Source organism: Rhinolophus sinicus, linkage group LG03 (assembly GCF_036562045.2).
Source record: "Rhinolophus sinicus isolate RSC01 linkage group LG03, ASM3656204v1, whole genome shotgun sequence".
NCBI classification, from domain to species: Eukaryota; Metazoa; Chordata; class Mammalia; order Chiroptera; family Rhinolophidae; genus Rhinolophus; species Rhinolophus sinicus.
In genome coordinates, this window is record NC_133753.1 from 165,058,237 (window position 1) to 165,175,303 (window position 117,067).

Genomic DNA, 117,067 nt, shown 5'->3' on the forward strand with positions numbered 1-117,067 from the left:
TAAGACTATACTCAAAGTGAATTGTTTTTAAAAGATAGTATTTAACAAAGGTCAAACCAGAATATATTTTAACATAACTCTCATTTTTAATAATTTCTGTTTTTAAACCAAATTTTCACATCATCCTTGAAGTGGCTAGTACCTTAAATCACTGTATATGTGTGGAAGAGAGCCACCAATACTCCTGGTACTCTGAATTTCTATGCAGGATCCTCTGAGGTATTTTACTTCATTTTGAATTGAATGTTGTCCTTTCAAAATGTTTTATGTAATGGGAAAATATTAAGTGAAAAGAGCAAGATATGAAGAGCAACATACCCAACTAGTTGTTTATTTTAAGTATGGAAAACTTGGAGATATTTTCTAAAACAAACATTTTTTAAGCACTTAGTAAACATTCTCTGCTATTCACTCTTGGAAAGAACAGATTTTTGTTGCTTTCAGGTATTACAATGAAATGGTTCTTTATGAAACAATATATATAACTTTTAAGAGTTAAGAAAAAAATGAATTCTGATGAGAACTAAAGTTTAATATTGAGGAAAGGAAAGGTAAATAATGGATAAAAAAATATCATTCAAAACTTGAACATAAACAGTGAAAAAGACAAACAGTTCAGTAAACACTTGCTCCTTGATGTGTGTCCCAAGAAAGTAAAGCCAGTATATTCTATTTTCTGATTCTCTTGACAGATCTTGGATTAGTGGTGGTAATAAATTTCAACATAGAAAAAAGACAGGAATTCATTTAGTTGCTAAATAGACTTTAAATGAGCACCTTCTATGTACTATGCCAGGTACTATGCTAAATACTATAAGTAAAGTTAGCCAATCTTTCAAGAAACAGTCTAGTGAAAAGAATGGCAGTGGCTAATAGAATTTAAAACCTTAAGACTCCTGTCTCACAAGATTCACTGGAAAGCTTGTATACAGTTTCTCCACATTCTCTAAATCCCACGTAGTAAAGTAGGACAAGGGTGTCCTCAAAGATGTCTCAGTTTGGAATCAAAGTTTGTAGTTAAGATCCTTCACACTTTAAAAGAGGCTCTAAATTCTCCAAGGTAATGTAGATAAAGACAACTGACATTTTAGATTTTTAATGTTTTCAATATTATTTCTATATTATCCAAATAATGATATATTTTATTGATGTGGACTGTGCCTACCACACAGGCTGTTTAAAATTTATTGTAATCTACCAATAAGCCAAAATGGATCACCTCAAACAGGGAGAGTAGATGTTCATTCTTAGGTACTATAAATATTTGAGAATCTCCTACTATGCACATAACCATACAAAATATTTTTAAAAATAAGTATTGAAGGTTGGAGCCCTATAAATCAACACAACATGGAGGGGCGGGGAGTTATAATGTCTCTAAGATACCATGGTGCTCGTAACATATCTAAGGAAGAAAGTCGCCAGAGAGGGGTTTTCAGCACACCCAGCAGGGTTGAGAGAGACAAAAATCTCTGTGTATTTTCAGTAATGGCTAAGGCAATATTTACCGAAGTGTAGTACACATACCACTGATTTTAGGCAATTCATAGACAACTTTCTTTTTGATACTTATTTTAGTGTTAATATTTAATATTTATTTTAATATGTATTAGAAAATTAAATCAGACCTATGATTTCAGAAACATAATTGCTTAGAATGTGTCTAAAGTAAATAAGTTTTTTAAAGTTGACTCAATTAAATAAAAACTAAGTATTAATAGTATGCAGCAATGGCAGAAATCATGAAGGTGATATTTAAATGACTAAAGTGTGGGAAACATTGGTGCAAATGGAAAAGGGGACAGATCACTACAGAGGTTTTCTCCATTATGAGGTAAAGATGTTTCATCAGCACTTGTTCTGATTCCATGCTCACTTAGCAACTTTCTGATTAATAATTCTCAACTCCCCCAAGTATTTTGATACTGAGAAAGGAGGTGCAGTGGATAAGACTTACTTGCTCCCCATTATGAATTAATACGGGTTTAGAAATCAGTCTTATTTGAGTTTAACTAGTGTTCCTGAGAGATTCTGCTTGTAATCAACCAAGAATCCTAGGTGACATAATACGTTTAGTAGCCCCTAAGTGTATTTACAAGAGTATGTAATGAAAGCTTAAAGTGAATGAAAGGTATATGGTCAAATACTGCGTCAGGCTACCTTGGACAATCCCTCCTAAAACTAGGAGGTCTTCTCGGCCCTTGGCTGAAAAACAATGTTTCATCCGTGAATTGTGGAATTTGGTGAACTGTCACTAGGAAATATACCAACGTCTAGCCCTTTTTATTCATTCCCAATAGATATTAGCTGTAACTTTTCCACATCCCAAATGGCAAAGGAAAAGTGATTTGTGAATGTCATCACTGTCAGTCATCCTGAATACAAAAGAGGGATGTATTTCACCTCAAAAGAAGTGACAAGATCCTGTCAATGACCAGAGATGAATCTCTTTTTGTCTACCTCTTAAGACTGAAGAGTTGAAGCTTTCAAACAGTTAGGGAGGAAGAAATCACTAGCAATTGGCTGAGAAGTCAGCATCGGTAATCTCCGTCCATTTATTAACCATATGACCTTGGGCAAGTTATTTTATCTCTCTGTGTAAAATGGGGATAACCAGGGCCACGAGATACAGTTCTGGAGGTTGGGCCCTTCATCAACGAACCAAGCCAAAAGGCAAGAAGAAGCTGAACTCAGCCTGCAATCCACGTATCAAGCCGCATACCTGCAGAGCTACATCTACCCATATGACATACCATTTTCTAATTCTCACAAAGGTTAAATTCCCTCTATTTTAAATATTTACAGTGGTTTCTATTTCCCTGGTTGATCCCTGACTGATACAGGGATTTTACTGAGAAACATTTTTGCCGGAACTCTGTCTTAGAATTCGAAATCTTTTATATGGTGCCTGATAAAAAGATTTAATTAATTTAGGACCTCAAGAGGACGTATCTACACTTGCTCTTTCCACTTTCCCACCTTCTTTCATTGCTGAACCCATTGCAATCTGGCTTCTGTCCCATGACTTCATTTGAAGCTGCTATTGGCAAGGTCAATAGCAACACTGCCCTCCTTGTTTCTAAACTCGATTGACAGTTTTTCATTCTTAATCTAGCAGATCTTTTAGTAGTCATTGACACTGTTGACTACTTCTCCTTTACAAAAATACTTTGTGTGTAACTGAATAGCCATATGAAAAAGATTAAGTTGGGCCAGTTCTTCACACCATATAGCAGGATAAGAAATTCAAATGTAAAAATAATGCAACCATGCAAATACTAAAAGAAAATATTGGCGAATTTTTCTATATTTGGAAAAATTTTCCTACCTATAATTTGATATCCAGAAGCAATAGTTTTATATACTGTGATGACATAAAGATGAAAAAATAAAACTCTTATGAGAAAAAAAAAGCCAAAGTACATACAAATGAAAAAGTGCGAAAAAATATTTCCAACATAATCCAGAAAAAAGGTTAACATCTGTCATACAGGGAAGACATATAAAAGTAAAAAAGGAAAAGGTCAACAAATATAAATAATAGCAACAGATATAAACAAATAGTTCACAGAAAAAGAAAACAGCCCTTAAATGCATGCTCAATTCCGTTCATTTTAAGAATGATGTGTTTAAAACTACACTAAGATATATTTTTCTCCTATTAAAATGGCAAGTGTTTAATAATGTACTCTGTTAGAGAGGCTGCGAAGTAACAGGCACCCTCATACATTGCTGTTGGGGATGCACCATGGCCTAACCCTGAGGGAAGGAAATTTGACAATATCTAGCAATTATGTATGCATTTACCCTTTGACCCAGGAATCTTACTTTCCAGAATTTATCTCAAAGATACACAGGCAAAAAAATTTAAAGGGATGTATACACGAAGTTATCATGCAGAACGAAAAGCTAAAGTAAAGCTTGGAAACAACTCAAAAGACACTGAATAGCAGACTGAAACATCTACCCTTGGAGTTGTAAGGGTAGGAAAATTTTCCCTTCTTCTAAGTTTTATGACTGGTCTAATAATTAAATTGACATAAGACAGATTAACGGAAAAGAAACATATTCAGTTTTATACATACAGGATCCCCCTATTAAAATAGACTCAAAAAGTGACTTAAAGCAGGAAGCTCTTACACTAACTTTTAGATAAAGAAACAATAAAGTTGTAAAGAATTGACAGGACAAAGGGGTTTGGTCTTGGGGTAGTAAATTGGTTAAATAGTAACAAGATTTGTGAATACAGCCTTCTGGGCGCTAATTTCCTATCTCTGGTGATAAGGATGCTGTCTCCCCTCCGAATGGGGTAAGGGGAAGGTGGTACCTTTCATATGGGAGATTCATCTCTTGCTTTTAGGGAGACAAAGGAGGGTCAGAGTGTCCTTCTTGCACTAACTGTTTCCCAGGTAACTTTAATTCAAAATAATCAATATGCCAAAATGACTTATTTGGGGGTAGCACATCTGCTCCCCTTCAGAGTACTCTGCAGCTGAAAAAATGGAAGAGGATTGTCTCTGTACAATGCTGTGGAGTGAGCACTAGGAAATATTATTGGAAAAAGCCAGGTGCAGAGTAGCATGTCCAGTGTGCCAGCTTACATCTAAAAAGAGATACATTTGCTTATATATTTTAAAAGTGAAAGGATAAACCAAAAACTTATAAAATGACTATCTATGAAAAGAAAAGAAGGAACAGGTTGAGAAGGATAAGAATGTGTGCTAGCCTTCTCTGAGTGAGTGGATTTGATTGTGAAGCCATGTGATTGTTCCACAAAATTATAAAACAAAATTAAATCAAAATCTTAAAATGTAAAGCAAAAAGAAATAAACACACACAAATAAATATGTACTGAGTTAATGGCTTAACCACACAAATCAGAATTGTTTCAAGTGATTTAAAAATACAGTAATTTGAACTTTTGTCCCTACTGGGATATATCATAAGGCAAAAAGAACTGCAAAAAATAAACTAATTCTATAATCATATTGTTAGTAATAAAATGGTATATAATTAAGTTAATGTTTTTTTAAGAACTAAGATTTTCAGTGTGAGAGAAAAGGGATTAAATTAGAAAATCAAAGAGGTTAAGAAATAACCCTATACCCCTAAATTGGAATCGGAAATATCAGTATGAACTCATGATATAGCTCCTTAAAAAGAAAAATAGGGTTTCCTAACTCTGTCCACTGAAGAAAGTCTATACTGAAGAATGGTCTTTAAATATAATTTCCTACTGCAAGAAACCAGCACTATTGGGGGAGGAACAAAGAGAAAAACCTGATACCAGGTCTGGGGCAGGAAATATACAAGACCAGCCTGAAACATCAGTTCATGCCAAAAAGCAAGAAAGTTTTCAAAAACTACCAAAGCACTAAGGAGCCAACTGAAATGGGGTCCCACCCGCCAAATATGGGACAAAGTAAGCCATGATTGTAACAGATTATAACCCATTAAATAAAATAAGAACACATGCATATATATTGATTATAAATAAGTAAATAAGAAAGAAGGCAAAGCTTTTTCTTAAAACAGAATTCTAACTAATGCATGTAGAGGAACTAAAGTTTTGTTGTTGTTTTTTAAATCCCCATTTTGCAGTCATCACAATAACATTTGATTCTGGCTTACAAAATCTAGTAGCTGAAAGCTTGATGAAGCTGAAAGCTTGATGACATTAATAAGGTCTAAACAGTCTCCCCACAAATTATTGACCAATCTTAAAGAAAAAATACTAACTGTAGAATGGAGCAACCTGACAGACACTATCTTAAGCAAGGGAACAAAGTTACAATCACTATTCTGGTTATCTGGTGTTGCATAACAAACTCATCCAAAATTTAAATGCTTAGAACAATTATTATTTTTCATGGTTCTGTGGATTTAGTGGGCTCAATTGGGATCACTCATGCAGTTACAGTCAGATGCTATCTGGAATTTTTTTCATCTGAAGGTTTAATATCAATTTGGTTAAACATTCAAGATGGCTTCTTTACACAGATATCTGGTGGCTGGGACGGCTGGTACAGTTGGGTATTGGCCAGATGTCTCTCTTCCTCCAAGTGGCAAGTGGCTAACTTGAGCTTCTTCATAGGTTAAAGGTCTTAATTGGACTTCTTATGGTGGCTGGCTACCCTCAGATTGAGCATTCTAAATGAACAAACTTTCTAAAGACAGAATTCCAATAGACCAAATCAGAAGCTGCAAGGTTTCTTCAGACCTAGCATAAGAAGAAACAGTGTCACATCTGCCACATTCTATTGGTTAAAAAAAAAAAAAAAAAAATCACAGAGCCATTGTAATTCAAGGAGAAGGGGCTATATAAAGCAATGAAAACTGGAGACATAGTTCACTTAAGATCTTAAAGGCTAGCTATCAATGATGACCAATATGACCTGTGATATTGTGATTTATAATAAGAAATATGTGTTTGGTCCTCAACCCCACTCCTGGCACAGAGTCCCTAAAACCCTTGGAATTTCCTAAGTGATGAGGGCACCAAAGGTGCACTTTATGAGGTGACTTTTGGACAACACCCAGTATGGCTGGTTGCCAGTGGAGCCAGCCATGTGGTTAGAGGGTCGAAACTTTCAGTCCCGTCCCCCACCCACTTCCAGGGAGAGGAAAGGGGAGGAGATGGAAGTTGAGCTCAATCACCAATGGCCAATGATATAATCAATCATGCCTATGTAGTGAAGCCTCCTTAAGAACCCAAAAGTACAGAGTTCAGAGAGATTCGGGGTTGGGGTACAAGTGGAGAGTAGCATGCTCAGAAAGGCATGGAAGCTTGTCTTATTTATCTCTTCCATCTAGCTGTTCCTGAGTTATATCCTTTTATAATAATCTGGTAATCTAGTAAGTAAAATGTTTCTCTGAGTTCTGTAAGTCACTCTAGCAAAGTAATAGAACTCACGGAGGGGGTCATGGCAACCTCAGATATATAGCTGGTAGGTCAGAATCACAGGTGACATCTTGGACTTTCAATCGACATCTAAAATAGAGGATGAAAGTGGGGGGAATTTTTGTAGGACTGAACCCTTAACCTGTGGATCTGATGCTATCTGCAGGTAGATCGTGTTAGAATTGAGTTAAAGTGTAGGACACCCAGCTGGTGTCCAAGAATTGCCTGGTGGTGTGGATCCCCCATGCTGGAATTGGTACTAGAACCTTTAACATCAGTCAACATCATGTGCCTCTTGATGTGATGCAGTGAGAAAGACACTACAATATTCATGTATTATTCCTGCAAAAAATGCATAACTTGAATCTAATTATGAGGAAACATTGGATAAATTCAAATTGAGGTACTTTTCTACTAAATGACCTATACTCTTCAAAAATGTCAGCGTCATAAAAGAGAAAGAAAGTCTTAAGGATCCATTCCAAATTTAAGAAGCCTAAGGAGACATGAAGACTAAATGCAATGCATGATCAATCATATGTAGGGTTCTGGATGAGATAAGAAAATTCCTATAAAGGACATATTTGGAAGAGTTGGTGAAATTTGAGCAAGGTCTGTAGATTGAATAGGAGCATTGTATAAATTTTTAAAAGTTCTAATTTTGATCACCGTACTATGAAAATCCGTGTTCTTAGGAAATACATAGTGAAGAATTTAGGAGAAGGCATATTGTCCACAACCAAATCTCAAATGATTTAGGGAAAAGTGTGTGTGTGTGTGTGTGTGTGTGTGTAGAGTGGGGAAGAGGGAGGGAGGAGACAGAGAAAAGGAGGAAGAGAAAGAGGGAGGAAGGGAGAGAAAAAATGATAAAACAAATATGGCAAAATAATATCAATTAATAACACTGAATAAAGGTTATATGGGAGTTCCTTGTGCTATTTTTTGCAACTTTTTTGTGAGCTAGAAATTATTTGTAATTTAAATATATATATATATATATATATATATATATATATATATATATATCTTCAAAGGATTGAAACACATCAAAGATGTTTTTAAACTCTGTGAGTTCATAAAAATACAAAAAAAAAATAACAACAAACAAAACACCAAAAGAACCCCTAAAACAAGAAACCTCCCATTGGTCACCTTTGCAAGATGCTAGGCAACCAACTCATTTTGAAAACTGGCAAAAAGAAACAAACAAACAAATGTTTATACTGCATTTGGGGTAACAAAATTGTTCAGGGAAAAGTCTCTTCCTTAGAAAAATTCCACCTAATAAACGAAAATCTTCACTCTGTATCCTCTAGGCCAGGGATCAGGAAACTATGATCCTGAGGACAAATAGCTGTTTGTCCAACTCAATAGCTGTTTCTATAAATAAACTTAAGTACAGCCACCCCATCTGTTTACATGTTGTCTATTTTGGCTGTACTTATACCATAAAGGCAAAATTGAGTAACTGTTGACAGAGACGATATGGCCACAAGGCCTAAAATATTTACTATTGGGCCCTTTACAGGAAAAGTTTGCCAATTCTTGCTCTAGACCAGGAAAATAAAGGCTAGTGACATACACCTCCCAAACTGTGAGACCACAGGAAACTCACAGTTTACTCTGGGATGCCAGAGTATTTTAAATTTTTGAGAAAAACACAGCAACATCCGTCAGACACCAGGTGAACGACTAACTTGAGGTTAGTCACAGTTTCAGCATTAGATGAAGTTAATTCTTTTGGATAACATCATACCTTTGAAAAGTTGAATTTTCAGCAGTTCCTATGATCTCAAGTAAGTGTTGTGCCACATCCAATGTGGAACAGGAAATGAGGATAGTGTTGTCCCGTCTGATTTCAAGGTTTGAGAAGTTATGCAGTGCCCAACAGGTGTACACACCCCATTAGTAAGCAATTGTGGTTAAGAATAACATATTTCTTTCAATTTGTGTGTGTGTGTGTGTGTGTGTGTGTGTGTGTGTGTGTGTGTGTATTTAAATGGCTACTAAGTTGTTAGGACAAAAATACATATTAATTTGTTTGGACCTAACTACTTAGCAAACAGAAACTAACGATACTGAAAAAAAAATTACTGAAATTCAAAGGGTAACATAAAACTCTGATCTAGCAAATGATCAATGGCTGGTGAAAAACTGAAGAGGAATTTTGTAAGAGACAATATTTGAGCCCAATGAAGTCTCAATATCACAAATGAAAGACCTGATGTGATATAGGAAGTACAAAACACCACTTATAAGGCTTGATCTAAAAAACTAAGTTTGAATACGATCAAGGTTCTAAACTTGACTACCACTCTACTAATTTTATGAAGTCTGTATTCTGTGTTTTGTGGCCATTGAAGTCTCTGTTCCATCAACTTAGTGGTCAGCTAATGTCTTTATTAAATACCTGGAAGCCAAAAAAAAAAAAAGCCAAACGCAAAAATATTTCTCCCATTCTTTGCCAATTAGCTATATTTTGGGGCACTCCTTCAATGCTGAGCCAAACAGTGTACAACTCTGCCTTAGCCTTTATTTCCTGTCTTCACAGAGCCTGAAGGTCAGCCAGAGGTGAGAACTTAGGTCTTTTCAGGTGTTTTCTGAGCATGTGTCCAGACCAGGGTATGCATATGGCCTTCTGGATTCCCCAGAATAACAGGGAGCTTTTCAAAACCCTTATTTCTCCAAGTAGCTGCTTCTCTTGCCTCTTCCTTCCTGAGCTTTCTGGTCTGTTTATTGCTTGCTCCGACTATTATACTTTGCCTCTGCTGGCAGTGGCTAATACATTTACTTTACATGCTTTCAAGAAACACTGCCTGGGCAGCTGACTTAGCCCTGGGGAGGCCCCAAGGCAGGCAAAACAAAACAAAACCCTCAGCCAAACCTTTGGGGAACCACCAGATAAGTTAAAACACATAATTACAATGAGAATAAGGACCTTGAGAATAAGGTCCATATTGCTTTCCTTGGTATCAGCAAACTACACCAAGAATATGGGCTGCTGTCTTGAAGGCCACTTCCAAGCTGGAGAGTAGGAAATGATCACAGAGCTCTCTTACCAAAATTCATCAGTCTTTTCTTAAATGTTCCCCTGACTGTTGTTAAGTTTTTAAAATTAGATTCCACAGCTAAAGAAAAAAAAAAAAGTTGATTCTGGCAATTTTGCCAGCTTATTTGTTGCTTTTACAGAGGGACAGTTTTCAAATTCCCTACTCTGCCATTTTCAATGATGTCACTCCATACCATTTTTGTGCATCTCAGCCTTGCCTAAAATTATTTTCTCAGCCTGGAATGCAGAGAAATAAAAAATTTTGCTATCACGGAAGCTATCAAAAAATGTACTGATGATTTGAAGGCAGGCCAAGGAGCAGTTGCAAACATTTTTCAATAAGGATACCTAATCAGCAAAATAACTTTTATCTGTCTTACAGGAAATACAGATGCTCCTCAACTTACAATGGGGTTACATCCCAATAAACCCATATTAAGATGAAAATATCCTAATTCAAAAATGCACTTTTATGTATACGCACATTAACTTTACTTAGATTGTTTATTTGGGTTGGCTTTGGGAGAAATGGCTAGAGATGGGCAGAGGGCGCTAAAATCCTCCCACAGCTCCTTTTTTTAGCCTAGAGAGTAGTTTGCCAACACATTTAAAAGGAAAAAAAAAAAACTGTCTAGACAAGGGAGGAAGAGTGCCAACCCAACACATTTTTTTCAAACCAGCTTCCCTTGGTATCCATAGGGTGCAATCACGTGATGAGAGTACAGAACGGCCAGGAAAACCTGGGAAGAGAAACAGATAATTGGAGGTCATCCCTAAATGATGATGCCACATCAGCCCTTTCTCATGTGGCCTCCGGGGCTGTAAGGACTGCAGGCTACAGTGTCCCTCCTTCCAGATGCCTTAGAGCCTCAGGCAGGCATTCGACACTGGCCGGAAATCAGGCGGCAGATCAGGAGAGACTTGCACACCTGCGCTGACCATCTTCTCAACGACCAAAGGCTGGGCTCTGCAGCGAGGGGCGTGTTGTCTGTCGCAGAGGCCACTGGGAGTTGTAGTCTGCAGCGCCGGGAGGTTTGACAGTGGCGGCTGGCTAAGCGCTCTCAGAACTGCATTCCCCGCCGGCCACCGCGGCCTAGACAGTTGCCTCTTCCTGATCAGGGGACAAGAAGCCCGGCTGCGGTAAGTTAAGAGGATATGGAAAGGATTTTCCACCTTCTTGCGGACTTCTCCGAAACTGAGGGCTTGGTCTGCTTAGGTAGAGCACGTTCCCTGGTCTTGCAAGTAGCCTCTCGGGAGGGAGCGGAGAGAACAGAGGGGAAGCGGAGGAAGAGCTGAGCTTGCAGCGGAAGAGCTGAGCTTGCAACCAGCCGGCTGTCACTTGGGGAAGTTCTTTAGTGAAACGCATCGAATAGTCGAAATTACTCCTTTGATCTTGGGCTCCAGAATGGATATTGTGTTAGCAGGCAGGAAAACAACATTAATCTTATACATCTCCATCAGAGCTCTTGGTTACCAGGTGCTTTGTTAATGAGCAGTAATATTTTGAAAAGAATCATATTTTTCTGAGTGGTGGATCTCAACAGTCGGCTCAAAATATTTGGTAAACCTTCTTGTAAACAGATGTGCTGTTATCCAGTCTTTGTTCTCTTTATAGAGCACAGACAGAGTAGATTTAGCATAATTCCTAAGGATCCTTTGATTTTTAGAATGGTAAATGAGCACTGATTTCAATTTAAAGTCACTACCAGTTAGTTACATTAGCCCCTCTCACAAGAGTCAGCCTGTCCTTTGAAGCTTTGAAGCCAGGTATTGCTTTCTCCTTTCTAGCTATGAAAGTCCTAGATGGCATCTTCTTCCACTGTAAGGCTGTTTCATCTACACTGAAAATCTGTTGTTTAGTGTAGCCACCTTCATCACTTGTCCTAGCTACATCTTCTAGATACCTTGCTGCGCTTCTATGTCAGCGCTTGCTTGTTATAGAGAGGGCTTCTTTCCTTAAACCTCATGAACCAACCTCTGATAACTTCAGACTTTTGTTCTGCAGTTTTCTTACCTTTCTCAGCCTTCATAGAATTGAAGAGAATTAGGGCCTTGCTCTGGATTAGGGTTTGGTTTACGAGAATGTTGTGACTGGTTTGATCTATCTAAACCACTTAAACTTTCTCCATTCTAATAAATATGGTAAATAGACAAGAGGACCAACACTGAACTTTGGGACTCTGCAATTTTAAGAAGTCTGGGAGACAAGGACCAAACAGTGAAGGAAACAGAGGAGGAAGAGGAGGAACCAGAGTATGTAAAGAAAACTCAGAGCCCTAGTGAATTTAGTTTATTAGCGAATGATCCCTTGTGGCAAATATTTCTGATAGGGAGAGAGTAAGTTAAAGCTTGAGAAATGACCCTTGGGTTTACCCATCTGGAGGTCATTGGTAATCTAACAAGGACAGCTTTTATGTAGGGATGAGGAAGATATCCTGATTAGCATGGTCTGAAGAAAGAATAGGAGAATCTTCTCTATTTTATGCTTTCTACTGTGTGTCTTCTCTATTTGATGCTTCCTCTTTTATGTTTTCTTTTTCTCCTTTCTTGCCCTTTTTTAGGTCAATGTTTATCATTCTCTTTTCCCCCTCCACTAGATTTTAATGATACACTGTTTTCTATAATATTAGTAGTTACCTTTAAAATCACAACATGCATCACATCAAAGTGTAATGTTGACCTGGACAATACAAGGGTCTTCAAACACGTTAATTCCAAGACCTTCCTATGGCCTTTCTTCCCTTTGGTCTGGAATTTTAACTTTTTTTCTAGTCTTATAACATTTATTCATTCTGCTTGGACTCAGTAAATTTCTTAAATCTGCAGATTGTTATCTTTTATGAATTCTAGAAATTTGTCAGCCATTATCTCTTCAAATATTACCTTTGCCACTTCTCTCTTTCTGGTTCTCCAGTTACATACATGTTAGACCTCATTCTATCTCCCCTCTTTCTTACCTCTCTTCCACAGTTTCAGCCTTTCTTTTTTTCTCTCTCTCTGCCACATTCTGGATAATTTCTTCTGATTTAATCTTTTAGTTCATTAATTTTCAACTTTTAAACCCATTCATTGAGTTTAAAATATTAGCTATTGTATTTTATTATTTTTTAAAATTTTGGCCTAAAAATTCACTTTGGTCATTTTCAAACGTCTTCAGTTACTTTTTGAAAATGTCCCCCTTTTTCCTTTATTTATTTAAACATAAGAAGCGTAATTGTTTTATAATTTTATTCTGATAATTCCTGTAGTTAAAGTCCTTATGGATCATTCTGCAGTTGTTTCTTCTGGTTCTCACTAACAGTATTTTATTTCTTTACATGCTAGGTGACTTTGGACTGTGTACTGTTTATTGTCCTTAAAAGATTGTCAGTAAGTCTTCTTTGAGGACTAGGATGAAGGTGTGTCCTTACAGGAAAGATTTACATTTGCTTCTGCCAGTTACCTAGAATCTCTACCAAGCAAATGAGCCTTAAATTATATTCACAGATTTAAGTGTTCTTTTAACTGCCTTCCAAATCCAGATGAGGTGCAGTTTGTGGTGTATGCCGTTTCCCCCACCACACATACACACAGGCATACACATACGTGCACACACACACACACATGCACGCACATGCTATGGTCAGTGTCAAGAAAACTTGTTTGTAGTTCCCTTGTGAGGTAGTGAGGCACTTTTACTTGTTAACCCCTAATCTAATGGTAAAGCTCTATGTAGTCTCAGCCAAATTATGGGAAGTAGGGGGGATTTCTTATAATCGTTCCTTACTATGAGTGAATCCCAGGTTTTGTCTTCTATTTCCCTAACACTTCACAAGGCCTTGAAAACCTCAGCCCAATTTCTCCTGGTACAGAAAATACCTTCAGAGCAGAAGCAACTTCCTTGAGCTATTTACCTCTCTAGGTTCCTTGACTTTACCTGAAAATGGCCTGAAATTTCTCACTATTTTTGAAGCTTTTCAAAAGATGTTTTTCTATATTTTATCCAGTATTTTTTGTTTTATGCAGAAAAATGGGTCCAAATAGCCTAATCTGTTTTATTACTAGAAATGGATTACCCCACTTATTTTTATTAAGCTGAAAAATAAGCAGTAACTCCATTTTAACTTAGCAAGTTTCTAATAAAATAAATGTTTTAGGCATTTACCACATTAAGATATATTCCCGTATTTTTCCAATTCCGTATGCATAAAAATGTGTTATTTAATAATAGTAAAATAATTGTTTAATTAAACTTTAAATTATTTATCTTTTTTGATGTATATAGGACTGACTTCTCCAGTGCTTAGAGTCTGAGAAAAATGGCAAATATGGATAGTGATTCTAGGCATCTTCTCATCCCTGAGGTAGATCATGAAATAAATCCTGGACCTATGAATATCCAGTTTGATTCATCAGATCTGAGATCCAAAAGGTAAATGTTTAAAATAAAACATTTGTTTCATAATTAAGGTTTTTAATTATTAAAATAGAACTAATTATAACCACGCATAAATAGCTTTGATTATAAAAAAATCCAGTTTCTTACAGGATCTGTATGTTTGTAGTTGGAGGGAATAAATGTAAATTCTATTTCCTCATTTATATTTGACTTTTACAACTAAACTCATCTCTGGGCGGGGTAAGTTTTAAGAAGTAAGATGCATTCATATAATTCATGTATATTGATTACCTGCTTTGTGCAAGGTTGTATGCTTAGGTACTGGGGATAGAACAATGAACGTAACACATAGTCCTTACCTTCATTGACTTTAAATTTAAATTCTATAGCAGATGGTTTAAGATTTGAGTTTAAAAGTTATTTCATTGCACCCCTAGAAAACTCAACAGAATCCACTGAAAAATTGTTATAAATAGTAAGAGAATTCAGTAAGACAGCTATTTACAAAATAGGGAAAAATAAATAGCATTCTGATGAAAAAATGTAATAAAAAAAGATAAAATACATAGTTTTAAAAATGTGCAAACTCTATGTGAGAGAAACTTTGAAATACCACTGAGGGACCTAAAATAAGATTTAGAATATTTCTTCAGATCTGATATACTGATTTTAAGTTGTACTGTTTTGTTTTTTTTAATATAACACTAAGATAAACTGCTACCAATACCTCTTATGCAATATTCTCTGAGAACTTAGTTTTGTTGTTGTTGTTGGTTTTTTTATTTACTGAAAGAACTCTTGGACTTTTTGGTATTTTATCATGTATCATATATCTCTGGTGCAACTATAAAAACAAAGTATATCAGTTAAGATTTTACTAATCTGATTCTTCACATTTGGAATCTGATTCTTCTAAATCACTTTTTGACTTGGAGTCATCAAAATCAGTGTTTTTCCCCCATACAAAATTGTCCTTTGTACCATTAAGAGCATTAATAATGTAGCATTTCTTGAAAGACTTTTCTTCCAAATCACTGACACTTTAATTTTGATGCTTGCACTTTCGTGATCTTACCAGAAGGTGTCACCAAAGGTTTTTTAACAGCACAGTGGCTCATATTTCTTCTTCAAATGTCCTTAAATATTTTGATGACTGAAATGACTAGGGATGACAGTTATCTGTCATGACACCAGGAATAATTACTGGCTGACAGTGATTAAAATATGTCCTGGATTATGTGATGCATCCATATTTTAGAAATGTTTGAACGTGTATACTAGAATTAGTAAAATACGACATTTAACAAAAAGGCATATTCTCCTCTCAGTGGTTGGATTCTAAAATAAAATGTCCTGATCTTTAAATTTTAATCCATAAATTTAATGTGATGCCCCCCCCAAAAAAATGCAAGCAGCCAATTCCAAATTTTACATGGTCCAGCAATTTCACATCTAAGTATTAATTGGCAATAATGTCAAATAACATATGTACAAGGTTATTTAATGCAGCATTTTTTTTACAAGAGCAAATTTTTTTATAATAGTAAAATATCTTTTCTTGCTGGATAAATAAATTATGGCATATTGATACAAAGGAATATTTTTCACCCATTAAAAAGAAGGAAGTGGCTTTATTACATATCAAAATGCAAAAGTCTTCAACTTATTTTGTTAAAATGAAAAAAGTGAAGTGCAGAGCAGTGTGTATGGTACACCACCATTTGGATAAAAATAAATCAATAAATTATATATAATACAATATGTATAAATGACTCTGGGGGAATAAATAGGAAACTGTATAAGAGTAGTTGCCCCCCTATAGAGAAACCGAGTGCTTGAGGTAGGAGGTGTGGCAAATACTGTTAGATAAATATTCAATAACCCCACCTATTCCTTGCCAACAGAATCCTAATTTTGTTAAGGGTCGCAGTAGGTTCCAACCCAGTAGATGAAAGAGGATTGGTTTAAGCTTATCTCAATAACCCTGTTTTCATTTTCCAGATACAGTCATGTGTCACTTAATGAGGGGGATGCCATCTGGGAAATGTGTTGTTAGGTGATTTTGTTGTGCGAACATCACAGAGTGCACTTACACGATCCTAGATGGTATAGCCTACTACACACTTAGGCTATATGGTATAGCCTGTTGCTCCTAGGACAAACCTATACAGCATGTTACTGTGCTGAATACTTTAGGCAATTGTAATGCATTTCATTATAATGTCACTGGGTGATAGGAATTTTTCAGCTTCATTATAATCCTTTGGGACCATCATTATATCTAAAGTCCATCATTGACCAAAACATCGTTATGTGGCACATGACTGTACTTAACTTTTTAGTCTTTCTTGCACTGAGAGGTAGCAATGTGAGATGTATCACAAATTTAACATCATCATTTATAGTGTCATCAGAGAAAAATAATGAAATGAATCTTATCATTTTTACTTGTATATTCCAACATCAATGAATACAAGAACTAATGAATACTAATTGAATCTCAGGATTTTTTGAAACCTCTAAATTCTATGATAAATAATTGACCATTGTGACAATAGAGCATAGGTCATTACAGTATATTCCATTGCAATAAGTTGACAGGAGTTTAAACAGTTGTCTGAGGATTTGTTAACTGTGTAGATTAAATGGAAATATATTTTCTATAATGAAACTTGTCAAAATGAAAGGGAATCAACTATTTACATTTATGGGATAACTACCTAGGTAAGCACATTTTGGAGGGCAAATACTGATACAGACTTAGCAGTATTGAATGTTAATTTGCCTGTGAAATAATTTATGTTGAAAACAGAACTTATTTGATGAAAAAAAAAGTAGGAGTACCTTAAAACATTGTTATTTCTATTAAACTATGAGTTACTTCATTTTATATATGTAAATAAAAGTCAGACACACTGAGGGGAATTTATCTTCCATTGGAAGAACCAGCTTAGACAACTATTTGCAAAATTTCAGTCATTTTAAAGTCACCATGTGATTTTGGTGATATTGCCATCTGTATATTATGATCTAATGTACGTTTTTAATTTATTTTTTTTAAATTAGGGTTAATTTAGCCTCATCTTCACATAATTGGTAAATGATGGATTTGAAGTATCATTTATACTTTTTTCTTATATGCATTGCAATAAACACCAGGTAGCTAAAATAGCATTCATCCTTGTGCTATTTAAAAACATCTTACATGTAACCAAACTGTCTCCAGCTGTCGGAGTTGTTAAAAAACAAAATACAACTGAGTAGATTTGAAGATCTAATTGGCTTTATCCAACAATTCATGAATCGGGCAGCATCCCATATAGCATATAGAAAGGAGCTCTGAGGAGCTTTGTGAAATGGAAGCCTTTTAAAGACAGAAAAGAGGCAAAATGAGGAAGTTATTATCAAATTGTGAATTAGTTCAGGCAAGCAAGGTCGTCTTCATTTAGGGGAAAACAGGGATCAGGCAGATTACCTCATTAGTGTTGACCAGATAATTCCAGATTGACTGGTTAAAGGTTACTTTTCTGCTAGAAGCTGAAACTGCAAATTCAGTATTAAGTTTGTTGCTGAGTGGGACTTAGCCGAAGTGACCCTATTTGGGCCTGTTCGTTGTTTGTTTTTTAACAGAATATAGAAAACAACATTTGATACTTTTAGGATCTTACCTTTAGTTTGGCTTGTGGTTAATTCTCTCTCTTCCACTAGGTGGCAATCAAAACTATATATCAGTTCAAACGTAAGAATTTTAACAACGCCTTTGCACTGAAAGAATATACTGTATCTGCTTATCATTTTGGTGGAAATGGGTACTAATTAGACTTATGTGGATGAGGGAGCTTGTCACCATAGAGGAAAGGTACATGACATAATCATTTGGATCATTTAGGGAACTTTTGCAAACTACACAAGTCCACTTTCCCTTCTGCATGCTTTTTCTCTCCTCCCCCATCAGTTTTTCACCTGGTGAAGTGAGGCATGTGGGTGAAGGGACAGATATGTTTGGAAATCTCCTATGCTGTATTTGCTATATTCCCATGGTAATCACAGAGATTGTTTTCCTGCCTTTTTCAGACTTTCTGGTAATCAAAGATAGAGCTGGTATTCAGGATTGCTTCATAACTCTGCTGCTGCTCTGGGATTATTCCCTTTGGGAAATGATCATCCCAGCCAGCCTGAAACCAAATTGTGAAGTGGTTTATTAGTTTTTCAGCTTCCCTTTTTCAGTTGTCTCTAACTCTGTTTTTCCAATTTTCCTGGAGCCTAGGGCTTTCAAGCTCTTCTCTGTATGTCCAGTTTTCCCCAGGGCAAGAATTCACTCAAGAAGTCCCTCTGCAATGCTTTGTAAACCATACTTTTCTTCTGCCCCTTATTCACCAGTATTTATCTGTCCTATTCTTGCAGGGCTTTGTCATCTCTTTAGTGTTAGAATGGCAAATAATCTGATGTGTCCGAGACCTAGTCTATTACTTTTCCATGGATATTTGCATTTTAATGTGGAGAATCCTAGATGTAAAAAACTCTTACCTAAAAGTTAGGTTTTCCTAGCTGATAACATTTTAAGTGCTCTGGTAAGCCAGTGGCGTTCCTGGTGCCCTTCAAACACACTGCATATGCTGTAACCCCTGGTTTTTCAGAATGGCTACTAGTTGGTGCATCTGTAAAATGGCCTCTCTCCCTTTCATTTGTCATTAATACTATCACTGAATAGCAGCTTGAATTGACTCTTTTTGGTACTTGTAGTGCTAAGAGAGAAAGGGAATAACAAAGCAAAGGCAGGAGTTTACCATTAATATGTAAAGGTAGATTCTGGCCCAGATAACAGTGATTGGAAGTGATTACTGAGGCTTTGTAGTTTCATAATTGGGGATTATCCAGATCTACAACAAAAGATAGAAAAGTCGTTTTTCCAGGAGGGTTGGTTTCCAGAACTGCGTGAATTGCATTGTGAGGAACTTGCCATCCAGGTGAAGTAGATGGAATGAGGGCCTGACCATTTATCAGTGCTGTGGAGCTGATGGCCATCTTAACTGATTGTGTTACTGCTTCTGTACCCTTCACTCTCCTTCCTTTTCTTCCTACTCTCTTACTGCTCCTCCTCTTTTATTTCCCTCTTCAGTCCACTTCTCTCACCTCTTTTCTCTCCACTTTCCACCATTATTCTTCCCCAGTGTAACTCTTTTTGTTAAATGCTTAATGAGGACAATCCTAGCCATGGAGTTAGAGATGCTTTAAATATAAATAGAAATAAAGTTAGAGGCTTTATTAGAGTGGGATCTAATTTCTAGTCCCATCAGAATCCTTTTGTTCTCTCAAACTCATTGGTTCTTATATTCTTTCCTTCTTCCTCTCCTTCCGGTCCTCTTTGCTTAACTGCCCTCCTGTACCCAAATCTGCTTGCCTGAGTTGCTTCCATTTCCATCTCTAGATCCATGTGTTCTATCTGATTTTGCTATTTTTTTTCTATTTTGCATATAAACTAGGTGTGCGTTATTTTCTTCCCTTCCTTCCTCCCTTCTGGCTGGTCTAATTATTAAATCTACATGAGACAGATTAACAAGCGAAAATAGGCAAATTTAATTACATACATATATATGGGAACCTCACATACATGAGAGTCAGAGAGCCCACAAATATGAGGGGTTCAGAGGCAGAAAGATAAAATGAGGGATATACGGTATTCTGAACTTAAGGATGAATTAACAGCCTTCAGGCCTCAGGGGAGGAAGGCCCATCACAGGATGATAAGAAAAGCAGATGATCAGTAATTAGATGTTTGCTCTGCCATAAAAACTTATCTTTGGTTTTAACTATTATGGGCAAGGCCCCTAATTTAAATTCTTCTAGGTAGTTAAGGAGGCTGGGGGGCAGATGTTCATCTTGAGCCCATAGGGTTTCTATTGCCTTTAGATCAAAATAAATAACATGCCAAAGTAGCACATCTTGGGGAGGTCTGTCCTGAACCCTTTCAAGACAATGGAGAACTACTAAGACAGTGAAGAATGAGATCTAGATCAAAAGGAAGAAGGAAACCCAGAAAGGAGGGTCTACCATTTCCTTAAGGGTATCTGCCACTTCCAGTTCATTAGCTGAGAGGCTGATAAATTGAGCAGAGCTTTGACAGTTTTACAAGGCTAGAGGGAGAAAAATTGGAATCCAGGGCTCTCTAAGAGATTTCATACAAATTTTGGATTGGAAGCCCTAAGCTCTATAAGCCTAGAAATATGAGTGAACTTGAAATAGAATGACCTTTTTGCAGGGACTGCAACTCAACTTGAACTCATGTCAATCCCCAAAACTGGATGACAGTAATCTAGGATTGCTGCGTCTCAAACTGGCTCCCAAAAGCAAATGTAAATCCTTTCTAAAGAAAATAATATTATCCTAGGCTTCAATTTATTTACACTATTTTCCATATACTGTAATTCCATAAGTACACTGTCAGGTACTTAATTTAAAATTGGAAGGCATAACAGGAGGCAAAACATGATTAGAAATAAAGAGACTTGATACAAAATAAGGACTGACAGGTGAGCCAGATAATGCAGTTATCAGAAATAGACATTTGACGCACTATGTTTAATATGTTCAGGAAATTGAAATAAGGTTGAGAATTTTGGCACTGGCTAGAAATATAACAAAGAACCAAATTCACAGAAAATAGTTGTGGAATTAAAAAAGAACTGAAATTCTGGAACTAAAAATCACAATAACTGAAGGTAAGAAATCTCAATGACAATAACAAATGTTACTAGTTAGTAATAGTTGATAGGACCCAGTTGGCAGGACAGGTTTCATGTTGGACTCTTGCCTTTATCAGTCTATTCTATTATTCTGTGATTGGTCTGCTTAGTAACATGCCATACAACCAACCATGGAGTCTGGTCAGTCTATTACAGTATTTGCCATCTGGGTTGAAAATATAGCCTTCGTCACCTGAAAGACCACTTTGTGTGGACTGTTTTTTGCTAGTGTCTTTCCAGTGGCAAAGCAGAAGGTCTCCTAGCTCATCTAACTTTCTTGAGAGCCATGATGAAGATTTCTAAGGCTTGACGTATATTATCCCATTCTTAAGTTATGGGAGAAGAATAAAAAAGAGGCTCTTGTTCTTTGGTGATCTGTTTAAAGAGTAGATGAGTTTTGTTTTTTGTGTTTTCAGTTTCTAGGTAACTGAATTAAGATGAAGAAAGCAATTTTAGTATTCATTTAAAGAATCACATGTATATATTAAAAATAAGATTTATCTTAACATATATAAATATATATACACACATGCTGAATTCTTTATCTTTTCCTTACCTTTCCAGTTTTTAAGGAAAGGAAATTTTAGTTAAAATGTTGGCCTGGCATTTTTCTTCTTTCCTGCTATTTTTTTTTTAATGGGGAATAGTTAAGTTATGAAACTGGAAAGTTTTTTTTTTCCAGAAATTCTTTTGATAAATTTGTGTAAGAAGTAGAGTAATAATTGGCATGACATTGCAGGCTGAAGCCTACCGTTTATTTATAATTAAGACAAGCTGTTTATTTCAAAGTATTAAGTTAATAATACTCTTAATTTATTGCATTTAAGTTAATTGAGACAATTTGTGATTTATTTTGGCATTCTCATAAAGTGGATAGAAGGAGGAGATGCTTGGAGAACTGTGCTCTCTGGGGAATTTTCCCACATTCCTAATCTTTCTTTGTTGAATGTCACTCACCAAGTCCCATTTGGGACTGCTTTTTCTAGATAGAAGATAGTCATCCAGTGGTGGTGGTGGTACTGTTTTATATCAATCTAGAGAAAAACTGAAGAACTGTTATGTTGGTATTTACTTACAGGTGGTCCTAGTATCTTAACTTGATTGAAATGCTCCTGGTATTTATATAATGTTTTTAGTCTCATTCTAGTGCTGATAGTAAGAATAAAACAAAAACCCTTGCATTTCTGTTACTGGTCATAAAAGAAGAGATTATTTGTTTTCACGACAGTAGAATTAAAATAATTTATAGATTTTTCTAAAACCAAAATTTGAAAGCATAAATTGCATTAAAAGAATTTGAAATTCATTCTTAGTAAAAATCTGTATTTAATCAAGATATATGGGCCTGAGAATTAATATTCAGGTCAAGTTCTTTGTCCATATATTGTTGATGAAGATGTTTACTTGCAACTAAGTACCAGCATTCTAAAATAAGGAATCCATTAACCAGATGTTTGTTAACATTTGCTGTTTTCATCATACCACACTCATCAGTTAAAAAATAATAATAGGAACCTAAAAAGTTTTCATGGGACTGCATATAGGTGTGTGTGCGCATGTATGCATTTGCAAATTATGTACTTCTATACTTACATTATGTACATTATGAAACATGACAATGGAAGTTTTAAAATTATAAGATGTAATAACCAGTCTTGATAAAGTTAACTTTAAATTTTATTTGTTAACAGTACATTAACACTTTTGCTTTTGCTATATTACATTCTCAATAGCAATTGAATATGCTTTATTTTTTATTTATTTTAGATTCACAATATTTTCTAATAATTGTTTTATTTTTCAATTGCAGTAGACATTCAGTATTATTTTATATTAGTTTCAGGTGTACAGCATAGTGGTTAGACATTTATATAATTTATGAAGTGATTCCCCCCATTAGTCTAGTACACACCTGGAACTAGTTACTACAATATTATTGAGTACATTCCCTATACTGTACTTTCAATCCCCATGACTATTTTGTAACTACCAATTTGTACTTCTTAATCCTTTCACCTTTTTCAGCCCACCCTCCTACACTCTTCCCATCAGTTTGTTCTCTGTATCTATGAGTCTATTTCTGTTTTGTTGGTTTATTTTGTTCTTTAGAGTCCACGTATAGGTGAGATCATATGATATTTGTCTTTCTCTGTTAGACTTATTTCAATTAGTGTAATACCTTCCAGGTTCATCCATGTTGTCACAAACAGTAAGAGTTCATTCTTTTTTATGCCCAAGTAACATTCCATTGTATATATGTACTACTTTTTCTTTATCCAGTCTTCTACAGATAGGCACTTAGGTTGCTTCTATATCTTGGCTATGTAAATAATGCTGCAGTGAACATAGGGGTGCATATATCTTCTTGAATTAGTGTTTTGGATTTCTTTGGATAAATACCCAAAAGTTGAATTGCTGGGTTCTGAGGTAGTTCTACTTTTAATTTTTTGAGGAACCTCCATACTGTTTTCCATAGTGGCTGCACCAATTTGCAATCCCACCAACAGTACACAAGGGTTCCCTTTTCTCCACATCCTTGCCAACACTTGTTTTGCTTTATTGATTTTTGAAAATCATATAACACTTTGCCACACAATAATTCAAACTGATTTGAAGTTTATTTCAGTCTTATTCAACAATTACGTCTTAAGTTTTTGTTGAAATTTGCCTGGTAAATTTTCATGCTCCCTGATATTGCTCAATTCTTACATTTAGTGATTGCAGTGCCGGGTTGTATATTCTAGTATCCTATGCTATTTTGAAAGTACAAAATACAAATGTTTTTGTTGGTTTAATACTGTTAAATTGGAAAGAACCAGTAACTTTGTTCCCCTTCCTTAGTTCTTTCCAATTTATTCCCAAATCTCTCCTCTCCTTCATTCCTGACATCCTCCTACATCTATTTTACCACTCAGTGCCTCCAGTTACTCTCCAACACACACACACACACACACACACACACAGAAGAAGGGAGGGAAAGCATTGATTTATAGTGCACCTTCAGAAGATGGTTGCTCTCTCTGCTGGGGGGAGGGGAGGAATTAATCCTGGGAGAGAAATCAAAACTGCTATAACAATGTAGATTGGGGAAGGGAGGTTATCACTTTGTGAGGGGTGAAATGTCTAACTATAGCATTGTTTTGTACACTGAAACTAATAAAAAAAAATTAAATTAAATTAAATTAAATTAAAAAAACTGCTATAACCCAGTAGCTTCTGGACAGAGAGGAAAAGCTGCCTAGCTGGTCTGAAAACTCCACTGGAGGAGCACTAAATACTTTAGGAAGGTCCTGAAGTCTTTCTGGACTGATTATTTCAGAGGTGTCAGTTTGGAAGGTACCCTGGGCAGAAGGATGCAAAGGGGATAAAAGCATTAGCTACAGTCATATTTAACAGTTTACATTAGAATTATAACTTTTTAATATTTATGTTTTTATAAAATAATCTTTTATTTGATGCTTATAATGTTGCAAATTTCCATATTTGGAAAGTTGAATGTTTAATTTCACTGATTTTTAAGCATTTTATACTGTAAACATTTGAAAATACTGGTATTAGTCCTTGTATTACGTGGAATAAACACCAAGATACTAGTGTTGTCATTTGCTTCATTATTACAATTATTACTTTGATTTTTTTTTATGTTTAATAACTGGTTCAAAGACCATTATCTGCATTCATTGTTTGGCAGTTTTTAAGTGTTAGAAAAATTTTAATCTATGTTTATAAGATTACAAATAATTTTTAATAGTGATAGACATTTTCAGCAATAAAATCATGTAACAGTGGAAACATTTCTAAACATCAGTTATCAGAATATTCTCTCTATAATGTAAGTATTTTTAAAACAGCAATTACTTTCTCAGTCATTGTTAAAATATTGTCTTTCACTTGAAGGGAGATAGATTAAGAATGTAGGGGGTTTTTAATACCTACTGTGTACCCATACTGTTGACAGCCACATGTCATCAGAGAAGAGGTCAACCAATTTCAAACAGTGGTCTTTCTATACAAGAAAAGAAGGTAACTTGTATTTAAGTTTGACAAATCCTTGTGGTATTTTGCCACAAGACAACGAGCAAGTTTTTGTATGGCACAAAAGGTTTTTTTGGTCCCTCTTGATCTTATTACTAAATTTTGAAAGAATATGTTAATTTAAATTATGGTTTTTAAAGTTTATCATATGATGTATCATATGTACAGAACAGTGCATGATACATATGTACAACTTTTAAATAATTATAAAGCCAAAACCCATCCAACCAATACCTAGGTCTAGAAATAGCAACACCCAGAAATTACCCCATATGTACTTCACCACAGCATCCCCCTTCCTTCCTACAGGTAACCACACTCCTGACATTTGTGTGATCATTTCCCTACTTTTAAAATAATTTATGATCTGTGTATCCCTAAATACTGAATTCAGTTTTACCTGTTTGTGTACTTTATGTAAATGGGATCATACTGTATGTATGATTTTGTGATTTTTGTCAGCGTGGTAATTTTCATCCAAGTAGTGTGTAACTATAGTTCTTTCAGTTCCAGTGGTTTCTAGTATTTTATTCCTTTAGCTTCTACGTGTATTTTCCACAGGGGTTATTCCAACTTACATTCTCACTATAGTGTATAAGAGTTTCCATTTGCTCTACTTCCTACTAGCTATTTTTTGCAAGAGAATGAGGTTGGCAAAATGTTATTAATGATTCTAGTTGTGAGATATAGGTGACTTTTTATTTTTAATGCTTTTTTTATACTTTCTAGAGTCTTGACACTTACCCCTTCAGATACCACTCCATTTCACTCACACATTTTTGCAGAAAACTCCTTGCAAGGATTATTTATACTTACCACATCCAGTTTTTTCTCTGTCTAAATTGCATTTCGACAGGCTTTTGCCCTTCCCACACCACTAAAACTGCTCAAATCCAGGTCACCTTTCGTTGATCAGTCCTCATCTCATTTTACTTAGCAGTAGCTCTTGACACAATTATTCTCTGCTCCTGAAAACAATCCTTAATTGGCTTGTGGATACCACACTAAATTGATTTTCTTATAGGTTGCTTCTTCTCATTTGGATACTTTGATTGTTTCCTCCATCTTTTCTCCCTCAAGTATTTACTTTAAAATTTGTAAACCTACCAAAAGGTTGAAAGCTTTATCCCCATAATTTTTCATTAACTTTTTTCCTGATTATAAAAGTAATACAAGTTTGATCATATTATTGTTATATAAGATGTCATCATTAGGGAACCTGAGTGAAGTATATAGTGGAACGCTCTGTATTATTTTACAACTTCTATGTGATTCTAAAATTATTTCAAAATAAACTTTTTCTTTAAGTAATACGCCATATTATTCAGCATATTTTACTTACTCAGCATATTTTATTGAGTTCCTACAATATGCCAGGTACTATTCTAGGCCCTGGGAATGTAGTAGTGACCAAATTGACAAAAACCCCTTTCCCTCATGGAGCTTTTATTTACTGGAGGTGATCAATAATAAGTAAATAAGAAGCATATATTATGTTAGATAGTATAAATGCCAGGGAGAAAATGTAAAGCAGAAAAGCAGAGGTGCATATAGGAAATGAGAATGGTGGAGAAGAGGGGTTGAAGTTTAGATATGGTGGCAAGGATAGCCAAGTGTCCCATTGAGAAAGGAGCAATTGAGGAAAGACTTGAAAGAAGTAAAGAAGCAAGCTATACAAATATTTAGGGGAAGGGTCTTCAGAGCATTTGTTTTTTTTACCTGAAATTAATAACAAAGGTCCTGAAGTAGGTGCCTGCCTGTAATGTTTCAGGAATGGCGAGGAGGCTAGTGTGGGCAATGAAGGGCGAGAGACGAGTTGGGGAAGGGAGCGGTTTGATATATGAATCAGGAGTTCGGGCTGGAGATAATAGTTGGAGTGCCATCAGCATATACAGTACATTATATTTAAAGTTATGTGACTAGATGAATCCACCAAGAGATTGGGTATAGATAGGGAAGAGAAAGTGTCCATGGGTTAAACGCTAGTTTACTCTGACCTTCAGGTTTGGGGGCTTGAGAAGGAATCAGCCAAAGGAGACTGAGACTGAGGGTTCTTCCCTTTCGGATTATATCCTTTGTTGGCATTTGAAATCTTCCATGTACTAGCCCAGGATTACCTCGTCTCTAACCACATCTCTTCTTACAGTTTTAAAAAATATATCATGCTCTCTTTCTCCTGATTTGTTCTACACGCTTTTCCATTTTTTTGAAACACTTTTTTTCCTCCTTTTCCCCCAACCCTGATTAGCTTTTTATATCTTTTAGGATTCTCCTCAACTGTACCTTCCTAAGTGGCCTGCAGAGTGGTTTAGCTTCCCCTTTTGTGTACCGTACACATACCGAGCCTCACACAACCCTCTCCACTCTTTTCTTCCATTGTTGCTCATGAGCACTCTCTCTTTCTATTTTTTTCTCTCTGGATTAGAATTGCTAACTTACCTCTGTCCTCCAGGAGATTATGATACTTGAGGTTCCACATCCCATTCCTCATTTAATGTTTAGTACAATGCTTTATATTTGGTTGGCACTCGAGTAATAATAAATTTGAAAACCAATATAAATTAATTAACCGTAATAGAAAGAGAAGAGCCTTTGGAGACAGATGGTAAAGTTGGAGTGTGGAGCAGGGCTTTTGTGAAAGAGGATGGTGTATACGTGTCAGAGACGATGAGAAACATGCCAGCCAGCCAGAGATTACCAATCGTTTTTTGTTTTGTTTTTTGTAGCAGCAAGGAATTTCCTGGTACAATGGCTGATTGACTTCTTTTCTGTTGTTTGTACTTAAAAGCTCCCTGACAGACAAACAATGTTTTATCAAGGAGATAGGAAAAAGTATAGTAGGTTCATTATTTTGAATATTTCCATGATATTTTTTGAATACTTGATTCTCTTTTCATTTTTTAACAAACTACCCCAAGCTGGCAGGTGTTTGGGTCCTTCAGCTTTCAGTTATGTGAATAAAGGAACAGTTTTCAGTCAAGGGTCTTCACATTGAGTATGAACCTTCTTAAGAGTCATGGAATTGTTATTAAGTTCCAGAGAAGCATAACTGGTAAGTAGAAGGGTGGAGACAGATTTAAAAGCCAAAAATTTTAAGGAATTTAAGCAGTACAACCTAAAAAAGGTAGAAATAAGCTTTCTTTGTTTCTAAGTATATTAACTAAAAATATGGGGGTTTGAGTCACATTTTTAAAATATTTTTTAAATTTTGCTGAATTTTTTTGTATTTTTTCTGTAGCATGACCGTAAATATTTATAATGTGAGACAAATATAACTTCTACATGAAATATCATAATTTAAGTTGTGGAGCAGTTGAGCTACATTTCAAATGAAAAGTACCATTGGTAGGGAGCAGTCATGTGAAACTGTTCAAAAGAAAAAGCCCACGTTTCAAAAGTCTTTAATTCTGAATATTATTCTCTATATAGTAGTATTAATTTTAAAAGTGTTTAGATCCAACTAAAGTCAATTCAGAGGTGTAATTTATATATTTGCTCTCTCAGATGAAGCTTTAAGCATATGTTTCTAATAACTCAGTTAAAATATGCTGAGTTGTATATTTTTAAAGAGAATCTGTTTTGAAGATTCCACACTATTTGTTTGAACAGGCACACAGCATCTCGATGAAAACTGTTGGAAAAGAAAAACTTTCAGTCATTCTGCTCTCAGTGTACCCAAGCCAACTAAACTGGTACAGTTAACACTTTTGTAGGAGGCCAGGAGCCAAGAAATGTAGCACTTCCTGGACTGCTTTTCAGCAGGTCTTCAAGCCAACTTAGTGTTTGATGTTAATACCATTGAATTTTCAGAGTAATAAGCTACAAGTAGAACCTCTACATCCCTTTCCATCAATATAAAACTTACTCGTCTCTTTTAGTAATCCATGATTAGTTTTAATCTCTGATTTATGTTGGCATTAAAGCTGTTTTTTTTTTTCTTGAAATTTGGGGGGTATCATTCTTGCAAAACAAGAAGGGAATACTCTTATTAGAATGTGACCCTAAGTATGATCAAACTGGCTCCTGGACATAAATAATTTTACATTGCTTTTTAGAGTCATAGTAGAGATGTAAATTATATACAACTCCATGATGCGTTGGGAGGACTGGTAGTTATCTCAGGCTACCAAATTCATAAGTACGGATAGTTTATTCTGCCTCTGAGCCTTCTGTTTTCATTTTATGCACTTAAGACTTATTGACACCACTTAATTCATTTAGCAATTATGTCATGTTGATCTATATCCACATATAGTCATGTTGATAGATAGTCATATTGAGCTGTATCCACATATTTGCTGTAATAAGTGCTCTACGTAGATATTTGTTGGATTAAACTAGAAAGTACCCACCATATTTATGGTGGAGAGTAAATAATAAAGATTAAAAGATTCTGTATGCTAATTAGAGATACAAGACTAAATTAAACATCTATACTACCATTTTTCTAATATCACAAAGTTAGTTGGAAAAATAGCAGAAACTAAAGTTCAGTCACTTGGTTTTTCAAGTGCTTCCCACAAGATTAGAGTAACAGTGTCTCCAGAAATGATGACCATACTTTAATACATTTTAAGTTTCTTTCAGAACCATAAGTGTAGAGGAATAATATGGAACCAATGATAAATTTCTGGCCTTTTTTTCCCCTTCATTATTTGGATCTATGTATTATATAATCTGAAATAACAAATTATATACAATTTGAGGCACAAAATCATCTGTGACTTCAAGGAATCTGAGAATCATCAGACGATTGCAGTCCTTTCTTGCAACTCTGCCTGGTCTTCCTGTTTTGCATAATGTGTTACCGGAAGCTTAGAAAGAAAATGGAGAGAGTTTCCATTAGGAACTGAGGGGTTAATGACTGAAAATGATGACTGAAAACCAGAATCTTCAGTTGATTGGGACACAGTTATGAGAAGGAAGCATATACATAAACAGTAGCATAATAGGGTATATTACTGAAATTCAGGAAAAGTAGAATAAGACAAAATATTTCTAGTGTCTTAATGTTCCATTTCATAGTACCTTGGATAAATTTCACAAGGGAGATGGTTGAGATCACTAATCCTTAGTACATGAACCAAGAAATAAGAATTCTATTTATCATAGGAAGTAACTTTGGCCCATGAAGAAGGAGTAGACACTCTTTAGTAGAGGAACATTTTTGTCTATAATTTCTCTGATTTAGTGCCAAAAGCTCTTTGAGAGAATATTCAAAGCTGTGTCTGTCCAATGTTTATGGTTGAAAATTGACAGCTGCTATATTTCTTTTTAATAACTGATTGAAGCTCTTTCTGTTATGTCTTCTCTATTGCTAATTCTTAAGTTTAAAAAAGTGTTTAAAGTAATAGCATTATGAGACAAAGGCTTTATTCTGTGGGTTGGATAATACTTCTTTTGTGATGTTTTCTTTTCCCACTGAAAGTGAGAAGTAAATGCCTTGCTTGGTATATCCCACTTCTAATGGAGGACAAGAAGTTATTTTCTTCAATGGCTGACTTCCAGAATTTCTGGCTGAATGTTCTTTGTCAAGTGTATATTCCCTTCCCTAGGCCTTTCCATATAGAGCCCACAAACATCGTCAATGTGAATGATGTCATTCAGAGGGTTAGCGACCATGCCTCTGCCATGAACAAGAGGATTCATTACTACAGCCGGCTCACCGCTCCTACAGACAAGGCACTGGTAAGGGGCAAAGGGTTGCTGATTGTCTAAGGTTAAGTTGAAATGAACAGTGAACAACATAAGCCAGGGCAACTCCCCGTGGTTGAACTTTTTGCTGGCCATGTTCCCAGGATAACATCATGGAAAGTCAAAGATAGTAATTAATACATGTCCTGCATCTCAGGCTAGTTCATTCTTATCTAGGCTGGCGTAGAGAGATGTGAAACAATCTCTCTGTGTTGACAACACATCTAGAGATTTGTTGGATTAAATTCTGCTAATCCCAAATCCTAAAAGCTCTGAGGATGATAGACTACTTTTGAAGTAGTTTAGGTCATTGATTACTAATAGGTTCTGGTTAGCGTGTTCAGTTTTTAAGATGAAGCTACAAAGAAAAAATGTTTATAGAAATTTTCTGCAGGAGTGGGAAACTGAAAAATACGTGCACACACACACACACAGACACAAATATATAAAATATTTTCTTTTTAGCAGTGTCCTTTTGTCTATCAAAAACAAGGGTCAAAGGGGAGCTAGTAAACATTTTAGGCTTCGTGAGCCACATATTGTCATATAGTCTTCACTTTTGTTTTATAACATTAAAAATACAAAAATCATTCTTAGCAAAGTGGCTGTAAAAAAATCAGGTTGAAGACCAGATTTGGCCCCTGGGTTATAGTTTGTTGACTCTTGATCCTAAAATATGTATTATTAGTTTAGAATCAAAAATACTATGTATTATAAGTAATTTGGTTGCTTATAAGAATTACCAATCTTACAGAAACTTGAAAGCATAAAGAAAATGGGAACATTCTGGGAGAAAAGATAATGATTTTCTTACAGGCAATAATAAAAAGGGAACCAGCATTCTTTATATGTTTACTAAGGGGGCCAAGGTTTGGGCTAGTCACTTGAACATAGATATCTCATTTTAAGCAATGTGAAGTATTAAGATCTTCTTTTGTATCACCAAAGTAGAGACTTCCAAAATATTCTGGGTGGGATAATTATTTCCCCAATTTTTTCTCTTTTTCCTTCCCTAGGGCTTTATAGTAATAGTTGTGGTAAAGTCTTAGTTTCATAACAGAATTATTTAAGCCCTCTGGGGAGTTAGAAGTAATCCAGTATCTTTGGACCGAGAGGCTATGCTTGTGAAAGCATACTTCACAGATACCAGCTGGGCCAATCTAGGCCTGAATGTATGTTTGCCTGAAAATTAAATCATCATTGTTCACCAAGTTGGATCCCTTTTGTTAACTGATTGTGAGAGGACTCTAGTATATCAAAGGACATCAACAGTGATCTAAAATTAACAATGTGGTATGACCATTTTTAATGAATGTGTTTATACCTCCACTTCGTTTTTGAGAATCCCAAAATTACTTTTCCCAAAAGGTTTTTAAAGGAAGAACAATACGACACCGCTGGTCTCAGGTATTTACAGACTAACACCTTTTTAGTTCTGAAAATGTCCCCATTTGCCTTAATATTTTTATTCTAAAATGGGGAAGGGTAGAAAATTATTTGGCTGCCAACATCTCATAGATCCTCGCTAATAAAAGTGTGTCCTGCCTAGCCAGAAGGATCGGCATCATTAAGAGCTTGTTAAATATGCAGCTTAGTCTTACTTCATACCTACTGAATCAAAATCTGTATTTTAACAAGACCCATGTGTGAATCACAGGAACATTCAAGTCTGAACAGCACTGCTCTAGACCCCATTCAGAATGTGGGATCCAGTCCTCCACTTTTTCTGTTATCTCCTAAGAATTTACCACTTCTTATACTCTACCTTCTTACCCTGTCCCCTGCAACTTTTGATTTTTCACTTTTCCAGAACTTGCTTTGCTAGCTGTCATGGTTTATCTCCGGCTTGATACAGATAAGGTCCTGCCCCTTTCTTTTCTTTTTACTCCATGGCATAAAACAACAGAACTCAGACCCAACAGGATTAGGGTAGAGAGAAGGCAGCAGACCCATTTCCATATATGCCTTTGTGTCTCTAGGAAGTACTAGTTGTTTCCAAAGTCACACCAGTCATAGCATTCGAGACATTCTTTGCCCATAAGACACCACCAGTCATATGCATAATGAGAGAAGGACTGGACACTTTTTCATTTTGTACCAGTCCCCCAGTCCATATCCTGTCTACCTACTGAGGCCTAATGTTCCATCAGTTCCTTGAAGTCTTTCTCAAACTGTTGTAGTCCCACTGGTTTTCTTTTTTTTTTTTTCATCATTCCTGTGATACAATATACAATAGAGTTGAACACTTAATTTTTATTCTGTCTTATATAGCCTTGTCTAATTGCTTCATATGTCTTCCAACTAGAATTTAAACTTCTTGAAATTAGGGGCTGTATATTATTTTATTTCTTGAATGTTAAATCTGACACAAAGTTGGAGATTTGTGTGGTCGGTGTTAAATATAAAAGATTATTGATTTATACAAGTCAACTCCGAGGTCTTTAACTACTGTGTGTAAGGACTACATATTTTCAAAGGACTATTCTCAGGGACATGGGCAGAATTCCATCAGAAGACTGTTTTTTTCCCCTTCAAAATAGGGAGGTAGAGTTAGGAAGAAAAGTGTGGAGGTAAGGTAGGAGCTATGTGTATAAGAAACAGGTATCTGTTCAGTCATTCTCTTTCTGTATGTCTTCAGCCTCTTTCTCTTTGCTCCTTCCCTTTTTACATCTTCCATCTTTAAGAATCCTTTCTTTGCCTTTTCCCTCAGCCACTTTCTTTCCCTCACCTTTTCCTTCTACCAAAGCATTGAAAAGAGTATCTATATTTATTATTCCTTTCTTTACCTTCTATTGACTCCTTATTTCTTTATAATTTGAGTTCCCTACCTGCCTCTGCTAAAACCACCCTCACATAAGATAAGAGTTCAGTGACCACTTGATTTTTGAAATTCTCCTCGCTTAATGCCCAAGTCTCCTCCATCTAAAATTCCCTGATCTCAATCTTTGCTGGCTCTCCTTCCTTTTTTCTCATGAAAATGAAGAGAAAAATACTTTGATAGTTGCATATTCTAGGAATTCATTCTCATTTCAGATGAACAGTTTATTGTTTATTGTCCTTAAATTCTTGCTCCTTTAGGTCTTCTACATTTAATATATATATATGTATATATATTTGTAAATCTGGGAAGCATACTTGTTATTTGTTCATGATATTTAGAAATGTGTCTAGAGTCAGATATTCTGATGTATAGAAAATATCCTATTTTGCACATTCACTGGTTCTAACATTTTTCTTCCTTCTTTCCTTCCTTCCTTCCTTTTTTTCTTTTTTTTTTTTCTTTTTACCAGATTGCCCCAGATCATGTAGTTCCAGCTCCAGAAGAGTGCTATGTATATAGTCCATTGGGTTCTGCTTATAAACTTCAAAGTTATAATGAAGGATGTGGTAAAAACACCAGTTTAGTAACCATGTGAGTAAAACTACTTTTTGGAGCATAGCTTAGACTGTATGTAAATGAAAATTCTGGTTATTTTAATTTTTGTCTCAATTAAAATGTTTGAAGAGTCAAACTTCAACATGTTTTTACTGTTATTACTCTGTCTTTTCAGTTTTATGATTTGGAATACGATGATGGGAACATCTATACTAAGTATTCCTTGGGGCATAAAACAGGTAATATAATTTTTCAGCATACTTTTTGCCTGAATTTGTTTCTTTTTACATTGTAAGCTTTACAACAGAGATTTTGATAAACCTACAAAAAATTTATTAAAATAGATTATTTAAGTTCTCATTAGTTGTCAGGTTTTTATCATAATTGTTTAGGGTAGCATAATGACTGCATATGTATTCTCACATGATGATATATGTTGTTCTATTTATTGTTATTTTTAACAATTAACAAAATATATTGTTATTTTTAAACAGGCTGGATTTACTACTGGAATGTGCGTCATCATGCTGATGGGCCTTTTAACCCTTTATTGCTGCTACAGAGTAGTGAAATCACGAGCTATGATATGTAAGAATTTGCCACAGTGAAAATAAGTTGGTATTAATAAGTACTTCCCGTTAAGTATTTCCTGTACATATTTCCTAGTGTGTACATTCCATGTGTGTATTAACTATTAATATTTTATGCCTAAAGATTTACTTCTCTATTTCATAGCATTAGGCTGAATGATAGTGACTGCCTCTGAAATTCAAAGAGGCTGAGAGTTCTTTGCAGAATGCGTTCACTTTGGTGTTAATTTCCTCATAAGAATAATTTTAAAAGTCATATTTTGAAAGTAAGGTCTTTGCTGGAACTAAATTGAGAATGTATGATTCTTATCAGTTAATGATGCCTTGTTTTGACCTATCCTTACCCAAAGACCTAAATGTAGAAATTGTAACTAGAAAAATGTGAAAATGTGATCAATGTGTCCTTGCAGTGAATTCCATTGTATCAATGCATTTCCTACACGCATCTCTCAAAAGTCTGGATCTAGTCTGTTTTAAAGTAGTTTAGGACCTAAATAAACATAGATTATTTAATTGAATTTTACCAAGTATGACCCAACAGACCAGGCTTTGGCTCCAATTTTTTTCTGTCTCTACTAAGCAGTAGTATCTTTTCTCTTAATTGTGGTATTTATTTATATCCCTTTCCAATTTATCCACAAGTCCCTTGGTGCTCTTATAGATCTGCTAAGTTCTTTATATGATTTAGGCAATAGCCTTTTATTTGCTATTTCTTGTCAATTTCTTTCTCATTCAATATTTGAATGGCTTTTATATTATATATATGAGTTTGTTTATATTTAACTATCTTTTCCATTGTTATTCAGTTGATAGAAAAAAGGATAACCTTTCAGGTTCCAATTTTACACTGTCTTCTAACTTTTCTGTTACTTAATTTTTAAATTTTTAATTCAATTGTCTAAGAGTTAAATTGGCATGTGGTATAAAATATGACTCAAGAAAAGTTTTCTCCATATTGTTATTCAAGTATGTCAAATATTATTGGGTAATGTCTTCAGTTCCTTACTGATGATTTTGTCTAGCCTTGGTTTATCACTTGCTTTTATTAATTATAAAATATTATGATACTATAATCTATTTCTCAGATTATCTGTATTATTCGATTGACCTATATTTCTTTTTGTATGTTTGTTTTATTTTCTGTTGTTTCATAATATGGTCGAATATCTTTTGGTGGAATACCCATAATCTTTTACTAAATATTTTGAGTTAATTTGGGAAAAACAAATTATGAATATGGGGATATATAATTAACATCTAATTTTATTCTTTTTCCTTTGTTTTTATCTAGCTTCAGTGGATACCACTACCTGGGAATATCCAGATGTCTGCAGATATTATTTTGGCTCCTTTGGACAGTGGTCGAGTCTCCTTTTCTCCTTGGTGTCTCTCATTGGAGCAATGATAGTTTATTGGGTGCTTATGTCTAATTTTCTTTTTAATACGGGAAAGTTTATTTTTAGTAAGTATCGATAGCATGTGCTTTTACACAGTTACTTTCAGATACAATAACTACTATAATGTTTTAGTTTCAACCTTAAACTCTGAAGTTGGAATAAATAATGTAAAAAGTAATATTTTTAATTCTGGAAAATGCACTTGATTCAGTTTATTTTCTATTGTTATGATCTCAAGTATAATGTGTATGTTCATTTTCAAAAACTAATTTTTGAATAAACAATATTCCTTCAAATTCTCTAATTAATATAAAATATTTCTGAGTTTCAGCAGATATTTTAAACATTGTTTCAATCTTTACCACAAAATTTTAGTATAACAGAATTTATGAAGGTCATTGGTGTCTGTTACTAAAGAATTTGATGTGTAGAGTCTTGGGGAAACAAATTTCAGTCACTTATTTTTAAAATATTAAGATTTAAAAATTAGAAAATAATAGAGTAATGGAAGTTATGTGATAAATATATTATTAACATACCACAGAATTTGTTGTGGATATCGGTTTTACCCTTTAGTAATTTAAAGATATTCCTGCCGATTGTTTTCTTAAGCATTTTTATTAACGTGTGCTGGATTTTATGAAATACTTAATCTACATCTCTTGTAATGCTGGTAAGCTTTTCTCCTTCAAATTGTTAATATAGTGAATTAAATGAACATTTTGTAATATTTAAATCATTCTTATATTCTGGGAAAACATAAATTAGTGTATTGGTCATATTTTTACATTTCTTACTGGATTCGGTTTACTTTTGGGAGGGGTGGGGCTAATATTTTTTTTAGAACTTTTGTGTCTTTTCATAAGAGATACTGGCCTATAGTTTTTCTTTCTCATGCTGTCCTTGTTAAGTCTTTGTGTATTAGGGCTTCTGTAACAAACTATCGTAACTGTTTGGCTTAAAACAAGAGCAACTTATTCTCTCACAGTCCTGGAGCCTAGAAGTCCAAAACCAAAGTGTCAGTAGGACCCTACTCCCTCTGAAACCTTTCAGGAAGAATCCTTCCTTCCCTCTTCCTAGCTTCTGGTGATTGGTTGCTGGCAGTCTTTGGCATTCCTTAGCTTGTAGCTGTATCACTCCAATTCTGCCTCTGTCTTCACATGGCTGTCTTCCTTTAATATGTCTGTATTCAAATTCCCTCTTCTTACTAAGGATACCAGTCATTGAACTTAGGGCCTACCCTAATCCAGTGTGATTTCATCTTAACTTGATTATATCTGCAAAGACCCCATTTTCAAATAAGATCACATTCTAAGATTCCTGGTGGCCATGGATTTGGTGAGACACTGTTCAACCCAGTATACTTGGTATCAGGATTTACTAGCCATAAGTAAGTAGCCGTCAAGAATTACATAAAGATTCATAACTTCTAATCTTAAATCACTAATAACCTTTGGAGTTACTGTTAAAACCTTGAGCACTAAACTACTTCTTTTATTCTATCTTGAGATGCATACAATGATGGTGAATAATTCACATATTCAACTTACTTTATGACCTTAAAACTTAATCCAACATTTTTACCATCTCTTTTAAGTTTTAATCAGATAATCTTATTAATGCTCATTACTAAGGTTATAAAAGGTTAACATCAAACCAAATAAAGTAAATTCAATCAGGCTAGCAAGAAAACACATCCTTTACCCATTCTCTCATTTGCCATAGAATGATATGAATGGTCAGGTTTCTGCATATGCTTTCTACTTTGCTACTCCCTTTAGTATAACTTAGTAGTGCTTGTAAGCAATTAATTACTCTATAGCCTATGGTCTATAAAAGCACGTACTACACTTTGTAAAAACTTTAAATGATTTTCCAGATAAATTCGGCTGTGACAAGTGTCAGTTTTCCCCTTTTACAGACTTTACAACTTTATGTTAAGATGTAACTACACTTGTGTAAATTAGTCAGAGTATATGAAAAAAAAAATTGTACACATTCTCTTTATTCCAGGGCTTTTAACTAAATTCGCCTGTAGGTAGGTTTTTTTAAAACTCTTCAATCATGTAAAATTTTCCACAGTGGGACTGTGAAGCCAATGACATCATTCCTGTCAGTAGAGAAAGCTGAAGAAGGTGAAGCCATGTTAACAGTGCAGCTGCCTTGATTCAATGAACTAGTTAATATTACCACCCAGGAGATCTTAAAGGATTTTTATAGACAAAAGTCTTTAGAGGGTGATCAATTTAGCATCTTTCATTCAGTACTAAACTATAGTTTTCCTTAATTTTTAGATTTTATCCATCACATTAATGACACCGACACTGTGCTGAGAACCAACGATAGCAACCCTGGTAAGTAGTTTGGAATTTAAAGTTTAGCTTGTTTTTTATTCCCCACCTTGCTTCAAAAATGATTTCAGGTAGAACCTATGACTGTATTTTAGGTAAATGATTAGTGTAAAATCATTATCATTATGTTAACTGGGCCACTATTAAATTGTTGGCATCCGTGTGTTAAAAAAAAACACACAAAAAACAATGCCACAAAAGGTTGTGTTAATGTGAGCTAAACAATATTTAGTTCACATTGTACAATTCACGACGGTAGCTCACATTTATCATATCCCTATTTGCCTACGAATAATCATTACATATTTTCAGAAAACTGCTGATTGTTTTAGTCTGGCAGCATAGTTCTCAATTTAACTTAGTTTTAGACATTTATTGTTCTAGTTACTAATATTTAAAATATACAAATATGTATCCTTTAGAATAATTAATTTCCTAGTAATGAACAGAGGTTAGTAAATATGGAAAAATAAATTGAAGATTGGGAAAAAACAATGTTAATTTCGTAGAAAAGTTTTTTTTTAATTTGTTAAAAATAAACCTTTGTGGCCTATGGGTTTATCCAGTATGGCAGTCACAGGTGAAAGTGAATATAAAAGCTAATGTAACTTTGTTAACAATTATACTGTTAACCTTGAACATCACCTAAAGCTTTCACGTATTTAGGTTTCAGAAATACTAAATTGATATCATTTTGATGGAGGTACACATTGATCACCAAAAGGACAACTTATTGTTCTAGGTGCTGGGAATATAATGAACAGACAAAAGTCTTTCCTCTCATGAAACATACATTCCAGTGTCTTACTTTGCCCTTAAGTTAACTGTTTAATTTCTTTTGTTCACTAGAAAATGAGTGAGTGAAGTACCAGCTTTTATTTCTGTAGACACACACGTGTACACACACACACACACACACACACACACACACACTTTTGAATAGTTATACTAAAATATATCTCTTACGTCCTATTCCTTACCTCAAAATTGTCAAAGGACCGAATAACATCCTTGTCTTAAAAGAGAAACTCATTTTACTATAGCTATTCTGGTATCAATTTATGAAACTAGTTTATTAATATCTAATAGGATTTCTTCAATAGGGAGTCCATTGTTGAATTTATAAATATCACAATTACACTGAAGATTTGGAGAGACCACCAATAATAAAGTCAGTTTACTTTGCATAGTGATATCTTATGTTGACACTAGCAGTTTTTGATTCTTGTGTTTATTTTGAACAATGTATTAAATAGTATATGAAACAGTCCATTTCAGTTCATGTAAAAAAATTACAGCCGACATTTATTGGATACTGTGTGCAGGCATTGTTCTAAATGTTTTACAGCAACTCTGTAAGGTAGATACTGTTACCTCCACTTTCTAGATGTAGAAACCAAAGCAGAGAAGTTAGTGACTTGCCCAAGGTTGCCTAACTGCGTGTTAGGTGATAGAGTCACCTCATTTCTCAGTGAATTTATTTCCATAGCCTGTGCTCTTTACCACTGTTACTAGCACAAGAAAAAGTGAAGTTAATTTACTTCTGTCCAGAGCATAGAAGAAAACAGTACATGTCAAAATGCTGACTAAGAAAGGAGAAAGAAAACCAAGTGTTTGGCTTTGTGGCATGCCAAATAATGAAGACAGAATAAAATTGAAAACAGAACTTACAATGAATACATCATTTTCTCTTTGACTAGTGATGAGTATGATTGTTGCTCAGTATGAGTATTTTTCACCAGCATTAAGAGTTCTTTACAAAGAGCTGATTATTAGCAAAAGCACTATTATGAAATTAGTAACACAGTGAGAACGATTTGTATTCTACTAGCAGAAGCAATTGCCACTTTAGGTCAGTGTTAGGAAAAATACATTTTGCTCATTTCTCTGTTCTCTGGATATCTTCTAGACTCTTGGGCCACTATAACATGTGATAAACTTCCAGGAGAATTACTCTGAATTGCTGGAATTCAGGATTCTTAAGCTATAAGCAATAATTAGGTTTTGGCAGTACCGTGACAGCTGTTGCAATGATGTCAACTTTTTAATCCAAACCCAAGATCTTGTTTATTGTTAGAAGAAACCTGTTGTTTGAATTTTGTATGGGTTATTAGCACAACAAGCAGTTACCCTAAATTGTATTTGTTATATAAGATTAAATACCATCCAGCCCAATATTTTCTCTCTGGCAATGGAACCAGAGGATTTTTGATGCGATCATTGTATAGTTTCCAGTAGAAATGAAGGAGATACCTCAAAATTTTCTAACATTCTTCCATCTTTGTTTATAGGTAAAAGATTTTTACTATATCTAAATATAACCCTCAATTTTTTTCCCAGAAAAGAGAAACTTAGTATTCATGGTAAAAGTTGAGGTGGGTAGTGCAAGTGTCAGTCTCTGGGGGTCATTTTCTGTCCTTTGAAGTCTTCCCTAATCTGATGTTTTCCTGTTGCAGTGATTTGTCCAAGTGCCGGGAGTGGTGGCCACCCTGACAACGGCTCTGTGATTTTCTATGCCAATGACACGGGACTCCAACAGTTTGAAAAGTGGTGGAATAAGTCCAAGACTGTGCCCTTCTACCTCATAGGGCTCCTACTGCCACTGCTCAATTTCAAATCCCCTTCATTTTTTTCAAAATTTAATATCCTAGGTAAGCTGAGGCACAGAGTTATACAGCCACTTTGTAGGAGAATACATGCTGGATTCCGTGGAAATATGGTCTGGCTGGGTAGAGAGTTACCTTCTAGGCCTGTACGCCTAAGTTTAATTTGTTCACTGGTGTGTTACCTGCTTTTTGGTTTTCTCTATGGAGTTGGGCACAGAGGAAAATGTAGATGACCATTTCAAGTTTGAGTCCCTTTTAAGGTATTGGGTTTCCCAGCCTGTCCTTACTGAACAACTAAGCCTTCCTCATTTCCTCTGAGGATATAACTACAGGAAATAGACTAAGATTTCAGGAAGAGAGGTCCAAGGGATGTCATAGGAATTCTCAATTCTAAAGGTTGGAAACATTTGAACTTACTAAGGGAGGTTATGGAATATTTTTTCCTATGGTTTCTATTTAAGTATATAGCACAGAATTATCACCTGATTTTCAACCTGAGATATCATTCTCTAGCTCAAATTCCTAAGGTTTGTTCTGCTTTTGCTCTCTTCCTCAGTGCTTTCTTTTTTTCTTTTCTTGGAATACCATTGCCTCCTTAAGGGAACACACTTCTTTCTGTGAACCCTGTTTTTCAGAAATTTTTGAAATCACTGAAAAAATTTCAGAAATTTCTGAATCAATAAAGCTATGTTTGACCATGTCTTCTTTTACAGTCTTAAGATGGCAAACGGAATCCCCAGTGAAAGCTCAGATCTGGTTAACTAAAGACAAAGATATCATTCATAAAGAATTGATAACCCCAAATACAGCATAGGATTTCACCTCCTCCCTATAGATCTGATCTCCTGCAGGGTAGGCAGCCTAGGGTACAAAATAATTAGGTTACTTGTCACATCCAGGAGGTAGCTTCTGGCTTTCCAGAAGACCAAAGGAGCAGGTAAAGTTATTTCTCTGTACCTTTTTGCCTCACAACAGGGTTCACTGTAAGTCTGCCAAAGACACAGGAAATGAAAAGTTGTGGTTATATAAGCTTTGGACTCTTGTTTTCTTCCTTTGTGAGTCAGCTAATCTCCAAGCCCACAAAAGAGCTCATATAGCTCATTTGTGGTTTCCTGATTTGTTTGCTGACTTTCCTATGGAACAAATCTTTAAAAGCTAGCATATAAATTTATAGAAGAATTTGCTCAATTGGGCAAAACAATCACTAGACTTCTAACCAGGTTGATTATGCTCCACCTCCTTAAGGATGTTCTGCTTTTGCCCTTTTTCTTGGTACTTTCCATTTCTGTTAAATCTGTAGCTTCTTTAGAGAAATCAGTATCTCATTCCTCTAGAAAACTTCTTGGACTGAACTCCATAATGACTGGACTTAATTCCTTAATAGGAATAATCCTCTAACTTCTAGACTACTGAAAAATTCTGAATGTCTACTTTATCCTGTGTATAATACCTATGAATGGAACCTGGAACCTTTCCATCTAGCAAGTAATACTACCCAATCAAAACCTCACCTAGATACTAGATCAGATTAGTCATGGATTACTTGGCTTATTGCCTTTCTCAAATAGGTGCATGCTCCACATTCACTACTTTACTTTCTTATCATCGTACACTAAGTGTTGTGACAGACTTTTCCAACTTATTGACCGTCTCTAATAGTTTCAATACAGGAATAAAAGACATTTTCATGTTGTCTTTTTTTCTCCTATGTAAACTAACAGTTTTGTAATGGACTCAGCATGTATCCTGCACTAATTCAGCTCATGAGAAAATTAGACAGTTTTGCATTAAGCAATATATGCTCAACCCTCATGTGGTTCTTCTTAGGCCTACTACAAGTTTTTTGCTTTGTTTTCTGATAACTCACATGCTTGTTTCTGTTCTTTAGATCCCACCTGGGTTTTAGTGTACCGAATCAGTGAAGTTAGTAACAGTGAAGTTAGTACGTTCTTTGCTGAGAACGTAGAAACAAAGCTTGATTTTAAAATAGTCTAAAAATACAAAGATGATACATCGTTTCTCAATTTTTTTTCACAGGTACAGTGTCCGTTCTCTATTTGATTTTCCTTGTCACCTTGAAGGCTATTCGCTTGGGATTTCATCTGGAATTTCATTGGTTTGTGCCAACAGAATTTTTTGTACCAGGTGAGCTGTTTCAGACAAATAAAGGATTAATAAATTGTAATAATGCAATCTTTATGTTAACTATTTTTAACCATTGCTATTCTAAAACAAGTAATGGTATTTTTTATATGAGCATTTTTATTAATGCTGTTGAACTAAAAATAAGAGTACAGTTGAAATTATTTTGGTTTTCTTGCAGTTAGGGGTAACCAGGGCCCTTTGTCATTTCTACGTGGGAGTTGAAGTTCATTTGTTACAATGCAATTGGAAAATCAAGAACGCATTCTCTAGACTTTTCTGAGAAAACATACCCCTAGAATTTCAAAGACTTAAAACATGGTCAATGATTAATATATGTGGATATACTGCTCATTGACATCATTATTCCCCTTCTGGGTTCTTTTGTTTGTTTGTTTTGTTTTTTTAATATTCCTGTTTTTCAGCCTAATTAAGATGGTGATATTAAGTGTCCCCTCCCTCCTTTTTTTCCCTTATGGTTAAAATTTGGCAATTTCTTACATTTCATCCAACTTTAGGAGATTTTGGACATGATAAAAGCACCATGAACCAATGAATGGATAATCAATGCTCAATGAGAGACAGCTTAGAAAATGGAAGTGACTGTTACACTAGTATCTTGAAAACTAATAAAAAAGAGAGTAGTACAAAATTCTGTTATTGGTTTAGTAAGACTGCTTTCTTTCCGTTCTTCAGCTGTTGATTCAGGCGGTCTAAAATTTCAAGTCTCTGTTCAGGATCTGGTGTTACTCTCTAAAGTCTGCAGTTTTAGTTGTCTACCACTCCTTTTTATTTCTTTTTTGAAAGATTTTTATTAAAATATAGCTAACATACAATATTATATTCGTTTCAGTTACACACCGTAGTTATTCAACATTTATATATCTAAAGAAGTGATCACCGTAAGTTCAGCAACCGTCTGACATCATACCATGCTATCGCAATATTATTGACTATATTCCTTATGCTGTACTTTGCATCCCCATGACTTGTTTTGTACCGGGAAATTTGAACCTCTTATTCCCCCTTTTTCCCTCCTTTTTTAATTTTCAGTTATAGTTCACATTCAATGTTAATTTCAGGTGTACAGCACAGTGGTTAGACATCTATATAATTTACGAAGTGATCCCCCTGAGTAGTCTAGTACTCATCTGGCACTATATAGAGTCATTACTATATTATTGACTGTATTCCTTATGCTTTACTTTACATCCCCATGACTGTTTTGTAATTACCAATTTGTAGTTCTTAATCCCTTAACCTTTTTCACTCTTCCCCCCAATGCCCTTCCCATTTATCATCCTGATAGATCTAATACCCATCTGATACCATGCATAGTTAATTACAATATTATTAACTGTCTTCTTCATGCTATACCCTACATCCCCATGATTACTTTGTAACAACCAATCTGTACTTCATAATCCCTTTCCTTTTTTCTCCCATCCCCCTAACCATCTGGCAACCATCAAAATGGTCTCTGTATATGTGCTTGTTTCTGTTTTGTTTGCTTCTTTATTTTTTTCTTTAGATTCCACATATAAGTAAAATTATTAATGCATTACATCTGTCTTTCTCTGTCTGACATATTTCACTCAACACAATACCCTCCAGGTTCATCCATGCCACTGCAGATGGCAAGAACCCATTCTCTTCCATGGCCAAGCAATATTCTATTGTATATAGGTACCACCACCTCTTTATTCATTCTTGCATCGATGGACACCGAGGCTGCCTCCACATCCTGGTCATTATGAACAATGCTTCAATGAACATATGAATGCACACATCTTGAAGTAGCATTTTGGATTTCTTCAGATAAATACCCAGAAGTGGGATTACTGAGTCCTTCTTTATGTCTTGCTATAGCCTTTATTTTAAAGTCTATTTTGTCTGGTATAAGTATTGCTACCCCAGATTTTTTGTTGTAGTTTCCATTTTCATGAATATCTTTTTCCATCTCTTTATTTTCAGTCTGTGTCTTTCAATCTGAAGTAAGTCTCTTGTACGCAGGCATATGTAAAGGCCTTGTTTTTTTAGCCATTCAGCCACCCTATCTTTTGATCAGAGCATTTAATCCATTTACATTTAAAGTAATTGTTAATAGATATGTAGTTAATTGCCATTTTATTATTCATATTTTTGGTAACTTTTTTTTCTTCCTAAAGAAGTCACTCTAACATTCCTTGTAATATTGGTTTGGTGGTGATGACCTTCTTTTGCTTTTTCTTATCTGGGAGGCACTTTATCTGTCCTTTGATTCTAAATAATAGCCTTGCTGGGTAGAGTAATCTTGGTTGTAGGTCCTTACTTTTCATCACTTTGAATGTTTCATGCCAGTCCCTCTGGCCTGCAAAGTTTTTGTTGAGAAATCATGTCAAAGTCTTATGGGAGCTTTCTTGTAGGTAACCAATTGCTTTTTTCTTACTGCTTTTAAGATTCTTTCTTTGTCTTTAAGTTTGGGCATTTTTAATTATGATATGGCTTTATGTGAGCTCCTTGGGTTCATCTTGTTTGGGATTCAGGGCTTCCTGGGCTTTTATGTCTATTTCCTTCACCTGGTTAGGGAAGTTTTCTGTCATTATTTCTTCAAATAAATTTTTAATTACTTGTGCTCTCTCATCTCCATCTGATACTCCTGTGATATGAATGTTGCTATGCTTGATGAGGTCCCATAGGCCCCTTAAACTATCCTCATTTAGGGGTATTCTTTTTTCTTTTTGCTGTTCTGATTGGATGTTTTCTGCAACCTTACCTTCTCAATTGCTGATTCGATCTTCTGCTTAATCTATTCTACTGTCTATTCCTTCTAATGTATCATTTCAGTTATTGTTTCCTTTATTTCTGGGGCTGGTTCTTTTTTATGTTCTATCTCCATTTTTATGTTTCCTATCTCTTTGTTGAAATTGTCCCTGAGATCATTGAACATCCTTATAACCAGTGTTTTGAACTCTGTATCTGGTATGTTACTTGTCTCCATTTTTTTTAAGTTCTTTTTCTGGAGCTTTGTTGTTGTTTTATTTGGGACATGTTTCTTTGTCTCACCATTTTTGCTGCCTCCCTGTGTTTGTTTCTATGTATTATGTCTCCCTGTCTTGGTAGAGTGACCTCATGTAGTAGGTTTTCTATGGCACAGTCTCTAGTCTCTGTTCACCTGAGCTTGGTGCTCCGGGTGTGTCCCCTGTGTGGGTTATGTGTGCCCTCCTGTTGTAGTTGAGCCTTGGTTGCTGAGGGATTGACCCTCAGGCTGATTAGTTGTGAGGACTGGCTGTGACTACAGTGGAGGAGCTGTTGTGCAGTGTCTGACCCTACAGAGCAGGATTCACTTTAGCAAGATCTTGGTGCCTGCCCAGTCTGCCTTTTGGGTATGTCATCTTTGGAGGCAGCCTCCTACATAGTCTGAAGCTAGCCATCGGGTGTGCCAGCCCTGGGGCCACCTGGGAGGGGCCCCGTTGCAGGCCAAATTCAGCAGCAGCCTGTGCACTGCCTGGGCCCATCTGGCATGAGACACAAAGCAATCCACAGATGCTTCCACTTGCACCGTGCTTGGAGGTGCTTCAAGAGGTCAAGCTGGGACCCAAGGCTGGCTGCTGCTAGTACCAGGCTTGGGGCTTCTCAAGAAAAAGTATGGGACACATAGAAACCAGATGCTTCTTGTTTAGGATTTGTGAACCTTTGAGAAATTTTAGGAAAGTATGCAGCATGAGCCAAGATGGTCCCTTTGTACGAAAAAGCCACTGGAAACACTTGGGTGTGCTTGAAAGTTGGGTGGTACAGGGTTTCAGGGACTCACCAGGGTGGGGCGGACAAATGGTGTTAGCCAGGTTTATGGACACTCAGCTACAATGGCTCCACTCCAGGAGGGGGAAGGGCTCAACAAAGAAACAATGGATTCTGCCAGCACTTCCATGTGGGAGAAAGCTGCTCCTCCAGCCTTCACCCTGTAGCTAGACAACTCAGTTCCTCCCTGTATGTCCTGGCACCTTTCAAGCTGCTGCCCTAGTGCTGCAGCTCAGAGCGAGTCTGTAAGTCCATCTGAAGGCTCTTTAAGAGGACAGCCTGGAACTCCAGCCCCCCTCCTTCTCACTCAGCCACAATCTGTGCTGGTTTTCACTGACAGAATTATGGGGACTTTGCTCCTCAGCATTGGGACCCTGGGCTAGGGTACCGGGTCTGGGGCTGGGATCACTCACTCCTCCCCTGGGGACCTCCACAGCTGAGATAGTCCTCCTGGCTTTTAACTGCCACATGTGGGTGTGGGACCAACCCGTTCTGCATCTCTGCCCCTCCTACCAGTCTCAAGGTGGTTTCTTCTGTACGTCCTTAGTTGTAGTAGTACTTCAGTTCAGCAAGACTTCAGGCAATTCTCAATGTTTATTCTGTAGTTTAATTATAATTTTGGTGTCCTTTTGTTTCTTTTATTACAACATTCCTGAGTTTTCCAGGTGTATTGGTTTTGTGGTCATTGGAAGTTGTTGTTTATGTTACCATGGTTATTTGTTTTCATGTCATCTGGCTGCATTAGTTTTGTTTTGTTTTGTTTTTGTTTTGTTTTTAAGGTGGGTGAAGCTCACAGTGACCCATGCAGGGATCGAACCAGCAATCTCAGTGCTATCAGCACCATGCTCTCTCAACCCAACTGAGCCAACAGGCTACCCCAGGCTGTGTTAGCTGTCATTTTTTATTTCCATTAGAAGCCCACAAAGACTGAAAATAAAAAGTCAGTGTAATTTCAGGATAAAGGAAGTGCTAGGGCTTGAAAGGCATCCTTCTCTCCCAGATTGTAATTAGAATTGGGCACTGATAAAAATGGCAACTTTAAGCTAGTTCTCCCATTGATTGATAAAAATAGTCTAGGATATTATTTTGTAAAATTAGATCCATATTGATTTATTTTAAGAATCTTAGTGATAAAAGTTTCTGCTAATGATAGGACATGAGAGATAAATATGAGGAAAAGAGAGAGTATAAACAGTTATTTATAAGATGAAAAAGAGAGCATATTTAAATAGTTATTAAGTGATTTATTTCCCTTTATTTCTAAGTGACATGAAGGGAGAATTATGAGGACTATTAACTTGTGTTAATATTTATGGTCCTGAAATAAATTACTTTGTTGTGATAAGAATTTCTCAAGAATGAAGATATATCATAAATCTTTTTCAGTAAAGGCTAATTAAGAATCAAAGAACTTTGGAGGGTGTGAATCTTTCCTATCTTGATGAATGGTTCATATAAACTTGTAGTTCTGATTGAATCTTTGTGTATATACTCTTTAGTTCTAAAAAAAAATGTTTTGGTGAAGTAGACTCTATCATCCTTTCTCTTAGGTAATAGGAAAAATAATGAGAAAAAAACCTAGTCATATATTTTATCCTACCCTTTTCTACCAAAAGCTTCACTTTTGCAGTTATTCTTTTTTTTTTTGTCTTTAATCATGTATCATCTTTTTTTTTTTTTTTTTTTTTACTGAACTATTCCTGTCAGTGTAAAAACCTATCTCCCAAACTAAAAAACAAAAACTCATAATGATTTCACATTCCCGTCTGGCTATTGCTTCCCTCTTTGAAAGGGTTGTCTGTGCTCACTGTTTCCACTTTTTTTTCCATTTTGCCTTAAACTGGCTTCTGTTAGGCTTTGGCCCCAGTCATGCCACTCTATTGACAACCGATGACTCCATTTTTCCAAATCCAGTGACCAATTCTCATACTCTTCTTACTCAACATATCAGTGGTATGGAACACATGTGATCACTTCTACCATCTTAAACCACTATATTTACTTAACTTCTAAAACCCCATTCTGTCTTGATTCTTTTGCATAACTGCTCCTTCTCATATTCCTGACCACTAAATGACAGAGTCATCCAGGGTTTAGAACTCAAACCTCTTTTCTCTCAACCCTTATTCCCTAAGTAATGTCACCTAGTCACCTGGCTTTATATATGGTCCATATGGTGAATATTCCCAATTTTGTATCTCTAGCCCAGATCACTCCACTAAAATCCATACTCATATATCTACTTGCCCCTTGTATATCTCCACTTGGATGTCCACTAGGTATCTCAAACATAAATTTACAAAAACCAAATGTTTCCTTCGTCACCCACCCCATCCCACCAACCTGCTTAACCTGCTCTTCTCCCGGGCTTCTCTGTCTCAGAAAATGGTAGCTTTAATTTTCCACATGAGCAGACCAAAAATTTTTGACTCATACCTGACCGTTCTTTTTTTCCACCCCACATCTACAAAGTATGTCAGCTCTACTTTCAAAATAAACTGAGAACATGGTTACTTCTTATCATTTCCACCAAAAACAGCTATGTCAAGCTACTAATCTCTCACCTGGATTATTATAGTAGCCTCTTAACTAGTTTCACTGTTTTTACTTTGTCTCCCCCTCCATAACCTGTTCTGCACCCAGCAGCCAGAATGATGTTTTTAATATACCACCTTCAAAAGTCTTTAATGGTTTCCCATCTCATTCAGAATAAAGACAGTCTTTATTATAGTCCATAGGCCATACATGATCTGACTCCTGGCTTCTCTGATTTCATCCCCTACTACTTTCCTACTCATTCAGTACACTCCAGCCACACTGTCCTTACTGTTCTACAAAAACGCCAAACACTCTCCTAGCTCAGAATCTTTCCATTTACGGTCCCCAGTGCATAAAATGCCCTTATCTTTTCTCAGGTATCTCTACATGGGTAGTGTCATTAGAGAGGTCTTCCCTGACTTCCTGCCTACTCCCACCCCCACCCCCTTATTTTTCATGTGCCTTGTTTTGTGTCTTATTTTTCTTTAGAGTTCTCATCACTACCAACTCTTACATGCAGGTGTCCCTGGTTATCTAAATCTATTATGTTCCTGATTCTGATAATGACTTGAAATATTGAGGGATATCTATTATTATAATGGACTTGGTTCCTGAGTTTCAAAGAGAAGGTAGCAGAAGTTAAGATAACATGGGATTATCCAAAATGTTTCTGAATCTATTTGGTTCTTATATTTGGATAGTGAAAGTTCAGATGGTAAGGAATAAATGGTAAGATTTTTGTTTGTTTTTTCGTTTGTTTGTTTTTTAACCTGTGTTTCTATCTCTAACTAGAATGTTAGCTCTCCAAGAAAAGGGATGTTCTTTTTTTTTGTTTTTATACTTCGCTATTACTGTTGTATCCCTGAGGCCTATAATACTTCCTGGCATATAGTGAGTGTTCAGTAAATAACTGTTGAATGGATAAATGTGTTTATTTCTACTTTCTCCTAAATTCCATTAAAACAACAGTAAATAAATAAATGTAAAAACCAAACACAAAGAGACTTAGAAGAGATAGTAGCAGACAAGAGATAGTAACGGATTTTTAGAAGCTGGAAAAGTGATAGATGGTTGGTAACTGACAGCAAAGTAGAAAATGTAAGTATCTGTAGAAATGGATTCCAGGACAAAAGAGATCGGTTTGAGCTACACAATCCTTAAAAGCCTCAGCATTTGGAGCCATTTGGATAACTCTGAAAGCAAGGGTAAGTTAAGGACTTAAAATGGGAGGATTCTTTAAAAGTTTACCTCAGGAATAGTTAGATATAACCCCCTCTCCTTCCCTCCTCAACCTAGCAAGACATAGACTAAACTGAATCAGACTCTGAACTCAGGTTCACCTAGCTTAACAAAGGGTAGGAATAAGGCTCTAGTCTGAAAACAGGGATTAAGTAAAAGAGTATATGCTTAATGGTGAGACCATACTCTCTCCCTATACCCCTCCAATTCTCTTCTTTACTCCTTGGCTCCCAGAATGCTGACAGCATAGGATAACAGAGGATTCTGTTCTGGAGAAACTGACAAGCCCAAGAGGAAAGACCTAGAGTCTCAGATATTTGATTTCTGCCAATAGATAGATAGATAGATAGATAGATAGATAGATAGATAGATAGATAGATAGCAGGTACCTTGCTTGTATCAGACCATTTAGATGTCTACTAAGTATACATGGTATTTTTCACTTTTAAATATAAACAGACAGAGAGCACTAGATATTTGTGGAAAGCCTCTTACATGAAAATGAAATAGGAAAGGGGGGAGGTGGGAGGAACATAAAGGGAAAAAGAAAATAAGAGGGGAAAAAAACTTCCAAAAAATTATATCTTCAAAGTGACATATCCATGAAACAATATTTGGATGCCAAGGAAGGAAGGAAAAAAGGAGAATGTTTGGGTTTGGAAATAAAAAATATAATAGAAATAAGAATTCAGAGAAAATTTGGAAGATAAAGCTAACTTCCAAAAAAGTAGACTAGAAATCATGGATGGTTGGATGGACAAATGGATGAATAGAGGAAAGAATGAAAAGAGGGAGGAAGGGAGAAATGGAGGGAGGGAGGAAGGGAATGAGGGTGGGGGGAAGGAAAGGGGAATAAAGATAAGAAAATTAGAGCATTAATTCAGGTGGCCCAGTATCCAACTAAAAATAGTTCCATAGATAAGAGAAAAAATGAAGGGGATGAAATGATCAAAGAAACAGTTTAAGTAATTTTCCCAGAACTGAAGAACATAAATTTCTAGATGAAAAGGGCTTAAATACCCAGAACTGTAAATAAGACCTGTGACAAATCATGTCGTCATAAAATTTCAGAACACCAGGGATAAAGAGAAGACCCTAAAAGCTTCCAGGGACAAAGAACAGGTCTATACAAAAGGTCTGGAATCAGAATAGTATCAGACTTCAACAACTCTGAAAGCTAGAAGACAATAGAAGTGTCATCAATGGTCTCAGAATAAGTTATTTTAACCCAAAATTCTAAATCTTGCCATACTCTCATTCCAGTGTTAGAGTATAATCAAGTTATTTTCAGGTGGCCGGTGAGCTTAGTTGGTTAGAGCTTGCTGCTAATAATACCAAGGTTGCTGATTCGATCCCCACATGGCCACTGTGAGCTGCACCCTCCTTAAAAAAAATTTTTAATTAAATAAATAAATAAAATAAAAAGTAAGAAAAATAAAGTTATTTTCAGGAAGTAAAGTCTCACAAAATTTTACCTTCCATGCACGCTTTCTCAGGAAAAAACTGCTACATGTGCTCCACCAAAAAGAAGTGGTAAAGCAAGAAATTCCCAGAGTGATGGTGAAGGGAAATCCTAGGAAACAGCTGTTCAACAGGTCTAGAGAGCAACCAGCCCAGATTATAGCACGTAGACAAATGAGCCCAGGAGGCTTTTTTTCCAACAGAAAAGTAAAATGGAAAAGATCATTCTATTTGTTGTATTGAGAGGAATTTTACCATTCTTTTGGAGAATTTGGGGAAGAATTGGTTCACTAGAGAATTAGGCAATCATAAAGGAAAAAGTCAATGATTACTTCCCAAAAAACAGGTCAACAAAAGTATTTTTATGTAAGAAAGAATATGTAATAATACAGTCCATGGATTAACTATGAATAATACATAATAATCATAAAAATTAAAACATTTAATATTGATATTGCAGAATCAAAATTATAATTATGATTAGGGAAAATAGAAGATGGGAAAATATGAGTGGTGGTGGTGATTAAAGCCTTACAGTATAAAAATCAATGGATTATGTCTAAAATTTAAAAATAAAAGACAAGAAATATAAGCATGTTACTTAAAAATAAGCAGGATTATAAATTAAAAATATGCTAAATAGTTAGAAGAGTTAGAATTAGTTGCCTCTCAGAAACAGGATTCAGGATGGGAGTTATGAAGCAAGAGAATCCTGGTTTTTATTAGCCTTGTAATGCAATTTAACTTTTAACAATTAGTATACATTTAAGACTGCAATTAAGATTATAGTTTTAAAATGAAAAACTGTTAAATGCTTTGAAACTGACTTCAAAGAGACTATAGACACTGATTTTCAAGAATTATAGGGTGATTTGACAGCAGCATTGTGTTCATCTGAAACCAGAAAAAATAATTTTCTAACCACATATGCTTTAAATAGTTTCATTCACTTTCCATTAGGAGCAGACTATGTTTTACCACTCACTCACTGAAACTTAATAATACCTCCAAATATATTGGAATTTCTCTCCTTATTTTTATGTTTTTGTCTTTGTCCCACCTTTTTTGGTTTTGCTTTTGAACATTTTATTGAAGTATAATATATATACACAAGGTCACACAATTAAGTTCGCAAACTTTCACCATGCATGTACGTGTGTGTGTGCACATACACACAAACATGCACAACTCATGAGTATACAGCTTGGTTAATTTTCACAAACTCAAAACACCACGTATCCAACACCCAGATCAAAAACATAAATTACTAGCACCCCAGAAGTCCCTTTCATTCTCCCTACCAGTCATTACCTCCCTGCAAAGATAACCACTGATCTGACTTCTTACTCCAAAGCTTAGTTTTGCCTGTTTTTGTAACTTAATATGAATGAAATATACAGCATGTGTTCTTTTATGTCTGGCTTCTTTCAACATTATATTGTGATAATGATCCATATTGTTGTATGTTATTTGTAGTTATTCCCATTGGTATTTCATTGTATAACTATACCACAATTTGTTTAGCTTTTACTGTTAAGGGACATTTGAGTAGTCTCCAATTTTCTACTAATGTGTTTATTACAGCACTCTTCATTCTTTTTTTTTTTTTTTTAAGACTTTATTGGGGAAGAGGAACAGGACTTTATTGGGGAACAGTGTGTATTTCCAGGACTTTTTTCCAAGTCAAGTTGTTGTCCTTTCAGTCTTAGTTGTGGAGGGCGCAGCTCAGCTCCAGGTCCAGTTGCCGTTGCTGGTTGCAGGGGGCACAGCCCACCATCGCTTGTGGGAGTAAAACCAGCAAACTTGTGGTTGGAGGACGTGCTCCAACCACCTGAGCCATCCGGGAGCTCAGCGGCAGCTCAGCTCAAGCACTCTTCATTCTTGTACATATCTTTTAGTGAACATATGGCTGCTTTCTCTTGTTTGTAAACCTACAAGTGGCATTACTTGGTCAAAGGGTATGCATATATTCTGCTTAGTAGATATTGCCAAACAACTTTCCAAAATGGTTGTACCAATTTACATTCCCACCATCAGTGTTTGAGTGTTCTAGTTGTCCACATCTTCATCAACAGTTGTATTTTCTATTTTTTCCATCTAGCCTTTCTGGTGAGTATGTGGTTTTAATTTGCATTTCCATAATGGCTAATTAAGTTACCACCTTTTTATATGTTCATTGGCAGTTAAGATCACCTCCTTTGTCAAGTACCTTTTCATGTCTTTTGCCCATTTTTGTCAATTTATTGATTTATAAGCATTCTTTATTCATTCTAGATATATATTCTTTGTCATATTAATATATTACAGGTATCTCTTCCCCCTCTGCTTGCTTCCTTTCTTAATATGTCTTCTCAAAGAAATACAGTAGGCATTTTGAAAATGATCAGAAGTTTGGGGCTTCTTTAAAACCACTTTGTCAAGGAATCTGTCTTTTTTGATTCACTATGTAGTGATCATTGTGGAAATGCCTGGGTTCTTTAAAAAGGCGTATTTTCCATAAAAAATTTTTTCTTACATGTATGTTCATAGCAACATTATTTATTCATAATAGCCAAAAAGTGGAAACAACCCAAATGTCCATCACTAATGAATGGATAAATGTGGTATATCCATATAATGGAATATTATTTGGCAATAGAAAGGAATAAAGTACTGTGGTGATGGTTGCACAACTCTGTGAATATACTAAAAAAAACTACTTATACGCTTTAAATGGGTGAGATGTATGTGAATTATATCTCATAAAGCTATTAAAAAGAATCTCAGGTTTTTAAGGAATATGCTCAAAAGACAGTTTTTGTTTGTTAGTTGGAAAAAACTGGATATTTAATCACTCTAATTTGACAAGTTAGAAACGAGAATAATATCACCTGCCTTAGAAAATGACCCACTAATAAGTTGCTTCATGAGTCATCTTACAGTGATAGATGTTGATTGCCCTAAGAGACAGGAAAGATCAGCTAAATTGATGAGCTTATTGAAAACAAATAGATCTTAGCAGAAAGAAAAATCATTCTGAAGAACAATTTAAGGTAGAATCTGACCACTTCCCTGGCTGAGAGCTCTTTATTCCGAAAATAAATAAATGCCTCTGATTATGTGCCATCATTGTCAAAAAAGACATGGCTCAGTGCCCTCCAGGAATTTATAGTGGAGCACTAAGATCAATTTGTGAATTGATGATGATAGTACAAAGATATACACAAGAGCCATAGTACTATAGAAGAATTGCATGTAAGAATTAGGAATCAGAGACAGGTGCTAAATAGAGAATGTTTTAAGGGCCAAAAGGAATTCTTTAAATGAAGAATTCAAGGAAGGGATGTATGCCCCATCAAGGGAACAACATGTGTGAGCAACCCTGAAGGCCTGAGATAACGTGACCCATTTAGGAAATTTCAAGAATTTGGATGGCTAGAGTGAAAGAATGCTTGCTGGGGAAGTGATAGGAGATAAGGGTAAAGAGGCAAATGCCAGATCATGAAGACCTTTCTTAAGCTAAATATAACTGGTTATGAGACTTTCCTTTCCCCTTATTTGGAGTTGGCTGAACTAGGACAGAGGCTTCTACCGTGTTTCCTTGAAAATAAGACCTAGCCGAACAATCAGCTCTAATCCGGCTTTTGGAGCAAAAATTAATATAAGACCCGGTCTTATTTTACTATAAGACCAGGTATAATATAATATAATATAATATAATATAATATAATATAATATAATATAATATAATATAATTTAATTTAATATAATTTAATATAATATAATATAATAATACCAGGTCTTATATTAATTTTTGCTACAAAAGATGCATTAGACCTGATTGTCCGGCTAGGTCTTATTTTCAGGGAAACACGGTATGTCTCCAAGAGGTCAATAGATTTCCATTTCCCTGATGATTAGTGATGTTGAGCACCTTTACATGTGCCTGTTGCCTGTTTGGATGTCTTCAGAAACATATCTACTGTGTTTCCCCAAAATAAGACCGGGTCTTATATTAATTTTTGCTCCAAAAGACTCATTAGGGCTTATGTTCAGGGGATGTCATCCTGAAAAATCATGCTAGGGCTTATTTTCCGGTTAGGTCTTATTTTGGGGGAAACACGGTATTTAGTTCCTCTGCCCATTTTTTAAACAGAGTATTTACTTTTTTGCTACTGAGTTGTATGAATTATTTATATATTTTAGATATTAACCCCTTATCAGATACATGATTTGTGGAAATTTTCTCCCATTCTGTAGGTTGCCTTTTCATTTTATTAATGGTTTCCTTTGCTGTGCAGAAGCCTTTTAGTTTGATATAGTCCCACTTACTTATTTTTGCTTTTGTTACCTTTGCTTTTGGTGTCAATTCAAAAAAATCACTGACAACACTAATGTCAAAGAGCTTACCTTTCATGTTTTTTTCTAGGACTTTTATGGTTTCAGGTCTTACATTCAAGTCTTTAATTCATTGTGAGTTGACTTTGGTGTATGGTGTGAGATAATGGTGCAGTTTCACCCTTTTGTATGTGGCTGTCCAGGTTTTCCCAGCACCATTTATTGAAGAGGTTATCCTTTCCCCATTATAATTCTTGGCTCTTTTGTCATAACTTAACTGACCATATGTTTCTGGGTAATTCTATTCTGTTCCATTGATATATGTGTCTGTTTTATTGTTGTTGTTGTTGTTGTTGTTGTTGTTTGGTTGGGTTTTTTTGTTTTTTGGTTTTTTCCAGTACCACACTGTTTTGATTACTATAGCTTTGTAATATAGTTTGAAATCAGAAAGTGTGAGACCGCCAGCTTTATTCATCTTTCTCAACATTGCTTTGGCTATTTGTATTCTTTTGTGGTTTTATATACATTTTAGGATTGTTTGTTCTATTTCTGTGAAAAATGCCATTGGAATTTTGATAGAGATTTCATTGAATCTGTAGTTTGCTTTGAGGAGTATGGACATTTTATTAATATTAATTCTTCCAATCCACAATCATAGGATATCTTTCTATTTATTTGTGTCCTCTTTAATTTCTTTCATCATTGTCTTATAGTTTTCAGTGTACAGGTCTTTCACCTCGATGGTTAAATTTATTCCTAAGAATTTTATTCTTTTTGATGCTATTGTATATGAAATTTTCTTAATTTCTCTTTCTGAACAGTTTATTGTTAATGTATAGAAATAGAATATATTTTTTGTATATTGATTTTGTATCCTGCAACATTACTGCATTTGTTATTATCATCCTAAAACAGAGACAGTTTTACTTTTTCCTTTCCTATTTGGATGGTTTTTCTTTTTTCTTTCTTTCTTTGTTGTTTTTTGTTTTTTGTTTTGTTTTGTTTTGTTGTTTTGTTTTTTTGCTTGCTTAAGTGCTCCGGCTAGGACTTCCAGTATTCTGCTGGATAAAATTGGTGGACATCCAGTTGTTGGATAAGAGTGGACATCCTCTTCTTGTTCCTGATCTTCGAAAAAACCTTTCAACTTTTCACTGTTGAGTATATTGTTAGCTGTGGGTTTGTGATGTGACCTTTATTGTGTTAATATATGTTCCTTCCATACCCAGTTTGTTGAGGGTTTTTATTGTTAAGTGGATGTTGAAATTCATAAAATTCTTTTCTCTGCATCTATTTAGATGATCATATGCTTTTTATCCTTCATTTTGTTAATGCGGGGTGTCATGTTGATTAATTTCCACATGTTGAACCATCCTTGCATACGTGGAATAAATCCCTCTTGTTCACAGTGTATGATCCTTTTAATGTATTGTTGAATTGAGTTTGCTAATATTTTGTTGAGGATTTTTGCATCTATGTTCATCAGGGATAATTGCCTGTAATTTTCTTTTTTTGTAATGTCCTTGACTTGATGTGGTATCATAGTAATACTGGCCTCATAAAATGAGTTTGGAAGTGTTCACTCCTCTTCTATTTTTCAGAGAGTTTGAAAAGGATTAGTATTAATTCTTCTTTAAATGTTTGGTAGAATTCACCAGTGAAGCTCTCTGGTTCGGCCTGGACTTTTCTTTATTAGGAGATTATTATTACTGATTCAACCTCCTTACTAGTAATTGGTCTGTCCAGTTTCCTATTTATTCATAATTATGTCTTGGTAGGTTATATGTTTCTAGGTATTTATCCATTTCTTCCAGGTTGTCCAATTTGTTGGTATATAATTGTCCACAATAGTCTTTTATGATCATTTGTATTTCTGTGGTATTAGTTGTGAGGTCTCTTCTGTCATTTATAGTTTTATTTATTTGCATCCTCTTTTTTTCTTGATTAAGCTAGCTCAAAGTTTGTCAGTTTTGTTTATCCCTACAAAGAACCAGCTCTTAGTTTCATCGATCTTTTCTATTGTCTTTTTAGTCTTTATTTCATTTAGTTTCACTCCGATCCTTGTTATTTCCTTCCTGCAACTACTTTAGGCTTGGTTTGCTGTTCTTTGCCTCCTTCCTTGAGGTATAAAGTTGGGTTATTTATTTGATATTGTTCTTTTTCTTAATATAGGCATTTATTGCTGTAAACTTCTCTCTTAGAATTGTTTTTGCCTCCTCCCTTATGTGTTGCTATGTTGCATTTCTATGTTCATTTGTTGCATGGTATTTATTGATTTCTCCTTTGACTCATTGGTTGTTTAGTAGCATATTGTTTAATATCCACATATTTGTGGATTTTCCAGTTTTCTTCTTGTAATTGATTTCTAGTCTCATACCATTCTGATTGGAAAAGATGCTTGATATGATTTCAGTCTTATTAAATTTATTAAGACTTGTCTTGTGGCCTAACATATGATCTATCCTGGAGAATGTTTTATGTACACTTGAGAAGAATGTGTATTCTGGTACTGTTGGATGGAATGTTGTGTAAATTTCTGTTAAGTAAGTCCACCTGATCTAACATGTCACTTAAGTCCAATGTTTCTTTATTGATTTTCTGTCTGGATGATCTATCTACTGTTGCAAGTGTGGTGTTGAAGTCCCCTACTATTCTTGTATTGCTGCCTATTTCTCCCTTAAGACCAGTTAATATTTGCTTTATATATTTAAGTTTTTCTATGTTGGAAGCATACATTTTTACAAATGTTATATCCTCGTAATGAATTGATCCCTTTATCATTATATAATGACATTCTTTGTCTCCTGTTACAGTCTTTGGCTTAAAATCTATTTTGTCTGATACAAGTATAGCCCTGCTTTATTTTGGCTTCCATTTGCTTGAAATATCTTTCCCATCCCTTTACTTTCAGTCTTTGTGTGTTGTTTAAGCTAAAGTAAGTCTCTTGTAGGCAGCATCCAATTGGGTCTTGTTTTTTTATTCATTCAACCACTCTGTATCTTTTGATTGGAGAATTTAGTCTATTTACATTTAAAGTAATTGTTGATAGGTATGGACTTACTATTGCCATTTTGTTTATTGATTTCTGGTTGTTTTGTAATTTCTTTCATGCTTTCTTCCTTTGTGACTTGATGACTTTGAATTCTTACTAAAGAGTTTTTCAGTTGTTTCTCTGCAAATAATATCTTCAGGTAATGTCATATGTAAATAATAATTTTATCATCTTTCCAAAACTGGTACCTCTATTATAATTATATACATATAATGCTGACTATTGATCTAAAGTGTTCAGTATTTTTCTTGTTAAATGACCAATTCTCCCTTCCCTGATTCCTTTCTAAAGGTAGTTTTCTGGCAAATTCAAGTATTAGAAAAAGAGGAACTTTAGAGTCAGACAGACCCTGAATTTGAGTCCTGCTCTGTCATACGCTAGTTAAGTGACCTCAAACAGGAATAACTGATATAAAGTACCATCACAGAGTAGTCATTTCTTGATTCCATTTCTTTTTCTTTCAAGTACTTTGCTCAAGTATAATGCTAGCTTTGAGGAAATTTGTAAAAACATTTTAACATTATTCTTCCAGAGACATTTGGTTTTTAGTAATCAACTTTTGGCTACTAATATTCATTTTCTGGTTGTCAGTTTTAATGTTTTTTCCCCCTCTCTTTTTCTCCTAGAGATAAGATTTCAGTTTCCGCAGCTGACTGGTGTGCTTACCCTTGCTTTCTTTATTCATAATTGTATTATCACTCTCTTAAAGAACAACAAGAACCAAGAAAACAATGTGAGTAATTATCTGAGGAATTGATTTTTGTTACTGGATCTTAATTTTTAAATTTAATCTGTAGAGCCGTGGTCAGCAAACTTCTTCTGTAAAGATTCAGATGGTAAATATTTTAGGCCTTGTGTGCCATGTAGTCTTTGTTACAACTACCCAACTCTACTGTTGTGGCATAAAGTAGCCATAGACAATATGTAAATAAATGATGGTGGCTGTATTTCAAGTAAGCTTTATTTACCAAAATAAACAGTTGGCCAGATTTTACTCATGAGCCATAGTTTCCCAACCTCTGCTGTAGAACAATCACTGAAAAAATAAAGAGGTATAGCTAATAGTCAATAGTGGTGATGAAATATTTAAAAATACCCAAGTGAGCTAAAAGACAGCAAAAAGAAAACAAAGAATAGATGGGACAAGTAGAAAACTAATAGCAACATAGTAGATTTAAGCCCAATAATATTGATAATTACATTAAATTAAAATGGTCTATACTGTAAAAGATATTGTCAAACTGATTAAAAAAAAACAAAACCTAACTATATACTGTATACAAGAAACTAAGTTTAAATACAAATATATACCATAAAGACACTAAACATAAAAAAGGTAGAGTGGCTGTTTTAATATCAAGGTAGACTTCAGAATAAAGAGTATTGCCAAGATAAAGAAGAACATTACATAATGATCTTTAGGGATCAATTCATCAAGAAGACATAATAATCCTAAAAATGTGTGCACCCAGTGACCGAGCTTCCAAATAAATGAAACAGCAGCTGTCAAAACTGAAAGGAGAAGTAGACAAAGCCACAATTACAACTGGAAATTTCATGATACCTCCCTTAATAATTGATAGAACAAATAGAAAATAAGTAAGGATATAGAAAACTTGAAAAACACTATCAACCTACTTGATCTAATTGACATTTATAAAAGTCTTCTCTCAAACAACAGCAGAATGTACATTCTTTTCAAATGAACATAGAACAGTTACCAAGAGAGACCATATGCAGGGTCATTGAACTAGTCTCAATAAATTTAAAAGGATTGAAAGCATACCAAGTATTTCTGTGACCATAGCAAAGTCAGAAATCAATAACTTTTGGGGGGGAAAAGAAAAAATTGGGAATTGACAAGTATGTGGAAATGAGACAACTTACTCCTAAATAACCAATAGGTCAAAGAAGAAATTGCAAGAAAAAACAGAAAATACTTTGAGATTACTGAAAATGAAGACACAACATAGCAAAACATAGGATGCAGCTAAAGCAGTGCTTAGAGGGAAATTAATAGCTATAAACACCTACATTAAAAAAGACGAAAAATCTCAAATCAATAACCTAACCTTCTACCTTAAGACACTGGAAAAAGAAGAACAAACTAAATCCAAAGCAAGAAGTTAACCACTTACTTAAGGTCTGTCTGCAGATTTTAAACTCAATTTGATAGCTTCTAACCATGTGACCAAAAATCATGATGAAGGTCTAATAGTGGTCTATATGATTGTTACTAAAATTCAAAGGAAAGAAGAGTTCACTGTGCCTGGGGATTCTGAGAAGGCTTCAAGTAATGTTTGGTAGTCATTAAGAAGGCAAAAATTGGGGGATAGCTCAATGGCTCAGTTGGTTAGAGTGCAAGCTCTGAACTACAGGGTTGCCAGTTCGATTCCCACATGGGCCAGTGAGCTGCGCCCTCCACAACTAGATTGAAGACAATGAGTAAGACAAACTAATTATGAGCACAATAAATAAGACAGACTAATTATGAGCACACTAAAAATATACATGAGTGTTTAAGATCGAATATGAGATTTCATTAAAATTGTGTTCTTCACTCCCAGATTCCCAGGTATGCAAGGTGTCCTCCTCTGTCATTATAGAGACTTTGGTAGTAAAGTTTGGGAAGCACAGCCTCATGGATAGAATGATCCACTGCATGAGAATACTACTTCACAAAATGGGTTTCTGGGGTATTTGGTATAAGTTGTCATAAAAGAACAGTTGCTTAGGATAGACAGGTTACTTAGTTGGCACCACGGTATACACTGTTAATGACATACACTATTCCTGTGAAGATGAAATAGATTTTATTCACTTTGCACACAGACTGCAAAGTGATAGTTGAGTTGCTTCCTTGTCTCCTTGTGGTAAACCCATGTGATGTTTTACAAAAATTGAGAATCAAGAAAGGAAATTGGCAAACAAAGGTGAAAGTGAAACAATGAAATAAAAAGTGATAACACTGGAAATGAAATTTGAATCAAACATAAATTGACTCATAAAACAAATATCTGATTGTGGAAATGTTGACACTGCTACCATTTGATATGCTGCCAGAGCAACTTAGGGAAGGTGAAATTATCAACATGAATGAGAAAAGTGATGAAAAGAATGAAGATGTCCCAGAGGAAGTTACACTGAAACTTCCCATTGAAGTTCACATTGAAAGAATTCTCAGAGATAATTCACTACATTGAAAGCACAACGGATGCAATGTTGGAAGTTGATGCAAACTTAGAAGAAATGAATATGACAGTTTATCAAGGCATGGAAAAGGTGCTTGCTCTGTATTATAATTATACCATGAGTGGGGAGAAGCACAGTTCAAACTACTCTTGGTAAGTTTTTACAAAGAAATAAAAAGTTTAATTCTCAATGTTTCTAATGTTTTACATTAGTATACTAAATAAATATTAGGTTTACTTTTTTTTTCATTTTCTTATACACTTGTAACTGACAATGAGTTTTTAATGTTTTGACAAATATTGGTAAAGGTCATGGAACAATCATACTTTTTCCCGTTGATCATTATGATTATGTTGCTCAGTCATTTTTTTTAACAATTGATAATCAGTTTATTAAAATAGTTTACATAAGCATCTGCAATGGTGACTTCAACCAGTCAATATGGATGGAAGTAATCTGCTTAATCTCTGAAGGACTGTGCAAGTCAGTGAGTCGCTGTGGATCTTCATCTGGAGCCGACTTTGGAAAATCTTAGAGTCTTTGACCCCTCACCACAATGATTTTTTCTCATAGTGACTCTCAGAGTCTTGGCAGGCATCCGCACTGGTCCTTTCACTTTGGGTGACAAGTTGAGATTCATTTCCTTTGTGTCTCTGATCAAGTCAGCATGCACCTTCAGGGATTTTATGTTGTGGCAGCTTAGAGTAATTCTCATTCGGTAAATGGCTACCTTTGGTTTTATGGGTGTCTTTCTGGAATCTGTAAGCCATGGCCGTGGCACAGCTTCCTGACCAACTTGTTCCTGGGTGAGAGCAAACAGCCCTGAGGCAGGAGCAGGGGCATGAGAACCTGAGCTCCTCCACACCTGCGGCCATATCTTACTCAAAGAGGTGTCCAAGCATTTTTACAGTCTCATACCACCACGCAAAGAGGGGACTGTCTGTGCTTAAGTTTCCGCTCCCTAAAATTCTTAAATAGAAATGCTTTTCTGGCAGACAGAGGGAATCAATCTGACTCACCCATTGAATCAGAAACTGTACAGTGCCTTTTTTGTTTCGTTTTGCCTGTCTTTATTTAGCTTTATACCCTGCTTAGTTCTTTAAAAAATGATTTGAGATGCTTTGTATCTTCATTTGTTATTAACTTTTTGCTTCATATGAATCTGTGTAGTTTACTTGACTATATACATCAGCAGAAGTTTTATGTAAATGTTTGGGGTAGGTCTATGTGGTCATTTTCTGTCACTTTTGTTAGTAAATGCTCCACTGGATAATATTTTCACTATGAATGGTATGTGGAACCAATTACAAACCATATTGAGAAGTAGAACATGCTCCCAGACCCACTTGTGCCCCATTGTAAAACCAGTCCTCATTCTGAGTTGGCATTCTTCTGTCGTTCGTTCTCTACTAAGCCCTGGCAGCCATTGCTTATTCATGAGGCCGAGCAGGTTACCTTATTAAATATATAGGATTCTTGACACATTACCAGTTCATGTTGTCACTTGTGCCTCTTTTTTAATCTTTGTTTTTTCTTTGAGCCTCATTTTCTAAAAGATAGCTTTTTCTACCATTTTCCATTAAATGGGCTTTTAAGAGGCTGTATGTCCTGGCCTAGTACAGTGATGGCTTGTGTTCAAGCCAGAGAATAGCAAAACCCACATGTGTGCATGCTATTCATAGGTGGCATGTTTCCCAGGACCGTGCTAAACTTCAGCTGTTTTTATATTAAAACAGCATTTCTGTTCATTAGAGTATTTGCAGATGAAAACAGATCTGCAACTTTTGCCCTAGTTCTACTGAATGTACATTTGGACTACTATGAAATAGAACTTTTTTGATTTTAGTATTTCTCTCGCATCTATATGTGTGCTGTATTGTATCTTTGGTTATTCATAACTTGTTACCTCTCTTTTCATTGTTTTCCTGGTTATTTATTAACTGTGACACAAATCAATTAGAGATGTCAGTTCTCCATCGTAATAGCTAAGGGCATGCAGTGTAAAGCCAGAGGACTTTGGTTTGAATATTAACTTCACCCGCTACTCACTTTGTAACCACAAACAAGTTTTGTAACCTTGCTGTGTAGTGTACTCATCTATAAAATGAAGAAAATGATTTACCTACATTAAATGAGATAATACATGTGATGTGCTCAGCATAGAGCCTAATACCTAGAAGCACTTAATAATTATGTCCAATGTAGTTATTATTTTTTATCTATGTTTACTGAGTTCCTACTATGTGCCAGGTGTTGTTCTGAGTATGGGGATAGAAAGATGAAAAGGACACAGCCCCTGTCTTCAGGGATCACATAGCCTAGTGGTCTAGACCAACTTAAATAAGAATAATTAAAATGCCAGCATGATACGAGAACTATTAACCTTGGCGACTTTGTCGGTGTCAAGGGACATTTTCTTTCCACTTGAGATCCTTCATTTTATGAACATGGATTACTTTTACAATAAAAGTTAATGATAATTGTCATTATGCTGTATTTGAGATATGTGTACAGTGCTCTAAGAATGGGGAAACTGTCTTATTGAGAAGCCCTTGCGTCTTAGCCTGTTCATCTTTGTCAGATTTTCCACATCTTTGCAGGAAGCCTGACCAAAATAATGTGGTGATCAGGTGGTATATAGGCTACAGACTGTCCATAAGATGGTAGCTTCCCTCTTTATGTATAGCTCTCTCTGACACAGCTGTGTTGGCTCCCAAGATTTTGCTTTTTACAGGACTACCTTGTTCTTGAGTGGCATTGGTAGGTTGAGGGGAGAATGACTTTGAAACATCATCGGAAACTACTACTTTTTGATAGGAAAATAAGAGTTGCTTTGTTCATTTCTGTTCATCTTATCCAAGACAGTCAGGCAACCCACAGGGTAACTAAAGTCTAGTCTCAGATGGGCCCTAGAGCTTCATGAACTAAAAAGGGAAACTTTGAAAACCGCCCCCCTGGAGGCTTGTTCAGTCTCTCCTTTCTCATTTGAGAAGGTTGGAACCAATATGCATATAATCCAGGTTCCTGTAGCTCCATAGGCCTATCCATTGAATTAAGGGTAAGGAATCCCTGGTTTGTTTTCAAGCTGATTGTCATCTTAGACCTGATTTTAGGATATCTCATAGCTTGTTACTTGCTTTTTAAATGAATTTATCAACGCTCAAGTTTATAACTTTTCAGCTATTGCTTTAGCCCATTTAAGGAGGAAAGTTGTCCAAACAATCAGAAATGTTCCCTAATACCAAATGTCCAGTTTTCTATTGTGTTATTAAACTAAAGTAAAATTGTATATAATTTTTTTCTTATCTGTTTTCTTAGCTTTCAAAGTAATTTGTGTTTAAAATGAAAAATGAATAGGCTTATTGCCATAATTTAGTTGTACTGAATTGTTTGGCCATAACTTTAGTGGTGATGAAGACCAGATTTGTGAGCTGTGGGATCTGTTCTGCTTGGATCTGACAGCTGGCTGCATTAAATATCTTGAATCTTTTTACTTTGCATGAGCCTGGGAGGCTAAGAGGGTGGGAACAGCAGTGGAAGAAAGCAATCCACTTTATTTAATGTTCTGCATTTGTTTACTAATTCCAGTAATAACATTGTGCAGCTGTTTGAACAGCTGCCTTTTAATTTCCTTTTGTTTACTGTTTAGGTTTATTAAGCTTGTCTTTAATACCTGCTTACTCTCTGCTCTTTAACTAGCTTTCCTTCTTTATTTAATATATTTTATTATGTACCAGTCTCTTTTGGTCTAGGCATGCTTTAATGATTTAATTTACTAAAAGAAAAAAAAATTAATTCTGTGGGTCATACAGAAAGTGACTTATTCTTGCTTTCTTGTTGTCCTTTAGTTTTATTATTAATATTTTAGTTAAATATTTTATAATTTGGTAAATAAATTACTTTTTGAAATTAAGTCAGAATTTCAATCATTTAAGGAGGAAAGCACTATTTATGTTAGCTTCCTAAGTTTGCCAATAGGTAGCTTAGTCTACATACTCCAGAATAGTAAAAAAAATGTCAGACTAATTGTAAAGTATGTGGATTTTGTTTTAATTACTTTGTGTGAACAAATGGGATACGTACACACACACACACACACACACACACACACACACACACACACTGAGCAAAAAAGATAAATCTTGTATTTATTTGTTAGTCTTCTTATTTAGCCTATTCAGGCAGACTTACTGCAAATTTATTCAGTATTGTGAGACTCGTGTTCTCTATTTACAGGTAAGGGATTTGTCCATTGCTTATATGTTGGTGACATTAACTTACCTCTATATTGGAGTCCTGGTTTTTGCTTCATTTCCTTCACCACCATTATCCAAAGATTGTATAGAACAGGTAAGGCTCTATGTACCTTCTCTGTGTGCTTGTTTTTACGTTTGTATTGGCAGAGCAGGCAGGGTAATACTGTAGCAAAATATAATGGTGACAGGACTGGGTTTGCATACCACCTCTACTTTTTATTCTACATGTGGGAATTTAAGCACCTTCCCCATCCTTTCTGGACGTCAGTTTCTTCTTTCATTAAATAGTATATACATTCACCATAGATTTTTAGATGGACTCTCTGAGAAAACCTACCTTAGGCTGTCATCTTGTGATACTCAAATAGGTGATTCCTATTACATGCATAGTATTTCTGTGTGGAAAAATGTCACTAGTAGTAGTCATGAATTTATAAAGCCTCCACAGCGAATACATTCACCTCCCTTATTTTTCAAAGCCCGGATCTAGAAATGTCCTGAATAAACTAGTGCCTCAGTTCAACAGTTCCTAACACTAAGTCTCACATTTCACTTTGGTACTACATGGCAGGTAGCAAAACAAAGACAGACTATTTGGCTGTTAAAAAGATAGAGGGAGAGACTGAGAGAAAGAATAAAAGAAACATTTTTTTTTTTTTACTAAAATGTTGCCATAAGTAATATTTCTTTGATTTGACCCATCATAAACTTAGGCATAGTGTAGTCTGTGGTTTAATGTGACTGCAGAATTTCTCACAAAAAAATAGCATTTCACAGGTAACTTTATTTCTGGTTGTAAAGAAATTTCTATAATAGAATATAGTGGAATATACAATGTGATTTATTACAGATGAATTATAAAGGTTATTTCAACATCATAGTGTTAATGATGTTCCATTTTTGTAAGAGAAATAGGTTTGAGTTACTGCTGTTATGATAGCTTGAAACGTTCTTCTATTGATTTCCTTGATTCCAGAACTTCTTTGGCAACTACATGTTTGCTGAAAATTCCCCTGATGTGAATAATCCCATATAAAGTCCACTCCCTTAGGAATAGGAATATCTATGGTATTTGTATTTGAAAGGGGGAAAAAACTGAGTGATTAACTATGTTTTTAGATGCCAAACTGAAATGGAGAAAAGATTCATGAAAGGAAATAGAAATAAATCCTTTTCTATGCAGTGATAGACTGTAAATAATAATGATACTTGATGATAGATATGCTCTCACTTTATTATGTAATCTTGACTTTGAAAGTGCTACAGTGCTTCAGAGGAGGCAAAGCAAGAGAGCTAATGAGGATGAAACAGCATTCAATTAAATTAGCCACTTAACTATATTCAAACAAATTTATGTTTATACCTTATGGAACGGGGCTTCTCAAATTATCTCTGTCATTGTTTTAATGTCAGATCAGTTGCAGACTCATCTTTGGTAAAATAGAATAAAAATGTGGCAATGTCAAATTTCTATAAAAGTTTCGAAACACTTACTTTCGATTTCTGTACTTAGCTCACTGAAGAATAATAGTTAAACAGTTCGTGGACAGGCACCAGTCCACAAATCACAATCTGAGTGTCACCTGTGTTCGAAATAAGCAAAAGACATTCCATTTTATAAGTTTGTATATATTGAATTTGATTTTTAACATTACTTCATTATCTTTCCTGTGTTAGAATTTTTTAGACAACTTTCCTAGCAGTGACATCCTGTCCTTCATTGCAAGGATCTTCCTGCTGTTCCAGATGATGACTGTATACCCGCTCCTAGGCTACTTGGCTCGCGTCCAGCTGTTGGGCCATGTCTTCGGTGACATTTATCCTAGGTAAGGGCTCTTCTCTTGACCCGCAAGATGTGCCAAGCAACAAATGACTGTGCAAACAGGTCAGTTTAAAATGTGACTGATCCTTTTGCTATGAAAGTTTGCCTAGTGAAAACGGTTACTAAGGATAGATCATTGGCGTTCTTTTCCCTGAAGAGCTTTAAAAATAGAAGACACTCCCTTGTCCAGAATGATTTAAAGTCAATTCCTTTCGGTGTAGTTATATTAAGTCTGATACCAGTTATATTTATCTTATGATGTAGTTGCTATTAACCTACACCTTGCCAAGAAGTTAATAGTATACAGAACCTGTGTTAGCAGTGTATGGCTAATGAGAAGCAACTTTTATTTTAATTATTAGTTACTGATATTTACCTGTATATTAACATTCATGCATTTTTACATGATAGTTATTTATAATTGAAGGTGAGATACATAACAAGTTTAAATTCTCATTTGCCTGTGCTGCTGTAACTTCTTATCTCTTATTTGTGATGGAGGAGTTGTGAGTCCAGACTAGTCACCCTCACCCAAGAGAAATTTCTATATGCTGCTTCAGGGTTTCCCTGAAACTTCCTTATAGACCCCTGATTAACTCCTACTCTTATATTCAATTTTATTATGGATTCATCCTAGTGAAAAGTACCTAGTCCTAACCTATTTTATTGGGAATAAATGATCTTAAACTTTTAAAAGCAAAAGTCAAGAGTTCTAGGTTTCTAGCATTGACCACAGCAGCAGCTACAGTTCCAACGTTGCTCATCTAGAAGACTGGATTTCAGTAAATATAAGATGGCATTTATACCCTGTGAGGTATTTACGTTCACCGAAGTAATATGAATACAGTGAAGTCATAGATGTAAAAATTCTGGGTAAATATGTTATTCCTGTTTTCTGCCCTTACTTTGCATAATGTTGGCTGTTAGAATGTTTTTTCTTCTTGGAAAAAGTGTGGAATTTCCCTTGTGTTCATATTACATTTCTTCCCCTACCACTAAGAACACACTATCATTTATCCCACAGTTATAAGTACTCTACAGACTTTGAAGCATACTTTTTGGTCTTGGGACCCCTTTACACTCTTCAGGTTTATTGAGGACCCCCAGGAATTTTAGTTTATATGGGTTATATCTATTAATATTTAACATATATAAAAATTAAAACCAAGAATTTTAAAAATATATAAATTTATATAATTTATTTATAATATATATAATTTATATAATATATAACTTATAAAAATATACAATTTATTTAAAAAGCAATAATAAAACCACTACTTGTTAACATAAATAGCATGTTTATGAAAAATAATTATTTCCAAAATAACTTTTGTTTTATATTTTCAAAACTCTTTAGTGTCTGATTTCCTAGTAGATAATTGGATTCTCCTATCTTTTTTTGCATTCAAACTGTTGTAATATGTTTTCATTTAAATATATGAAAAAAATACACCCTCACATAGACACATAGTTGGAAAAAGAAGGAGTACTTTTAATAACCTTTTCAGATATTATGGATATTCTTCTTTGATGCTAAACCTTGACAAGTGGTGGTTTCTTAAAAATTAGTTGAATCTGAAACTCAGTTACATTAAAACCCATTACTCCATCTTACACGTTGGATTTTTTACCCATGCATGATTTTGCAACATCATGTTTGGTCATTTGGAATATATTGGTTTACTGAGTTCCTCAGATCTTCCAAATATTGACACACTTCATTATACAGTTTCAAAACACACATTTGTTAGTGTCACCACCAGTTTCATTATAAAAGTCTCTAAATATTGGAAAACTGTCAAGCTCAGGGTGGCAGATACAAGTTCTCCAAAATTCTAATTTTTACTTGAAAGCTCAGATTTTAGCATTGGCAACGTAGACTACCAGTTGTTTTCCTTGAAATGACAAGTTCGTATCATTCATTTTCAAGAAAATGTCTGTCAGCTATCCAAGTCAAAGGGACCATAGTTTGTCTGCCTTTCAAGAAAAAAAACGTTATTTGGGAAACAGGGCTAGGCTGCCCTCCAGCTCAGTTACACGTACTTTTCCTCAAGACAACCATCGTACTTCAGTATGCCGTAGATGTGCTTAATTATATACTTCCTATTTGAGCACACTGAATATTTAAAAGATGTGTATTCCAAGCATGAGATTTAATACAACTAATAATTTTTACTCCTTTATCAAGGACAATTTTTAATATAACTTTTTTTAGGGGTGTTTTACAGTAAAGAATACAGTCTGTAGAATAGAGACAGTTGCTACTGCCCCTGTCCATGCTAAGGGGCCAGCAGTTTTGCCCAACATTGCTTTTGCAAAGCAAATAATGTCTTGTATGATTATAGAAATAATTTTTACTTCAGGGACTTCCTGAAAGAATATTGAGAACTTCCCTGGGGTTCGTGGTTACACTTTGAGAACCACTACTTTGGAAAATACACAAAGTTGTTTCCTTTTACGATACAGGAATAACAAAGGCCTAGCCAATGTTTCAAAGGTCTGAAGCAATTTTAAGGTTGGAGTTTCTGGATAAATAGTAAGATCTGGAAGTCTGAATATCTTTCTTCAGGGTGTATGATTAACCACTTATTTGTGTAAATTATTTTTCTTATTTTTAATTCTCTTTGTAATTTTTATCTGGGATTAATTAACCTTTAATAACTTGGGCTCAAAAGTTATTTTCATGGGTCAGTTAGGCTTTTAAGAATCATGCTTTTGGGAAATGGAGTTATTTCTTGAGGATCAGATTTCATCTACTTGATTTTTATTTGTGTCTAAATTGACTCCTAAGACCTTGAATTGTTAACATCTAGTTCAAGTGTTTAGTAAATATTCTATTTATGGTGACTACTGAATAGCTTTAAATGGCCAAATTTGAAAAATAAAAAGCTGCCCACTTTGCCTTTTCCTTAATATAATTTATTTTTCTAATTATAAAAGTAAAATAAACACTTTAAAAAAATATTCTAAAATATAGGAAATTTGTAAAATATAGAAAAGAAGAAAACTTACCCCAAATTCCAAATCTTACCACAATCACTACTACCTTTTTAGTGTGTTTCCTTCTGATAGTTTTTCAAATGTTTTCAGATTTTCTAGTGGAGTAAAAAAATCTAACTAGCTTTTTTCCAAGTTACCTAGCTCGATTTTTACCATCTAGGTAACAATGATAAGCATTTTAAATAATTTTTCATGTATCCCATCAAGTAAATTGGTACCTTGCTGTGTATCTAGGATACTTCTATTTTTCTAGAAATATCTTTGTGATAATAGCTTTTTCATGATTTGATTATTTTCATAAGATATTCCATGTGGAATTATGGATCAATACTCATTACTAGTTTGATACACATTACTAGTTTGCTCCTACAAAACTTAACTTATTTATATAATTGCACAAAAGGTCAAGTGTCCCATCCCAGCATCAATTACTATTGTTGCCTTCTATTTTTGCTGTGATTTTATTGTCAAGATTAAGACATTCTGAATTTAAAGATGTTAATAATGAATTTTATTCTTATATTAATGGTTATAATTTGCCTGTTTTTATATTTTTTCTTTCCTCCAAACTCTTCAACTTCTAGCATTTTCCATGTGCTGATTCTTAATCTAATTATTGTGGGAGCTGGAGTGATCATGGCCTGTATATACCCAAACATAGGAGGAATCATAAGGTACTATCTGTAAGGGAACTGTGCCCCTTCATATAGTGTCTTTATTTTTATGCTTTTCCTGTTATTGTTGTTGTTTTAATTTAGTTGTGTGAAATTTCAGTATTTAAAACTGGTAATATTCACATGTAGTTCTCTGGTGTCGGTTAAGGTGCTCACTACCTTCTATTTCTGCTTATTTCTAATTCTAGAAGCTCCATTATCCCTTAGCTTTAAGCATATATTCCTTTCTCTTTTTCTTATCATTTTCTACTGTATTCCTTTCTCCTTATCCAAAATAAAAAGTAACTTTTAATATATAACATATTATATTGGGGTACCTGGGAGATCTCTTGCATATCAAGGCTATGTCCTAACTTTCTTAATCCATTTCTACTCAAGAACATGTTTCAGTGTCAGTTGTAGTCAGAAAGTAAGAGTTTAGATAAGAGTTTAGACCTTGGGTGGCTCTTTCCTTAATATCCTTTTTCTAAAAACATTGTGAAGTAGTTTGGGAATAAAGTTGTGACCACAAAGTCTCGTGGAAGACTGGGGTTTACACTAATGTGATTTCTCTTACTTGACCTATAGAAAGCAGGGCTGAATCACTTTTTTTGAAGACCTTACTGAAGAAAATAGCAAGAAATTAAAGGGGAGATTATTAGCCTGATGCTTATTGAATATAATAGACTTACAAGTTCCTATTAAACCGTTCTTCAAGAAAACGGAGCATAGGGAAAAGGAGGAGAAAGTACAGGTTCCTCTATCAGTCTCATGTTTAGGTATTTTTGTTATTATCTTTGATAATTATGCTGAATGCCACGGAGGCGCTCATCTGTTCTCATTCTTAAGCAGATGCTAGCAGTCCTTTAAAAACTCAGAATGCATAATTAGTTTATAAAAGATCAAAGATAGAAGCCTATCTCCAGATGTTTCTGAGGAAGTAGCCACAATCACGGAGACTCAGAGGAAATATGGAGATTTGAGAGATGAATAAAAATCTCTTTGTCAAGCAGATGTCATAAAGATGAACAGGAAGTAAAATGTTTTGAACTCAAATGCTTTATGCCAACAACAGATGAATCAAAAATAATTTTGTTATATCAGACTAAAAAGGGTTTAAATTATACTGTATTTACCTTAATTGTAAATCAAAAAAAGCAAAATGCAAGATGAATATTAACCCTAAAAGCTTTTATTTTGCAGATATTCAGGAGCAGCATGCGGCCTGGCCTTTGTATTCATATATCCATCTCTCATCTATATAATTTCCCTACACCAAGAAGAGCGTCTGACATGGCCCAAATTAATCTTTCATGTTTTCATCATCATTTTGGGCCTGGCTAACCTAATTGTTCAGTTTTTTATGTGAAATACTCGACAGTGTTCTCAAGATCTTTCATGGGATTTTGAACTTTGACACCAGTTCCACATAAATTCTCTTGTAAATGCTGTTGTTGCTGTAATTCTAAATGTTTTCCTAAGATAATTTGAAAACAAGAGAAATAGTGATCCATCAGTAAGTAATGTCAATTAGAGTGGGGAAAGGGACAATAAGAATGATCTTTGTCTCTACCTTTTTCATATTCACTCACCTCTTTATTCTCATTGTCTTTTCTGAGTAGAAAAGGAAAAATCATGCTGTGGGTTGGTAGATATAAGGTGGGTGGGTTTATTTTAGCTACAATAAAGATTCTCAGGGTGTCACACAGGAGGGTATGGCCAGATCCTGTTTCTGTTTTATGTTTTGATATATTCACTTTAATTTTACTTGCTAGACCATTTTTGCAGTTTGCCCAAACCTTTACTGTTTGGGACAGTAAACCAGATACCTCATTTAAAAAAAAAAGGTCTCCATGACATCAGTGTTAATAGAGTGAATTTTTGACTATGTCCTCAATCTCTATTAGGAAGGAAGGAAGGAAAGAAGGAAGAGAGGGAGGGAGGGAGGGAGGAAGGAACCTTGTCAGTACAGGCCCCATAGTCATGAAAAGTATATAAAATAAGTGAACTAGGAGAGTTTGTTGCTGTCTGACTTCTCTTTTGTTTCTAATCCAGTACCAGTGATTTAGGTTGAAATTCTAGTTTCCTGGCCAGATTATTTTGCATAGGGACAAGTGTGATCAGCGGGGGGTGGAGGGGTGGGGTGGGGGGAAGGTCTTTTGCTTTTCGGATTTCTGAGCATTGAATAGGATGCCAGAGAGGAAGAATGTAGGAAGCATGGCTGAGAGGGATACATGAGGCCCTACAAGGGAAACAGGAAGTAGAGAGGGGGCCAGGAAAAGTGAGGGGTGGAAGTGGTTTCTTTACTACAGGAAAGGATTAATTCTGTCTGAGGTATGACTTCTGAAGGAGACCTACCGCCCCCCTACTTCTGTAACCGGCAGGGTAGAGGTTAAATCCCCAAAAGAAAGCTCCTTGGATCTGAGGAAAGGATTAGGGAACCTGAATTCTTGGAATTAACAGTCTCCTCTCTTTCATTCAAACTAAAAACTAAACCAGAATCGCAATGCATGTCTTCCATGTAACCGCCTCAGTGATCTACTGAAAAAGTTAGATTTCTCTAATTTCAGGCTTACATTAAAAAGCATATTGTGTTACTACACATCTCACATCCCAGAATACTGTGTAGTTTTGTGTTATTTCCTTCCTTTAAGAAAGATGAGTGAAATAGTTTTTTTTAACCTAGTAGAGAGCCCCCGATTTGTGGCCAGCTATAATTACTTTCAGCAAAGCTTTCAGTCCAGTCCATAGATGCATACCTATGTTGATGAACTATATTTCCTAAAGCTCTTTTCTTAAAAGTCTCATAATGAAAATTCTCAAGCATACAAAAAAGTAGAGAAAATAATATGCTCCCCCGCATATACCCATCCCCTAGATTTAGTAATTAGACTGCTGTATTTTTTTTTACCTATCCCCCTTTTTTCTTTTCCACTGAAATATTTAAAGCCAGTCTCAGATGTTATGTTGTTTCTTCTCTAAAAACCTTAATATGTACTAAATAGCCTTTTGAACTTAGTTACATTTATTGATGGAGACAGTCTCGAAAGTGTTTGTTAGCAGAAACTGCTGATAGAAGTTGGATTAATTAGAAAATTCTGCATTAGGTGTGTGGATTTATGGGTTAACCACTCTTAGAATAGGAGTATGATTCATGGAGAAAGTGTGTCTCTCCTTGCTTGGAAGTCCCTGTATCTTTATGACTTCAGACTCTTGTTCAGTTAGAAGAAACATAGGAATCAAAAGCTAGGTAGCTCCTTGAGAGATCCTCTATGCTTAATCCCTGTTTATCCCTACTTGCCTTCTTGTCCTTAAAAACCTGAGAAACAGAGTTTTTATTGCCTCTTTTCATATATACTTGAACATTTCAAGTATATATGAATTCAAATATACTTGAATATTTTTACATGGAAAAGTATTTTGATGTATTTTTGCCCATTTAATGATCAAAGTAAATATGACAATGAATGTATTATTTACTGAAGTAAAAAGCAATGTGGGTATTTGCTTTAAATAGACTTGATAATTCTTGAAAAGACTTGATACTTTCTTTAAAAGACTTGATAATTCAGAACTTCCAAAATCTTCCCTTGGACTTATGCTGAATGACTTTGTCCTCTTTCGTTTCTTGTCATGATCACTTTGCCCTCTTTCATGTCTTGTCCTGAAACCAACTCCTCTGGCCTGTGTTTTCGCTTGGTCAGAAACTCTGTGTGGGTGTGTGTGTCCTGGCTCACACATTAGTACGATGATTTATGAACTCATTGAGATCCCATTATAATTCATTTTAGGCTTTCTCTATTGTGATCTCTTTGGATTTTCTAATTAAATTTCTTTCACTTTTTGCTCTGATACAGTTTGAATTTAGCTTATTTAACACACAACTGAGGACATCATAAAATTAAAAGAGGGTTTTTTTAGAAAAGTCTTCCTTAAAAAGGCCCATGGATGAATATGTGGTATGTTAACACAAAGTCAAAATGGACAAAGAAATGTCCTTTGACATTTGACACCTATGGATGATCATCCAAAATCAGTTTCATCATCATATCCAAAAAACATATTGGAGTAAACAATAAACTTACTCACAAAAAGGGCCTATATTAAAGGGAGATATTCATTTTATTTACATTAAATATATTTTCCAAACACAATATACCTACTATATGTAGAGGTAAGAGAGTTTTTTGTTACTACTTGGACTTCATTAGGAGAATTGTTGATCTGTATTTTGACTTACTCATTTCCATAAATAATTGAGTAAACTATGTTTAGTGCTTTGGAGGAGGCAAAGATGTATAAGACATCATTCCTATCATGAAGGAAATTTTAATCTAGGAAAGAAATTATGTATATAGCTAACTATAATGCAAGGGACTATTAGAGAAAGAAAGCGACCCTTCCAGTTGGGATCTTCAGGGAGGGCTGGTAAAGGAAGCAAGTGGAGTGGTGACACAGCAAGGACCATTTCCACACTTCTAATTATGGTCCAAAATTTTAGATATTTGATGCATTCACCATCATATGGGATCTTGTAAAATGTAATTGCTTTTATTTTGGCAACTTTCCTCTAAGATAAATTTTATCAGAAGTGTTAAACTGCTTCTGATACCATTTATTGTTCTCCGCATTTTTAACCTGGGAAATAATTAGTAGCACATTGGGCAGTACAAACAAAGAGTCTACAAAATTTTCTCTCCAAAGATTTATTGAAATAGCAGTATTCAAAATGTCAAATGTTTGAGCTCATTGATAAGAGCAGAAAATTTTGATGCTGCATGTTTTCTTTACAAAGCACTGACCTATTGCTTTTTATTGATAGAATCTGGTAGTGGTGGTTTGTTTTCTCGTCCCAATCTGAATGTCCAAAACAAAATCCGAATCTAGCTGACACCTAAACAATAGAATGATACATGAGTTTGTGATCCAAAGTGAAATGTGCGCGAGACGGCCTGGCTGGCCCCAGTTTCACAGCGGACTGCCCCGCCGTCTTCACTTCAGATTATGTAAACATGTCTTGCAAAACAGCTCTGACGGGAACCTCATAACCTAAACAGTACTCTCTGAAATGTAATTTGTTGTTTTTTTAATATAAAAGAAGAAATTAAATCAAAATTATTTTGAAGAAAAACAACTGTGGGATTTTGTTTAATTGAATTTTGCCAGGAAATGCTATTGTCGGGTAGCACTTGACCCCAGGGCAAAAAGAAGCTGAACTTCATCTTTTACAGGGTCAAACTTCTCAAGTGACTTCACATGTGTCACATTAAGTCACTCAAGTGACTCCTGCATCTGTCACATCAGGCCATAAGGAGCCCTCCCTAGTGTTCTTATTCTGGAGAAAGGTACAGGCTATCTTAACCAAAACCTAAAATGATCATCCCTTTTTGACAATAAACTGTTGTGACCTCTCCCTTTGTGAACATTTCAGAATGAATGTGACACTGCCGATAAGTATAGCCCAGCTTCTGGCAGAGCTTGGGGTCATAATCGTCCAGAGCCATTTAAGGCAATAAAGAGCTCTAATTTTCTGTCTTCCCTAAGTAACGTTTTCCCCATTGTCCTATATTTCCCAGCTCTTCTGCAAAGATAAAATAAGGCAGTCTTTTAAAAGTCCATTCTCCTTACTCCTCTCAGGCCATAAACTACAGGACTGTGGAATAAGGATTGGAAAGAGCACACTCTCCAGATTTTTCCTCCTGTGGCCCTTTCTTAATCCCAAGTAATTCAGTCATGTTTGGTCATAGCCAGCACTTAATATACACATATTTAGTTAATCAATTAATGAGGCAAGATTCTACTTTAATGGGAAACAACAAGTTAATTGCTGTTTTCTAAGATTTTGTTCCATATCTCAAAACAAAATTGTTCAGTCAGGTTCAAGATTAGTCCCTCAGTTAATATGTAAGAACTTACTGGATGCCACACACTATGCAAAGCACAGAGCATACAGTGGTGAACAAATTGGATGCAGCTTTGGCAGTTTAGCATCCTTTGCCCACGCTCCTGAGCACTGGCAGCTGGTCATTTTCACTAAGTGCCACTAAATTGCCAGGCTTTGACCCTTTCCCTGTTGAATGCTGTGATGACTCCACATCATACACATTTTCCAGGGATGCCTGTAGGATAGGGGTGCAATAACTGCGACTTTGCAAAGTGAGCCATGTTTATCAAGATAAAACTTTTGTAATCATAGGACATTTATTTATATCTTCATAAAATTAAGTAGATATGTGGACAAAAACTGAAAGGGGCCACAGAAGAATGAACATGACTGACCTGTTGAGGTGATGAGATTCTAGGTGAATCATTTATGTTTTATTATTTGCATGACAAGTTTTCCAAAACACGAGGATAAATCATGGAAAAGAAGGTTTGTGGAAATAAGTCTCCACTCAACCCATGAAGTAAAGACCAATCTATAAAGAACCTTTGGGATGGGTGAGAGAGATCGTTGATTACGGGGGCAGATCCAGCTTTTGTGGGGCCTAAAGTTTATATAATTTTGTGTTCCCTTTTAAAGAAAAACACACAAAACTAGGAAGGCGCCGGTATAAGTGAGGAGCCCTGAATAGCTTCTTGAGCTATAAAGTAAATCATCCACAAACTGCTGCAGGGGCGGGGGATTTAGAAGGCTGAAGGAAGTGTAATGAAGAAAAATTTGGGGCACTCTGATACGTCAAGCTTTGAGTGTCTCTGCTACCTTTAAGAACTACAACTTTTACCAGATCTGAGCTTTTATTTCTAGAAGAGTCTAACTGGATTTAGCAAAATAGCAAGGAGTACAAATTCAGTAATGGTTAATTTGGGATCAAAACAGGAATTCTTTTTTTTTTTTTTTTTTTTTTAAGATTAGAGTTTTTACTTGGGGATAGGTCCTACACTGTTTTTTGGTTTTTGTTTTCTTTTAATTTTTATAGAGATAATAAAGAGTTCAAAGAATACTGTTTAATGGTCAAATAGCTATTTGATGAATCTTAGGTATGAGGAACTGTTTAATGGCTCTTGCAGTAAACAAGTTATCAAGAGCAACATTAAAGTAAGGCAACTTTTATTTATTTATACTCCAGACAGGATCTGTTTCTACTACACTAAAGTAAAATCAATTTTTCAGGATTAACTTACTTTTTTTTTTTTTTAGAGAATAAATTAGAAATTCATGACACTTAAGGAAACTAAAACCATTCAAATAATTACCCCTTGGTGCCACATTACAGTCCTTTATTGTATGTAGATAAAGCCTAATCTAATCCAGCGCAGTGAACTTTTACTTATTGTCCTAGATTTGGAAATGCAAATATAGAGTTATTCTTCCCAATGCTGCCAGAATTCTCTTTAATTGATATGCCATTGACTACATCTCTCCTCTTTAAAATCCTTCAGTTCTTCAATAGAAAACTGGCCAAGGGTCTTACAGCTCTCAAGAGGAAAAACTACAGATAAACATGAAGAGAAAAAAAGTTCAGAGTTGAACTACTGATGCATGCTAATGGATAACCTTAAAAACATTAAGTTAAAGAAGCCAGACACAAAAGACTACACATTGTATGGTTCCATTCATATGAAATGTCTAGAAAGGGCAAATTTATAGGAACAGAAAACAAAACTGGTTGCCTGGGACTGGAGGTGGGAGCAGGGATTAACTGTAAATGGGTATGAGGGAACTCTCTAGGGTAATAGAAATGTTTTAAAGTGGACCATGGTGATGGTTACACAACTATATAATTACTAAAATCATTGAGTCTGTATACTTACACTGGTTGAATTTTATGGTATATACATTATCCCTCACTCAAAGCTGTTTTTAAAATATTCATCCTCACTAGCCGAAAAGGAAACATAATTTAAAATGCTTTCTACTTGTCCAATACTAAAACAATAATAATACCCTGGCAGAAGTGTGGAAAATGGGCACACATACAAGTGGTAGGTGTAAAAGCGGATCCAGAGTTTCTTCAGGTAATTTGGCAATATGCATATGCACAACGCCTCAAGGTGAGGCTTTGACTTGCTTCCAGAAGTGTATCCTAATGAAATAATTGGACAAGTATGAACATACATATTCATATGTTCATCCCTTTATTATTTATAATGGAAAAATCAGAAACAACCTAAATGTCCAACAGTAGATACATTATGGAATATCCATCTATGGAATACTGTGTAGCTATTTTGAATGATGATGCGAATGTATATATGTAATGTCAAAAAGATGTTTATAGATATGAGTGAACAGAGATCATAATTAAATATGTGTAAAATGTAAGACATCTGTTTATACAGTCATGTGCCTCTTAACGATGGGGATATGTTCTGAGAAATGCATCGTTAGGCGATTTTGTCATTGTGCGCACACCATGGAGGGCACTTACCCACACCTAGACGGTACAGCCTACCCCACACGGAGGCTCTATGGTACAGCCTACTGCTCCCGCGCTACAGGTCTATATGGTGTGTTACTGTAGAAAAAAACACTAGAGTAAACCAAGCACAAGAGAAAATGATGCAATCAAGAGACTGTAAACACGAGATGTATGAGGCTGCTACTGGCGTAACATGACATGCTGTTGTACAGCAAACTTTTTTTGTAAGTAGAAAATACACTCCAAAATAACAATAAAAAGTATAGTATAATAAATACATCAACAAGTAACCGTCATTTATTGTTATTGTCAAGTATTGTATACTGGACACAATTGTACGTGCTATAGTTTTATACAACTAGCAGCTCAGTAGGTCTGTTTACACCAGCAGCACCACAAACACGTGTGTAAAATGTTGCGCTATGATATTATGGTGGCTACCACGTCACTAGGTGATAGGAATTTTTCAGCTCCATTATAATCCTAAGGGACCACTGTTGTAGTGTGGTCTGTCATTGACCGTCGTTATGTGACACATGATTGTACATATATAAAAGTCGGGACATTTATATAACAAATATGAACATTAGGTATCTCTGGGTGCTAGGACTATTAGGTGTTTATTTTTTATTTCATGTTTATCTGCATTTTCTAAAGCTTTAAAGTAAAAATGTATCATCTTTTGTGAGGAAAAGCAATAAAAGTTGTTTCTTAAAAAAAAAGTATCTTTCACTGACTTCCCATCACTTCAAGCTAACTATAAGGTTCTCTTTTTATATTATCCTGTGGACCCTTACACACAATAGTACTTTTAATGTTTATTGATTGATAAAAATAATGACAAAAAGTTACTGTACCTTTTATAGCACTTATATATAGCTTTGAATATATTATTACAGTATATACAGACATTTGAACAAGTACACACACTTCATGCTTGCTTATTCAGTCTACAGTACAAAACTCTGAAACAATACTAGTCTGCAGTTTGGGAGGGACCAACCTAGAGAACAAAGTCTAAAATACTTAAGCTTGGTATCCAAAGCCCTTTTGCAATCTTCATACCTTTCCACCTTCATCTAACACCGATTCACTCAAAACTATTTGTTATTCTCTGACGGTCCATACATTTTTATTCCATCTGCTTTTGTACATGCTATGCTCTAAGCCTGGAATGTCCCTTTTCCTTTGTACATTTGACAAGCTTTTATCTTGCAGGACATTGCTTGAAAATCATCTATCTTAACTACCTCCCAAATAATTTGGGTGCTCCCTTTTCTATGCTCTCCAGCACTTCAGACATGCTTTTATTGTTTCGTTTATCACATTGTATTGTAATGACTGGCTTGTATATATTTCCCCAGCAGGATGACGACCTTCATCTTTGTATTCACTGGGTTTAGCACATTGCAACAGAAGAGGTCCTTGCAGAAAACCTCAGTCAGATGAGTACCTGGCGAAAGACCCGTCCTAGTCCTTAACACACTTGTAATCTAGTTAGGGAGACAGATAATGTCTAATACACGATTAGCCCAAAATAAAAGATGGCAATGAGCACACAGAGAAGATAAGATTAATTTTGATGGGGTGATTAGAAATTGTTTCTCAGAGTTGGGTCCATTGAATTAGACTTATTTTGACAAGCATAGAAAGAAGACTAAAAGCCTGAGTCCCTTGCTAGACTTTAGAAATTCTTTCCACGGAAAAGTGGGGATGACTCACCAGTTACTGCCTGAACTTCCAACTCTCCAGCTATCCTCAGCACTAGCTGGCCCAACTTTCCTCTTACCTCATTGTCAAAAATCACTGACAATAAATTTCCTTGTTAGGATGCTGAGTTGACACTCTAATCTGGCACAGAGTTTGCTTACCTGGCCAGATAATGTGTTTGGGTGGTAAGAAAAAAATGCTAGGTGAGGCACAGAACTGGTTTCCAATTTTGGCGCTGCCATAGACTCACTGAATGAACTTACTGTATGACACATACCATACTTCTTGATCCTCAGTTTCTTCTTTTGCAGAATAGGGTTGGTTATAATACTGCCTCTCTTACCTAATTCGTAGATTTTAGGACATTGTATGTAAAAGTGCTTTATTAAACTGTGATACACTGTACAAATACTCAGTTTTAGGATTATGTCATTACATTCCTGAAAATACTTCATGGAATTGGCCAGACCCCTTCTAAGGAGTTTTACAGCTTACAAGGAGAAGCATGGCAGTGGGCTGGGAAAAGAAATCTTATGTCCCTTGTACAATCAGATCAGTGATTTTCAAGTGGCTGTGGGTGGTAAAACACCCGGAAATCACAGACACAAAATATTGGTGTATTTAATTATGTCAAACAAGTTAGATTATTTAGTCCTAATATTATTGGCAAAACCACGATTGTATTACATGCATATACGAAATACTGGAGATACCCTACCCCCCAGTTATTGCCTCGGTTTAAGCCCAAAGTTGGGTTACTTGAGCTCTTTACTCACTACAGTAGTTAACATTCTCCAGAGGGGAAAAAAAAAAACAATATGAGAGAGAGAGAGGGAGAAAGAGAATTTAAGGAATCGACTTGTGATTTGTAGGGGTGGCAAATCCAAACTCTACCGGGCAGGCTTTCAGGCTGGAAGCCCAGGAAAGAGTTGATGTAGCAGCTTGAGTCTGAAGGCAGTCTGCTGGCAGAATTCCCTCTTCCTCAGGAGATGTCAGTCTTTTTCTGAGGCCCTCAAGTGATTGGATGAGGCCTACCCATATTATGGAGAGGGATCTACTTTATTAAGTGTTAATCTCATCTAAAAACATATATTCACAGCAACATCCAGACATGTTTAACCAAGTATCTGATACTATGGCCTAGTCAAGTTAACACAAAAATAACCATCACACTCACCAGCTTACAAACCACAATGGCAGGTTGGAAACAGTTTCCCTTCTTCTCTTTCTTGCAAGTTTTCCAGAAATTTCCTAAGGTAAGGCTATGGATGTCCAAAGGGGGGATGCTGGATGTGCCATTTTAGGGAAACAGCATGTCATGTGATGGCAGGTCCAGCAGATAGCATTCCTGAAGCACTGAGAGGGAAGGCCCAACTGGAACAGCTTACATGGACCAGCCAGCTCTGGGACCTGGAGTGAGGTGTGTGAATTAATCCTGTGGTCAGGCCACTGAGCAAGGCACAGAGCAAACAGTGCTGTCACAAGGCAGTTGTAATCTCTGTCCATTGGGCCCAGCACCTCCCAGGCCTCAGACTGACCCCAAAAAGTAGCATCAGGTCAAATTTAGGTGACAGCTCTCTCATGGAAAGTTCAGAACCTCTCTTTGATTACGTGAGATTGTTCTCTTTTTTTTTTTCTTCACATTTAGTGGTTATTTTGAGGTTTCCTTTAATTGTTTTTTATGCAAGTCTAAATCATGTCAGACAGCTCTGCTACTCTGAATCCTGATTCGAAATCTTGGTGAAGGTATATTTTGTTGTTTTGCTAAGTCCTTTTTAAATAGTTCTCTTGGTTCCTTTGTTTCTGATGACCTTTTGCCTAATAGATGGAGAATGATTAATGATCTATGGTTAATCAGATTTAGCCTACTGCAGAAATTGTTTTAGTTTATCAAGTTTATGCCCTGTAATTCTCTGAGAAAAAAACAGCTAAGATTTGGAAAGATTCCAGTAGTTCTCAACCCTGACCGACTTCACTAGGCTCAATACTACATCCAAACCACCTTCCCCCAGCCCTTCTCAACTGTATGGAAATTACCTGTTATTACTCTCTCATCTCTCCCACACTAAATGTGTGGGTTACTATTTTATCCTTAACACCTTGTCAGACACAGATCGGTATTCAGGAAATACTTGTTCATGGAATGAGTAAAATACCTGACAGAATAAAAAATTTGTTGCAACAAATCTAACTACAAATAAAATAGAAGAAACTCAGTGAATATTTCTCTCAATTCTGTATGGGTAAAAACTATCTTAAGTTTAAGAATCATGGAGGAAATCATATGGGGAAAAGCTATAAATCTGATTGCATAAAACTGTTAAACTCTATAGAGCCAATGAATCATAAGCTAAATTAAAAGAGAAATATCAAACTGGGAAAATAATGACTATATATATGGCACAGCAATATGGAGGTAAATGGGGGTGGGGGCGGGAATCTAAGATTCCACTTCAAAAATGAGAAAAGAACATAAAAACAGGCAATTCATAAAAGAGGAAGTACAAATAGCCAAAAAATAACAAAGAAACACCATTTTCTAACAACTAATATTAACAAAAAGAGAAAGAAATCAATTATAGTATTCACTGCTGACTAGGGTACAGTGACTTGGGGACATTCCTTCATACTTGGCTCTTCATCTTCAAAGCCAGGTTTTTAAAACTCAAAGTTAGTCATTAAATCAGTTTCTTTTTCTGCATTTTAGCAGTTGAGACCCTACCTTAGGAAGAGTGTTTAACAAAAGTCCTCACTGCCACTAAAATTATGGGAGAGCGGTAGGAGTACAAAGAATTGAAAACTATAGTAGATTAATATTAAACTATTATTCTATCATAAGTAGGTAGAAATCAAATGTATTTTATAAAATTGAGGCATGCAATCTATATGCAGTCCACCAACACTTTAACTCAGTCGTCCATACCCTCAATGAAAGAATCATCAGTGACTAAAGATTATTATGAAATTAGTCAATTAGTATTATTGATACTGCTTTTTAGTGGGTATTGTTTTCCCAAAGGTCCAGAGAGAATGATGGAGTGAAAAAGCATCAACTTTGTCACGTACAATTATGTAACATGAATAAAAATTTTTTCTCACAGAATCTTTTGTCTCTTTAAAAAAACTATCAGTTTATTCTGTCTCAGTAAATTTTAATAAAGATTTTATCATTAGCACAGGCCTGAAAACTAATTAAAAGGACAAATCATATCAGTTTCAGGATCTTTGTTTTGTTTTGTTTTGTGTTTTGCTTGCTAATCACAAACCACAACATGAATTTCTGCAAGAGCAGAATGCCAAGTTACATCAGACCATTCTGGCTTTAGAGTCTTCTTATTTTCCCTGTATGGAGGACAGATGTTTTTTTGTTGAATCGGGACCATAATTTGCATCTAGTAAGACAATGGGCCATATTCTCTTCTCTTGTCCCCACACAGAGCTACATTGACAACAGCAAGAGTTGCTCAGAGATAAAGGCAAAATTTGGCTCAGCCAGTGCAGAATCCAGCCTGATTTTAAAATGTAAATGGTCCAGTTAACATCCAGTGAAGAACAAACCAGCTAGTGGATTTGAAAATTTCCTTAAAATTTCTTGAAATTTTCCTTTGAAATTTCCAGCCCAGTGTCTGAAGTAATTCCAGATTCTAAAGAGTTTCAGAGGCTTCTCTGGCTGTAAATAAGAACCAAAATGATTGTCTATATTGGATCCAGGACTTCCTTAGGCAGTGGATAACTTTCATTATGCTCTATGTCCTGGTTTTTCCTCAGTGATTGATGTGTTCCCTTCTGTTTTCAGAAGACTTGTCTAATATTCACCTAGTTTTCAAAAGTGACCTTGAAAAATGAGTCAAAAGTTCCACCTGCTTTCCATATGGGGAAACTGGGGGCCCAAAAAGGTTAAGCAAATTTCCTACTCGTGCAACAAAGAAACTATGGTTCTCAAGTGGTTATGAAAATCCAGTCAACATGGAAATGAAACTTCTGCTTTCTCAGGTGATCTTTCCTGTTTGTTTAAAATAAAATACTTTCCATTTCATCAGGTCCTAGGAGATTGTTTTTTGACACATATAAATTTGGAATCCCCTCTAATCAGAACCGATTTTCTCCAGGACATCCCAGTCATAGATTATGAGGAGCCTCTTCTTAGGCCTCTCCTAATGATACAAACACAGCCCCCTTCTGGCTGAACAGATCATTATCGATAGAGTTCACCAATAAATATTTAAAGAGAACTTAGAGTATTCATTCAGTTGCTGAATCTGGAGTATATTGTCTTCGAAACCCACGCATTCGGGTTATATTTTTTCCTTAGAAAAGCTGTTTGAACATATTTAACTTTAGAGTTTCCTTATTTACTTTTAGGTTCCAAGATATGTTGATCATCTGAATTGAGAAAGAAAGTAGACTTAACCTTGAGAAAGGAGAATAAGTGGAGAGGGAGTTAATTGGTTTTGTGAATTTTAGATTTTCCCAAGGAAAAAAGATGAAAAAGAGATAATTCTGTTTTTAACAGCACAAAATGCTTGAGTTATATGACATACTTCCCTTTTCACAGAATGAAGTTAAAAGGAATCTTAGAGATTTTTTTAGTCCAACCGCCCCATCTTACAGATGAATAAATTTAATTCAAATAAATTGTGGAATGTCTTAGAGCTATTTTCATGTCAGTATGTATAAATTTACCTTATGCTTTTTGAAAGCTATATAACGTTCTATAAGGGTGAACCTTAATTTGTTTAGTCATTTTTCTTTGAGGAATATTTTGGTTATTTCTAATTTTTCACTATTACAAACAATGCTGCAATGAATAATCTTGTACAGGTATTTTAGTTCAGTGTGTATTTTTATAGGAGAGATAACCAGAACTGAAGCCAAAATTTTAGTAGCAATAGTCCTCTTATCGTATTGTACCCATGACAGCACACTCTTGCCAACACTGGGGATTATCAAACTTTTAGTTTGATTAAAGTTTTTAAAATAATCTTGGTCTTTTATATTTATCTCATTAACCTATCTGAAATTTGCTTTTATATATTACATAAGGTAGGGGCCTAACATTATATTTTGTCACTGTTCAGGAAAGGAGGAGCAGAACACTAGGTATGGGAATGCAGCTAAAGGCAAACACCAGGTTACACAATCCACTGGGCAAAATAAAAGCTCTACAGCACCCCCAGACCCACTCCGCATGGCCATCCTTAGAAGGCTAGTAGGAACTACGTATTGTTACAGTAGAATTGCATCATGTATACATTTGGAGATTTAACTACACAGGCTTTTAAGCTTCTGAGCAGCCAGAAACGAGTGACTTTGGGACATTTTAAGAGACTTTTAAAATTTGCCTACAGTGGTTTTTACCATCCATGTTGACAATAGAGCCTAGACTATTCTCCCACCCTAACCACCCACAACACATACACCTAAGATGTGATAGAACATGCTGCCCTTTGAAGGTTTCATTTTGTCCCTCACCCACAACTTCCAAGAATCTGATAAAAATATTCCTTCCAATCAGATATATATAGAGTATGTTTCTGAAAGGCTCTTGAAAATATAGTTTTCTCTGCCTTATTATGTTTGGAGCTTTGAAGTTTTCCAGTGATTTTTTTTTGTTTTTTTCACCTCTAATGGAATGGCACCATGTTGCCCTAATCCATAATTAACCCACTCTTTCTCCTCGAGCTTCAGAATTTTTCTCCACACAGTGCTTCCTGTGCGGCCACTACCAATTGATCTGAGTTGGTGTATTGCAGAATCAGTTTGCCATCTCTGGTCAAGGTCATCATTAGTAAGTGTTCTGTGTGGTGGTGGGAGGTGTTTGTCTTGACTATCTGCACGTTATTACCATGATGTGTATCAGTGGTCTCGCCCATGGATGTGAGACAAGGATCATGGGAGGTGGTCTGGCCACCCATGGAAAAGTAGGATGTGGCTTTTTGGGGGAAGAAAGCCCTTCCTTTTTCCTTTAAGGGTAAAGATGAGTCATTGGTCCTCGTCCTTTCTTTATCAAAGGGCAAAGTCTGTGATATGATTTCATATCAAGAGTTCAGAGGTTGCAGAAGAGGGTATAGCCAATGCCTCTGATACCCTACAAACATCCGCTAGCACTCCCTGTTATAAACGCAAGTGGCTTCTGTGACTCTGCCTGAAGACTTGCTCCGGATACAGGAGCTCATGTGGCTTGTGCACTGGGTAGGTGGTAAGTATTGGACAATCCATGCTGTCAAGAGCAGAACTCAACCACTACAACAGATAGGAATTATGGTACAACACTTCAAGGGGTACTCTGCAGTGTCCCCGGAGTCTCCCCAGTGTAACAGGCTCAGTAATGCTTCCTGTCTATGGGCTGGCTTTTCTTCCCTGTCTCATGTCCCCATGCCCCTACCAAGATCTCCTTGCAAATAACCTACTTGCACTTCTATCCTTGTCTCAGAATCTGCTTCTGGGAAAACCCAACCTAAGACAGTAGGATACATTGCCTTTGTAGTGGGAGGGTGACATATCCTTTTGAGAACTGATACTGACTAACAAAGCATTTTAAGGAGTTACCTGTAAATAATACCAAATTTTATTCTTTACAATGTAAGATGCAAAGACTCTCTGGGAGAGGCATCTGTTTTTGTAGAAACAAGGGAACTACAAAAGGGGGTGACTCTCAGGGCAAGGAATCCCTGTCATACCTGACACCATCCAGCTGAAGCAGTGAGGGAACTGGGGATGCTAAAAGAACTAAGGACCCCAGGGACAGGGTCTAGGCTCAAGCACCAGGAACTGTACCAAAGGCAGGAATGATAAATAAAATATTATGTTGTGAAGTTTTTAATTTGAAAAAATTATAAATATATGCTTTTTTCAAACAAACAAAAAAAGTCACTTCAGGATTGCCAAATGTCATTTGATGGAAAGACTGTCATTGCTTTTAGGTTTTGTCTTTTTAATTTAATAAGTTGTTTAAATATTCGTATTTTTATGAAATCGTGTTGATAGAAGATACTATTTTTTAAATAGTATTCTTATTGGCAGAATTAAAAACTGCCAACCATTTGCCAGTGCCTCTCTTTTATGCGGGGGGGAGACGTCATGAAATCCTAAACTCTGGGAGCCACTGATCACAAACCCACATGGATACACACTTTCAGATTCAGGGGTTTGTACAAACTAGCTACATTGTAAAGCTGATGTAGTGGCCGGACCTTGGCAGCATAGGCCAGCCTGACTGAAATTTTGGGGTGGTAGCAGAGGCACAGATTTCTCACAGAATGTTATTCTGGGACTAGCTGGCTAAGCCCTGTCCCCTCGTGCCCACTGCTTGTCCTCAGGCTCGTCACCTCTCCATCAGGATTTCTTTGGGATGTTCCTAAGCTTCCCCGAGTTAGTCCCAATGCTTTACTTTCCCTGCCCCTTCCTCAGCACCTTGACATGAGGGAGAGTACAGCCTTCTCGTGTCCTCAGTCTGTCCCCGATCTCCTAATGCCCCTCTAGGGGCCTCACTGTGCTACCTTAATAGCAAAGGCTGTTTTTGTTGTTGTTGATTTAACTCCTTTGAGATCAGAATTTCACTCTATGGTGAAAAGTTATTGCAAATTATTCATATCATTCCATCCCTGAAATAGGTTCCTCCAATAATAATAAAGTGCCATGGTTTATCTGCATAAAAATAAAATTCAAGCCCATTCATAATTTTAAGTCACTAGAAACTTTAGTTTCTAGCATTAATAACAAATAAGAAACATAACTTTTGATATAATATTATAGATGATGATAGTGATTAAGCTGAGAATGTTCTCACAGGAAAAGAAAGGTCAGGTAATTTTTTAAACAGATCGAGATGAGCTAATGAGGTCAATCATACAAAAAGAGAATGCTTATTTCCTAGGCTCCAAGGAAACAAATTAAAGGGGGGAAGCTTTTAAAACTGAATAATATGGGGGTCGGTGGGGAGCATCTTCCTGCCCTTATTTACACACACAGATTTCAGCAGGGAAGATCGGACACATTGCTCTTCAAATTTAGACAAATTTTGTCCCTCTTGAAAGTACTCATTTTTCCTAAATAATTTCATGGTCTATCACTAGTCTAGGGGGCAATGTGACCAGGGGAGTATTGGGCAGAGGAGTCAGAAGAGCCAACTGGCTTGGCCATTCTAGAACTGATATTCCAGGTGTAATAGTTTGCTAGAACTGCTATAACCAAGGAGCACACACTGAGCTTAAACAACAAAAATGTATTGTCTCACAGTACTGGAGGCCAGCAGTCTGAAATCAAAGGGTTGGCAGGGCTGTTTCATGCTGCGGGCTATGAGGAAGGACCTACTCCTGGCCTCTCTCCTTGGCTTATCAATGGCCGTCCTCCTGCACACACAGCATTCTCCCTGTATACATGTCTCTGTGTTCAAATTTCTCCTTCTGACAAGGACATCAGCCATATTGGATTAGCACTCACCCCAATGACCTCACTGTGATTTATACTTCTATAAAGACCTTAGCTCCAAAGAAGGCTCCATTGTGAGGTCCTGGATGTTAGGACTCCAATAAGTGAATTTTGGGGAGACACAATTCAACCCATAGCACTAGGCAACCTCTCTCGCTTCAGTTTCTCTTCTTTAGAGGAGAATGTTGGCCTTAATGCTCCTTAAGGGCTATTTTAATCCCAGTTCTCCAAGATTCGCTCAGCCCATTGGAAGCTGCCAAGCCTGGCTCCCCTATTCACAGGACTATAAATATAAGAATTTTCCTGACCCAGGCTTGCCAGCCAGTCCTGGGGGGGGGGGGGGGGGGAGAGTGGGAAATGAGTACAGAAATGCTGCAAGGGTGGAGTTTTCCTTTAACCTTTGGTCATTTGCATGACTTCTGTAATCAGACAAACATTCAGGGTGTGGTGAGCTGGGGGTCCTGACATCCTAAGGCAAATAAGCAAGCTTGATGGCATTTGTTCTTTTCCAAATCCTGAGGTTTTATGTGTTCCAACGATAGATGACAAAATAATTCCAGGAGAGTTGCAGCGTTTTGTTCTCCCTGCCAAGTCATTAGCAACAGAACGGTTGCCGGGCTATACTCCAGCGGGGCTGACATCAGTTCTCCAGTAAAGGGACAGAACCGAAGCTGGGTCTCTGCAGCCAATGGGGATCAAGAAGGCTCAGCTGTACTGACACATTGGCAAAGAAAGAAGAGAGAGAGAGAGAGAGAGAGAGAGAGAGAGAGAGAGAGAATGAATGAGAGAGGAAGAAAAGGAAAACAAAGGAAAAAAGAGAGAAAAGGGAAGAAAATTGGGAAAGTTTATAGAAATAAAGAGGTCACCCTGCTTCTTCAAGAGACTCAGATAGCAAGGAGGAAGGAGAGGGCGGTAGGCATGGTGATAACACAAATTAGGGTCTGGCCAGCATCGCCTTCAGTGAGTATTTAGAAAAATTGGGGTTTGCTTAACCTATAAATAAAAACCATTGGCTTTAGAAACCTAAGCCAAGAGCATGTGTGCAAAACGAAACCTATATAAGGAAGCCGAGCTGGACTGTAGTTATGGAACAGCCCACTTCCTTTCTTTGTGCCTTTTATATTCATTTCTAAATGAGGGGATGGTAATACAATTGCACTCTTCTCAACTTAAAAATACTTTTCTTCTGAATCACCTGACAAGTCTTTTTTTCCCCTGCACAGCCCTTCTATCCATTAAGAGATCTTCCAGAGCTAGTTTATCAGTCTGGCAGGTCTTGCTGGAAGCTTCTAGCACTCCACATGCCGCACACAGTCACTGACCCCTCACTCTCTTCCTTGTCTTAATAAAGTGCCAAACCTTTACATTTAAGTATGTTTTATTTATAGCTCTCTGGGCTTTTTTCCATGGCATTTCTCCATTCCTACTTCTGGACTTTCCCCCAGCTTTTTACAATATTAGGGAGAGCTTTGGATGCCACTTTATGGCTTTTGAAAAGCCTGGGTATTATATGAGTGTGTCCACATTTAACCTTCCGTTTCTACCACATGCAGCAGGGCAGGGGAGCGGAAAAAATCATCCTTGCAGTCCCACTCCCAGCTGATGGGGAGGGCACGTTTCTGGCTACATAGTGGCTGAACAAAGAGTCTCTGCATGCAGAAAACCAGGACACCATGAGCTCACCACAAAAGAAAAGTCTGGAGTTCTGTGGATCGAGGATGAATTATAATACATTCAACAATGTACTGTGTTTCAACTCCGTTTCCCAACTGAGTTATCTTTGACTTAATGTATCTCGAAATGCTACATTTTGCCATCTTTCCCCTCCTAGACCCTCAGATACTGACTTAGGGCCTCCAAATTAAATTGGGCTCTTGAATACTAACCTTGGTCCTGCATCTTTGGAAATCATATCCATTTATTTATTCATCCATTCATTTAATCAACAGCAAGGATTGGGTGTCTCCTACCCACCACGAGTAGTGCTTGGGGGTGCACAGAACAATAGGAAAGGCTTCCTGCCCTGGAGGAACTCCTAGTCAAAGGTCTCCAAACCATGAGGGCTCTGGATTTGGGTTTTGACTTTGACTCTTTGAACTTGTAGTACTCATGCTTCCTTTCCAAAGAGGAACTTGACATTCTTGCTAATGCTGAGCATCGATATTTGCCAAATTCTTGTACTCAACCAGATGTCCAGTCCCAACTTCTCCTGGTCCTTCCTGTTTCTATCTGATGCCCAGCATAACAGTCATTTTGCCTGGAGTTTCCACTCGAGTTCAGAAATTCTGTCCATATACTGAAGGTTATATACCAGAGCCTTTGGGCTTATGGAGCCTCTAAGATGTTGCTTCTGTGGAATCTCTGCCCCATTTGTCTCCTCTTAGGTCCACCCTCAGCCTGACCACCACGGGACTATGAGAGAATTCTAAGAGCCGAGGGTATCTGAGAGCTCATCCGCAACAAAAGAAAGTGAAGTCAAAGAGGGAACATTCAGCGATTTCCCTTCTGGACCAATCCAGTCTGACTGAGTTGTCAGAGAGGTGTCTGGTGGCAGCAACTCTGCCAGGCCCCTGGGACTCCTTGTCTGCTCAGCCCAAGCTCCTTGGCCACCCATTCTGCTTTGTCTTTTGGCAGAGATGGGGGGAGGTGGTTACTGTGTAGTGATATACAGAGGACGGCAAGTGGCTGCTCACAGCCTATGCCTGGAGAATATTGCTGCCAAAAATGCTTACCCTAAATCTAATCATGAGGAGAAAATCACATGTCCAAATTGTGGACATTCTACAAAACAATTGTCCTGGACTCTTCAAAAATATTGATGTCAAGAAAGATTGTTTAAAAAGCAAGGGAGGGGCAGCCAGTTAGCTCAATTGGTTAGAACACGGTGCTCTTAACAACAAGGTTTCTGGTTCGATCCCGGCATGGGCCACTGTGAGCTGCGCCCTCCACAACTAGATTGAAACAACTACTTGACTTGGAGCTGATGGGTCCTGGAAAAACACACTTAAATAAATAGAAGTTAAAAAAAAAGAAAGAGTAAAAAAAAAAAAAAAAGCAAGGGAGCTGTTCTAGATTAAAGAAAACTAAAGAGACATGACAGTTAAATGCAATGTATGATCCTTGTTTGGGTCCTGAAATGAAAAAAACATAGCCATAAAGAACATTAGTGGGACAATTATGGCTCCGTGTGTGTGTGTGTGTGTGTGTGTGTGTGTGTGTAGGAAGAGAAAGAAAGAAAAACAAATGTGGCAAAATGCTAACAAGTCATGAATCTTATTGAAGGTTATATGGCTATTCATTTTACTGTTTTCTCAACTTTGTTGTAGGGTTGAAATTTTTCAAAATATCAGATTTAGAAACCTAATGTAGTCCAGTGGTGGATTAAGTAAGAGAGAGATGGCATGAGCAAATGGACAGGAGCCAGGGGAGGCATGGTAGCCCCCGATAACTTCTGGCCCAGGTTCTAATTCCAGTGAAAAAGCAGGAACCAGGCAAAGTACTAGGCAGCCAAACTGGCCACAAACACAGGAGACCTGCAGCTCAGCGCACACCTGGCAGCCACAGGTCAGTTCCACCATCTGGAGACCAGATGTGGGGGAAGCAGGCAAATTGCAGATCCACTAATAAGCCAAGAACTCCCAATATTGCCACGTGTGGCCTTCAGAGGCTCAGGACTGGGAAATGCTGAATGATCAAGTGCTTGGCCGTTGTTCTAGAGACCAGACAGAGTAAAGCCATCAGAAGCCAGCTGGCTGACTGATGCCCAAGGAGTCCAAAGTCTGAGGTGGGGATGGGGCTCATTAGGAGTGACCTAACTGGGTTCTATTTGCTCTTAACTGGTTAAATTTTAAATTGCCTGATTAAGTTACTGATTAAGCCCACAGATATCACCTTAACTTCCTTTTTTCCACCTATTCTGTCTTCTGTTCTCTATTTGTAATTGTTTCTGGCTGTCCCTGTTCCTTTCCTGCTTTTATGCTAGTATGATGTGTGGAAAATATTAGAAGCCCTCTCTACAGTGTATTAAAAAGCCTGAGTACAAAGATGAAAAACAAACAAACCCCAAAACAACAACTATCAAAGCTGGTTTGGGACTCAATAGTGTGACATTTTGTTTCCAAAGGTCAGGGAGCTGAGTGCTAAGTGACCAAACCCCCACGCCCTGTGGCTTTGTCATCTTTTGGCACTTCTATAACTTTTCTGGCCCTTAAAAGAACTGCTGATTTCTCTCCTTCCTGATCTCTTTTAATCTCAGCTGTCCTGAGCAGGGCTTCCCAAATTCTGGACAGGACCAGCAGTTCAGCCCTTTCCCCTCCGGAGTCCTCAGTTTTCTTCCCTGTACGTGGAGATGTGCAGCGTGGGAGGTCAGCCAGGGGGTGATCCAGCCAAGGGCTCTGCTCAGTTTCCACCACGCACCTCAGTAACAAAGCAGCCATGAAAAGCAGTGCCAGGACCATGTGTTGAGAGCCAGGAGTAGATGAATTCCTGGTGTGAGTTTGAAAAACAGCAACTGGGTTTGCTATAACTGTGATTAACATGCAGGATTCATCCAGGAGAAGTCTCCTCCTAAGAAACCATAACATTTGCAGAAGGGGATTCAAGCAAACCCCAGTGGTTTTCAATCTCAATCTCTTCTTCTCTCACTCTCTCTCCTCTCCCATGCTCTCTCTCTTTGAGCAACAAATCCCTATGTTCATATATAAATTTTAGATAAGAACCAATATACGAAAGAGATTAAAACTCAGCTTATCTGATTGTTTTGTGGGGCCTGTGGACCTATCTGGCCCTGTCATACATGAAGAATGCAGGATATGGTGAGGCCAAAAAGGAACACCCATGGAGCCATAGATAGGGGAGTCATACCACTGGCAACTGGGTTGGAGACACAGGAAACAGGATCCACACGATCTGCAACCTACCGTCCGCTTCTCTGCCAACCAACCAACTCTCTAGCAGAGCCTCGACAGTTATATTAGTGGCTAATGGCTAACTGGTTATAGCTGATGACCATCTACTACCCGAGCCAGCACCTTTCCACATGAGGCCGAGAGCCTAGAAACTGCTTCTCTGGGACTCTGTCCCCACAAGCCCCTTCCCAGTTACCCCGGGATACTCTCAGGATATTGTCAGTGTCCCACCAAATACAGTGTTGGAAAATCATGCTTTGTTTTGTCTTTCCCACACACAGAGGAAATATGAAGTCTTCTCTGGTCATGCCTTCCCAGGTGCTTCTCAGACAAGACCTCCCCACTGCTCCCTAAGCTGTTTTTATGTTTCAACACATACCAAGAACTTTATCTGTTGTTTCTTTCTTAAAAGTCTGGAAAATGTCTTTTGATGGAAAATGAGTCTAACGGTAACTACTGCTACGTTCAAAATAGAGCATTGGCCTCAACTTAATGTATTTTATCCTACCAGAAAAAGTATAGGTGTGATCACATGGTTTCATTTCCACAAGTTTAAAAAGGCAGCACTGCAGATTTTTCCTTCACTTCCCTCATGACATGGGAGAACCCCAGGGCATGACTAGTCTCCCAGGTTCTATTGCACTGGCTTTTTGTTAACTCAACATCTTGGATCCAACTGAACTTGCTTCATTTTTTTTTATTATTACACACTGCATCAGCCACTTACTTTTCCTGCTGTTGACCGCTAGTTACATTTTCATCTGGAACCTCAAACGTCATAGGGGATAGAAAACTGTGGGAAAGTTCATCTCTGAAGCCATGGAAAGTTCCAAATGTGAGAACAACACGCCAACCGATGGTGGGAAAGGCCACTAAAGAACTTTATTCCATCAGCTATCACAATAGCAAACACTCTTGGGGTGGAAAATTTTTTATTTTATAGGACTACCAATCATTCAAAAGAACAATGTGTTTTTAGTCATTCATTTCAAATTTGTTTGGCTCATTCCTCAGCTACGTCGTTATTTTTCATTTTGTTTCATTAGAAGTTAGACTGTATTTCCCTGGCACACACTAGCAAAAATGCTGTACACTCTTAATAAATACATCGTGATTATCCCTGTGTCGCCTGCTCTTATCCTCATCTCGAGTCCCCATCAGTGTCCCTCTGAGAGTCCTCAGAGAGCATCTCACCTGTGTTCACCAAAAAGTTCAGGCCCATCACAGGCTGCCACCACTGTCTTCTTCTGCCCTGTCCCTCTTCAGTGATGTCAACTGCCCAGGCCTTCACTACCCGTGCAGCTGTGTGACGATGTCTCAAGGCTGCCTCCAATGTCCCCAGTCAACCACCCCCTATAGGCCCATTGCCACTGTCAGCATCCCTGATACACAGGGGCCTTTACTGTACCAATGCGGACATGAATATTCTGGAGGTTATGAATATTCTGGAAGTTTGGTCACAAAATAAGAGAAAGACTCTCCTTTTTGTGTCATATATCTGTATGAGCGGATTACTGAAGCAGAACTACCTTTTATCTAGTATCTTAGAATTTTTAATGAGAATCATTGTTTTAGTCCATTTGGGCTGCTATAACTAAAATTCCACAGACTGGGTGGCTTATAAACAACAGAAATTTATGTTTCACAGTTCTGGAGGCTAAGTCCAAGATCAGGGTGCCAGCATGGTCAGTTTCTGGGGAAGGTTTTCTTCTGGATTGCAGACTTCTGACTTCTCACTGTGTCCTCACAGGGCAGAAGGGGCTAGGGAACTCTTTGGGGTCTCTTTTATAATCACACTAATCCCATTCATGAGGGCTGACCCTTATGACCTAATCCCCTCCCAAAAGCTCTATCTCTTAACACCATCACATTGGGCATTAGGATTTTAACTTATGAATTTTAGGAGCACACCGACATTCAAACCATAGAAATAATGCTTTAATATTTTATGCACAGGGCTTTCTCTTCTGGGACTCAGGCCTGCGTACATGGAGGCAAGAAGACGAGGGTTTGGGGAGTCCTGTGCATTCAGAATTATGCCTCCCACCAGAAGCCTTAATAAGCTTTTCTGTTTTGGTCTGTCTTCCCTTAAATGAGTTTTTTCTCCCAAGTGCATTCTCTCTCTTAAAAATCAGTTTCTGGCAGCCCAGCCCATCAAACAGGCCCAGACACATCTGAACTCCAGCCAGAGATGGCTTAGTCTTAAGCTAAGGCCACTGCTGCATAACTTTCAAGTTTAAATTTACTGCAGGCTCTTTACCCAATATGCATGCATTTATGTTAATAGATAACTTTGGTCACATCAATCATTCACTCCTAACTAAGTCATTTTCTTTTGTCTTGTCCTTATGAGCTCTTAGATGTCAAATGGCAGATTGGTGAGGTTATTACTGATTGTTTGATTCATGTGCATTAACCACGTGAGTATGAAGTGTATCATTCCTATTTCCCCATGTCAGCATTCTGTTTGCCTAAAATACATTTACTCAAATGGATCTTTACTTGGATATGGAGAAACTAGAACCCTCATACATTGCTGATGGGAATGTAAAATGGTGCAGCCACTGTGGAAATTCGTTTGGCAGTTCCTAAGAAAACTTAAATATAGAATTATCATATGACCAAGGAATTCCACTCTTAGGTATATACCTATGAGACTTGTACACTAGTGTTCATAGCAGCATTATTGATCATAGCCCCAAAGTGGAAACAACCCAAATGTCCATCAACTGATAAATGGATAAACAAAAGGTGATATATGCATGTAATGGAATATTATTCAGCCACATAAAGGAAAGAAGTGCTGACACATGCTACAATTTGAATGAATCTTGAAAACATTATGCTAAGTAAAAGAAACCAGACAAAAAAGATCATGTACTGTATGATTTCATATATAAAAAATGTTCAGAATGGGCAAATTCATAGAGATGAAAAGCAGATTAGTGATTGCCAGGGACCAGGAGAAGGGAATGGGGAGTGACTGCTAATGGATGTGGGGTTTCTTTTTGGGGTGATGAAAATCTTCTGGTGTTAGATAATGGCAATGGTTGCACAACCTTGTGAATATACTAAAAACCACTGAATTTGTACTCTTTCAAAGGGTGAATTTTATGATATGTGAATTATATCTCAATTTTTAAACAGGGGTCTTTACCACGTATAAATGTTCAACACAAAAAAGCCTTCTTTTTTCTTATTAATAAAGTCGTCTTTATTCAGATTTCCTTAGTTTTTACCTAACATTCTTTTTTTGTTCCAAAAGCCTGCTTTTTAAAGAAAAAAATTAAATAGTTACTCTACTTACGATCTATGTTTATAACAAATTGCAGATTTCTTATAAAAGGCAAAATCTTTGTAAAGCTCAAGTAGAAAGAATAAATCCTTCTTTTCTTCATTCATTCAGCAAATGCTGAGTGTGTGGTACGGCAATATGCCAAGCACTGCAGAGATAATGGTGACAAACACAGACATATCCCTGCCTTCAGAGGGAGATACAGGCAATTCAATACAGCTTGAAAAGGGCTCTGCCCAACAAAACACACAGGTCTGTGGGAACACATGGGAGGGACATCCACTCAGACTTGAGGGGCCAGAGATATCTTTCTGAGGCCCTTGATTCCTACTGGAGACCTGAGTTTCAGCGAGAGTCAGAGCACAAAGAGCAGAGGGAGGGTTCCAGAAAGCAGGAACAGCATTTGCAAAGACTCTGAGTTGGGGAGAACACAGCATATTCTGGGAACTGAAAACAGTTTAGAACAGCTTGCAAAAAAATGCCCAATCTAAACATTTGGTCTGAGCTGAGTCCAGACTATTATGTTGAGGAATTTAGTACTTTTGCCAGGGTTCCAACTTGTTCAAACTTTACTCTGTGCATCAGAATGTTTTCAGCTGCAAGTAACGGAGATTCTGATTCCCACAGGCTTACAGATTAAGGACATTTACTGTTTCATACAACAGGAAGACTAGAAGTAGGGTAGACTTTAGGGTTGGTGGATTCAGTGGCTTAACAATGTCCTTAGGGACCCAGCTTCTTTCTCTGTGTGTCTCTCTGTCTGCTATTTAGCTTCTTCCAAAGGTAAGTTCCCTGCAAGGCCACAAGACCTGGGACCTGCTACTCTGTCCTCTTTGAGCAGGAAGACACTTACTTCTCTTTTCTAAAAGCCCCGGCAAGCTTTCTGTGGCATCCCACTGGCACAAATTCCTGAATAGATCCCTGGCAAGGAGAAAATTACCACGAGTGGCTTGGATTACATTTCTAGCAATGGATTTTGAGTGTTGGGGAGTCAACCTCAGTGAGACTACACTGGGGACCCTAAACACAGTGAGGTGCCTTGGGCTGGCATTGCATTCAGCAGCGCCTGCCTTAGGATCCATCCCCCACTTTCATATGCAAAAATATATTCAAATTCAACTTCAATGTATGACAAGTAATGTGGTTTTTATTGACACAGGTTTTGTGAGAACTGGCTGGCTATCATACTGACAAACTTCCTAAAAATTATCTTTAAACCTCTCTTTCTTTCCTCAAATTTCCACTCCTTACCACAGTCACCACATCTCTGTCTCTCTCTCTACCCCATCTTCCTCCTCAGACCTCTTACAGTCACACTGGTTGTTACCACTTTTTCCAATCCTTTTCTTTAAATCCCTCAGCTTGAATTTTCAACACAGCAGAAACCACCCTTCCCCCACCCCAAGGAAGAGAAGTTCAGGTCACCCACTCTTCTTCCTGCATGCTCCTGAGGCATCTACTCACCCTGCCAAGACTTCCACAGGAGATCTGCAGGCTCATAATCATGCATCTCTACACACAAAAACCTGGATGCTGATCATTCCAAACTCTATCTACTCGGTAGGCTTATTCATCATTATTAAAAATTACAGCTACTCTCACAGAAATTGTTGTGTGGTGCTGAATGAACTCGAAAAGAGCCAGGCGACCTTGGCTAAAAAATAAAAATGACTAAAATTTATCCAAAGATCTTAGGGCTTGCAAACCAGAAACTCTACTAGGCAATACCCAGAGTGTTCTAAAGGAGAAAGAAAAGTCTGAGAATTTCACGGTAAAAAAGTACATTCTTAGAGTCAGTGGAACTGTAACAGCTATATCTGATGTCAAAGGGGTAGTAGATTGGGAGAGAGGGTTGTCACTTTGTGTGGGATATAAATGTCTAATTATTACATTGTTTTGTGCACCTGAAATTAATTTAAAAAAAACAAAAAGTACATTCTTGAGAAGAATCAGTTCTGTATTCTTAGCCCCTGGATCTGTCCAGGATGGTGATCATCAGATGTTCGGTGGTCATTCAGATGGTTAACTGAAGCTTTGATGCATGTCCAGCTATTAATGCACAACACACTGGTATGCACCCAGGCATTGACATAGGACTGGAAAGTTCAAAAGTTTAATTTCCTAGGAGAGTTAACACAAGAATAATCCTTTCCTTATGCCTTGACCCACTCGGAGTTAATTTAGCAGCTTGACCACAGTGACTCCATTTTAGTTCTTCATCTATTCCTCAGTGGGAAAAAATATAACTTTAATATGGTTTAAAAATACCAAAGACAAACAAAAACTTGGGAAAAACTTGTAGACTACATAACAATTCCCTTAATGTACACAATTACTTTTACAAATCACTAAGAAAAAGATGAACATCCCAAAGTGAAAGATATGAGCTGTCAGTTTATGAGAGAGAGGGATAACATTTATTTTAATTTAATTTTTGCCAATGAGATTGGCAAAGATTAAAAAAATTACTAATACTCTGCTGCAGGAATATGGAGCACTAAGTGCTATTGATGGAAATGTCAATTGGAACCATTTTTCTGAAAGTTATTCTGCATTTGTACCAATATTTAAAATACATGTACTTTTGATCAAGTAATTAACACTTCTAGAAATTTATTCTAAGCAACTATTCATGCAAGGGCACAAAAATGTATTTATCATAACTCTTTTTATAATAACAAAATTGAACAACTTTACTGTCCAGCTATAGGGGATTAATTAAATGAATTATGGAAAATTGGTGTTTGCAAAGACTTGATTACCTATGATTGTATCTCCAGAATCTAGCTCAGTGACTTGTCCATATATGAACATTCATTGAATAAATGAACAAATAAATATAGTAGAAATTCTATAGCTATTAAAAATGATGATGCATACTTATATTTGTTGAATTGGAAAGCTATCTGTCATCTACTGTTAAAAGGAAAAGCATATTCTGATACTGTATGAAAAGAATAAACTCATTATTGTATAAAAAGCATGTGTGTGTGAATCCACAAAAAAAATTGTAGAAGGATATATACCAAAATAAAAGTGTGGTTCTTTCTACATGGTGAGATATGAGTGGTTTGTTTGTTTGTTTGTTTGTTTGTTTTTTGCATTCTTATTTATACCTTTAAGAAATGTCTGGGTTTTTTACAATGAGCACATATTACCTTTATATCAGAAAAAGAAAATAAATATATTTATTTAGAACAACAACAAATATTGCTCTCTATGAATACATGTGCTATTGAAACACATGTACATGAAAGTAGGCATAAACTGCTTTGCAATTTGACATATTTTTCTGGGATAACCTAAAAATGTGACAAAGTCCTTGTAGAAGCTTGCCACCAGGAAAACTCAACAAATTGTCGAAAATTTTTCAAAGAAAAGTTACAGAGAGTTCTTCAGCAACTCTCTGTGTGATGATGTACTAGGTGGCCAAGAAGGCAGACTGAACAGCCTTAGGCCTGGTCAAGAGGGACCTTTCCTGGGCCACGTGCTATAGACGGCCCAGCTGTGGTCCTCCTCTGGCCTCCATCATCCCCATAGGGACAGGCATCCAAGGAGCCAAATTCAGCGACGTCTAGATCATGCTCCAAGTTTATGGGAACTAAGGCAGTTCCCTGTGCTTGCATCCTACAAGGTCCTCTTCCCCAAGTGTGACTTCCAGAGGGTCAAAACCAAGAGGTGGCCAAGGGGCACTTATCTGTGGGAATGTGGGTGACTGGGGATGTATGTGTACAAGAATCCCAGGAGTGGGGCCTGGGTTGTTCAAGGCATAAGATGGGAACGAGGCTAGACCAGAGGCTGGTGTCCCCATATCATCACATTCCAGCGTGGAGCTCTGATGACTCTGACAATGCTGAATTTGAAGCTGACCTTCCAGGTCATTATGAACATATATGTGCAAAGGTAGGAGGATGAAATATGCTATTTATGGTATGTTGGCTTGATTTATAACTTTGAATATTTAGACACATGATATATGGGGTTTCATTTGTATTCTTGCCCTGGGTTCCACAAATATTAGGGACAGGCCTAGGAGGCAGAAAATAAAATCAAGTAAACCAGTTTGTCATCTGAGGAACACCGAATGTCATCGGAGTGTGTCTACAAGGGAGCATAGCTGGTACTCTCTAACCTCGTGAATAACATAGACCTAGATTCTGTCTTGGATGACATCTATGGCTTCCCAGGAGGTCCCCTGGTACCAACCACTTGGACTCGTGAATATATAAAGCAGCAAACCAATGACAAAAGGTGTAGAATATACTTGGAAGCAATGCTTATTAAAGATAACAGTAGATAAGCCAAGCATTTGCTAAGAATGGACAATAGGATTCCCAAGAACTCAGGGCCTCAAGCTGTGGATACACCCGGGACTTATTTGGAAAAGGAAAACTGGCTTCCCACATAACTTATTAGAAAAGCACTGCTTCCTGGCAGCCCTGGCTTGGGACTATGCTTGAGTTCGAGACAGAGTCAAAAATAAAAACAAAGGACAATTCATAGAAAAGGAAATGCAATTACATTTTAAACATATGAAATATTTTCAACCTCACAATAAGAAAAAAACTAAACTTAAAGTATACTTTTCGGATGTGCATTATCAAAGATCAAATGATTTGACAATATGCAACATTAGGTTAAATGTAAGACAATTGTCAGTCTCATGCCTTTTTGGTGCAAGTATAAAATAGTACATCCTCTTTGAAGTTATGTTTTGGCAACATCCATCAAAAAAACAAAATGTACATAATCTTTGACACATATTTCACTTCAAAAAGGTATCAGATAGATGTATACACCTTTTTGTATACAAAGAAATTTGCACATTCCATATTTTGTGTATTAATGGAAGATTGGAAATAACTTGAAAATCCATTAATAGGACACTGGTTAAGTACATTATGCCTCATCCATTTAGTGGAATGCTATATTACCATTAAAAAAGAAATAGGCCACTTTACAAAATGCTTAGAATATGCTTCAAGGTATGTAGAAAAACATTGCCACACAGGATAGTATAGGGACAATTGGAAAAATTTGCATTTGGACTATACTCATATATTATGTAGTAGTATTGTACCAATGTTAAATTTCCTGCATTTGATCATTGTGTCATGGTTAGGTGAGACGATGTCCTTGTTCTTAGGAGATACACAAGCAAGGATGTAGGGATGAAGACGTCCACCGCTCACTCCGAAACGGTTCAGAAATAATAGTAGTAACATTAACAACACTAATAAAATTATATTCATAAAGTGACAGAATGCAATTGTGGCAAAATGTTCATTGATGAATGTAGGTGAAAGGTGTAAAACACATCATTTTACTATTCTTGTAACTTTTCTGAAGGCTTGAATTTTTTTTAAACCAAAAAAGTTTACAATGAAAGAAATAGAGGTGCAGAGTAGTCTATAGCATACTCCCTTTAGGGAGAAATGCATGCACTACTGCTGGAAGGAAACAAAAGAAACTGATACCAGTGGTTGCTTCCAAAAAGAGGAATTGCCCTGAGGGATAGGGTAGGAAGGAGATTTACTATATTGTGCACCTAACAATACTGTACTGTTGGAACTAAAAAATAATAATAATAATTTTTTTTGACCTTGTGCACATATCCTTTATTCAACATGAGAGAGGAAGAAAGAAAGGGGGGGGGGGAGAGAGAGAAAGAGAGAGGAAAGAGAGAAAGAGAGAAAGTCATTTTAAAAGTAGCGCAGGTACTGGGAGGGCTCAGTTGGTCAGAGCAACTTTACAACAAAGTTGCCAGTTCGATCCTTACATGGGCCATTGTGAGCTGCAGCCTCCACAACTAGATTGAAAAAACTATTTGACTTGGAACTGATGGGTCCTGGAAAAACACACTGAAAATAAATTTAAAAGCTTAAATAAATAAATAAATAAAACTTAAAAAAAAAAAAGTAGCTCAGCTACTAACCAACAAATGCAACTTCACATCTGTTGTCCAATGGTTAGAGAAACTATCACTTTTCTTAATCCATTTTAGGCTTCCCATGTACACTGATCGAAATCAGTCAGTATCATGCTAAAAAAATGAAGGGCAGGACAAAAAATCCTGCTGCCCAGAGACAAGCAGTTAATATTTTCCTGTTTCCTTGTAACCTTTTCCCCACATTTTTTAAAGCATAGTTGAGATCATACTTATATAATTTATGGTCTACCTCTTTTTTTTGGCTTACTATTATGTCAAACATCTCATATCCTTAAAAACTCTTTTTAGACAAAAATTTTAATAGCCGCATAATGTACTTACAATCTATTTAACCCATCCCTGTTGTTGGACATTCAAGTTGTTTGCAGTTTTATTTTATTATAAATAAATCTACAATAGACATAATTACTTCAAATTCTTAATCTGCATTTCAGTTGTTTCCTTAAGCTAGATTCCTCATATGTTATTAACACACTTAAATTCCTTTCTGCAAAGATTGTTTCAGCTGATTTTTTCAGTGCCAAGGGCCTTTTAGGACCTGTAATGATGGAAGTCTCACCCATTGTGGAAGGGCCTAGAAGTCAGGAGAGCTGGGTTGTGGTCCCTGCTCTGCCACAAGGCAGTTGTGTAATCCTGAGAAAAGCAATTTTTAAAACAAGATTCTAAAATATGTCTAAAACTTACATGAATTTTAAATCACTTTCACATCTTTTCCCCAAACCGCACAACCACTCCAGGAAACAACAGGGAGATATTATTCCCATTTGAAAGATCAGTAAGTGAGACCCAGAATGGTTAAGTGATTTTTCCAGGGTCACAACTGATAAATGACATGATTCTGGTTCCTATGTCAAAATAATTTCTGAATAATAATCTCTTGTCTTTCTTTTCACCTTCTCAGCAATCATTCTGGATCTTAAGATAAGGACCGCCCTCAAGCTGCTCTGACTTCACTGTGCACACAGATGCCCTATAGACACTTATACAATGCAGATTCTAATCAATAGGCCCAAGATTTTACATTTCTAACAAGCTCCCAAGTGAAACAATGCTGCTGGTCTACGGACCTCACTTTGAACAGCAAAGTACAAGACAGCCTCTTAAACTCTTTTTGGCAATAATATTCCATATTTCAGTATTTTTCATCTAAAATCAAATTGTATCAAATATATACTCATATATATGATATATGATAGATGCCATTTATCATATAGAACCCACCAGGTGGCAGAATGTAGAGATCGGTGGATGAGGGTCAGTAATTGACGACAGCCTGGATTCCACAATTTTCTGCCACAGTCAAGTAATGAAGTGTAAAAAAGAATGTAAATCTAATAGAAAAGCTCTTCAAAATCAAGAACACAGATTACAGGACCAGCCCAGAACTGACTATGACATTTATCTGGGAAGATAAGAGTTATACCCATGTCATTAGTTGAGAGCTCGAGGGTGCATTGAAGGCAGGGGCCACAGCCTTGGAAGGCAAAGGAAATTGCAATGAGTCCAAGGTTTTAGGGACTCACTTGGGAGGAATGTACAACTCATGCAAGGAGATAAGATTGGAAGTGCAACTCCAGGCCAGATTTTTATAGCCTGTTGGCTTAGTTGAACTTAGGCCTTTATTTAATAGTCCAGAGGTATTTGCCATTGAAAGCTTTTGAGCAAAGGAGTAACATGAAATGATATTAGGAAGATGAATTTTCAGAGGGGAGTGTCCAGAATGTTAAAAAGCTAAGTCCATATTTACGTTAACGAGAATGGTAGTGGGAATGAACATGAGTAGATACAAATACGAGAGGAGCAGTGAGAAAAAAGTAATAGTTTGACTGTGTTGGTTTAATGACATGTGGCAAGCAGTGGAAGAGTTTCAAGTGAGATTCTGAGGTTTCAAGTCTTGGTGATTGGTAAATGATGACATCGTTCGCAAAAATAGCGCCCGGAGGAAATGTGCTGACAAGATAAACTACAATTGCCCCCACTCACTTGATATCCTGGCTGTGCCCAGAATACTATGATCACAGGCAGAGGAAAGATTAATTTGAGATAATTTTGCCTTAATTTTCTGATTATTAGTTAACATTTTGTCTTTTGACTATAAAGACAGCTATCGGGCTTATACTTGGTTTTCCAGGAGTAGGGGGTATGTACAAATTTCCGCCTGCTTTCTACCCATTCTGTCATTGGTAACAGTTTACTAGAGAGAAATTTTCATGATTGGATCAGGCCCAAACTAACTGGTCTCAGAAAGACTGGCGTCATGAATTCCCCCTTCCTGTCCCCTCTTAGCACATACAGCTTTATAAAGGCATTAACCTAATTCTGATTTCATCCTGAGTTAGCATGATCCACTAGAAACTTTCTTGCTGGAATCTGAAATTTTTTACAACTGAGTTCAGCTCATAAATGCACTGGCTTCATTGCCTTACAGAGGCCTCGATGCCCTCAGAATAGCACAGTTATTTGCAGCAAAGGGCAGACCTTTGTACTCCATTGGCAGCCTGTTCTCAATGGAGCTTGTGGGAGCCGGAGAGGAAGAAGCCCAGACACGCATGCAATTTCCTCCTCTGTTCATCAATTCACTCCATTGTCTTTTTTGGTGGCTTGACTTTATGCCACAATTGTAAGGTATCTGGGGAAAATTGTGAGATATAATTCCTAGCTCTTGCTGTACAGACAGAAGATTTTTAATTTAAATGGAAGCAGTAATAGAAACATATTTTCAAAGAAGACGGTTGGGTTTTGTTTAAGCCACATGTCTTCATCAAATTCCAACCGGGATCATTCCACATGTGGATATTTTTCTTCTCACTTCTTATCACAGACAATTAAGAATTTATGGAACACCCATTCTGTTCCGAGCACAATAATAGTATGTCATTGCTTAGAGTTCAAACCAAGTTGCTAATTCAATAAACCCAATAAATGAGTTTGTTTTTCCCCTTTGGTAACAGCCACTTTTATCTGAGCAATTGACAATATTTCAATAGTAGAATGATGTGGCATCATATAGCATGATTTATCACAAAATTTATAGTTTACTATGAAATGAGATGGAACTGAAACAGGAGAGTTAGCATGTCCCTAGCTAGACAGGGAGGTCCCTGGTGGAATAAACAAAGACAGTCATATCCTAAAACTTCAGGTTTTGAATCACTCCTTCGCTCCAGAACATAATGTAACAAGGCCTTGAGGTTAATTATAAAATTCATTTTGGCCTGACAAATGAAGCCGATCTGATAGATAAAGAATGGGTTACTTTGGTAATTCGTTTAGGATGGGCAAGCAGAACAAATCTGGTAGACGAATTTCATTAGAAGGCGCCAGGTCCCTTCTTCAAACAAGTCCCCTTCTCCAAACAGCTCCCCTTCCCAAGCAGGCAAGGGAAGGTATAACAGTAAGAGCTTTTGCTTCAGTCATGGGGTACCCCCCATTCGGGACCCCCTCCGGCTCGGGAGCTGCAACCTCTTCTCCTGCCTCTAATAAACTATCCTCTTTTTAAAACTTTTTGCCTCTCCCTGGCCTGTGTTTCCATTCTTCAGCTTCACGAGACACGATCCTGGCCCACACTCAGAAACTGCTAGCAGATCCAACATCACCTACATCACAACTGTTATAAAGCCACCAAGAAAAGCGTTTATCTCCATTCCCTCCCCTTTTCTGGACTCTGACAGTTTTAGTGGTGGGAGAGGTGTTCGCAGACTGAAGAAAAGGCAGGTGTAGCAGCAGCATCTCCGACACAATAGAGATGAGGAATGAGTTCGCAGGATAATTCTGTTTTTGTTTGGCTGTAAAAATCCTGCCCTGTGTTTTTATTACTCTTCTCAATCACTTCTTGAGCCAGTAAGCCTGATACAGCCAAAGTTAGTTCAGATATGTTTTCAATCACAGGAAAGCCTTAGAGAATAGGCAACTGATTCAGAACAATTGGTTATTACAGCCACAGTCACACAGCAGGAAGATACCCAAAACCAAGTAAATGCCCTGCAACTTGCATAAGAACAAATGCACAGAAAGAGAAAGATAAAGTTGGGCAGGAAACAAGCTAGTTTTCATCTGTTACTTCAGCTGTTTGGCAAGATCTTTTGTTTGACATACTTTTTAAATTTTTCTTACCTATGGAACCAGCTGAGTTCTTTGAAATGTTACTTTGACATTCAAAATGATGATTAGAGGTTAGTTTATGACTATGTCCAAACACAAGCTGAAGGAAATCATTTGGGTAAAATCTCTGGATGATTTGCTAACCTGGAGTCCATGTCAGTTATGTTTCACTATCAGTAATAGGGTAACACGGACCCAAACTAAACAATCAGTGGTGCTTCAAGCTTTGCATTTATGTTTTGGGATATTATCCTAAATCTTCCAAAGTGTCCAATTTATTAAGTTCTGTAGAGTCCAAATATTATTTGAAGGTAATATAGTTTTTACTTATATCCGTAAAAATTAAGTCCATTGACATCAAAACCTCATACATTTTTATGTCCCTACAAACATGGTTTAAAATATTCAGTATGACATGAATATACCCCCAGTTGTTATATCCCCAGCATAACATCTTGCAGTTAATGCAAAGGCATCATATAAGGTAGTCTCAGCATCAATGACAAATTGTATTATTATTTTTTAATTGAAATTTTAATTGAGATAGTGGTAGATCCACATGCAATTGTAAGAAATAATACAGTGAGAGCCCTTGTAAGCTTTGCCCAGTTTCCCCTAATGATAACATATTCTCAAAGTACAGCACAGTGTCACAACCGGTATACTGACGTTGATACAAGCCAGTGATCTTATTCATGTTTCCCCAGTTTTACTTATACTTGTGGGCACGCCTGTGTTTATTTATACGATGTTATCATCTATGGAGTTTTGTGTACCCACCACAGCGTCAAGATACAGACAGTGCCATCACCACAAAAATTCCTTACATTGCCTTTTCATAACCCCCACACTTCCTTCCTCACCCCCGAAAAGTATTATTTTTTGACTTATCAGTTAGTTCTCCATGTGCATTGAAAAGCCAGTATATCTAGTGATGGAGAGTGGCTCTGAAGTCCCACTGCCTGGGGTTGAATCCTGGCTCTGCTACCACTCTGGGTAATTTATATACATGATCTTATTTAATGCTCACAAAAGCCCTGTGAGATAGGTATTCTTCTTCCTGTTTTAATATGAGGATGCTGAGCCTTAGCAAAATTGAATATAATACAGTACTTGCCTAGAGTAACTCACTAGTAAACATTTTGAACTAAGATTCAAAACTAGGTCTGTCTGACCCCAAAACCCATGCTTTTCCACAACAGCAAACATATTAATTACAAGTGTTCCAGTTAGAGCAGTGTGCGGTTGTTAAGCTATTGTCTCAGCCTCAAACTAGCCCTTCTATTCACTGTTTTGTGATAAAAACCACAATTCTCCTTTGCCAACTTGCTCCACAATAAGTTCTGTCAATAAGAGGTGCTAGGAGAACAAGTTACTTGCTTCTTTCCATTAGTTTCCTGCTCCTATCAGTGTCACCCTGAAAACAGCTCTTGACCCTAGCACTGACAGTTCCTTCTAGTAACAGCAGTTGATTTCAGGTTGCAAGTTGTCCACATTCCCAGAACCAGCCTCATTGCACCCCCCACCCCCACCCCAGTGATACCATACTCTCCAATCACAGCCCCCCCAGACCCCCGCCCCCCCATGTAGCTCCCAGCTCCTCAGGGTCTCTCCTCTGAGTTCCTGAGACATTAGGCAAACTGCATCTTAGACAGCTTTAGGCACCACCCCTGAGGTTCTAAATTTTAATAATCCAGACTCTACCTTTTGTTCCTTCAGTTTTAAGGGTGATAATCACTTCCTGACTTACTACTTCTATGATACTTTAATGTTCTCTTTTTGTCTTTTCAGTTCTCCTGCACTTGGTAAACAATTCCTTATGTTAAAATACTTGGTATGGTTTCTGACTTCTCATTGGGCCTCAACTAATACAAGTAGTTGGCTCATAATTTGGAAATTTATTTGCAAGATTGACCAAAAGTGTGGCAAAATTGTTTACTGTAGCAAATAGGACCTGTTATAAGGTTAGGGAAAAAAACATTCAAAACTTAAAAATAAGGCAAAAGAATGACTGTATGTCTGTCCTTTCAGTGTCATACTGGCACTGTCTAATAGGTCTACCCACATATTATATCATTCTCTAGGGAAATGCCTTTTCAGTCTGGCTTCTTTCACTTAGTAATAAGCGTAAGGTTCCTCTGCGTCTTTTTTGTGTCATTTCTTTTTGTTGCTAAATAAATAATTTCTATCGTATGGCTATGTCACAGTTTATCCATTCACCATTTGACATATGCTCACTTAAATATTCATATTAAGAACCATCGTTTTCACTTTCTAAAAATTATACTTTGACAACAATAGTTAACCATATTTCCCATATCCTACTGATCCAACATAGGAAGAAAACCCTTTTGTCATTTGTCTAAGTCATTTGGAAATTTGACTTAGTAATGACCTTTACAGTCACACTCAGATTTCCTAAGGGTCAACCCATATGTGAACTGGTCAAAAGAACTCTAATAAGAGCTAATATTTTACGAGTGCAAAAGAGCACTCGGTGAACGTTCCAGTGAGCTGATTCATAGATTCATTTAAAAATACACATATTCTGATCTGGGAACCAATTCCTAGGTAAATACTAAGTCACCTTGCTATAAATCTGACTAAAGTGAATTTTTAAAGCCACGCTGTCTTCTTTTTTCTACATATTTTAAATTTGGTGGCCTCTGTTAAGGGAGAGGATGGAAATCGACCCTCTGCAACTGGGTCTTAGGCTTATCTCCAAGAACTAGAATCCTCACAGGGTTTTGAGGACTACAGGCTGAATTCTGACACTGCACAGAACTTCCCCAGGCGGGGTAGAGACTAGAATTACATGTCTGGTAGTCAGGGAGGCTAGGGTGCATGGTTTGAATGTCAAGGGCATTCTTGGGCTTGCTGCAAACCTCATTCTGATTTGTTCATTTTCAGACTTGCGCTGAAGTCTATTTCTCTTCAGTCATAAGTTATTCCAGACCATGGATGAAATGGTTCACTCTCCCCACCCTCCTCAGATGTGGAGCCCCCGGGCAGTGGCTGGCACTGTGCACATGTAACTTGCACACACACATACACCCTTCAACTAATGTAAAGGTCCCAACATAAACATTAGTTCTCACCAATGTTCCAAGGATTTTAAAGGCTTTGGTGCTGTAAAAAAATATTTAGTCAGCTTGTGACAGCTACAATCCTGCTCCTGTTTCAGCTTTAAAAAAAAAAAAAAGAAGAAAAAAGGAAACCATACTCATTTCTTCCTTCCACAGCTCAGTGAAGTTCCAAAAAGTAGAAAGAATCCCTTAGCTTGCCTCATTGGTAGAAATGCCTGGTTGGGACATTCCTTTGGCCACTTTAGCTGAAAACTGCATACCTCTGGGACTAAAGCATCCTTGCTCTAGTCTCCTGTCTCAGAACTGACTGAGAACTGTCTACAAAGATAGGAGAGCTCTGTGCAAGACCCGCCAGAGAAAACAACACAAAACCACACCTGACCCCAGATGGAGACTGCATTGCCAGAGAGAAAACATAGTCACTGAGATAGTAGCATCCCTCAAGATCTTTTATTTTGACTGCTGAGCAGGTAACCACTTTCTTAGGAGTGCTTGTCTCTGTTTCCATCATATCCTTGAAAATGCAGGAAATCTTTTACCCCGTGAAATACCGTGTTTCCCTGAAAATAAGACCTAACTGGAAAATAAGCCCTAGCATGATTTTTCAGGATGACATCCCCTGAACATAAACCTTAATGCATCTTTTGGGGCAAAAATTAATATAAAACCCGGTCTTATTTTGGGGGAAACACGGTAAGACAGTAGTCAGTATGACACATTTCAGTAACTTCCAAGGGGCCATACTTGCAAGTGAAGAAACCCTCCCTATAGGAAACGGAAAAGCTGACCGGGCATTTTCTATCTAGGATACTCATGCTTCTGGCTGTTTTCCTGCAGCAGCTTGTATTTAATTCCCTGTTTTATTTGGCAAAGAGTAGGCAAGAAAAACAAGGGTATTAATAATGATAATCGGCATTTGAGCTTCCTGGGTACATTATGTGCTTGTACCTAAGTGCTGAATAGAATTTTTAAAAAAGATTATTTGTGTGTGTGCAAATGAGACTAAAATTTGCCACAAATTTAAATCATTCATTTCCCTTTGTCCCAGGAAAACACATTTTTGTCTCTGTGGCATTTGAATCAACTCCTCTCTCCTTTCCTAACTTTTGTGTTTGAAAAAGTTTTATGTCATGAAATAACTTTATTAATGTACTATTCTGCAACTCACGCCACAAAGCCTTAGGAGGTGCCAATTAAAAACACAACAGCAAAGAAGTGAAGCAATTTGATGATAAATGGTTTCCATTAGTAAAAGGATACTGCTATTTGGTGACTCAAATGCCATAAATCTGGTTGTCTTTGTTTTTGTGGTAAATCCCACCTGATATAATCTTGGTGACTTTCAAATTTTGACTTGGCTGCCATTTATTGATCCCTGTCCTCAAACGTGGAGAATCAACAAGGGCTGTCGGTCCTGGGAGAGAGAACAGGGGCCCTGCTAAGAGTCTCCATTTATGGACTGTGATCTATGGAATTCAAATTGTAGGACATCTGAAGTCTGCTGCAGAAGTTTTCTTGGCATATTAAGATCTGCCCAAGAAAGAATTTACCAGAAAAGGAACCCCTGAGGTAAGGAGCTGGTGTCTGCATCTTTGCCTCAGACGATCAACATTTCTGAGAAAAACTCAGCTGGGAACTCTTCTCAGAAATAAGCTGACATCACTGGGGTAAAGGACTTATTACCTCAAGACTCAAATGCTCTAGAAACTTGCCAAAGCCACTATTTGTTTAAAATTGACTAGCTTGGAGTCACATGTATTGAGGCCTCTTCACAAACAAAAGGAGAAGTTGTGCCCCAGGAGCAGGGTCCTCGGCCGTGAGGGACTCCAGAATCAGCAGTGTGTATGATTAATACAGTAGTAAGAACACAGTAGTTGGAACCCCCCAGCAAATGCTAATTATGTATCTGTCCCTGATGCCCGTCCCCCATAATTTGGCCTTCTTAAAAAATTTGATCCACCTAATTGCACTTTTGGCATTCTGAAAATGCAACACTATCTGTGACTAAGGAGAGGAAATTGAAGCTAGATGTTTCAGTGTTTTCAATGACCTAATCCAATCCCTAACAACTCCTTAACTAACTTCTACCTTCTTCTCCTTCTTCTTCTTCTTCTTCTTCTTCTTCTTCTTCTTCTTCTTCTTCTTCTTCTTCTTCTTCTTCTTCTTCTTCTTCTTCTTCTCTTTTCAATTAAAAAAGTGTAGCATATACACATGGAATAAAATTTATTCGAGCACAAATAATTTTAAAAATCTTTCGTGCTTCCATCAACTGGAAAAAACGATTGTAATCATGTTAGTGTATTTTCTTCCAGTCCTTTTTCTATGCTGAAACTTTGTTAATTTTGTATTATAAATCATATGTATTGTATTATAATGTATTATAAATTGGCATGTTTTCTATAAGCAATACAGAAACAAATAAAGGATAAATTATTTCCTATAATCCCATTCCAGAATAGTTATAGAGATAACTATTATGAAAAATTTGATAGTAACATTACCTCTTACATAATAACATAAAATGTATATATATATATATATATATATATATATATATATATATATATATATAAACATCTAATGTACCTATACCTAGTACATATTATTTGTTATATATTCTGACTTGATATTTTTACCAAATGGCTTATACTATACATTCAGTTCTGTAATTTGCTTTTTCTCAAATAACAATATATCCAGATGTCTTTCAAAATCCAGATATGTATATCTACTTGATTTTTAAAATGGCTATATAGTATTCCATTGCATGGATGTACCATATTTTATTTATCTAATCCCTACTGATGAAGATTTGTTGTCTCTAATTTTTTGCTATTATAGACATACTTGAGTATTTATCTTTGCACACCTGTTTGGGAAATGGAATTGTTGGATCAAAGGATATTGTGCATATATTTTAAAACATTATTATAATTACATCATATAGAATTATGTCTTCCATTTCCACTAAAGATTATATAATTTCATGATATCACATTAAGTTTCTAAGTATTATTTTAATGGCTGTATAACGTCTCACCAAGTGAATTCATACTTCTGAGCCACATGAATATTGTATACATGAGACACTTAACTCTCACTGTTTTTGACTGCTAGCATTAGAGGCTGACTTTAACCACATCCTGAGTGAGATTCAATGTAGCCATAAAATGTGTCTTGCTGAAGGCAAAAAAATACATGTGATTTTTTAAAATTGCATTTTCTCTGTAAAGGTAGGAAAAAGATACAAAAGAGTCACATTCCATAATTTTACTAAGGGAATAAGCCAATATTTCAAAGACAAAAAATTATTTCTTGATAGCAAATTCAAGCCACCTAAGATTTCAGTGAAAAATCTTTTAAAAATAGTCATGTCAGAGCAAGAAGAGGTTTTTGCTAAAATAGTACATTAGCAATTAATCTAGGAAACCACAATATTTCCTGATCACAATATTCGCTTACTTGGTTTCTCATCACCTGGTTTATACATACATACATTGTTCTGGCTGACAGCTGTCAGATACTTTCATACCATCATCAATTCTGCAAATTTTTATTAATTTTCCCTATGTAATGCAATGTCCAGAATCCACTTTATAAGCTATCTAAATGTCTAACCACTATGTTGTACACCTGACACTAATAAAATAATGAATCTCAACAGCAATTGGAAAATTGAAAAAAAAATGTAATGGCTATTTACTTTAGCAGTGTTTATATAATGACAAAAGATTGAAAACCATCTATGTATCCAACAATAGGAGTTCTAAGTAAATTATGGTGAAACATTGCAATGAAAAAAATAAATGAGTGGAACCCCTTTTTTCAAATACAATTTTATATAGAAACCTAATATGGAAAAGAAAAATCTGCTCAGGTCCAAGCTAAATCTTGGCTCGAGCCCCACCCACTTCTTCAGCCCTCTGCTTTCTCTGGTACTGAGATACCTCTCAGACTGTAGTTGGGTCTACAATAACTAAGAAATGAAACAAAATAATAGATGAGATGTTGATAAGGAGAGGAACCAAATCTGCAAAACATGAATTCTATCTTCTATTTATATTTAGTGCCTTTTAAACTATGTGGAATATGCACAGGTATGGCTAAAACAAAAAATGGTTAATCTCAAAATTAACCAAAATCAGATCACAGAGAAAGTTTTCTGTTTTAATGCTATACTTATTTCAATTTAAACCAGAAAAATAGTATATTCACAAATATCATCAGACATTATCCAGTTAATAAAATTATATGGACAGTAATCCATCATTTGGATTTTACCAATAATGTAAACATAAAGTTCAATCTATTTATTTGTATTAAATATTATGTGTTTGTTTGGAGACTACCCTCATTCTATATTCTGGTTCAGCATGGTTGGTTTCAGTCTAGCAGAATGGATGAAAGCTTGGAGGGTCCAGAAAATTGAAACTGGAGTAGCGTCATCTTTAAACATTGCTTTTAAAAAATAAGTCTGAAGACAAACTACATTAGAATCATCTTGAGATATTAAAAATATAGGTATTTCTACCTCACCTCCAAAAATCCTTATTGAGCATCTAGGGAGAAGCCCAGAAATCTGTACTTTTTCAAATGGTCTTCAGGTAATTCCAACGTGCACTCAGGCAAGGAGTTGGCGATAGAGAGTTTTAG

The 117,067-nt window shown here is 36.4% G+C and overlaps 1 protein-coding gene and 1 pseudogene across 7 annotated transcripts; one reads left to right on the forward strand and one right to left on the reverse strand.

Moving 5' to 3' along the window:
* The first annotated feature begins 10,935 nt into the window (after positions 1-10,935).
* SLC38A9 (solute carrier family 38 member 9) lies at positions 10,936-81,657 on the forward strand. 7 transcript variants are annotated; one of them, XM_019743214.2, is made up of 16 exons: positions 10,937-11,090; positions 14,215-14,361; positions 30,662-30,794; positions 34,091-34,212; positions 34,352-34,415; positions 34,671-34,764; positions 36,058-36,228; positions 38,458-38,517; positions 40,971-41,165; positions 43,158-43,265; positions 60,273-60,379; positions 67,075-67,188; positions 68,772-68,920; positions 72,504-72,593; positions 79,096-79,163; positions 79,956-81,657. In XM_019743214.2, the coding sequence occupies exons 2-15, from the start codon at positions 14,249-14,251 to the stop codon at positions 79,127-79,129; spliced, it is 1,554 nt and encodes a 517-aa protein (XP_019598773.2). In that variant the 5' UTR covers positions 10,937-11,090; positions 14,215-14,248; the 3' UTR covers positions 79,130-79,163; positions 79,956-81,657. The 7 variants fall into 7 exon arrangements, 6 of the variants coding, with proteins under 6 accessions (XP_019598756.1, XP_019598773.2, XP_019598763.2 ...); XM_019743204.2 differs by having other exon boundaries at positions 79,096-81,657; XM_019743176.2 differs by lacking the exons at positions 79,096-79,163; positions 79,956-81,657 and adding an exon at positions 73,776-74,145.
* LOC141570464 (small ribosomal subunit protein uS10-like) lies at positions 62,315-63,861 on the reverse strand (annotated as a pseudogene).
* Positions 81,658-117,067: the final 35,410 nt, after the last annotated feature.

Bases quoted from the DNA above. Each gene is read 5' to 3' on its own strand.
- SLC38A9 (XM_019743176.2), top strand. From the start codon at position 14,249: ATGGCAAATATGGATAGTGATTCTAGGCATCTTCTCATCCCTGAGGTA. The intron at 30,795-34,090 runs GTAAGGGGCAAA...TCTTTTTACCAG, and splicing joins CTCCTACAGACAAGGCACTG to ATTGCCCCAGATCATGTAGT. The intron at 41,166-43,157 runs GTAAGCTGAGGC...TTTTTTTCACAG, and splicing joins TTCAAAATTTAATATCCTAG to GTACAGTGTCCGTTCTCTAT.